A 103701-nucleotide genomic window follows, 5' to 3' on the forward strand; every position below is an offset into this window, starting at 1 on the left:
TTACCTCTGCTACTTGCCTTTCTGAGTTTCCAGTTTCCTGAATGGGTCTCTCTTCCTCATCCCCAGGCCCCAGACATGCTGCTCCCTCTGTCTGGAATACTTTCCTTGTCCTCCGCAACTCCTGGTTCACTCCAGGCCCCCAGCAGGTTTCAGCTTAGATGCCACCCGCAGAAGGGAGACCTTCCCTACCCCGAGACTACATTAGGCATTCCTTCTATCATTCCCACCGCCCCTGTATTTCCTCTTTCTCAGCATCAGTGTCCTGAAATAATCAGCTTAATTCCACATTCCCTTCCTCCATGAGCACTATCTATCTTGTGACTGCTCTATTACTAGCACCCAGCACATACTACAGCCAAGTAGATATCAGTTCAGTTCAGTTCATCTCAGTTCAGTCGCTCAGTCGTGTCTGACTCTTTGCGACCCCATGAATCGCAGCACGCCAGGCGTCCCTGTCCATCACCAACTCCCGGAGATCACTCAGACTCACGTCCATCGAGTCAGTGATGCCATCCAGCCATCTCATCCTCTGTCGTCCCCTTCTCCTCCTGCCCCCAATTCCTCCCAGCATCAGAGTCTTTTCCAATGAGTCAACTCTTCACATGAGGTGGCCAAAGTACTGGAGTTTCAGCTTCAGCATCATTGCCTCCAAATATTTACTAAGTCAATGAATTTCACCAAAATATTTTTGAGGATCCCAGCTCTGTAATCTGTGACAACTTGGATAACCTATCTGAGCCTCAGTTTACTCAAGCATAAAATGAGGATGAAAATAATACCTGTCTAGAGGGTCATTTTTTGCCTGTGTTGAGGCCACACCCTAACCCTCATGTCTACCTTGTGGTTATTGCTCAGTTGATAAGTCACATCCGACGCTTGGCGACCCCATGGACTATAGCTGGCCAGGCTCCTCTGTCCATGAGAATTCCCAGGCAAGAATATTAGAATGGGTTGCCAATTCTTTCTTCTAGAGTTCTTTCCGACCCAGGGATGGAACCCACATCTTCTGTATTGGCAAGCAGATTCTTTACCACTGAGCCATCAGGGAAACCCTAATATCTACTGTAGAAGTTTGTTTTTTGTTTCTTTGTGTCTGTTTGCTTGGGGGCCATGTCACTCAGGATGTGGAATCTTAGCTTCTGACCAGGGATCAATTCTGTGCCCCTGTATTAGGAGTACAGAGTCTTAAGCACTGGACTGCCAAGGAAGTCCTTAGAGAACTGTTGGTTAAAGCCCTTAGCACAGTGCCTGGCACTGGGTAAGAAGCATTTGATTGATGCATGCTCAAATATTCAGATAGACCATAACCGTTTACACTCACATTAGCAGATTCTAAGATTGTCACTCTTTACCCTTTCCAATGCTGAATATTACATTTAAAAAATATTTTTGTAAATATTATAGGCAAAAAAGAATGGCATCTCATGGTTTTAAATCAACATATATTTTCAAACCAACACCTTGCCCCAAGCCACGTATGCCATAAAGAAAGCAACTCTTTGGTGTTCCTCTCTCTTCCTATCACAGCTTGTTTGGTGAGGACGGGTATCTGAGAAGGGATCCCCCAATGTGGGGGGTGCATTGTGTAAGGCCTGGGCAGCTAAGTTGCAGGTATTTTTTCACAGCACCTCAGGTCTCCCTCATCCAATGGGAGGACACAGGGCCCAACTCTCCCCAGCCAACCCAGGTGGCTGCCTCCGTCTCAAACGTAGAACCCTTCAGGCCCAGAGGCCCCTTCACACTTCCTGTGTGGGGTTCAGAAACCCGCCTCCCCTCCCAGCCGTAGGTGCCTGCTTCGGAAAATGGTGAGTCTCTCTCTTACAAAGCCCCCTTTTTCATCCCAGCATTGGGAGCAATAGCCCCAGGGTCCTCAACTCCAGCAGGGGTTTTGAAAAAGTCCTCTGGTTTCTTTTTCAGAAGTTGTGAGCCAACTGGCCTCCGCCATCTTAGGTAGAGTGAGCGTCCAGTGAGGGAAGGATGCAGTCGGGGAACCTCTGGCAAGTTCTGGGACTCTGCCTCTTATTAGGTGAGTACGATGGAATGAAAAGATGGGTGTTTCTCCAGACCATGGAAGGCTCACTGCCTAACCTGGTACTGCCCAGGGTATCAAGGAGCCTTATTTTCTAGAAAATGTAAGGAAGTGTTTGTGCGGTGTTAGCACAGGGAACTAGGGCTAGGCTAGCATGTTCCCAGAAGACCTTTCAGAGAACAGCTAAAGGAAAGCAGTTGAGGTGATCATATCTACTGAAAGCAAGATCTTTGTGCCTCCGAGAAAAGCCTCGTTCTGTCAGTGAACAGCCCAGCCCTTATGAGCTAATGCAAAGGAGATTAGAGGAGTTAACCTTTGCTGTTTATTGCGAGGAGAGTAGATGGTTGATCCCAAACTCTGCACCAAGTATACAGCAAGCTTAGTAGCTGAGACAATGAAGCACCTCATAATTTCCAGCCCTTTTCAGTTGACCAAGTGCTTTCAATTACTTTAGTCCTGTTGGAAGGAAGGTGGAATATAAATTGATAAGTAACTAAGAGGCTTTCCATAGCTCATATCAGATTTTTTTTTTAAGGTTGCTGTAGTAAACAGCACTCAGTAAGAGTGCCAGATACTGTGCTACTAAAAGGTCTTTACCTGTGTTAACTAATTTAATCTTTACCTCCACTTTGGAAGGTAAACATTATATGTATCCCGTTTCAGCAGTCCCCAGCCTTTTTGGCACCAGGGCCCAGTCTCGTAGAAGACAATTTTGCCACAGACTGGGGTGGGGGGTTCATTTCAGGATGTTTCAAGCACATCCCATTTATTGTGCACTTTGTTTCTAATCTAATGCTGCCACTGATCTGACAGAAGTTACCCATCTGTGGCCCAGAGGTTGGGGACCTCAGCCCTATGGGACCTCTGCCCTATTTTACAGATGTAAAAAACTAGTACTCAAAGAAGTTCAATAGCTTGTTTAAAACCACAGTTAGTAAGTGCTGAAGCTGATCTTGGAACTCAGAACTGCCTACAGCCTGTGCTCTTAATGATGGCACGATGTGAGGCCAAATAGTTCATGAGGGTTTTATTTTAGAAATCTAGAAAACACTATCACAGCTGGGGCTTGCATCTCAGAGCTACAGCCATGGCGTCTCCACTTCCTGCTGCATCTTGGGTTTCTCTAGCTTGAGCGTGCACACGAGTCACCGGGGAATCTTGTTAAATTTCAACTTCTGCTTCAGTGGGTCTGGAGTGGGACTGCTCTTCTGCCTTTATAATGAGCTCTCTGGCTCATTTGTCTCCCACTGGTCCAGGGAACATGTTTGGAGTATCAAGGGGCAGAGTGTGATTCCTCAAGGCATTGGGTAACAGCCCCATAGTATAAACTGTGCTCTGCAGAGGGAGAGAGAGGGAATACCAAAGACCCAAACACCCCTAGAGGTTTGGCCTCATGAGAATGTGCCCAGGCTGCTCTGGTTATGGTGATTGGGAAGGGTGTCTCATCCAATATAGAGGCTGTTGATAAAAGAGGTACACATGAAACTTGAAGGCGATGTCAGGGAAACTGGTCATTACAGAGAATCTCGATTACTGCTGAGTGCAGGGACTCTGGAGGACCCAGTGGAAATACGATCGGACTCTTCAATGCCCAGGCTCTAGCTAATGAGTAATTGGTTTCAAGTATTCCCATCTCTGTCTCCAGTAGAAAACAAATGGAAAAACCAAACCATCAGACCAGCAGGAGTCAGACGGAACAAGAATCTCAATCTTTGTACCTAACCCAGAGCTTGTTTTCCTTCCACAGTCAAGAGATTTCTTTTTAAAATGGAGGCTGGGCTGCAAAACTCTCTCGCTATTTCTCCATCTCCCCAGAAGCACCCATCAACATTTTCTAATGTCTGTTTGTCAAATGCTGTGTGTTCATGTTTAACACTGAGGGTGCTTCCTTCTTCTTTCTCATCCCAAATGGACCAGAAACCCCGGGTCAGTACCCAGAAGTCCATATCACTCACTGGGTATAGGGTTAACTGTGATCCAGAAATGGGTGGGAAGGACCGCAGATGCTCAGAAATGGTCAGACTAGACTACAGGACTTTCTCTGCTTGGAATTTCAGTCACTCACAACATTTACTAACTCTTTTCTTCTTATTTATTTTCTAGTTGGTGCTTGGGCACAAGGTGAGTTATGCTTTTTCTTTCCTTGTTATCAAATCAGCCCATCTGTTTTATGTTTATGAATGTTTTCACTAGACCTCCTACAGAGACCAATAAAAGGAGTTTCTCTCATCTTCTCCTTTGCCTTTTCCTATAAGTCTAGGGATAGTTCTAGCCAAGAAGAGGAATGCAACAGAGATCATAGGAAAAAATGAGTGTTAACTATTCAGGAGGAAAGAATTGAGCCAACTAAACCAATGCCAAGTTTTCATCTCCTATTTGATGTGAGTTTTTTATAGAGGATTTGTGGCTTGAATGCATGCCTAGGGATGCACTAAATAGGCCTCTGGGGCAGCATTTGAGCCCACATTCAGTATTACATGTCCAGGGACTTCCCTGGTGGTCCAGTGGTTAAGAATCTGCACTTTCAATGTGTGGGGGCATAGGTTCCATTCCTGGTCAGGGCAGTAAGAGTCCACATGCTGTGGGGTATGACCAAAAAGTAAAAAAGAAGAAGAAGAAGAAGAATTACATGTCCAAATACTCTGAAAGTGTGTGTGTGCGTGCGTGTGTTTTCATGTGTGCACATGCATATGAGTGTGCCTGGCCTGGACTTACCTCCTCAGTCATAGTAGAGAGGCAGGAATATCCCAATATTGAAAGGCTTTCTCTTTAGTCAGCTCCTCCAAATTGAGTGAACCAATTTTGTGTTAAAAGGCAGGCACTGGGCCAGTCTCCATTACATACCCTTAATCTGCCTAAATTGTAGTGTCCTTAGAATCCTTTTTAAGAAATATATCATGGAGAATGTGTTAATGTTACCTTACTGACAGATGGGATATGTTGAGAGCCCTGATAAACTCCAGAAAAACTAATCTCTTCTGCATGCTATTGGTCATTTGGGGTTGGTTTTTATCATTTAATTTATGCTCAATACAGATCTTCCTTTTTTTGCCAACTTTATTGGAATATAGTTGACATATAACATGGTATAAGTTTAAGGTGTACAATGTAATAATTTTATGCCTGCCTGCTAAGTCGCTTCAGTCATGTCCAACTCTTTGCAACCCTATGCACTGTAGCCTGCCAGCCTCCTCTATCCATGGCATTCTCCAAGCAAGAATACTGGAGTGGGTTGCCATTTCCTCCTCAAAGGGATCTTCCCGACCCAGGAATGGACCCGTATCTCTTATGTCTCCTGCATTGGCAGGCGGGTTCTTTACCACTAGTGCCAATTATATTTTTAATTTTATAAGTATATTTTATATTTATGTATCAAATAGACACTATATTCAAAATGATTACTTAGGACCCTTTTTTTATAACTAATTAGCCACCAGTTTTTTTAATGTAGAATACGAAAGAGTTTTTCATATGCAGCCATGGGAAATTTAAATATCCATTGTTTTCTGAAGATTGAGGGAAGAGTCCTAACCCGGGGTGGAAGGGTCTGATCTTATTAGCTGATAGAAGTGTTTCAAATAGTTTCTTTTTCAGATTCAGAAGAAATTGGTAAGAGGATTTTCACTCTGCACAACTTCCTTTCAAATGTGGATCAAAATGATCATGACATATCACAGTAATAAATACTAAGAACCAGAACCATTAGAGAGAAAATATAATTATCTTTCAATAGAATCTGTATGAGATGTGCCTATGTTTGTTGCTAACCGTCAGATCCGATTATAGCTGAGTGATGTGTATTCCTGAGCATCCATTCAGGAAAGAATATATACGCGGGTGTGGGTTGGAATTTTTGTGTATATCATGAATTCATTGAAGGCCAAAACAACACTTTATTTACTTGGCCAAATACACATGGGCTTCCCAGGTGGCTCAAACGGTAAAGAATCCACCCGCAATGCCGGAGACCTGGTTTTGATCCCTGGGTCAGGAAGATCCCCTGGAGAAGGGCATGGTAACCCATTCCAGTATTCTTGCCTGGAGAATCCCATGGACAGAGGAGCCCAGTGGGCTACAGTCCATGGGATCACAGAGTTGGACACGACTGAGCCACTAACACTTTGCTTTTACTTCTAATACACATGGTAGGTGCTCAATGTGTGTGTGTGTGTGTGTGTGTGTGTGTGTGAACAGGTGCTCAATACCTGTTTTTTAAATGAATAAATGATCATGCATATGACTGCATCACTAGTTCCTTCCCCTCAAGAAGCTGAAGGTCTTCGGAATTCCCTGGAAGCCCAGCAGTTAGAACTTCTTACTTTCACTGCTGAGGGCCTGGGTTCAATCCCTGGTCAAGGAACTAAGATCCCACAAGCCACATGGTTCGGCAAAAAAAAAAAAAAAGAAAGCTGATGGTCTTATTTGAAAGACAAATAATTGATAATATAGTCTGTTTCCTGCTATGAGTAAAGAGTAAAATAAAATATGAAGAGAAGAGCGGACAACTCTACAAAGGATATAGTTGTGGAAAGCTCCCCAGGGGAGGTGATTCTTGAGTTGAGTTTTAAAGAATGACCTTATATTATAAGGAACAATATCTCAGGCAGTGGAGAAGCTTGTGGAGTGTGAGGCTGAGAATCTAACTCTGAAACTAGACCATCGTATCCTGGCTCAACTTCTTGCTTGCTGAGTGTCTGAATAATTTTCTTAGCTTCTCTGTGCCAAAGCATTATTACATGTGAAATATAAATAATAATGATACCTAGCTTGTAAAGTTGTTATGAGGATTGATTGATTTACTTAGAATATCATCTGATGGGCAGAAAGCAGTTGGTAGAGTTTAGCTATCATTATATGGGAAATATGCAGACTAAAAATAACCCTTATAGTTTACTGAGCATACATGTTCTAGGTATTGCCCTTAATATTCTATCTGAATTTTGTCACGTAATTCTCCTAACATCCCCACTCTACAGATAAGAAAACCAAGACTTAGAAAATAAATATATAGTCCAATCAGGGATAAAAATATAAATGCATATTTATCTGATGCTGAAACTCATTTTTTTAAAATATTTATTTGGCTACACCAGGTCTTAGTTTCTGCTTGTGGGATCTAGTTCCCTGACCAGGAGTCTAACCCAGCCCCCTGCATAGGGAGCACAGAGTCTTAGCCACTGGACCACCAGGAAAGTCCCTGAAACACATTTTTTTAATCATTATGAACATGTATAAAATTTCTGTGAGCATATGTCCTGTTTCTAAGTATAGACATCTAAGGGAATTTCCTGTTGGTCCAGTGGTTAAGACTCTTTGCTTCCACTGCAGGGACCCTGGGTTCGATCCCTGGTTGAGGAACTGAAATCCCACATGCCATGGAGCACAGCCAAATAATAATAATAAAACATGTGCTTCTAAGCATAGACATCTAGGCCCTCATATGAGAATGTATCGGTCTGCGCTTCACTACTGAACTTATGCCAAAAAGATTTGTGAGCAATTTCTTTCACATTGCTTTCCCAAACAAACATATCATGCAGTGTGAAACTTCTATTTACTTCTAAATTATTTTATTTATGATTTCTAGTTTACTGTTTCTAAGAAATATCAATGCTGAAAAATCATTTCCAAGTCAAAATATTAGAGATGATCTACTGTCATTATACTCAGCTCCCCACTATTAGTAGATAGGTAAACCTGCAGAATGACTTGTTTACATTCCATATGATCTCAGCTGGAGTGCTGACTAAGCAACTGCCTCAGTACTCTGCTCTGTTCTTCATTAGCAGGACCCCCAGAAGGAAAGAAAGAAAGTAAAAAATACTTTTCTTGAGCATCTGCAATGCACCATCCATTTTCAGTTTCATAATCCACTTAGTTCTCACAAATACCTTGGAAGGTGGATGTTTTATCTGTTTCCCAGATGAAGAAACTGAAGCTCAGAGAAGTTAAATGATTTTCCCTTGGTCACACAGCCTAAAGCAGATCTGGGATTCAAACACAGGGTTTCTGACTCAGTCCAGTGTTCTGTCCCCATAGCACACTGTAGCAAAACACTCCCAGTAGAGAGAGGGGTGTCTCTGAGCATCACGCTCTGCTCTTCCAGCTGTTATATATTCAGGCTCAAGCATAGCCCAGTGCTGCCTAAGGTCCCAGCCACAGGTCTTTCAGGAAACCAGAGTGCTCCCCATCCCTATTTCCTAGATCAAAATTACCTACTCTGGGGAATTTGGCTGGATCCCCAAATTTTATCAGTGGATTTCAGTTGTCCGCACCAATAGTTCCAACATATATAATTAAGAGTTGATTGCACTGAGATATAATTTAAAATAATGTCGCTTTTTATTAGAAGAATTATTTCTTTAAAACGTATATAGAACTTCACATAATTTAAGGGTAATAACATGAAAGTGGCATGGAATAAGAAGAAAGATATTTGATATCTACTATGAGGGTTTCTGTTAGTTATAAGAAAGAACTCCCGAATAATGAAAAACAGATGAGTATAAGAATCAGTGATTCAAAGAAATGAAGGTGTTTATCTCTGAGAAGGATATGATATCCCTTTCATATCTATCTGGAATATGGCTCTTGCTAATGCAAGACGTCTAGAAGTTTTCAGCTTTAGGATTCTAAGACTTTTTGAGCTTTAGTGGATCTCAGTCTAGAAGTACATGCTGATATACTCTCAGTTTGATATACCTGAGTTGTGTCTATGAGCATATCTCTTAGGCCAGGTACATAACTCATCTTCAAGACATGGGGCTCCCAAATAATTCTCTGGGGATTCTTAGGGACAGTGTCTAGCTCCACTTGAAATTTTTTACCTACAGTTTAAACTTCAACCATGGTTATTTTCTTACCATTCTTTCCTTTTTTCATTTTCAGATGATACTGAACAGAAACGTAAGTTTATCAGTCTTTTATACCTGCCCTATCAACGATGCAGATCTGTGGTTGGGAAAAAGCATTTGATTGAGGGAGATTAACCCCAAGAACTGAGGTCCTCCCAACACTTCTAACTCCCCATTTTAGAAACGTTACAAATAAGGACTTCTATAGATTTTCTTTATTTTCACCCTCTCCTTCCAAGTCCCCATGTCCATGCCTAAACTCTGAAGTCATCTTCAAGAGGTTCTCTAGGGCCCCTTCTCCTGTGTCTCTCCTCTTTCATACCCTTTAGCCAACAGAGTCACCTTTTGACAAGAAAACCTGAGATCTAGGATGTCAACTTTCTGCATTTGGTTGGTTCTTTGGCTACTAACTTGCCTTAAATCTTACTTGTTTCTCTTTTTAAATTTCCCTTCTCTTCTCTCCCATTCCCCAGCATATGAAGTCTCCATCTCTGGAAACTCTGTTGAGCTGACGTGCCCTAGAGATTTTGCAAATGGAATACAATGGAAAAGAAATAATGAACAAATGAAAGGTCATAATGAGAAACACCTGTTCCTGGATAATTTTTCAGAAATGGAGAACAGTGGCTATTATCAGTGCCTCGCAACCGAAGACAACACAGAAGGCAACACAGGGGCAGCACATACGCTGTACCTGAAAGCAAGAGGTAATACAGGTCTTCAGAGCAAGCACTACTAGGCTCTTTAGGGAGGATATTTTAAAAGAGCATTCTCAGGATTTCCCCTTACTCAACTTGACAGTTCCCTGGCAACTTTGTGCTTCTCCTACACTCAATCCAAGACTATCTGGGGCCACATATCATCAGTATTTTCTGAAATATAGATTAAACATCAATATAGGGCTGTTAGGGTAACCTTAGCACTAGATCCAAAGCAACTTCCCAAGAGACAGACTGGGTATCCTGTCTGCATTATATCCTGTCCAGAAAATATGGAGTCCCAATAGTTTATCTGATGCTTTATCCAGACACGAATTCTTCAGGATTTGCAAAAAGGACTCAAAGCTACTCTATGAAAATGTCATAAAGTAAGGCATAATCATAAACAATAATGACAGCTAACAATCAATGAATGCTTATTAAGTTTCAAGCACTATACCAAACACTTGCCCGGGCGTTTCATACAATCCTCTTACCAACTATGTGGGTTCAGTGCTATCCTACTTCCATTTTATATATGAGGAAACAGAAGCTTTGTGGGCTCAACACACATTTCCGAATTCTCACAACTAGTGAGTCACGTAGCTGGGATTTGAACCCAGGACTGTCTGACTCCAGAGTCTCTACCCATGAACACCACACTTCGTTTGTTGTTATAAAGGTGCTGAAACAGCCTGGGGGCAGAGGGAGGGGTGTCTGGCCATGGCAGGTTCGTGAGTACTAAAGGGGAAACGAGCTCCATTTGTTCCTTCCTCATCCTGTGTCCTGTGTCTTCCTTTCTGGGGGATTTCTCTTCTTCTCCCCCGACCCCTGCCTCACAGTGTGTAAGAACTGCATGGAGGTGAATCTGTTGGAGGTGGCCACAATCATCGTGGTTGACATCTGTGTCACTCTGGGCTTGCTGCTGCTGGTGTATTACTGGAGCAAGAGCCGAAAGGCCAAGGCCACGCCTATGACGAGAGGAGCGGGTGCTGGCGGCAGGCCCCGGGGTAAGATCACGGAGGAGATGTCCACCAAGGGGGGGATGTCTGGCCCGGACCAGGTTAAGATAGCTTCTCTAGAACAGTCATGGTATGGCCGAGATCTTGACACAGAATGTCCCATCTCAGATTACTCAGAAACCATGGAAGGACCTTGAGCTGAGGTCACAAAATGATAAGAACTGTGTAGGGTCATTAGAGATGGGGTGAAAAAAAGGCAAAGAAAAATAGCAGCTGGAACAGAAAAAACTGAGGAGTAGAGGGGAGTTTGCCATCCTGGATTTGGATCTCATTTTCACGAGATTTGTGTGTCCTCTTGGAAATGAATCGTTTTCCCTTCCCTCCTTTGCAGGACAAAACAGAGAGAGGCCACCCCCTGTACCCAACCCAGACTATGAGGTAATGAGGGACAGAGTGGGGGGAGGGGTCTTTCTAGGGGAGAAGGGGACAGGTGGGACTGTCCACCTGGCCTGTCAGACACTTCAAAGCCCCTCCTTCAGGGCTCCAGGACAACCCACCAAGTGCCCACCTCTGCATATATCATGGTAGAATGCGGTCATCTCAAAAGCTGCAGGGTTCCCACAACCACAAGCAGTGGGGGTGGCGGTGTCACTCCTCTTTCTCTGGTTTATTCATTAATTAGCTCAGGAGCAGCCATGGGGAATACCACACACCCAAACACCATAAACTCATGACTGCCATCCCACCAGCATGTACCTACCAGCTGATTTGGCAAGTAAAGAGTTACTGCCTGGCATGGCAGAGAATCACCAGGACTGTTCTGATTGATCGTTGTGTATGCACCACCAATGGTTAAATATTTTGCATATCACACCTGGACAAACTCAACAAATATTTACTGAGCACCAGTCAAGCATGTGGCATTTACTTTTGCATGAGCGACTTCACTTAATTCTGACAAAAGCCCTGAGAAGTGGTCCTTTAGTTTCCCATTTTTGAGATGGGAAAACTAAGGTTCACAGGAGATGACCAGTTGAGCCCACCTCCCGCCTCCTAGCCTAGGATCTTCCCATTCCTCTAAAGTTATTTCTGCAGAAGCCCTTCTTTCTCAGGAATGACTTCCTCCCACCCTGCTGACCACCCGCTCTCTATTCCACCCCTAGCCCATCCGGAAAGGCCAGCGGGACCTGTACGCTGGCTTGAATCAGAGAGGCGTCTGACAACTCCTGACACCATCTCCCACTGACCCGGGTCTGACTCCTCTCCAGGCCTGCCACTCCCTGTTTGTTCCCTGGGCAAATCTTGGACCCACAGGAGCAGTTCCTCTGCCTTGTGGGGAGCTTCCACCCTCAGCCTTGTCCCCACGGCCTCCTTCCTGCCTTCTCTGCTGGCACCCAGTCCAAGGATATTGCTGCCTTATTATCCTTTGAAACATCACAGCCACTCACCCCTTCACACCTGGTTGGCCTTCTGGTCAAGATATTTATTTCTGTTTTTCACGCGCCACCTTGCCCCCATTCGTTCCTTCCCCAGTGGGTATTACTATTCCCTTTGGTTCCCTCTTTCTCCTGCAGAGAAACTGCCCCATCCCTAACTATTCCACCTACCTTTCTCTGTTTCTAGCTCTCTCTTTGGAAAGCCTTGGTGGGAATGGACTGGGTAAATGCTGGCAGAAGTCCTGCCCTGTTCACAGACCCCAACCCAGAGCTTGTTCTGTGTCCCTTCCCTCCCTGTCTCCACTGCAGACTCCTAGATGGTCATTTGTAGCTCCATGAATGTGCTAAATTCCTTGTCAGCTGATAAAGAAAAGAAATAAAGTGTATTTGGCTGAAAGAGTTGCTGTCCCTCTTTTCTGGGAAGCCCTCAGAGGGTGTCTTGTTTCCTGGACAACACAGGTCCTCCCTACCTTTGACTGTATTCCCAGCTATGACCTCAAATGCAAGTACTACCTGTTTCCACAACTGGAACAGGCCTTACCTGAAGCTCTCTTTGAAAAGGGCATCGGGGAATAAATCAAAAAGGGGCAGGGAGTGGGGGGTGGATATAGAGAAAGGGAAGGAGGGAGAGAGGAAAGGAATGAAGGAAAAGAAAAAGAAGGGAGGAAGGGAAGGGAAGGAGGGAAGAGAGAAAGAAAGAAAGATAGGGAGAAAAAGAATCATTTAACTAACCCCTTTTGGAGAAAAACAGCAAGGATGACAAAGAGTGCCTGATGAATGGTCCGTTCAGAAAACGGGTGAGACAGAAATAGAGGTCTTAAAAGGCAGATGAAGGCAGCAGAAAGAAAAGAAGAGGTGAAGGGGTGTGTGTCGGCAGGGGTTGGGATGTGGGGGAGGGAGGGATACAGATTTCCACGCTGCCTCGAGAAGGAAGCCCCTCCGAGGAGAGGAGCCGCCGGGGCTGGGGGAGGGGTGGGAGGAGGTGGAGGTGCGGCAGAGCAGGGATCTCCGCCTCCGCTGCGAGAGGTAGCGCAAGGCAGCCAGAAGCCGGCTGTGGTTTAGCCGCCCGGATGTGGGCTGCGCTCTGAGTGAGGGTGATGGGCGCAGAGCAGCAGGGCCGGTGTGGGAGGGCTTCCTTCTCGGCCTCCCAGGGCACATGCTCAGCTTGCAGAGAGCCTTCACAGGAGCCCTGAGGCTCTCTCAACCGAGTTCAAATCAGCCGGCTCTCTGCACTCAGAAAACCCTGCTGACCACAGGACTATTTAAGAGTGTGACCACGACTCAGAAAAGTCCTCTGTGGTTTGCAGTCCCCCATATACTGTACACATTCAGCCTCGGTCTTGTGGCTGCTGTTTCTGTTTACTGGCCTGCATTGAAGTTACTTCTATCCCTGTAAGCAGCACTTAGGCTCAAAAGGAATCTCCATGACGTTGACCATGACTAGCTGCTGATCAGCAGGCTGGCCCAAGGGTGGCAGTTCTGTCCCAGGTGTATATGATGGTGCCCAGGAAAGGGAGGTGTGGCTCAGCATAATGAATGCAATACTAGCGAACATTTAGGAAGCATTTACTCTGCTCTAGGAGAAGGCAATGGCACCCCACTCCAGTACTCTTGCCTGGAAAATCCCATGGACAGAGGAGCCTGGTAGGCTGCAGTCCATGAGGTCGCGAAGAATCAAACACGACTGAGCGACTTCACTTTCACTTTTCACTTTCATGCATTGCAGAAGGAAATGGCAACCCACTCCAGTGTTATTGCCTGGAAAATCCCAGGGACGGGGGAGCCTGGTGGGCTGCCGTCTATGGGGTCCCACAGAGTCAGACACGACTGACGCGACTTAGCAGCAGCAGCAGCAGAAATTGTGCTTGAGGGCTTCTCTGGTGTCTCAGTGGTAAAGAATCCACCTGCCAATGTGGGAGACCTAGGTTCAATCCCTGGGTCAGGAAGATCCGCTGGAGAAGGAAATGGCAACCCACTCAGGTATTCTTGCCTGGAAAATCCCATGGACAGAGGAGCTTGACGAGCTACAGTCCATGGGGTCACGAAAGAGTTGGGCACAACTTAGTGATGAAACAACAAGCGAAATCGTGCTTAGCACTTTACAAGAGTTACCTCATTTCATCCTGTGACAACTGAGAAGATAGATGTTGTCCTTATTTTACAGATGGGGATATGGGGCTCAAAGAGGTGAAGTTACTCACCCAAAGTGCATAGTCAGGGACAGAGCTGGAATTAGCAACCCAGGCTGTCCAACTCCCTTGCTCTGAACAGGTACCCAGTGCTGACTGTGATCATTAGAAACACTCTCCATTTTCCTGACTTAAAAATTCTGTATTGAATTGCTTAGGTATTCCTCCTATGAGTGCTTTTCTAATCGTTCATGTGACAGACCAGCACTCTGCTAAGTACAAACAGATTCTGTTTTTAGGGAGCTTACAATTAAGTAAGAGAGGCCCAACTATGCAAAAAACAGCAGAACAAATGTGAGCATGCATAGGAGTCCTATAGATCGTATTATCAGTGTTCCTAAGAGGTACTAGGAGAACTGAGGTGGTCGGCGAAAGCTCCACAGAGAAGGAGAGACTGGAGCTGGGTCTTGAAGGGAAGGATAGATAGAATCTGAAGACAAAAGAGAAGGCATTCCACCCACTGAGGATGAAATAGAGAACCGAAATAGCCTTTTAGCTAGTAAATAAATTGAACTTAGATTAAAACACTTAGGGATAAATCTGACCAAAAAACGTGTTCACGGGGGCTTCCCTTGTGGCTCAGTGGTGAAGAATCAGCCTGCCAATGCAGGAGACAGGGCTTCGATCCCTGATCCAGGAAGATTCCATGTGCCTCGGAGCAACAAAGCCCATCCACCACAACTCTTGAGCCTGTGCTTTAGAGCCCAGGAGCCGCAGCTACTGAAGTCTTCACACCCTACAGGCTGTGCTCTGCACCAAGAGAAGCCGCTGCAACTAGAGTAGCCCCTGCTCAACATCACTAGAGAACTAGAGAAAAACCCCTGCAGCAACAAAGACCCAGGACAGCCAAAAAAAAATTATTTTTAAAAAGGAGCTCTGCCTTCTAATTTATAAAACAGATGTGTTCATGGATTGGAAGACTCCATATCACTAGGATATCTGTTCGCACCAAACTGATCAATAAATTCAAACCAATCCTGATCAAATTCTCAGTAGGCATTTTGTAGTAACTGAGAAGCCAATTCATATGGGACTGGAAAAAGAAGTTAGACCATTTTCTTTAAAAATTTTATCCCAACCATTCCACTCCTGAGTACTTATCCAGTAGAAATAGGAGTGTATGTCCTTGTATGTATGACCTATATAATGACTTATATATGAATGTTCATAGAAAATTAATTTGTAATAGCCAAAACAAAGAACCACTCAAAAGACAATCAAGGGGTGAATGGATAAACAGCTTGTGGTATATCCATTCAATGGAATAATACTGACATTAGAAAGGAATGAGCTATTAATAGATGCAACAAGATGATGAACCTCAAAATAATTATGCTGAATGTAAGGAGCCAGACCAAAAAAGGGGTATATATTATATTATTTCACTTAACATAAAACTCTAGAAAATTGGAAACTGATTTATAATGATAGAAAGCTATTCAGTAGTTGCCTGGAGGATAAATGGCTAAGGGAAAATCTGAGCAAAAGGTCACAAGAAAACTGTCTGGAGTGTCGGGTAGGTTCATCCTTAGCAAGCGTGATGATGTTTCACAAATGTCTACATATGCCAAAGTTTATGAAATTTCACGGTTTAAATATATGTAATTTATTCATTGCACTTTACTTCAATAAAGCTATGTTTTAAAAGCACACAAAAAGGGAGGGAGCTGAAGGGACCCAAGTTTCCAGAAGGGCTCAGATGAAGGTCAGTGTTTCTCAACCCTGACTTCACATCTGAATCACCTGAGGCACAATATAATCAGACTCTCTGAGGGTGGCACGCAGGCATCAGGACTTCGAAAGCTCCCCAGGAGATCCAACGTACAGCAAATGTTGAGAACTGGTGAGTAATAGAAGGGGGTGTAAGGGTATATGAGGCGCATATGGTCACAGGAGGTGTGTAGCGCATGGGAAGGACATGAGCATCGGTGCAGGGTGAGCCATGAAGCCTTGCCCAGGGAGGACGGATCCTGTGTAACAGAGGGATCTAGGGCTAGGACTGCAGCAGAGGGCATAAAAGGAAGGAATAACTCATAACCATGAATGAAGCAGTGTAAATGGGAAGTTCATTCTGTCTCTAACAAAGTCAGAGTCTGTATGTATCTCAAGACGATAGGGAAGAATTATCCAGATCTCTGGCTATGTGGTTGTTAATAATTTTCTCTTTTGGGAACCCTAGCCTAAGAAACTCCCACTCTCATTAAACTGCCCTGAAGTTCCTTGAATTACTCTTACACAGAGAATAGAAAGAGGGTTTCCCACCCATGGTAGACAGGAACGGGCATAAAGGACACAAAAGAAGAAGTGGCTTCAATTCTTCCCTAAACCAGAGAGTCTTTGAATTGGAGCTGCTTCAGAATTACCTGGGGATCCATGCATGTTCCCAAATGGGACCCAAGTGTGTATTTTTTTTTTTTCCAAGTTGTGCTTACTCTTTTTTTTTTTTGGCTTTGCAGTATGCAGGATCTTAGTTCCCAACCAGGGATTGAACCCAAGCCCCCTGCATTGGAAGTGCAGAATCTTAACCACTGGACTGCCAGGGAAGTCACTGTATTTTAAAAATAAATCCCAAAGTTTCAGAACTACTAACCCAATGGCTAAAGATGACATCTATTGAAAATTTCCCGATTCCCCACCCAGTCTCAGACTCCAGCTTTCCAAGCGGGTGGAAAAAGATCATATGTTTTAACTGATGAAGAGTTTCTGATGCCAGTTTATTATGCAGAAGGCAGGGTGGAGCAGGGACAGGTTCTGGGGAAAGAAAACAGAATGGTACCTTCTATACAGGGAAATGGGTACTAAAGAGGCCTTGACTGAAACTCCCTCATAGTTGCTGGCTACCGGTCCACAGGGGTCATAAAGCCAGGGCCAACCCCTTAGCAGAAGTGGGATTTTATCATACACATTCTCAGAGCCTTGATTAGAAGTGATTCCCCAGGGCTCTTGGTGTCTGCTACCTCTGCTTGTGATGTCATGGAAACTTCTATGTGGCCTGTGTACATAAAGACAGCAGCCCGTCCTCGCCTGTGGTGAGGAAGTCAAAGCTGTAAAGGATTGTAACGGGACTGGAGCCAAGAGAGTGCAGCAGGGCCGGTCCTGCATCCAGGGAGCCCACCAGTGGGACAGAAACACCAGTGGGCCAGGATATGGTGAGAGTCACACAGTCCATGGGGGCAGAGGACGGAAGTCATGAAGGAAGGACACAGGTGGGCAGTAAGGGCAGGGGCCCAGCCAGGCAGGGCCGCTCCCATGGCATGCCCAGGAACCTTCAAAAATCCAGGCGCCTGCTAAGCAGAGGAGGACATCTTTCTTGGCTGAGCAAGGAGAGAAGATCCAGTTGATAACTGATGGGCCTAGAAGCCACCAGTGTCGGGTTCATTTGTTCCGAGCCCACTTATCACCAAGACGACTGTACTGAGCATCATTGCGCTCTCGAAGGGGCTAAGAGAGAGAAGGGGGATCAGGGAGGCAGGGTCAGAACTCTCCCATGGGGAACCCCAGCAGACCCCAGAGGTGAGAGTTCATGGGACTCCCCAGTGATGAATTCCCCACTAGGACCTTCCCACACACACACACACACACACACACACACACACGCATGCACATTAAACTTAGTGTCAGGCTCTCCATCCCCACTTGCTCCTCCCCCCAGTCTCATCTCTCTCCCCTCAGGGCTCACCTGATAGAGCTGGTCATTCCCCATCAGAACTTGAGTGTCAGCAGCTAGAAGAACCGGAGAAAGAGGGTCAGCAAGGGCCAAGGAGGTGGCACAGGGAGGCCCATGAATGCTGCCGGGGGACCACAGCTACAAACACCCTCAGAAGTTTGCATGAGCTTTGTGGGCACCCAAGTTATGTCAGTAACCAGTTGTAGGAGTCCTTAGGAGATTGCAATGGTGACACCCAGATGAGGCACAACCCAATGCCAGCCCCATTCCTTAGCAGGTACGCACACACAGCCACAACATGCACATGCTCTGTCCCTTCTACCTACCCCTGGAGAATCTTCCAGTCTCATGTCCAGCAAAGCAGTAGACACCCAAAGCAAGGAGCACAGTGGCAATGATGTCGGTGATGATGAGGCCTGCCAAGGTGGCTGAGTCCAGCTCCACACAGTTCTGGCACACTGTGGGGGAAGGGAGGCCGGAAGAGAAGGGGAGGGTCTTCAAGATCAGGGAACCATGCCTCTTAGGGCAGCCACAAGAGCTTTCAGGTCAAGACCCAAACTTGGAAAAAGGCCTGCCAAGAGCCTTGCTACATCCAACTTTAACCTTCAGTCCAAGGAGTAGTCTCAGGTTTGTAGGAACTTAAAAAAGGCAGTAGGCCAACCACGCTCCAGACCAAGCCCCTACTGCTTGGGTCACAAGACTACTATTGCTCATTTACCATTAAGCTCTTTCCCACTCAAGGCTTCAAAATCTGGTTCATATCTTTACAAGAGCAGGCCAGTTTGTTGAGAGCACAGACTGGTACACTGGAGCTCTCTCCAGCTAGGAAGTTCTCATGTCCAGAAGCCCCCACCTATTCCACCCCCAAAGGATCCTGGAAGCACATACTTCGATAGTATACTTGCAGAGTAAATGATTTGGCGTTTTCACCACACTGATACATTCCTCTTGGGTCCTCAATACGTTTTCCTAAATCCAGAGTTTTATTGTCTGACACTTCTTGTCCCGCTGTTCCTTGTAGCAATGTGATGCTGGAATTGCATTTCAAAATTACTTTGTCCTCAGGTTCCATCACTTCTAGAGCACGGGGATTCACTAAGGAAAAAAAAAAAAAAACCACCACGATTGGAGCCAGCTCTTTAGTCTGCACCAGACCACTGTTCTGCTGAGGCTCATTACTTAAGAAGGACCACTACCCAAGTGTAGAACAGTTCGAGGTTTCTGCTGAGAGAGACAGAAGTCTCAAGAGAAAGGCTTCAGCAGGCATCCCACAAACTGCAGAGGCCAAGAAGGACACAGAAGGGGGTGGTAGGGAGGTCCAAGAGGGAGGGGACATATATGCATATAGCTGATTCACTTCATTGTGCAACAGAAACGAACACAGCATTGTAAAGAAATTATACTCCATTTAAAAAAAGAGAGAAGGACATGATGATGTAATCCAAACAGAGGACAGGCCCTGATGAACACAGAGCAAAAAAGGAAATCATGGAGTTGGGTTAATCTAAAACCTTCATGGAAATGTGTTCAGATCATTGAATAGAAGTAGGAAGGGAGCCCAGAATGCTAAAACACCCAAGAGATATTGAAAGGCAGAAGAATGGTTCTCAATTGGAGATGTCCACATATTTTTTTCTCCAAGAAAACATCTAATTCTACTTCCCAGTCACCTGCCACACTCCAACATCAACTTCTCATCCTCTTTCCCTCCTCCTCACTCATGGTCAACCACTGCCCAGGGAATGGTACTACCAAAGCCTTTCTCAGGGCCAGTGATGGCTGGGGGTAAGAGGGAAGCTAATATGAATTACCATTCCAGTGGTCCAAAAGGGGACCTAAGGCAAATCCCATGTAAAGATTTTTAGTTGTTCTACCCATGCTTGGGGGAGAGGGTCAGAAAAAAATTTTTTTTTATTGAATCCTTTCTTGGGTCTCCACACAAGTCAAGTCTTGTGGGGAGTTTAAGGGTTGGATGTATGCGCAGCATCTTTTTAGGACCACTGAATTGCTCTGACTGAGAACAATCCACAGCCCACAGAAGCACTGGAATGTATCTCTCCAATCCCAGGGAAAAGTGGAATCTACATTGTCCCTGAGATTCATAGTCAGTTACCAATTTGGATAGAAGAGCATCTTTTAGAAAATCCCCCACAGAGCCATTCCTTGTGCTTGTGAAGAAAGCATGCATATATTCTCAGGGAGACACACATACATCAGATGCTCACCTCATACACTCATGTCTTCCTTGGGGATCCATTCCCAGTGGAAATCCTGGATCTCCTAAAGAAGCTGACTACTAGGGTAACCACTCATGCCAGTTTGCCTGGAACTGAGGGAATTCCTGGAACATCAGGCTATCAGTTTTAAAACCATGCAAACTGGGCTAAGTGCGTCATTCTATCACCCCAAATCTGCCCTCGCTCTTGCTCAGCCGCGATTGAACTTCTCTCTTAAAGCATTCCCCTGAGTGCTGGGCCATGGCCCCAGGTGGTGATGTATGGTGTCCACATGAGCTTGAGTCCTGGACCCCAGAGGCTATCTACCCTAGACGGAACAAAGCTCCCAGTACCAGCCCTAGGCTCAGGCGCACATCTACTACAAAACTTCCTATAGATCTCTGGCCTGAGGTCTTCAGAGAGACATTGTAGGCCAAGATGCCGCCCTAGTTAGAGTCAGTCAGAGCCAAGAGCCCGTGCTTCCCAGACCCTGTGCTACATCCCAACATAACCCTCCTTGACAACACTGGTGTACTGAGGCACTTTCAAATGGACCTCATTCCAGGTGGTAATGTCCCTCTCAGGTCCCTTCCCCACGACGTCCCAGTGCACTCGGAGAAGCCTTACCTTGGGAGAGAAGGGCAGCCAGTATCAGGCAAGAGAGACACCTGCTGTGCTCCATCTCCCAGCAGAATTCATCCAGGAGACAGACACAGGTCAGAGACTATCAGCCGGGGTTAAAGCCGCCTTTCCCCAACTGATTCACGGGTACCCGGAAAAAGTAAAGGGTGGGGGAGGAACTAGAAAACGCCTATTTCTCTGTCTGCTCTTGGTGACAGGAGCAGCTGGGGTAGAGGTAGGCTGGGGGTGGGGTAGGAAAGAAGCAGCTGCAAATAGCTCTCTCTCAGAGTATGGAGTGTGGAGGTGGGGTAGAAGCTGGAAGCAGAGGCTATGGAAAAGGATGCCAAGACTTCTAGGAAATAGAAGGAGATTCAGGGTGTCCTTTCTTGAGTTGCTGATGAAAAATAAGAAACTAAGTTCCTGTCAGCAACATCATTACATTTACTCACCATCTGAAAACTGCCACTTCTCAAAACCCTTGATAGAAGCTGTGAATCCTATTCTATAAGCCATACCAGCTAGGTTCCTTCCTTTTCTGGTCTTGCTTGGGACCCTGCCCGAGCTCCTTCTTTGGCCTCCTGGGGTACCAGACTAAGTAGCTTCTTATCAGTGGGAGGTTGGCCTTTGGGGGCCCCCTAATGAGAGATTTGCATCCTGGCTCCAATACTGTCTACCTGCTGGGTCTGCACCAGTCACAGAATTCTCCAGAGACTAATTCCCTCAGTATCATGAAAAGAATTCAAACAGAATGTTTGTATGGTGCCTGACACTTCATAGGTCTTCCCTGTAGCTCAAACGGTAAAGAATCTGCTTGCAATGCAGGAGACCTGGGTTTGATCCCTAGGTTGGGAAGATCCTCCGGAGAAGGGAATGGCAATCCATTCCAGTATTCTTGCTTGGAGAACCTCATAGACAGAGAAGCATGGAGGACAACAGTTCATGGGGTTGCAAAGAGTCAGACATGACTGACTAACTATTAACTAACACTTAATACTGACACTTTACATGTGCTAAGTAAGAGTTATTAATAACAATATGATCAGGACTTCCCTTATGGTCCAGTGGCTAAGACTCTCAATGCAGGGGCCCTAGGTTTGGTCCCTTGTCAGGAAACTAAATCACACACACCACAGCTAAGAGTTCACATGCCACAAAGAAGACCAAAGATTCCACGTGCTGCAACTAAGACCTGCACAGCCAAATAAATAAATGAATATTAAAAATAATAATAGCAATATGATTAACTTGCAGGCACAATTGAGCTTCCCCAGGAGACAAATGGAGTTTTTCCCTTTGGGATATGGAGATCCAAAACTGTCTACACTGCTGCAGTTAGACTATACTTTACCCGAGGGTAGAGATTGTACATGCCTTGCTGGCTTCTGTTTTCCAAACCCCTGAAGAGAGCTCTGTATGTTTTCGTTGATTCACTGGCTAACTGGCTGAGGGGCCTGAGATCCTGGGAATTCAGCTGAGGCCCCTGTCCCTGGAAATGCATATCCTGTCCTGGAGGAATAATCCTATCTATTCCTTTCCAGGCAGGCACCACTTTGACGATCTCATCTTCAAAGAGCAGTGAAAAAAAAAATCCCTGGACTGAGGTGGCTCTCTGTTCAGAGCTCCAGCCCTAAGCACCTAAGGGTTCCCAGCGAAGTTCATCAGTTCTAACAACAGCTAGCAACAGGCAACAACTGGCTGAGCTCCGAGTAACAGATAATGGCGGAAGTGTTTATCCTCCTCATGAAGAAAGGGGCCCAGGCCACCTCCCACCCAGCACCCAAGGGCGCTTTCTGTATAAGCCGAGTCTCTGAGATGGAAATCCAGCACTCTGTCCCGCTCCCTCCCCTCCACCTCCCACGCTCCTCTCCCCAACGGAAAGTCAGAGACATCTGCACCTGCAGCCCTCCTGAGCCCTGCCCCCACCCACTGCCCACACCAGCAGCCCAGGGTGGAGGCTCGCAGGGGCCCCAGCCCTAAGGATGCTGGGCGGGGCCAGGCTAGCTGCTAGCACAGGCTGGCTGGCTGGCTGCTGCAGGTTGCTCAGTGCTTCTGCGGAGAACAGAGATGGATATGCAGCAAGGGAAGCGTCTGGCTGGCCTCATCCTGGCTGTCACTCTTCTTCAAGGTAAGGGCCCACTAGGGGGTCTGACAGCCCGGAGAAGGGCTCAAGGGAAGAAGCCCATCACCGCGGGGACAAGAGTATTGGGATCCCCTAACCTTGAGATGTCACCCTGAAGTTCGAAGAAGGAAGGGCAAAAAAGAAGTTTCTGTGCTAGAGAGAAGCAGTGTTCCGTGGGAGAGGTGGAATGCTTGTCCCTTAAGAAATCAAAACAGAGGACTTTACTGACTTGAGAGAGGACCCGGATGCCGCCATCTTAGGTTTGAATGTAGCCCAAAGGGCACAGGCCAGGAGCCTGAAAAGAAACAGGTTGTATTCCTTAACTCAGAGCTCCGGCTAGGAGTAGACTTATAGAGCATTCACTTACTCGGTCGGTCAGCTGGTCAACAAATATGTGTGAGGTCGATCCTAGTATGTATCAGGCTAGGAGAATATAAAGGTAAATAATAACCCCCTGCCCCCCATGAGCTCATAGTCTGATTGAAGTGATAAGTTTCAACATTTCCAGACTGAGTATAAAGCACAATATAGGGTACTTGTATGAATATTCATTTGGAAATTCAGTAGGAAGTGGATGAACTGGGTCGATGCCTGGAATATGGACTCTAGACATTGAAAGTTGTTGACATCATTCAAGCATTATGCGAGATGTGAGGAAAAGGGGCTGAGGATGGAACTGTGAGGATATCGCTGTTAAGGAAAGTTAGAGGAAAAAAATGTCAGGAAAGAGATAAAGGAATGATCAAAGAGCTTAAATAATCAGGTGAGTGCAATTCCATAGAAACCGAGGGAGTAGAGAACTTCCAGAAGGAGAGAATCGCCAACAGTATGAAATGCTAAAGATACATCCACTGATAGAAGAATATATTTAAAAGTTTAAGTCTGTGGGATTTGGCAAAACAAAGATCATGGATGATGTAAAGGAGTTTCAGTGAGGTAGTGTGAGTGGAAGCCAAATGGAAATGAGTAGAAGGTGGAGGGCAAGGGGGAGAAAAAGCAGCAAATGTAAAATGTTCTTTAAAGAAGTTTGGACGAGAAGGCTGGAGAGGTTGAGTGGTAAGTGGACAAGTAGCAGACTCTAAGAAGAAATGTGTTTGTGTGTGAAAGAAACTTGAGCACATTTCCCAGCTAAAGGAGAAGACGGTGAGTAGAGGGAGGCCCTGGAACTGATACTGAAGGCTGCAGTCAGGAGTGGGATCAAGGGCACAGAGAACAAGGCAATCTCCCCCTCTGAGACTAGAAGAGAGGAAGCGCAGATGGCTCCAGCCTTAGAGATGCTTGTGGGTGGAAAAGAAGCTGAAGAAGAAAGAGCCATTACAGCATCCATGTTTTCAATGAACTAAGTGGGAAGAGTTGACTCATTGGAAAAGACTCTGATGCTGGGAGGGACTGGGGGCAGGAGGAGAAGGGGACGACAGAGGATGAGATGGCTGGATGGCATCACTGACTCGATGGACGTGAGTCTGAGTGAACTCCAGGAGATGGTGATGGACAGGGAGGCCTGGCGTGCTGCAATTCATGGGGTCGCAGAGTCGGACACGACTGAGCAACTGAACTGAACTGAAGTGGGCAGCAATGTGACCTGCTAAAATTGAGCTGGGTGATGACTGAGTGGGGGACTAGAAGAGACGGTGGAGTTTAGAATTATTTCTGAGAGGAATAGAGAAAGAGCCAACTGAAGACAACACAGGGTGAGGGGTAGTGCTGAAAGCCTGTGTGGCAGCTATTTCTGTAGAGCAAAAAAAAGCCCTGGACTGAGCCGTAGAAACCTGAGTTCTGTGTGCAGCTCAGTCACCAATGAGCCAGGTGAACTTGGCGATGCCTCCTCCCTCTGGGTTCAGTTCTCTCAGCCATCAACCTAGGAAATCTGGCTACATGAGTTCTCAAGTCCTAGAAGGAACTAGAATTCAGATAATCAAAATTTTAAATGTCAGCAATCAATTGTACTGTCTTTTCTATGGTATCAGGATTAGAATGAGAGAGGACTCTTTGTTTCTTTCACAGTGACCAGGTTGCTGGGGAGAAGAGCTAGTTAGAAATCTGCTTAACTCTTTGTCTTGCTTTTTTTTTTTCATTTATCCATTCATACTTTCATTCAAAACATATAATGCTCCTACCATGTTTCAGGTGCTGTGCTAAGTGATATTCATAAACAGTTCAGTTCAGCTCTGTGTGAAGTTCTAAGACTGCTATCTTCTCTGTCAAGCTTTTCCTGTTCCTCACCCTTGGCCAAAATCAATAGTTTCTACCCCTTTCCATATGCATTTATGCAAGTACTAAATGATAATTTATAAGTACTATTACATTTATTACATTTGTGGGTTATTTTCCACTTCATTGTAAACTCTTCAGAAGCAACAACTAGTTATTTGTATCACCACCCTTTTCTTCCATGCTCCTTCTTCATGTCAGGCACTTAATAGTGATCGGTAAGTGTTTGGATTAAATCCAATTGAGTTGAACTCCAGTGTTGGTTCTCTATAGTATGTCCAGCATGCAACTCTACCACTCTGAGTTTTGAGACAGATTTGAGGGCTATTTAGTGGCTAAACTCCTTCGGGACATTCAGGATTTACACACACACAAAAAAGTGGGTCACCAAAGCTGCACATTATAGAAGTAATTCTGCTCTAAAAGACTTTAGCTAATACACACCCAATCTTTTCCAAGGCTTTAGCTGCTAAAGGAACAGAGCATTCCGCACTGTACAGGCAATACCCTTACATACAGTGCAATACAATTGCTCAGTGCTAACCATCCAGAGTTGGGATCAGACCCCAAAGGTGAAGGGCACAGTCCCCAGAAAGACTACCCTCACTTAAAAAAGGAGGCATTGGTTCAGGGATCCCTAGACCACCCACACTTCTGATGAACTGCCTACAAATCTGGGGAGTTCCCAAGAACCCCCTCAGAATTTGCTAGAACAGCTCACAGAACTCAGGAAAGCCCTGTACTACTAGTACAGTTTCATTATTAAAAAAAAAAAATTAGATCTAGACAAATGAAGAGACACATAGAGTGAAGTCTGGGAGGGTCCTGACCACAGAGGTTCCATGCTTTTTCCTTCCAGAATTAAAATACATCAACCTCCTGGCATGTTGATATGTTTACCAACTAGGAAGTGCCACTGAGTTTTTCTTGGGATTTCATCACATACGCATGATTGATTGAATCATTGATCATGTGACTGAACTCAATATCCAGTCCCTCCTCCACCTCCGAGAGCTCAAAGTCCCGATTCTCTAATCACATGTTTAGACTTGACCTGTCCCATCCTGAGTCATCTCTTTAACATAAATTCATGTATGATCCAAGGGTCCACCAAGAAACACAAAGGCAATCCTATCATTCATAAAATTCCAAGGGTTGAGAAACTCCCTCCCAGAAGCCCAGAACAAAGACTAGACAAATTTTTATTATACAACACCCTAAATTCAGTTTGGTGGTTTAGGCTACCATCCAGGGAAACAAGTACAGATACTGTCACTCACATGGATTAGGCTCTCTCTCTTCATCCTGGCCTCAAATGACTGTGGAAATGATACATCAGGAGATCTGAAGGACTCCATGTGCAGCTAATCCTCTGTCTTCTGTCTCTACAGGTACTATGGCCTATGTGAGAGAAGGTAAGGGAAATGTCTTCTTTCTATCATCAGACTGGGGAAATTCATGGAAATATGGCCTCTCACAACGGCAGTCCTATAGGAGCAAGTGAACAGCTTAGAAGGGATGGGATGATAAAGGATAGAGAGCAAATCCTTCCATTGTTAACCAAATCAGTGGCCAGTCTTGACCTCCCTGGGTTTCCTGGAGCTAAACAATTAATTGTCTGGTGCTTGGAGGAGAAACTGGGCCCTAGCAGCTAGGCATTACTCAAAGCACCACCTATGAATCAACAGCACTGGCTTCACCTGGGAGTGTGTTAGAGATGCCAACTCTCAGTGCTTCCCCAGAACTATTGAATAGAACCTGGAATTCTAAACAGATTCCCCTGTGAATCATGTGTGCCCCGAGACAGGGAGAATTTCAGAGGCAAGATCTTAACATGCATTTCCTTTTTCAGTAAAAGTGGATGACAATCGAGAAGATGGTTCTGTAATTCTGATTTGTGTCACGGATGAAAAAAAGATCACATGGCTTAAAGATATGGAAGAAATAGGTTCTGGAGACACAAATAAACTTACTTGGGATCTTGGAAGTAGTACCAAAGACCCTCGAGGAATATATGAATGTAAAGGATCAAGTAACGAATCAAAATCACTCCAAATATATTATAGAAGTATGTATCCCTTTTGGTTTGCTTATGTGAAATTAAGCAGTACCGGCTGCTCTGGTGAGCTTCTTGTCTGGGGTGGGTGTAGACATAGACGCTAAACAGTAATGTAAGAGTCAGTTTTCTTAATCTCAGCTTATATTTTTTTTAATTTAACAAAGCAGTTCCCCCAACATTTTGAAAAAGCATAGCCTGTCTTATAAAGCCTGGCTCACCTTTGGGTAGGCCCCACTGCTTGGAGGAGTCAGCAGTTTATACAAACCAAGTTAAGATAGGTAAAGGAGACAGGGGAGATTACAAGTTGAGCGACTGTAGCATGGAGAATGGGATATGGTCTTCCTTTTATTTCAAACGGAGAAGGCAATGGCACCCCACTCCAGTACTCTGGCCTGGAAAATCCCATGGACAGAGGAGCCTGGTGGGCTACAGTCCATGGGGTCACTAAGAGTCGGACACGACTGAAGTGACTTAGCAGTTTATTTCAATAGTTGCTGGTAGTAAAACCACATGGATTTCCCCCGGACTCCCGCACAATAAAGGAACATCAAAAAGCATTGAGTTCTTAGTCCAAGGATCTTCCAGGCAATTCCCTAGCCATACCACCCACAGAGAGGCCTGCTGCCCTGGACAGAAATATTATCTCAAGAGAAAAAAAATCCAGGGTTGAAGGAATTCTTGTCCTTCCCTCTCCCCACAGTGTGTCAGAACTGCATTGAACTGAATCCAGCCACTGTGGCTGGCTTTATCTTCACTGAAATCGTCAGCATTTTCCTCCTTGCTGTTGGGGTCTACTTCATTGCTGGACAGGAAGGAGTTCGCCAGTCAAGAGGTAAAAGAATGTTCTTAGGGACTTCCCTGGTGGTCCAGTAGCTAAGACTCCTAGCTCCCAGTGTAGGTGGCCAGAGTTTGATCCACAGTCAGGCAACTAGATCCCGTATGTCACAAGTAAGACCCGGCGCAGCCAAATAAATCAAGAAACAAAATAAAATAATGTTCTTAGATGAGAGCTGAGGCTATCTGGGACCCTCAGCCTCCTTCCTACCAAAAGAGACCCAACAGAAGAGGCTGGCTTAGCAAGTGTTGCTGATGAGCATGGTCCAGTGAGGCTCTGACTCTGAAGGCAGGAGGAAAAGGACACGTGGTGTTTTCATAGCATATTTGCCCGTTTTGAAATACAACTCTCTCTGACTTGTCCTCTGTACTTTTTAAAAAAATTACTCACTGTTTATTTAATTTTATCTGTTTATTTTTGGCTGTGGGTCTTCACTGCTGCATGCAGGCTTTTGGTAGTTGTGGCAAGCAGGGCTACTCTTCGTTGCAGTGCAGGGCTTCTCACTGCGGGGGCTTCTCTAGTTGCAGAGCCTGGGCTCTGGGCACAGAGGTTCAGTAGTTGCTGCTCGCAGGCTTAGTTGCTCAGTGGCATGCGTGATCTTCCCAGAGCAGGGATCAAAACTGTGTCCCCTGCACTTACAGATGGATTCTTAACCACTGGACGACCAGGGAAGTCCCTGTCCTCTGTACTTTAAAAAAAATCTCTTTATATAAGTAAAACCTGCATTCACAAAAGTGCATGAATCACATATATACAGCTCAAAAAAATTTTTAATGAAGCAAACACACACATGCATTCAGCACCCAGTTAAAGAAAGTAAATTAATCCTTGGGGTCACTTCCAGCCTCTACCTAGTCCCCAAAGCAACCATTCTCCTAATTTCTAACAACATTGATTCATTCTCCCTGGTTTTGATCCTTATGTAAATAGACTCACACATTAAGTACTCTTGTGTGTGGCTTCTTTCACTCAACAATATGCTTGTGAGATCCATCCATAATGTTGTGTGTAGATGTATTTCACTAATTCTTATTGCTATTCAGTACTCCATTGCGAGAATATAACCCAGTTTATTATTCATTCTGTCTTGTTTGTGTGTACATTTTGTTTATTTTTTTGTGCAGCTTCAGACAAGCAGACGCTGTTGAACAATGACCAGCTCTACCAGGTAAGTGAATATGAAATGAAAGAGACACTGCTAGTTAGTAGTGGTAAAATTTTGAAATGGGGGTCGGGTGGGCAAGTTATTTGGAAGTTACTATGTACACAAAAACTGCTTAGGACATAACAGACAATGGCATCGTTATCCCTTTGGGTAGAATGGATGAAACAAAGAGAACGGTCGAGAGAGACTGAGGTAAGAATCTAGTAAGACAAGCTGAAGAACATATTGAGAGGGCCACACAGAGAAACTAGGCGCAGCGCCTTCCTCCATCCTTGTCCTCTTCTGCCCCCAGGACCATGAGGAAACCACTCCAAAACCTTGAACATAAAAAGCACTCAATAAGTATGCATCAGTAGAAAACAAACTTATGGTTACCAGGGAGTAAAGTGGGGCGGAATAAACTGGAATATTGGGATTGACATTTACACACTGCTATATCTAAAATAGACAACTAATAAGAACTTCCTGTATAGCACAGGGAACTCTACTCAGTACTCTGTGATGGCCAAATGGGAAAGAATCTTAAAAAAAGAAAAGTGGATATATGCATAACTGACTCACTTTGCTGATGCCTGAAACTAATACAACATTGCAAATCAACTATACTCCAATAAAACTTAAATATAAAGAAATGACAAAAGCATAAATATATATACCTGAAGAAAGGTGAAAAAAATTAAAGACATTGGAAGTAAAAGCTAAAAAATTTTACAAATTTTTTTAAGTTAAAAAATAAATACATATAAAATAATTCATAGAGGATGATGATAAAATGTCCTTTGTAGCCCCTTAAGGAACGGGAAGATGACCAATACAGCCACCTGAGGAAGAAGTGAACCCAAGACTCAGACTAGGTATGTCTTTCTACACTAATTCTAAGGAAGTGCCTTTGCACTACCTGCCCTCCCAACTACTGCCAAGCCTATCTCCTTTCCCCAAGCAGCTATAAGGACAGGAGTGTAGGGAGAGTTGATTGATCATTCCGTGGGGGGAGGTGGATGACTCTCCTTTGCACTGTAGGATTTATAGCAGCATCCCTGGCCTCTCTCCACCAGATGCCAGTAGCACCCCCAAGTCTGACAACAAAAATATCTTCACATACTGCAAATATCCCCTCGGGAGCAAAGTCGCCCTTAGTTAAGAATCACTGATCTATAATTCTCAAGCCTTTATTAAGCATAGTAGAAAACTTTTGTATACATATATATAAATAATATGTTTGTGCTGTAGGTGCTTAGTTGCTCAGTCGTGTCCAACTCTTTGCAACCCCGTAGACTGTAGCCCACCTGGCTTCTCTGTCCAACGGATTCTCCAGACAAAAATACTGGAGTGGGTTGCCATGCCCTCCTCCAGGGGATCTTCCCAACCCAGGGATTGAACCCAGGTCTCCCACACTGCAGGCAGATTCACCATCTGAGCCACCAGGGAAGCCCAAGTAATAGTAATAACCTATAACAGAAAATAATTTCTAAAGTAATGTTTGTGTATATGTATAACTGAATCACCTTGCTGTGCACCTTAAACATTGCAAGGCAACTATACTTCAGTGAAGTATATATATATATATATTAGGGGAAAAAAAAGAATCACTGACCTATATTAATTTTCCAATCGATCCGAAGTTCTGATTCAATCAAACAGAAACTCCAATCAGGGAAACAGGGCCCAAGCAATATTTGATTTTCTGAACCAGTTACATTTTTTAAAATCCAGTTGCTTTCCCTTCTATCCAGTTCTCAGAAACAAAGCAATACATTTTGGAGCAAACCTAGCAGAGAAATTTTCAGCCCTAAATCTAGACTTCACAAAGGTGACAAATGGAAAAGAAAGGCCATCAGAGCAAATTTGTGTTTTCTCTCAAAATAAAGCAAAACTTGTATTAACTGGGTAACTGGGTGCCTGGAGAAGGCAGCAGAGGATGAGATGGTTAGATAGCATCTCCAACTCAATGGACATGAACTTGAGCAAACTCTGGGGGAGATGGTGGAGGACAGGGAAGCCTGCCTTGCTGCAATCCATAGTGTCGGACACAACTCAGCGACTGAACAACAAAACTCGTATGGTGTTTCAGGAGCGCCACCTATTGGAAGTAATTTTTCTAGAAAAGAAAAATGGAAAGGGCAAACAACCTCCTTTATTTGAATATCTTTTTTTACATTTTTATTTACTTTCGGTGTAAGTCATAATTCACATAGTTTAAATACGCAGTGAAAGGTCTCCCTCTCGCTCCCTACCCAGCCACCCAGTTGCCTTCTCCAGAGGCAAACAATAATACTAGTCTCCAGAAATTAGTGTGGACCTAACAGAAGCAGAAGATATTAAGAAGAGGTGGCAAGAATATGCAGAAGAACTATACAAAAAAGATCTTCATGATTCAGATAATCATGATGGTGTGATCACTCACCTAGAGCCAGACATCTTGGAATGTGAAGTCAGGTGGTCCTAAGGAAGCATCACTATGAACAAAGCTAGTGGAGGTGATGGAATTCCAGTTGAGCTATTTCAAATAATAGAAGATGATGCTGTTAAAGTACTGCACTCAATATGCCAGAAAATATGGAAAACTCAGCAGTGGTCACAGGACTGGAAAAGATCAGTGTTCATTCCAATCCCAAAGAAAGGTAATGCCAAAGAATGTTCAAAATACAGCACAACTGCACTCATTTCATATGCTATTGAAGTAATGCTCAAAATTCTCCAAGCAAGGCTTCAACTGTACATGAACTGAGAACTTCCAGATGTTCAAGCTGGATTTAGACAAGGCAGAGGAAACAGAGATCAAATTGCCAGCTTCCAGTAGATCATAGAAAAAGCAAGAGAGTTCCAGAAAAAAAAAAAAACATCTACTTCTGCTTCATTGACTTTGCTAAAGCCTTTGACTGTGTGGATCACAACAAACTGTGGAAAACTCTTCAAGAGATGGGAATACCAGACGACCTTACCTGCCCCCTGCAAAACCTGTATGCAGGTCAAGAAGCAACAGTTAGAACCAGACATGGAACAAAGGACTGGTTCAAAATTAGGAAGGAGTACGTCAAGGCTGAATATTGTCACCCTGTTTATTTAACTTCTATGCAGAGTACATCATATGAAAAGCTGGGCTGGATGAAGTACAAGCCAGAATCATGATTGCAAGGAGATATCAATAACCTCAGATATGCAGATGACACCACCCTTGTGGCAGAAAGCAAGAGGAATTGAAGAGCCTCTTGATGAAAGTGAAAGAGGAGAGCAAAAAAACTGGCTTAGAACTCAACATTCAAAAAATTAAGATCATGGCATCCAATCCCATCACTTCGTGGCAAATAGATGGAGAAACAATGGAAACAGTGATAGACTGTATTTTCTTGGGCTCCAAAATCACTGTAGATGTTGACTAAGGCCATGAAATTAAAAGACACTAGCTCCTTAGAAGGAAAGCTATGACAAACCTAGACAGCATGTTAAAAAGCAGAGACAAAGCAAAGACCTTTACCAACAAAGGTCCAGCAAAGCTATGGTTTTTCCAGTAGTCAAGTATGGATGTGAGAGTTGGACCATAAAGAAGGCTGAGCACCAAAGAATTGATGCTTTTGAATTGTGATGTTGGAGAAGACTTTGAGAGTCCCTTGGCCTGCATGGAGATCAAACCAGTCAATCTTAAAGGAAATCAATCCTGAATATTCATTGGAAGGACTGATGCTGAAGCTGAAGTTCCAATAGTTTGGCACCTGATGCAAAGAGCCAACTCATTAGAAAAGACCCAATGCTGGGAAAGATTGATGGCAGGAGGAGAATGAGATGACAGAGGATGAGATGGTTGGATGGCATCATGGAATCAATAGACATGATTTTGAACAAGCTCTGAGAGATGGTGAAGGACAGGGAAGCCTAGCGTGCTGCAGTCCATGGAGTTGAAAAGAGTCAGACGTGACTGAGCATCTGAACAATAACAATACAGTCTTACAAGATATATAAAATACTCTATGTTGGAGATATTCTCGGCATATATAAGCAAATTCCAAGTGCGCATTATTGTCCCCATATTTTTCACACAAATGTTGTCTTATACATCTCGAACTTTTCAAGATTTTATTCTATTCAATAAAATCTGAATACTTCATACCAACATATAAAGGAGCTCCTTTTTAAAAAATATAGCTGCTTTGTACAGATCACCTATAATTTTCTCAACTAGTCCTCTACTAATGGATGTTTAAGCTGGTTCTTTTGCTCTTACAATGCCACAATGACTGTAGAAATGTCATTTTTTTAAATTGTAGTAGTTGTAGTTGCTCAGTCATATCCAACTCTTTGTGATCCCATAGACTCCAGCCCTCCAGGCTCCTCTGTCCATGGAATTCTCCAGGCAAGAATATTGGAATGGGTAGCCATTCCCTTCTCCAGGGTATCTTCCAGACCCAGGGATCAAATAGGGTCTCCTGCTTTGCAGGCAGATTCTTTACCATCTGAGCCACCCAGGAAGCTCTTAAAAATTGTATTGAGGTATAATTTACATGCTATAAAATCACTCACCTTACAGGATTTCACCTGTTCTCAGTAATTTTTATCAAATTTTCCCAGTTGTACAAACATCACCATAATCCAGATTTAGACTACTTCCATCAGTCTCTTAAAGTTTCTTGTGCTGCTTTTGGGGGCTTCCCTCATAGCTCAGTCGGCAATCACTAATCTCTTTTCTGTCCTTTAGATTTGCCTTTTCTGGAAAAATGGAATCATATGGATGTTCTGGACATTCTCGTGCCAAGTCTTCATGTGGACATATGTTTTCATTTCTCTGGGTTGCTACCTAGGAGTGAAGGATTGCTGGGTGGTATGGTAAATTTATCTATATCAGTTTAAGAAACTGCCAAAGTGTTTGCCAAACTGGCTGTTCCATTTTACATTCCCAGCAGCGATAAGTGGTTGGGGTTCCTCTTTCTCCTCATCCTCACAAAAGTTCATTACTATCTTTTTTAGTATAGCCATTCTAGGGGATGTAAAACAGTATCTTATTATGGCTTTAACTTGCATTCTCTAATGACTAACGATGTTGAACATCTTTTCATGTGCGTATTGGCTATTCTCATCATATCTTTAGTGAAGTGCGTATTCACAACTTTTATAATTCAGTTATTTGTTTTTCTTCTTACTATTGAATTGTAAACGTTTTTATATATTTTCAAATACAAGTCTTTTAGCAGATATATGATTTGCAAATATATCTACCAGTCTGTGATTTGTCTTTTCATTTTCTTAATGGTGTCTTTTGAGATGCAAAGGTTTTTAATTTTGCTGAAATCTGTTTTACCCTTTTTTTTTTCTTTTATGGATTGTGCGCTTGGTGTCATGACTAAGAAATCCTTGCCAAACCCAAGATCACAAAGATGTTTTTATAGTTTTAGTTCTAACGATAAATGTTATTTTGAACATTAAGACTATTTGTAACAAATACAAATAAATGCAATTGCAGGACCATAATGTATTTTCACCTGTCATTTAATGAAATATTGCCAAATTGCACTTCATAGAGCTTGGACCAATACATAATTCTAACGAGTGCCTATTGTTTCATACACAATCCAAAAGTGCACTACTAAGCTTTTTCAACTTTGTAAATCAGATAAGTTAAAATGGCATCTTGGCTTAATTTTAATTTGCATTTTCCTAATTAAAAATGACAGTGAATCATTTGCTTTTCCTGCTCATGAAATATAGGCTCATATCCTTTGATTGTCTTATTGACTTGCAACAATCCTTTACATATTTGGGAAACTATATCTTTTGTTTACAATATTAATTGCAAATATTTTCACAGTGTTGTTATTTGGGTTTTGACTTTACTTATGGCTGGTTTTCTACACACATTTTACAAACATTTGCATGTAGTAGAAATCACTGTTCTTTTATGGTTTCTAGGTTGTTTCATATTTTAAAATGCCTTCTCCCATTCTAAGATTATTCTTTTAAAACTTTTCTTCCATTAATTCCTCTAGCATTTTCCTGGTTTATATATTTAAATCTCTGATCCATCTTAGACTAATTTAATCCAAGGTATAAAGGTCTAATATATTGGCTAACTTTTCAATACACAGCTACCCACTTAATCTGGAACTATTTATTGAAAAATCCACCTTATGCACATTGATTTTAAATGCTCCACTCTCACCAGATTGTAAACTCCAAAAAGGAAGACTTGTATTCTTTTTTCCACTACTGTAGCTTGAGGAGCTAAAACAATGCTAGAACATAATAGGCACTCTAAGATTGCTCAACATTTGGTATGTACATATTCATGTCTGTGTGTGTGTGTTAAAATAAAGTAAAACACCATTTTAACCATTTTTAAGTGTACTATTCAGTGGCATTAAATACATTCACAATGTTGTGCAACCATCAGCTCTTATTTGCATAACTTTTTCATTATTCTGAAGAAACACTCTACCTATTAAAAGATAATTCCCTATTCCTCCCTCTCCCCAGTCCCTGCTGCTGCTGCTGCTAAGTCATTTCAGTCGTGTCTGACTCTGTGTGACCTCATAGATGGCAGCCCACCAGGCTCCCCCGTCCCTGAGATTCTCCAGGCAAGAACACTGGAGTGGGTTGCCATTTCCTTCTCCAATGCACGAAAGTGAAAAGTGAAAGTGAAGTCGCTCGGTTGTGTCCAACCCTCAGCGACCCCATGGACTGCAGCCTTCCAGGCTCCTCCGTCCCTGGGATTTTCCAGGCAAGAGTACTGGAGTGGGTTGCCATTGCCTTCTCCGCCCCAGTCCCTGGTAACCTCTATTTAACTTTCTGTCTTTATGAATTTGCCTACTCTAGGTACCACATATAAGTAGAGGCATATAGTATTTGTCCTTTTGTGTCTGGCTTATTTCACTTAGCATGATATTCTCAAGGTTCATTCATGTTGTAGCATGTAGCAAAATTTCCTTCCCTTTTAAGGTTTAATAATAACCTTCTGTATGTATATGCCACATTCTGTATGTCCATTCATCTGTCAAAGGACATTTGGGTTGTTTCCACCTTCTGCCACCCACTCCAGTGTTCTTGCCTGGAGAATCCCAGGGAAGGGGGAGCCTGGTGGGCTGCCGTCTATGGGGGTCACACAGAGTCAGACACGACTGAAGCGACTTAGCAGCAGCAGCAGCAGCAGCAGCAGCAGCAGCAGCAGCAGCAGCAGCACCTTCTGCCTACTACAAATGATGTTGCTACGAACAGTGCTGTACAAATAACTATTTCTTTGACGTATTTAGCCAGAAGTAGAATTGCAGCATCATATGATAATTGTTTAACTCTTTAAGGAACACTAAACTTTTTCTGAAGTAGTCCAGTAGTTTACATTCACAAGGGTCCCTATCTCACCACATCCTCACCAAGACTTATTTTCTTTTTACTTTTTCATAATCACCTTCCTAAGAGGAATGAGGTGGTACTTCATTGTAGTCTTGACTTGCACTTCTCCAATGATTAGTGACATTGAGCACCTCTTCATGCGCTTATTGGCTATTTGCGTATCTTCTATAGAACACTATTTATTCAAGCCCATTGTCCATTCTTTAATCAAGTTGTTTGAGGTTTTACTGTTGAGTTATAGACTTTTTAATATAATTGGACATATTTTTTTAAATCAGTAATGTGATTTACAAATACTTTCCATCACTCTAGGTATTGTCTTTTCACTTGCACTTGAAAAGTATGCCCCATTTTTTCCCTCTAACTTCAGAGTACCCTTGAGGATCTGCATCCTCTTCACCTGACAAGAAAACTGCAACCCAATCAAAGACAGCATATTTGAACATACTGCCTGGCACCTAATAAGAGCTCACAAGTTTCAGTTATTGTTACTCCTACTGTTGCTTCACAGACAAAAATGATCTATGAAGAATCATAGAAGCTGTTTCAGTAAGGCACATCGGTGGGAAAAATAGAAAGCATAAGTTCGTAGATACCTAAGCAGCGCCAGGGTTCACCACCTCATAGCTACTGCCGATACATGGGTTTCCCAGGCCCGTTTACTCCTACCGACCTCCGAAACACCGCTCTCCCTGCTCAACGCGACCCACCCCCAACACAACCAACCCCAAGGCCGCTTCCGGCCACTTCCGCCCGGCCGCAGCCAGTTAGTGCATGCGCTGTGGGAATGTTTGCGCGCCCGCTCCCAGCACAGGGCGACACACCCAGCTTCCGGCGCCCGGATGAAATTGCACACGGCTTGGCGCCTAGTCATGACGTCAGTTCCGGTTGCCTTGCTGACTCGGAAGTGGGAGCTCTTCGGCCACTGAGACTCTGTCGTGTCGTCGCTGCTGGCCTTTCAGGCTCTGGTAAGAGAGGATATGGCTGGAGGGGAGGGGATCATTGAGTCTGCAGTGTGATTTTTTTTTTTTTCTCCTAGTCGGATGCCAGTCCAAATCTTTGCACGCTTACCTCCTCCAAATTCTCCTGTCCTTTCCTGAACACTGGCTCTCCTTCAAGAACTTCGACCCTGTCTGGTTTGGGAACCCCTTACAGTGCTCCTGTTTCTGGCATTTCTGCCCCTCGTTGCCATTCCGCTCCTGGAAAAGGCCAGAATCCTGGCCTTGCATTATCTTTGGCTTTCCTTCTCTAGAACGTGCCCCTAGTGGGTAGGTCTCCCTGTGTGCCGCGAATTCCTTATGGAACCTGGGGTGATAAAATATAAAGAGTAGACAACAGATACCCTGGTGCCAAAGAAGAGAAAATTAAACTTGGGTCCCTGTAGTCAAACCAGTTGAATCCATATGGCAAGGTGTTGACATTTGTTAAGGCAAGTGCTCATTCACCCCTCAAAACTCTTCTGTTACTCTGCTTCTTGCTCCATCAGCATTTGGGTTTAGAGGACACTTCTAAAATTAAGTAACCGAGCTCAGAAGCTTATATTTGATGCGTATTCTCTTTGGAATCAGCTTTTCACTCCAAGAACAAGGATATGTACGTTTAGTCTCACTGCCATAGGCTGTTTTGGTCTCACATGGGAGCCCTCATATAAAATGGGACCCAGGAAGAAATGCTGTCTGCTTTGCAACTTGATGAGATCCTTCTAGTTTGATGTAATTTAAGGATCTGTTGGCATGTAGAGGCCTGAAAGGGTTATTGGGTGGAGCATGTAACAGTGAAATAATTTTTTAAATTTCTTTTTCGGTTTGATCTATGTATTACTCTGGGCTTCCCAAGAGGTGCCATGGTAGAGAACCCACCTGCTAATGCAGGCAGGCTCAGAACCCTCAGGTTCCATCCGTGCTTTGGGAAGGTCCTCCGGAGTAGGAAATGGCAACCCACTCCAATATTCTTGCCTGGGAAGTTCCATGGACAGAAGATCTGGGTGGGCTACAGGCCACGGGGTCCCAGAGTGAGACACAGCTGGGCAACCGTGCGGGTGCATGCACACACATGTATTACTCTCCAGGAAAGAAACCTTGTGGAGTATGATTTAATAAAGCTTGATTATGACAGTCTCATTTTTGTGAAGTATTCCAAGTATTTCTGTTTAAAAGCAATACCAAGTTTGATGTTAAAACATTTATGTGGTCATGTCTTTAAAGGCTGAAAGTGCTCCCTTAAGAGGATTAGCCATATTCTTTATAAACAAAAGATTAACTCACGGGAGGGCAAGAAGATTGTATAGGACTGGAGGTAGACAACTTTTATAAATGTAGAGCCTTGCAGCACATCTATCAGAAATGTGTTTTTAAAGGGGATGTATTGGGGGAATTCCCTGGCAGTCCCATGTTAGGACTCTTCACTTTCATTGCCAAGGGCCCAGATTCAATCCCTGGTTGGAGAATTAAGATCCTGCAAGCCTCACAGCCAGAAGTAAATAAATAAATAAAGAGGATGCATTTTTTAAATCAAATCCAAAAACTTCTAAGAATTGGTAGATGTGTCATGCCAAAGGCTGACAACAGGATAGTGCTATATGGTATGGTAGTTGAAAGGAGATTATAAATTCCCAGTGATACTGAATATTAAACAATATCAAGGTTCCGTTTTATCAGACCTTTCTTTTGGAGTGGGTCACATCTGGGTGCTCTTTACATTTGTGAGATCCTTGACCAAATCTAAACTGACATCCCTACAAAGGTTTCATCAAATGATCCTCCCTTTTCATGTAAAATTTTCCTGGTTGCACAGTTAGCTCTTTTTCCATGAAAATAGTTGTTTCACAGGTTTGAAGTACATATGAGAAAGATGAGCTTAATGAGATAGGCAAAGCCCTTTTTGTCTTTCATCATGGATGACAACAGAGTTTTATTTCCATTCTCTGTTCTACACATGCTGAGATACCAAAGGGCCACAAGTGTCTGGCCTGATACCTTGACCTTCCACTGCAACCCAAGACAAACAGTACAACCCTTACCTTAAACTAGGACTGTGGGTGCTGCTATTGATTACAAGAAGGTCAGGAGTAATTACATGTAAGATTGACTCATTTGATGCATGTTTTGGATTTTGTGTTTATGGAATATACCAGACACAAGAAAAAAAAATAATTAGGTATGAGCCTGTACTCATACTGCTTACCTTCTAGTAAGAAAGAAGATCTACATTAGGAATACAATGTAGAAAGTTATAAGTCCTGTTGATATAGATAAAATGTCATGGGAAGCTAACTTTTTGTGGACCATTTTAAGTCTTTATGGAATTTGTTGCAATATTGTTTCTGTTTTATGTTTTGTTTTTTGTGTTTTACTGTGAGGCATGTGGGGTCTTAGCTCCCAGACCAGGGAGGACAAGGAATTGAACCTACACCCCCTGCACTGGGAGGTGAAGTCCTAACCACTGGGTTACCAGGGAAGTCTTAAGCTAGCTTTATGTAATGTGACAGTGTATTATTGAGAAAGGAGGAAATAATGCCATTTATGATGATAAATCCTCTTTATGTTTCTTGATAGTCTTAGAGCCCGTATATGTTCTATGTTCTAATTCTTGGCTTTTGATTTCCTTCCTTTTTGCATAGATGGTGCAAGTGATGCATCTCCTTTGTACTAATCTGAACTCTTTTCAGTTGTATTTTTAAAAACTCATTTGAACTGGCTCCCACAGTGTAGGGAAATCTATTGGCTTTTTTATACCTGAGAAGGCTCTCTTTCCATCTCACATGTCTTTTCCTACATGTTGGTTTAGTTTTAGGCTAGGCCTTCACTAGATGGTGGAAAGACGGCAACTCCGGGTTCCTGTCTTACCAGCCTAGCGACCTAAGCAGGAAAAAAAAAAGTTTCCTTTTCTGTTGGTTTAGCCAAAGGCCTGAAGCTAGTGTTCACTGATTCTTTTAGGTTGGTGCAAAAGTATTTGCGGTTTCTGCATTGTTGAAGTTTACCACTTGATATTGGAATACATTCTTAAATATGGTTATGTTATACATCATTTTAATGTGCATTTCTCCCTTAATTTTTTTTGCTAATGACTTATTACTTGCTATTTATTTTATATTTATTTTAGACTATGTAAATGATGTTAGACAAAAGCAAATTTGAGCCATTTTCTTATGCAAGTTCAAAATAGGTCGTAAAGCAGTGGAGACAACTCGAAACATCAAACTCATTTGGCCCAGGAACTAATGAATGTACAATGCAGTGGTGGTTCAAGTTTTGCAAAGGAATTGAGAGCCTTGAAGATGAGCGTAGTGGCCAGCCATCAGAAGTTGACAGCAACCTATTGAGAGGATCATCAAAGCTGATCCTCTTACAACTACATGTTTTAAGAAGTTGCCAGAGAGCTCAGTGCTGACCATTTTCATTCGGCATTTGAAACAAATTGGAAAGTTGAAAAGGCTGGATAAGTAGATGCCTCATGGGCTGACCGCAAATCAAAAAAGTCGTCCTTTTGGAATGTCGTCTTCTCTTATTCTATGCAACAACAACGAACCATTTCTCGATCAGATTGTGATATGCAACAAAGTGGATTTTATATGACAACCAGTGACATCCAACTCAGGGGTTGCACTGAGAAGAAGCTCCAAAGCACTTCCCAAAGCCAAACCTGCACACAAAAAAAGGTCATGGTCACTGTGGTCTGGTGGTCTGCTGCCAGCCTGATCCACTACAGCTTTTTGAATTCTGGAGAAACCATTACATCTGAGAAGTATGCTCAGCAGATTGATGAGATACACCAAAACCTGCAATGCTGCAGCTGGCATTGGTCAACAGAAAGGGCCCAATTCTCCACAACAGCTCCCAACAACACATCACACAACCAACGATTCGAAAGTTAAATGAACTGGGCTATGAAGTTTTTGTTTTGTTTTTTTAATTGAAGGATAACTGCCTTACAGAATTGTGTTGTTTTCTGTCAAACCTTAACATGAATCAGCCATAGGTATACATATGTCCCCTCCCTCTTGAACCTCCCTCCCATCTCCCTTCCTATCCCACCCTTCTAGGTTGATGCAGAGCCCCTGTTTGAGTTCCCTGAGACATACAGCAAATTCCCATTGGCTATCTTATTTTACATATGGTAATGTAAGTTTCCACGTTACTCTCTCTTCCCCTCTCCCCATGTCCATAAGTCTGTTCTCTATGTCTGTTTCTCCGTTGCTGCCCTGCAAATAAATTCTTCGGTACCATCCTGCTGCTGCTGCTAAGTCACTTCAGTCATGTCCGACTCTGCGACCCCATAGACAGCCTCCCATCAGGCTCCCCCGTCCCTGGGATTCTCCAGGCAAGAACACTGGAGTGGGTTGCCATTTTCTTCTCCAATGCATAAAAGGGAAAGTGAAGTTGCTCAGTCATGTCTGACTCTTAGCAACCTCATGGACTGCAGCCTACCAGGCTCCTCCATCCATGGAATTTTCCAGGCAAGAGTACTGGAGTGGTGTGCCATTGCCTTCTCCGACCATCCTTCTAGATTCCATATATATGCATTAGTATACAATATTTATCTTTCTTTTTCTGATTTACTTCAGTCTGTATAATAGGCTCTAGGTTCATTCACCTCATTAGAACTGACTCCAGTGTGTTCTTTTTTATGGCTGAGTAATAGTCCATTGTGTATATGTATAACAACTTCTTTATCCATTCATCCGTCAGTGGACATCTAGGTTGCTTCCATGTTCTAGCTATTGTAAATAGTGCTGCAGTGAACATTGGGGTACATGTGTCTTTTTCAGTTTTGGTTTCCTCAGGGTATATGCCTAGGAGTGGGATTGCTGGGTCATAGGGTGGTTTTATTCCTAGCTTTTTAAGGAATCTCCATACTGTCTTCTGTAGTAGCTGTATCAATTTACATTCCCATCAACATTGCAAGAAGTTTTGCCTCATCCACCGTATTCACCTGACCTCACGCCAACCTACTAGCACTTCTTCAAGCATCTCGACAACTTTTTGCAAGGAAAATACTTCCACAACCTGCAGGATGCAGAAAATGCTTTCCAAGAGTTCAACAAATCCTGAAGCATTTATGCCACAGGAACAAACATTTATTTCTTGTTGGCAAAAATGTGTTGATTGTAATGGTTCCTATTTCAATTAATAAAGATGTATTAGAGCCTAGTTATAATGATACAAAATTCATGGTCTGAAACCACAATTAGGTTTGCACCAATCTAATAACAGGCCTTGCTAGAGAATCATTGCCCACTCCTGAATCAGTCCCTTTGGCTAGAGACTGCTGTATTCTTTTTGGCCAAGCCAGATTCATATGCCCATTCCTAGAGCTAGTGGGTGAGGTCATCCCTTCTGAACACATGGACTGGGAGCAGAGTGGATCCTCAAAGGAAAACTGGGGGTGTCATGTTGAAAAAAGAAATTGATGTTTTGGAGACAGAAAAATAAAAAGAGCTCATTACACTTTTTGCATTCCTCTGGGTACCTCAGGATAGAGGTAGGGTGGTGGTTAGCTAACAGTGACACAATTCTTGGTGCTTCTACATGAATTAAGGGAAGTAAGTAAGGGCAATGCCAAAGAATGTTCAAACTGTCATACAGTTGCGCTCATTTCATATGCTAGCAAGGTAATGCTCAAATCCTTCAAGCTAGGCTTCAACACAGTGTGAACCGAGAACTTCCAGAAGTACAAGCTGGATTTAGAAAAGGCAGAGGAAACAGAGATCAAATTGCCAACTTGCTTTGGATCATAGAAGAAGCAAGGGAATTCCAGAAAAACATCTGTTTCATTGACTGTGCTAAAGCCTTTGACTGTGTGGATCACAACAAACTGTGGAAAACTCTTCAAGAGATGGGAATACCAGACGACCTTACCTGTCTCCTGCAAAACCTGTGTGCAGGTCAAGAAGCAACAGTTAGAACCGGACGTGGAACAAAGGACGTCAAGATTGGGAAAGGAGTACATGAAAGCTGTATATTGTCACCCTGCTTATTTTACTGCTATGCAGAGCACATCATGGGAAACACCAGGCTGGATGAACCACAAGCTGGAATCAAGATTGCCGGGAGAAATATCAGGAACCTCAGATATGCAGATGACACCACCCTAATAGCAGAAAGCAAAGGGGAATTGAAGAGCGTCTTGATTAAGGTGAACAAGGAGGGTAAAAAAGCTGGCTTAAAACTCAGCATTCAAAAAACGAAGATCATGGCATCTGATCCCATTACTTCATGGCAAATAGATGAGGGAAAACTAGAAACACTGACAGATTTTATTTTCCTGGGCTCCAAAAATCACTGTGGATGGTGACTGCAGCCATGAAATTAAATGACACTTGCTCCTTGGAAGAAAAGCTATGACAAACCCAGACAGCATATTAAAAAGCAGAGATATCACTTTGCTGACAAAGGTCCATATATTCAAAGCTGTGATTATTCCAGTAGCAATGTATGGATGTGAGAGTTAGACTATAAAGAAGGCTGAGCACCAAAGAATTGATGTTTTCAAACTGTGGTGCTGGAGAAGACTCTTAAGGGTCTCTTGGATAGCAGGGAGATAAACCAGGCAGTCTTAAAAGAGTTCATCCCTGAATTTTCATTGGAAGGGCTGATGCTGAAGCTGAAACTCCAATACTTTGGCCACCTGATGGAAAGAATCAACTCATTGGAAAACACTCTGTTGCTGGGAAAGATTAAGAACAGGAGGATAAGGGGGCAACAGAGGATGATCTGGATGGATGGCATCATGGAATCAATGGACATGAGTTTGAGCAAACACCAGGAGATAGTGATGGACAGGGAAGCCTGGTGTGCTGCAGTCCCTGGAGTCACAGAATCAGACACAACCTAGCGAGTGAACAATAGTGCAATGTTTAAAGAGAAGGAAAGACCTCGCAAGGATTGTTAATTCCAACTTTAAGTATGCTATCTTTCTTTTTTGCATGATTAAGCTCAACTAAACTATACATAATAAAAAGTAAAATACATAGAGCAACATCTGAGCTTTCAGTTCTTTGAAGTAGTCAAGGCCAGCAGCATGCTGAGACGAGACTAGACTGTCATTACAGCTCAGTAATCATTAGCTTTTAGGCAGAAAGCTCAACAGAGGAGCACGAAGCAACAGGTAGAGATGCCTCAGAACTGTCAAGAAGTGTTATAGTCTCTCTCCAAAAAAGAGTAACTTTTCCAACTTGTATTAGCTTTTGTTAGTGTGATTCTGTAAGGAGTCTTACCTCAATTAAAGGTAAAGCAAATGTTCTTTTTTCCTCCTGCCTTGTATCCCTGACCCCATTGCTTCTAAGAACCTCTGTCCTTGTAGCAGTTCAGCATCCTCGTAAGCAGAATATTCATACCCTTTGTCTCTTCTCACCCTTTTCAGGGTTGTATTTCTATGCTGTGGCCTTAAAATTTCAAAAGGGGAGAAAGCCTTTCAGGGAGCTCTGCTCATCCCGCTATACCCCTGAGTCCCCTTGGCGCTTGGATGAGGAAATGTTATCAGAAGAGTGCAAATGCAGGCTCAGTCAGCTCCTCTAAATACCTTTGAGGTATATATCTATATCATATTACACACCAGGAATTGTGTTTCTTCAGTATTGTAAAAATCAGATAAACAGGGAAGATTAAATGTAGAATTAAGCAAAGACCATTTCGTTCTTGGAGGAAGAAACATCAGTAGTCATAAGCCAGGAAGTAGAGATGGATTGCTTAATATAGATTTAAAACCCATGGTATGCTCCTAATCTGATTCCTATCCTGGTTTGCAATTCCACCTCTGACATATAGGCTTCCATTTAGTTTCTGCATAGCTGAAGAGTTCCTGGCTCCAACCCGCAAGTCACAGAAGCCTGAGCAAGCACAAGCACCACTTTATGCTCATCCTGAATGAGAACTAGTCAACCCGCCTAGAGATTTGTGAGAAATCCATAGTTTCTGTCATGTTTAAGTGCCACTTTGTTGTTACACTAGTAGCTCAGTTTCCTCTTTGACTTAAATAATCCTCTCTATTTAACCTATTTTTTTAAAAGGTATAGCAAATAGAACATGCCAACAGATAAATGCATTCCTGAGCATCTTTTAAGTTTCTTGGTTTTAGCCACCCCCAAATCAGGCCAGCTTCTCCAGTTGGTCAGTTTGTAACCATTTTGCCAAAAACGCCTTGAATCTTGGAACAAAATTTGGCAAGTCTTACCCAAAGCCTTTTAAAATACACCATAGTCAAGGAATGGGAAAAGAAACAACTATGATTTTATCACAACTGTTGTGTTATCTGCCCTTCCACGTCTTAATACCTGTCCTTTCTATAGCCCCTCCCCCTAGGTCTGGATGGAGGATACTTTAAAGTGAAATGACAGACCAGGAGAATAACAACAACATCTCAAGTAACCCCTTTGCTGCTCTTTTTGGCTCCTTGGCTGATGCCAAACAGTTTGCAGCAATCCAAAAAGAGCAGCTGAAGCAGCAATCTGGTAAGTGGAGGAGCCAATAGCAGCGGATGAGATGACCTAGAATGGGGTCTTCCCAAATTAAGTATTCTTTGGGTCCTTAATTGCAACTGGAATTTATATTTAGGGCAGAAGTTGGTATTTTGTTCGTATTTGTTGTTAGTTTGGTTTGGGGGACTTCTCCTTGTCCTATCCCTGGCTTAAAAAGACCAGAGAACAGGTGGTTCTGGAGTAACAGATGCCCATCATGCTCCCAAAGCTGTCAAGCTTTCTTGTTTTACAAATCATCTAGCGAAAGATACTTAACAAAGATGCTAAAAACATAGGAAACTGAGGTTATAGTGGTAGGTGTGGGAAACAAGTCACATGCAGCTGTAGACAGCAGGTGTGTTAAAGGAAGACTTAGAGCCTTCCAGCCTATAGAGAAATGAGATTTGTTCTTAAGCCCAGTGCTTCAGAGCCTTATCTCAAGCAAAATGCTTCTTTCATAGCTTACTGCTTTTAGAACAGAGTTCTCGGAAAATCTGACCCTTACCCTTCATGTGAAAAAAATTAGGACATCTTACTAATCAGAAAAGTGATTTTCCTCATCTGGGACCAAAGTAAAGATCAAGTCTAGCTTCCTCCCTATAGGTAATATATGAACTAGAAGAATTAGGATGCTGTTTCCCAGATATATTAGTTTTCTGAGCATATGCACAAACTTTCAAGCTAGAAATGGCTCCCTTTCTCCTCCCTCCAAAAAAATGTGTTTTTAGGAAAGGAGAAACGTTATTTTGTTTATTTCAGAAGCGTTCAGATATGTACACTTCTGTGTACATATGGCCTTACTCTCTGATTAGGATTGAATAAAAAAGAAGTGAGAGCAAGACAGATGAGTAGTAGACAGAGACAGATGAAACAGAGAAGAAATACATGTAATGCTGACCTTAACATGATGGAAAGAGGAAGCTCTGAGTCTCAGTCTCTGAAAACTTTCCCAGATTTCTAAAATATAGGCTCAGAATGGGAACCCTTGGATTAGGAGATTGTAGGAGATTGAAGAGTGTGGAATTGGAAAAATAAGGAAATGAGAAAAAAATTTTAAGTATGTGATTGAGGGAAATTTTGCTAATCAGCACCTGTCACTCTTGGAGTTCAGAGGAGACCTTAATGGTATAGGAATAGAGCAACTGAACACTCATCCTTCTGGCCATAAACAGACATAAGGCTGGCTAGGACTGGGAGCATTGCAGTGGGAACAAGTCAGGTGCATGCCCTTCTGTTACTATTTTGGCACCTCATCGTCTTAGTTTGTTTACACTGAGTTTGCCAGGTCACCAGGTCTAACCTGTTTTCCTCCAGCAGTTAGTACTGTCACAAAACCTTTGACCTCCTGTATTGAGCTTCACTTTTGCTCAGTTCACCACACTAAAGCAACTCTGCATCTGAGAATTTTGCCCAAGCATCACAGCCAAAAATAAATAAATAAAAGTTTAAAAGTAACAAAAATGTGTTCTCTTAAAATCAGGGAAAAGCTATGTATTTAATATAATTAAAGGCCTGTTGATCTATTAGATAATTCTTTGCTCACTAGGATTCTGTAGGGAAGATAGTGTTGCTACTTTTGGCATTATGGAATATAATTAATTATGAGTAGAAAAAATAAAACTTTGTTTTTGAAATATGGTAGATTTTATAACCAGGGATTTCAGAATTCTGTACTTAAGATGTTTCCTGATATAACTCAATAACAAAAAACCCCAAACAATCCAATTTAGAAATGGGCAGAGGATCTGAATGAATATTTTTCCAAAGATGACATATAGATGGTCAACATCTGCATGAAAAAGTGCTCAACATCATTAATTGGAGCAATATAAATCAAAACCACTACATGCTTGTTAGAATGGTTATTATCAAAAAGACAAGAAATAATAAGTGTTGGCAGGGATGTGGATGTGGAGCAAAGGGCACCCTTGTGCACTGTTGGTGGGATTGTAAGTTGGTTCAGCCACTATGGAAAATATCAGCATGGAGGTTCCTAAAAAAATTAAATATAAAGCTACCATATGATCCAGCAATTCTATCTCTGGGTATTTATCCAAAGAAAACAGAAACACTAATTGGAGAAGATATATGCACCCCCATGTTCATTGCAGCATTATTCAGGTGGACAGTAGATGGGCCTTGAGGGCACTGTGCTGAGGCAAATAAGTCAGAGAAAGACAAATACCATATGATCTCACTTACACTGGAATAGTAAAAAAAAACAAGCAGACTAGATTTGGAGTTGCCAGAGGCAGGGGTTGGGGGTGACAAAATGGGTGAAGAGTTCCAAAAGGTACAAACTTCCAGTAATAGGCATAAGGATGCAGTGAAGAGCATGGTGACTGTAGTTAACAACACTGTGTTGCATGTGTATTTGAATGTTGCTAAGAAAGTAGACCTTAAAAGTTCTTACCACAGGAAAAAAAATTGTAGCTATTTATGGTGACATAGGGGCTTCCCAGGTGGCGCTAGTGGTAAAAAATCTACCTGCCTACACAGGAGATAGAAGAGGACGTGGATTCAGTCCCTGGGTTGGGAAGATCTCCTGAAGGAGGGCATGGCAACCCACTCCAGTATTCTTGTCTGCAGAATCGCATGGACAGAGGAGCCTGACGGGCTACACAGTCCATGGGGTCGCAGAGAGTTGGACACAACTGAAGTGACTTAGCACACACACACGTACCGTGACAGATGTTAACCTGATTTATTGTGGTGATCATTTAACAATATATACAAATATTGTCATGTTGTACACCTAAAACAAATATATGCCAATGATACCTTAATTTAAAAAAAAAAAAAGATGTTGACTGACTTGAGATGTTCACTAATAAGTTAACATCCAAAATTAACCTCCCCTGCTTGGTGACATTTATCATGCATACTTGGTTTTCTCTTAAAGAGAGGATTGTAACTGTTAATGACTTACATTTTCTGGCAGATGAACTCCCAGCCAGCCCAGATGACTCGGATAATAGTGTGTCAGAGAGCCTGGATGAATTTGATTACTCTGTGGCTGAGATCAGCCGCTCATTCCGTTCACAGCAGGAAATATGTGAGCAACTCAACATCAATCACATGATCCAAAGGATCTTCCTCATCACTCTGGACAACAGTGAGTTACAGATTTGCAGCCAATGGATTCACTACTCTATCTTTCCTGCTTGGGCTAGGGATTGACTCTTAGAAACTTACTGTATCTGATGGTTAAACAAACCCACCAAACTCCCAGGAACACAGGGTTTATTTATATTTTCAAGGAAGCTTTTGTTAAAGCAGTATTTTGACACACATACAACTTTCATTTCTGTTTTGATTCTGACTGGACTGTGTAGCTTCTGCTGCCTTTTCTACTTTGAAAGGGCTATGGGAGTGGTAGCCAAGTCTGTTTTCTTCTCAGAGGTGATCTAAACATTTTGATGCAAGCCCCAAGAAGAATTAGATAGTGTTTCCCCTCTGTGCCCTGTCTGTAGCTAAAGCCCCAAACTACTGCTGATGTCTGGGATTTACTCTTTAAATGTCATGATGTTAGGTTTATAACAAAGCACGTGCTCTTTGGGGTGGGGGTGGGAGGTTTAAATCTGTAGATACTGTTGTGTGTGTCAAGATCACTCTGATATTACCTGAGTCAAACTTCAGATTCGAGAGAAGTGCTGTCAAGATCAGTTGTCTGTGTAAGGCAGAAGCATTATTCTTAACCTATCAGACTAAAACCATTTCTCAGGTGACCCGAGCCTGAAAAGTGGGAATGGCATCCCCAGCCGGTGTGTGTATTTGGAAGAAATGGCAGTAGACCTGGAAGATCAAGACTGGCTTGATATGAACAACGTAGAGCAGGTACCATTCTTCCATTCCTTACGTGTGCCTTCAGTAAAAATCAGCCATGCAGCTGAATTCTGCTCCCCATTCTCCAACCATGGCTTTCTTAGCTCTGTCTCTTAAACCGTCTGTGTTGTTCCTCTTTTGGATCTGCTCATCTACCCACGGTCCCATGTCCAAATCTACCCATCCTGCAAGACACAGTTAACAAGTCATCCCATTTGCAAAGTTTCACCAGGTATAAGTTGTTATTTTCTCTCTGGGCACTCACAGTAATCTCTTGCATCTCTTACAAGAGTCGTCTCTTTCCATCCCATGTAGTGGCTTTTCTATGTACCTCTCTTCTCTCTCCCATAGACATTTAACTTATTGAGGCCAAGGCCCCTCTCTTTCTTTATATCTTTTTCAAAATCAAAACTACATTCTACCTTACAAGTGCTTAATTAATATTAAACGGATGAAAGTTTGGTGGGGAAGACACTTGACAACTTGTAGTTTAACTTCATACGTTTAAACTGTCTATATAAAGTCTGAGTGAAATCAGCAATCATGAAGAGTAGTAGATTTCACATATAAGTTTAATCTCTCATTCTCCACACTATTCAACAAATATTCTTTTAATGCTTACTCTGTGCTTGGGATTATGCTAGACACTTAAGCTTGCTTTAGGATAACAATATAAACAATTAAATTTGTATACATAATTTTTTTTAATTGAGGGATAATTGCCTTACAATGTTGTGTTGGTTTCTGCTGTACAACAGTATGAATCATCTGTAAGTATTAATATACATAAATCCCCTTCCTCTTGAGCCTTCTCACCAACCCTCCCCATCCCACCTCTCTCAGACTGAGCTGAACTGCCTGTGTTACACAGCAACTTCCCACTGGTGTTTTATTTCTCACATGGTAGTATATATGTCAGTGCTACTCTCTTAATTCACCCCGCTTTCCCCTTCCCTTCTCTGTGTCCACAAGTTCATTCTCTATGTCTGCATCTATATTCCTGCCCTTTTTTCCCTTTTACATTCTGTGATTCTTGTAATTACCTGTGTCAAAATTACCTTTTATGTCTTGATGCTCTAAAACTAACTTTGCAGTGGACAGGGATGGAGGTAGATAAATCAGGAGTTTGGAATTAACAGATACACACTACTGTATACAAAATAGATAAACAACAGAGACCAACTGCATAGCACAGGGAACTACATTCAATATCTTATAATACCTATAATAGAAAAGAATCTGAAAAAGAATAGATGTGTATGTGTGTGTGTGTGTGTGTGTGTGTGTGTACCTAAATCACTTTCCTGTACACCTGAAACTAACACAACATTGTAAATCAACTATACTTCAGTAAAAAAATGTAAAAATAAATAAAAATTTTAAAATGTATTTATTTATGTAAAATAAATAAAAATGTCATGCAAAGTTACATTAACTTTGCAGTGATTTAGTATTCTTGTTTCTTTGTTTTTCCTAATAGGCTGTCTTCACTCGCTTATTACTTCAAGATCCAGGCAACCACTTGATTAACATGACTTCTTCTACAACACTGAATCTCTCTGCTGATCGAGATGCAGGGGAGAGGCACAGTTTTTGTTACCTTTATTCCTGCTTTCAAAGAGCCAAGGAGGAGGTAGAGAAATCATTGCCATTAAGTACTCTTGGCTATGACGTAACCCAGAGGATTGGATCAGTGTCTTTTATATTAGTTTGTATACATCATAGTGTATCTGGAACTGGATATCAGAGGTCCTGTTAAGTTTGTTTTCTGAAGTTTTAATCTCTCCTTTTCTGTGGCTTGGGGTCTTCCCCTTCCCCAGTTAACAAATGCCTCTTATTCTTTCTACAAACGTCTTAAAAAAAAAAAAAAATCACACCTTTATAAAAAAAAAGATCTGATAAATTCATTTCTACTGAGGTGTGTATAACAGAGTAGACTAAGCTTGATCACTTCCAGCAATAGAATTTCTAAGAGGTGATTCCTTAACCCAAGGAATGAACTCTCATGGCTTTCCAAGCATCCATAGCAAAGCCCTATTGTTTTGAGACACAGTGTCTTTTCCCTTCTGTTTGCTCTATCTGCCCTTGTGCCAGGTCACAGAGCTAGCGTCTTCCCTCTCTTTGTTGCTGTTTCCAGATTACCAAAGTTCCAGAGAACCTACTACCTTTTGCAGTACAGTGCAGGAACCTCACTGTGTCCAATACCCGAACAGTTCTTCTCACCCCAGAGATCTATGTTGACCAAAACATCCACGAGCAGCTGGTAGATTTGATGGTAGAAGCCACCCTAGGAGGCCGTGAGTATATAAGCAAGATCTGTGAGCGTCTGCATTTGATTTCTGTAACATTCCTCTGATTGCATTAAAAGGCCTCAGAGCCACTATGGTTCCAGCATAAATGAATAAAATGGGTTTCAATACCAGTAGAATTATCAAAAGTTCAGCAAAGTAAAGAGCTGTGTGTAAAGGCATATAGAGATTCCTTTGGCCTTCTCTCGTTTGTCTTCCATCAGATTTTGAAGGTGTAGCTGAGTTTCTGGATGAGGTCATTGGAGCCTTGATATTAGATGAGGAAGTTCGAACATTTCCAGAAGTCATGATTCCAGTATTTGACATTTTATTGGGCCGAATCAAAGATCTAGAACTCTGCCAGATTCTGCTGTACGCGTATCTGGACATTCTTCTCTATTTCACTAAGCAGAAGGATATGGCCAAGGTAGGTCTGAAAGTTCACATGTGTTCAGTTAAGCTTATGCTTCCCTGTCCTGAGGGCAGTGTAATATTACCTATTGTATAAGAAAGGTACATTGGTTGTTACATAGTCTTTTTTTGTTTTGTTTTGTTTTTTTGACTATGCTGTGTGGCTTGTGGGATCTTAGTTCCCCAATCAGGGATCGAACCCACATCCCCTGCATTGGTAGATGCTTAACCACTGGACCACTAGGGAAGTCCCGGTTGTTGTATAGTCTTAACTCTTTGAAGCTCTCTCACCCCATCACTTACCTCATCATACAGACAACTGACTAGGACTTGTCTTTTCCTACAGGTTTTTGTAGACTACATTCAGCCCAAGGATCCAAGTAATGGACAGATGTACCAGAAGACCTTGCTAGGAGTAATCTTGAATATCTCCTGCTTATTAAAGACACCGGGAGTCATAGAAAATCATGGCTACTTCCTGAACCCATCTCGTTCCAGTCCTCAGGAGATCAAAGTACAAGAGGCCAACATTCATCAGGTGGAGCTGTTTCCTGGTGCATTCCAGTCCTCAATCTCTTAAGTATTGTTTCCTCAGGAAGCAAATGCAGACAAGGCTGCTTGAGCCTTTTGGGAAAGCAGATTGATCTGGGTGACTCTCTACCGTAATCGTGTAAAAAAATGGCCCTCTTTTTAGCATGCGCTAAGAGCAGAGGACAGACCCTTGTTTGGTTCAGAATAAGCTGCTACTATTCTTTGCCCCGTGTTGTAGCACAGTCACCTGCTCTCAATTCTCATTTTCCTCACCAAGGTATTTCTTAAAACTTCAGCTCCTAAAATCTTCTGAATGAACTCCAGCTTAAAAGCCAAATTGTTTTCTTTTTCCTCCTTTCCCCTATGTCATCTTTGTTTGGGCTTCCTAGCATAAATTATATGGTAGAAGTCTGGCCAACATACAGCAATCAGCGGTTGAATTGGGGGCAGTTTAAATCTCCCATCATCACACCTTTCTAAAGCAGAGGTTGGCAAATTATAGCAGTGGTCAAATCCAGCCTGTTGCCTTTTTTTGTAAGTAGTTGTCTTAAACCTAGCCATACTTCTGTGTATTGTTTATGGCTTGACTTTATGCCACAGTGGTAGAGCTGAATAGGTGCTACAGAAACCATATGGCATGCAAAGCTGAAAATAATTATCATCTGGCCTTCAGAAGAGAAACTTGACCAGCCCCGACTCTGCTGCTGCTACTGCCCCTACTCTAAAGCTATGTAAATGCTAGCTGTAGTTTGGCAGCTCATCAGGAAGACTTACACGTGCCCAGAATTATTATTATTTTTTTAAATCAGAAATAGGGGGGCAGGGTAAGGCACAGGGAGAGTAAGGGAAAGATAAGGATTCGTGTATTTTGGGAAATCACCCGTGGCTAAGGTTTGAGAGTAACAAATATTAGGATTGTGCAACTGGAATGTTCTGTGGTTGTGTTTTCTGGTTAAACAGTTCATGGCTCGGTTCCATGAAAAGATCTACCAGATGCTGAAGAACCTACTCCAGCTCTCTCCAGAAACCAAACACTGTATCTTGTCCTGGCTCGGAAACTGTTTGCATGCAAACGCAGGCCGCACCAAGATTTGGGCCAATCAGATGCCAGAAATCTTCTTCCAAATGTATGCCTCGGATGCCTTCTTTCTGAATCTGGGTGCTGCTCTCCTGAAGCTATGCCAGCCATTTTGCAAACCCAGATCCTCTCGGATCCTCACCTTTAATCCTACTTACTGTGCCCTGAAGGAGTTGAATGATGAAGAACGAAAAATAAAAAATGTACACATGAGAGGTAGGGGGAAGCTGGTCTTCTCAAAACTGTGTGTGTGTAACATAAGGCCTTCACTTCCATATCCTGTTCCACAGAGGTCCCTCTTTCTCAAAGAAGATAAGGCAAAAGGAAAAGCTATTATAAATTTTTAAAAGACAGACTTTAAAAAACTGATAGTTTTAGATGTTATGCTTTACTGAGACCTTCTCTCTGAATTTGACAGACTTGGATATTCACTCATTCATTCATTCTTAGGAAAATGAATAAAGGACAGTCCCTGTCTTTTTTGAACTCAAAGGCTCCAAAAGGAGGCAGATATGTTAACAGATCATCATAATACAGTCTAGGGCTAAGCTATAGGAATCCAGAGAAGTCAGTAAATGATGAATTCTGCAGAAGGTGGAGGTCTTCATAGCTGAGTCTTGAAAAATGTGTTGGGTTTATCAAGCAAAGGAGTCCCTTTTATAGAGGAAATAACTATGAAGGTACAGAGCTGTGAAACAACTAAGGAGCTGTGGGAAGCTCCACGTGGCTAGAACACGGGGTAGCTGGGGGAAAGGGTATGGAAACTGGCAGAAAATAAGCCTAGGGAGGGAGAATGTTGAAGCCAAGTTGGAGAAAATACAGAGAAGTGAAAACAAGGAAATAAACCACTCTTAGTTCTACCACTTAAAATGAATCACTCTTAATTATTATGTACTTTCTCCCAGTTTTTTAACTCTTCTAATTACAAAAGTAACACATGCTCAAAAGCAAATAATCTTATATACAGAAAAGCACAGAATAGTAACAAATGATTACCTATCTCCTGGAAAAATCTACAGTGCTGTCTATTATTCCTTTTCATTTTTGGTGATTTCATGACCAAGCTAAAGAGATTTAACTGCATTTCTATAGACAGAAGCTAAAAGACATTTTTAAACCAATAGAGTAGGAATGTTACAAGATCTGTTTTTTAGAAGATATTACTCAATTCACTGGAAGCAGGATGGAAGTTGAACTAGAATAAGGGGACACTGGAGCCAAGATAGATGTCTATGGCAAGACATTTACTCTTCCTTTTCATTTCTTTGAGGTTTGGACAAAGAGACCTGTTTGATTCCAGCTGTACAGGAGCCAAAGTTTCCCCAGAACTACAACCTTGTAACAGAGAACCTTGTCCTGACAGAGTACACCTTGTACTTGGGATTTCACAGGTAGCTCCTCTGCTGTCATTAGGAAAGAACTGTTTGGTTGTGTTGATATCAGAAGGTTAAAAGTGAGTATTATAACAATCTCATTGGAGAAGGAAATGGCAACCCACTCCAGTGTTCTTGCCTGGAGAATCCCAGGGATGGGGGAGTCTGGTGGACTGCCATCTCTGGGGTCACACAGAGTCGAACACGACTGAAGCGACTTAGAAGCATAACAATCTCACTTTATTCTGAAGGCTTACATTAGGATCTAATAGGAAAAGGGCATTACACGCATTAATCTGTGTCTAGATCAACTGGCTTTATCCATGTACCTTGAATTTATTTTGCATTTTTGACCTCTTAAACTTTTTTAAAAATTAAAGATACACTATATTATATAAATATAGTGTAAAGATACACTATATATTTCTCTTGATCTGCACATTTTTTAAATCACTATCTTCCTTTTGTCTTCCACACAAGTGGAATTTTCATTTAACATTTCACATTCTGCTCTTCAGTTTTCATTACTTATTATGCCTGATGAAAAAAGAGAAAGCTTTATTCTATGGTATAGAGAGACAAAATTGACAAAAAAAATGTTTTAAGAGATTTCAGAACGATCATAAAAATCTGTGTATCAAAGAGGATTCTGGATGTGTGAAAATTTGAAAGCTAAGGTGTGTAACTTCCAAAAATGTTTTGGTTCTGGCTAACCACATGTCATTCTATGATTTTTCTCCCCCTCTGATTTAGCTGATTGTGACAAGCATTTTATAAATAAGGGGGAAAATAGCTACTCCCTCATATTATAGGAAGGCATATTGAGGACAGCAATTTTTAATGCCTTTTTGGGAAACTTAAAATGACACAGCATTTTTCAAAGCTCATCAGATTTTTCAAAAAATGAAATTATATCTTTACTAGAGATACTTTCTCTCTCTGTCATTGATATTTTAAATGAGACAGTAGATAACAACTTACAATGTATTTATTAACCTGTTAAAACACAAAATGAAAGTCATCTAGTTTCTCATTATTGGCTAGTTAACACTAAACATCGTCCACAGGGCCAGAGAGAATGAGTTTGGACTGTACACACAGACACAACTCTCCATGACATTGAACTCGGGGTCTTCCTTTCATTGAGAACATTTGGATGACCCTTTCTGAAGAATCATTTAATTTTTATTGACCATCCGAGGACTGGAAGCTGCTGTTAGGTTGCATTCCAGGTGGCTTCTGGTTTATATGTGGTCATTGCTAATCTGGGAAGTGCCCAGATTCTGTCAAGAATCTGCCTGCAGTGCAGGAGACCTGGGTTTGATCCCTGGGTCAGGAAGATCCCCTGGAGAAGGAAATGGTAACCCGCTCCAGTATTCTTGCCTGGGAAATCCCAAGGACAGAGAAGCCCTGCAGGCCTCATTCCATGGGGTTGCAGAAGTCGGACACAACTTAGTGACTAAACCACCACTACCATCACCATTGCTAATCTGGACTCCATTCTCACCAGCTTTAGTTCTCTACTAACCATGAAAAGACTGTCCATATACCCACATCCAAGTACAATCATTGCCCTTGGGTGGTGTCAAACTATCTTGTACTTTGCCTAATCATTATATAGCATACATAATAAAAGCCCACTCTACACCCTGCTCAGCCAAGCCACTGTTCTTTGGATAGTGCATTTCGGCCAAAGGCAACTAACTATATGTTGAATAACATTTTCCCGGTGCTCTGCTCCCAGCCCCATCCTGTCAGTAACTTTTGTGATATCTGTGTTATCACAACTGCAGCCCTACATCCTAAATATATGAGGAATTGTTTTTCAGAAACAGTCTGTACTCAACCATCTGTATGTGAGCCTTCTGACCCAGTCTCTTCTGCTTTCTTGAGGGCAGGTTGCATGATCAGATGGTAAAAATCAATCAGAATCTGCATCGGCTGCAGGTAGCCTGGCGGGACGCTCAGCAAAGTTCCAGCCCTGCTGCTGACAACCTCCGGGAGCAGTTTGAACGACTGATGACCATCTATCTTTCTACCAAGACGGCCATGAGTGAGCCACAGATGCTACAAAACTGCCTAAACTTGCAGGTGTCCGTGGCTATTCTCCTGGTTCAGCTGGCCATAGGCAACGAGGGCTCACAGCTGATGGAGCTGACTTTTCCTTTGCCAGATGGCTACAGTTCTTTGGCTTACGTGCCAGGTGAGCTGGCTCTCATTAGGAACTTCCTATTTATAGGCATCTGAGTTTAACTGGGTCATTCTGGAAGTATAATACGCAAAATATCCTACCTTAGCTATCATTCAGCTGTTTTGGAGAAACAACTCAAACTTGTAGATAATGTCTGTTGGTCAGAGCCTGAGAGAACTGACAGCTGGTTCCTCAGTTATGTTGCCACTGCTCTGCAGATCAGAAAATAGTCTTAAGAGGGTGAAGTGCAGTCAGGGTTTTCAGAGCTGTTAGTTTCTATCATTAATATAGTTTGTCATTCAACTTACAAGTTTATCTTTCTAACCCTCCCCCCTGTGCTAGTCCTTAGGGGAAAAAAGTCATCTCTTCTTGGTTAACCCAGAACAGAGAGTGTGTTTGTCTGTTATATTGGTTGAGGGGTCAGCAGATATTCTCCATCAAATTTAGGTTACATTTTTTTTCTTTAATTTTTATTTTATCTTGGGATATAGTTGATTTACAATATTATGTTGGTTCCAGGTGTACAGCAAAGTGATTCAGTTATATATATACATACATACATTCTTTTTCAGATTTTTTTTTTCCATATAATTGGGAAATTTGAGAAATTTCCTGTGCTATACAGTAGGTCCTTGTTGATTACCTATTTTATATATAGTAGTATGTATGTGTTAATCCCAAACTCCTAATTTATCCCCCTGTACTTCTTTTCCCCTTGGTACAGGTTACATGCTCTTAATCCCTGTACTAGTCATTGATTGCTGAGTAACAGATTACCCCAAACATAGCAACTTCAAACAACAAACATTATTACACACAATTCCCTCAGGTCAACAATCCAGGATCAGCTTAGCTGCATGGTCCTGACTTTGGTCTCTCATAAAGTTGCACCCAGGCTATCCACCAGGGCCATAGGAATCTGAAGACTCGACCAGGGCTGGAGGATCTGCTTACAAGCCTAGTCATGTGGTTGCTGGCAGATCACAGTTGCTTGCTGGCTTCTTTTCCAGGCCACACAGGACTTTCTTTAGTAACTATTCATGGTATGGCAGCTGGCGTCTCTCAGATCAGGGGACAAAAATGGAAGCTGTAGGCTTTTATAACCTAATTATGGAAATGACATGCCATCATCTCTGGAGTAGCAGAGGAGGAGATACACAAGGGCATAAATACAAGAGGGCTAGGATCAGTGGAGCACCCCAGAGACTGATGACCATAGTCATCTAATGTTTTCATCTTTATTCAAGATTCTTCACCTAAAGGGTTATTTTAACTCACAGTTAACCTTGAGTGTGGAATCTATATCCATCGGTGTACTTAAACTGCACTGGTGTGTTAACAGCGTTTTATATCTCTACTGTTCTTCCATTTACTTGGATAAAACTAAAAATTGCCTTATATTCAAAGGAGGTTCTGCATTTTTTAAACTTAGCATCCTTCCTAGTACCTGCAAGACATTTGGGGTTCTTGTAAACCTTCACTAAGTAGAGAAAAAGAGAAGAATTTAAATATTGCTTAATACAGAGAGTCAGATGTTTGGCTAATTCCAGTGAAAATTTTCTTTCTCAGAATTTTTTGCAGATAACTTGGGCGATTTCCTCATTTTTCTTCGTCGCTTTGCCGATGACATCTTGGAGACATCGGCAGATTCCTTGGAACATGTCCTTCATTTTATCACCATTTTCACTGGAAGCATAGAAAGGTGAAGTGCTGAAAGCGTGGTTCTGTCACAGTGCAGAGCTGTGAAACATTCAGAAGACTTCTAACCCAAGAAATAAACAAGCCTGAATCATAAGGGGTTGCCTTCAGAAGTGTGTTAACAGTAATGAATCACCTGACTATCCTTATGAGTAGCCCAAAATCCCATACTTGAGAGGCATAATAAACAAAGGACTTTGCCCACAGAGAATTTGAACCTGCATATAAGGTACCAGATGGGAATTCCCCTGCTAGTCCCTGGTTAAAATACTTAACCTTCATGCCAGAGAACTTGCCAGGCGCTAATGATCTTCTAATGTCTGATAACAAAGTTTGCTCTACGGTCCTGAATTGGATGAGCAGTAAACTTCGGTAAATGCTCTATGATCTCAAGACTTACCATTCACAGCTTCTAGTCCTTTTTCCCAGAGGAAGTTGCTCACTGACCTGTAGCGTTGCTCCTCTGATTTCCTGGTGGTGGTAGACCAAAAGAAACAATGTGTACGTAAGTGAGAATTTTCTGCAGAGCCACAGTCCCCTGAGATATGTCATTGAGACGTAGACAGAACCCACTCCTCCACTGAACTGCATGGGCCTAGTGAGAAGTTCTGAACCAACAAGTGTTAGGCACACCTGGGATGCATTGTAAGTAATGTAGAATAATTAATTATATCCTGGTCCTTACCGCCAGAAAGCCTGGAAAGGCAAGTTTATTCCAGGTGAAGCTGTCAGAGAATAGTAAACAGTAAGTAATGCATTATTAAAGAGAAATAAACAGAATGGCAGAGCATTAAATAGAAACTTACATTCTCACCCTCATTATTGATAAGCTGTGATCTTAAGAACTGAATGATATACTCTGCATATCCCCAAGAAATTGACAGACTCAAAACTGCTCAGTAGTGTTTTCTCCTATAACTCTCTGTACAGATATTATTGATGATATGCTGTTTTGATTCCTCATGTGGAGAAAAACAGTTACAAATTTGGGAGTAAAGTTTTCTGCTTGGTCAGTTTGCTTTCTGCCCTATTCATAGGATGAAGAATCCCCACCTAAGGGCCAAACTGGCTGAGGTGTTGGAAGCAGTGATGCCCCACATGGATCAGACCCCAAATCCTTTAGTATCCAGTGTCTTCCACCGGAAACGTGTGTTCTGCAACTTTCCCTATGCATCCCACCTTGCAGAAGCTCTCATCAAGGTCTTTGTGGACATTGAGTTTACAGGTAAAGCAATCTAGAACCAAGAAGTTAATGCATCGCTTAATCAGTTTTTAAATGGAAAATACCATAAGCCATCATTTACTGAATATCTACCATGTGCTACCTTGATGCTAAGTGCTTTTCTCACATTGTTTCCTGGTCACCACCTTGTCAAAATTTCCTTGTCAAAAATACAGGAAAGTTTTACTGTATTATTCCCATTTCCCTGTGAAGACATGGATGCTCAAAAAAGATTATTTGTTTATGTCATACAACTAAGTGGTAGAATCAGCTCTATCTCACTTTAAAAAAGAAAGACATATACTCTTAATAACTTTACTATATTTTTTGATAGACTCATATTCAAATAAATTCGGCTGTCCAATTAAAACCTGAGTCTTTATATTTTTCTTGCCTCAAAATTACAGAATGGTGAAGAGTAAGACAGTGTGCTAACCCTAATTGACATATTCTTTTATCTTGTCCAGACAGTCTTAACTCTCCTGCAGTTTGTTAGATTAAGAATAACAGCAGGAAACATTCCCTAATTTCTCTCATGGCCTTTTGAGCTCTAACCCTGAGATGCTGTTAAGCATTATCCCATCTCAACCAGTAAACAAGATAGCAAAGCAGTTATTTAAGACTCCTTTAAAGGGAGTGTCCTACCATCCGGTGATAAATACAGTTAACATTAAAGAGATATTTAGCATTTTACTGACTGCTTTTCTATATTAGAATTTGGACTTCATTACTTGCTCACCTCTGAGACTTCATTTCCTCATTTGTAAAATGGGGTTGAAGTGATGATTGAGATAGTATATGTAAATTTAAATTATATATATATACATATATATATAAGAAGTTGCACAATACACACTTCAATTATCTCATTTTATGGCCACTACAACTCTTTGGTTGTAATACTGGAGGATGAATTATAAAATAATTATTTATTTGGCTGCTCAGGGTCTTAGCTGTGGCTTTCAGGATCTTCAGTCTTTGTTGTGGTATGTGGAATCTTTAGTTGCAGCATGCAAACTCTTTTTTTTTTTTTTTTGCAAGCTCTTAATTGAGACATGTGGGATCTAGTTCCCTGACCAGGGGATGAACCTGGGCCCCCTGCCTTGGGAATGCAGAGTCTTAGCAGTGGGCCACCAGGGAAGTCCCGAGGGTGAATTATAATAATTTTTATTTTCTGAGAAAGTAGAAGTTGAAAAAGATTTAAGAGAGTTGCATTAAATGGACCCAGAAGGAAAACCAAAGTCTTCTGACTCCAAATCCCACACTCCTCCTTTATTATATGACCCAGCCTATAGAGCTCTAGTGGTACCTTTGGCATGTCAAAAGCTGTACAAGCCTCAGGTTTTCAGCTCCTGGCCTGATTTTTCAGAGTAATCAGGACCCAGTTGGTCCCACAGTTGGGATGTTATCCGTGAAGAATGTGGGGATAACTTAGTGGCCGACGCTGCACGTGGCTGTCACTGCCACAATGGCTAGCTCAGAGGCCTCATTCAGAGTCAGATAAGCACTCTATGTTTGGATGTGAAAGCATTTGTTTCCCTTGGCTTTTATTTTGCAGCTCAGACCTCATCCTTTTCTGAGGTCTGTATCCTTTATATCTGTCTCCCTCTTGTTCTGTCGATAAGGAAATAAGTAAACACTTGGCTACAACTCTAGATCTTTATAAACTCCCAGGACTGGCTTTACCAGTATCCTTAACACATTCAGAATTTTCTGAAAATGGCTACACATAGACATTGGGCTTCCCCAGTGGCTCAGAGATAAAGAATCCACCTGCCAATGCAGCATACACAGGTTCAATCCCTGGGTCAGGAAGATCCCTTGGAGAGAGAAATGTCAACCCACTCCATCTTTCTTGCCTGGGAAATCCCATGGACAGAAGAGCCTGGTGGGCTACAGTCTGTGGGGTCACAAAGAGTTAGACAGGATTGATAGCCATCTGTCTGCAGATAGACATAAGCTCATATTCTTTCTCTAACGCCACTGGCTTTGCTGATGTTTTGCTCTGCCTTACTCCAGGAGACCCCCATCAGTTTGAGCAGAAGTTTAATTACCGCCGCCCCATGTATCCCATCCTCAAGTACATGTGGGGAACAGATACCTATCGAGAGAGCATTAAGGTGAGAGTGTTTTTGGTGAAACCAAAACTGAGTTATCGTCGCTGCAGATAAGCCCCAGTGGGTTGTGATTCAAGACTAAACTGGTTTTCTCTTGGGTTGGGTCTTACAGGATTTGGCTGACTATGCCTCTAAGAATTTAGAAGCCATGAATCCCCCACTTTTCCTCCGTTTTCTTAACCTGCTAATGAATGATGCCATTTTCCTTCTGGATGAAGCCATACAGGTAAAACAAACAGATTTAACTGCTCTTATACCATCATACATACTTTTTACCTCTTAGTCATGACAGAGCAATCCTTATGCCCCAAGTACCTGTCTTAGACACCAAAATTTTGCAAGTAGTAATGTACTGCCAACCTTGCCGTTTTAATTTGATAGATATTCTTCCATTAGAGACCAAGATCAAGGGTCACCGAAGCCTTATGAGCTAGGATGAGATTTTGGCAGAGTGGAAAAGAAAGTGTGAAAGAAAGGCCAGACTGGCTCAACTAACCAGTCTAGCACTACAAAAAGAAATCAGAGAACTGTCATTCAGTTAGTGACTTTCAGCTTTCTTCCATTGCAAGACATCGGTAACAGCGACCAACCAAAGCAATGATCCTTACCCCTCTTTCCTAAAAGACTGACTTTTATGCCACTATTTGAAAAAAGTCTCTGGTTTGGGTAATTTTTTTCACATAGAGACTCCAGATCATCAGTATTTTTCGTTTGTGCACTGCTTCCCAAATCTTTAGCTCTATGTGAAACATGAGTTTTACTACATACACCAGAGGCCACTCAGCTGCTTCAGCTTAACCATCTCTTCTGGAGCTGCTTCTTGCTCCTATAAAAATTCCCTTTATCTGCAACAGATGTAAGACAGGGCAGTAACCCAGAGGGAGACAGAGCAGGTAAGTCATGAGGGTAGACTGTCAGATAGCCCACACACACCTCGTGTTGATTAGCAGTCTCCCAGTAACTTGTATTTAATTTGTAAAAAAATGCTTCTGCTTTGATCATAATCCCATACTTGAAGATTTTTAGATCTGTTGCCTTAGAAAACAAGTCCTGTAATAAATAGACCTTTCTCAGCGAAAGCTGTATGAGAGAATGAATGACACAAATGGCATCTCCATGGGCTATAAGCATAACATGCTTGCTGCAGCAGCAAGAGTGATGAGAAATAGAGGGCTTTAAATATTTATGGTTCTCCTTCCAGACATCTTGCGTATTTGATAGAGCTTTGTTTTTTGATAAGCAGTTTTGGGGGGTGGTTTTGCTTTCCTTCTTTCAGGAAGGGGTCAGCCTTTTTCCCCTGTAGCCTATTTGCTTTTATCAACGTTTCATATACTGTTTATCCTCCTTTCTCTTTCATAGACTATAATATTTCCAGGGGAATAGCCCATTACTCTCCCCAGACTGAAACAATGTTTCCACAGTTTCTTTTTTAAAAAGTTCTTTAAAGGCTGTACCATGCCGCATGTAGGATCTGTTCCCAAACCAGGAACCCACGCCCCCTGCATTGGAAGCACAGAGCCTTAAACAATGGACCACCAGGGAAATCTCTCCACAATTTCTTTTTAAACTTAATAAAGCCTCCTGTCTCTTATGTAGTCCTTGGCTTTCCCAGCGTAGTGGACTAGATTTTAAATAGGACCTCTTAAATATCATCTTCCTTTCAATACACTTTGTCCTCTGATCCATTCCACCTCTGCTTTCTGTAGTATTTGAGCAAGATAAAGATTCAGCAAATTGAGAAGGACCGAGGTGAATGGGATAGTCTGACTCCAGAAGCCCGCCGAGAGAAGGAGGCTGGCCTACAGATGTTTGGACAGTTAGCACGTTTCCATAACATCATGTCCAATGAAACAATCGGTACCCTTGCGTTTCTGACATCAGGTAAAGACACAACACACTACTTTCCCCAAAAATGCAGTGGTTAAGATCTGTTTCAGTTGAGGGATCAGCCCCACTAAGGCTCTGGTGACAGTATCCTCCTCCACAGTCTGAGAGGAAGTGAATCACTAGAGAAGCTTCAGAAAGAATGTTGCCCATTGTTGACATGGAAATGAGGAAACAGTCACCCTCACACAGCTGCCAGAAAGCATAAGTTACTGTCATTTTTCTTGAGGACAACATAGCCATATAAATATATTTGGGGGTGTTTGTGTTGACTTGAAAAAATATCCCTGAACTCTGGTTAAATGTGGTAGATCAGAGACATTTATCTCTACTCCCTCTGTAGCTCCACTGTCCAGTTCAGTAGCCACTCACAACATGAGTCTGCCAAGCATTTAAACTGCAACTAGTCAGAAATGAGATGTGCTGTAAGTAGAAAATACACACTGAAAGACTTTGTATCTAAAAGTAAAAACTTCCATTAATAATTTATATTGGTTATATATGAAATGGGGGCATCCCTGGTGGCTCTGATGGTAAAGAATCTCCCTGCCATGCAGGAGACCTGGGTTGGGAATATCCCCTGGAGAATCCCACTCCAGTATTCTTGCCTGGAAAATTGTGGACAGAGGAGCCTGGTGGGCTACAGTCCATGAGGTCAACAGAGTTAGACACAACTGAGTGACTAAGGGCACACACACACATATGAAATGACAACCAAGGATCACCAGGAATTTGAGAAGATCCTCTTAACACAAATAATAGCCGAAAATGCCTTCAAAGGCGTTTATAAGTCTCAGAGGGATGAAAAAAAGATACAGGATACATAAGACAAGAACAAAGAGGCAATACCAGAGATTATCCAAAGAACAAGAGCTCTTGAATATTGAAAATACAACTTCAGAAATTTTGAAAAGTCAGTAGGACAGTTAGAAAATAAATTCAAGGAACTCTTCAACGAAAGCAGAACAGAAAAAAAAAGATGGAAATTAGAAGAGAAAGAAGAAGAAAATATCAATCTAGAAAGTCTCAGAACAATGAAAGGGAGCAAAGAAATAAAACCCTCCAAATTCCCCAAAACTAAGAGGTTCTAAATCAAAAGGAGCCCCCAAGTGCCCAGCACAGGGAATCTTCAAGACCCCCACACTAAGGTATATCATTGAGGTATTTTAGAAAATCAGGGTAAAGAGGAGATCTTGAAAGGTCCCCGAGAAAAATCAGGTAATGTGCAACGGTTTAAGCATCAAAATGTCTTCAAATATCACAACAGTGACATTTGAAGCTGTAACACAGTTCTGATGGAAAATTATCTTTTCAGCCTAGAATTCTATAGCCAGCCAAACTGTCAATCCTGTTTGAGGGTAAATGTAAGGAAATTTTCAGAGGTGATGGTATCAAATTTACTTCCAATTTACGCTTTCTAGAGAAGCTACAGAGAGATAAACATACTCTGTCAGAATGAAGGAGGAAAGTGGAATCCCATAAGAGAGATGCAAAGGTAGTTCCCAGGCTGATGGTGGAGGTAGCTTGTGTGACCACCACACTATAGGCCTATAAAATTGGAGTCCAGATCGGAGTGATGAATGGAAACGTCCAAAAAACATCTCTAAAAACTGTTTTTGAGAGTTCTACATTTCTGGTGGAGAATTTAGAAAGATTTAATGATAGGTACTCTGAAAGTAAGCAAAAAAATGATTAAAATCTTCATTAAAAGTATACCCACTCTCAGCTCACTGGAGAAGGAAATGGCAACCCACTCCACTCCAGTATTCTTTCCTAGAGAATCCTGTGGACAGAGGAGCCTAGTGGGCTGCCGTCTATGGGGTCGCACAGAGTCGGACACAACTCCAGCGACTTAGCAGCAGCAGCAGTCAGCTGAAACTAGTTACAGAACAAAGAGACCTCTGCCCCAATTCCCAAGAAGTATCTTGAGCATGAAGTCTCTGAGTTGGGAGCTCTTAGGGGAAACACATTGACTGAATCTGCCTACCCTGTCCAGGCACCATAGTAGGAATTAGCGTGAGTTATTTTATGACAGGAGGTCCTGGTAAGGAGCACGGAACTAAACTACCACCAATCGGAAGAATTTGAGAAAGGTCAAAAGGAGATGCCACTTGCTCTACCCCCTCCAAGAATCCTTCTCCCTAGCATCCATCTTGGCTCAGCAATGCATGTGCCACCAGGAAGGACCCTGAGTTAGAATGATGGGCCAGAGAAAACCCAGGAACTAATCTCATCACCATAAAACCTGAGACTGTGAGCCACATGGCAGAGCAGTCGTCCTGGGTTCCCTTACCCTCCTGCTCTCTGCCCATGCACCCTTTTCCAATAAAGTATCTTGCTATGTCAGCCAAAAAAAGGTGTGTGTGTGTGTGTGTATATATATATAATTATTATTATTACATTATATAATTTTTAGAATACTGTGTGGCTCTGCTGTAAGTGATATTTTCATGCTCTTAATAAAAATTCTAAATTATTTCTCCAAAGATCTGCTTATATATTAGGGAAATTCATATTAGGAGAAGAGGGACAAGAATATGAACTAAACTTTCACCAGTAGTAGAGTCAATATATAATGACTAAAATGGAAAAATTAAGAACCAGCAATGCTAAACAAGCTGTACTCTACTTGGCTTGTTGCACTTGGCATATATGTGTGTAATTATTTTGGAATTAGTGACCTAGCAGTCAGGATATAATAAGTCTAAAAGGTGTATGTATACACATTGAAGTTCATCAATTAGTATAATACTTTTAACAGGAAAAAATTTAAAACAATCATAATATCCAACAACAGAGATAGAGTAAATAAATAATTCATGGTGCAGTCATATGTGGTTGTTAAAAAGGGTATAAATCATCACTGTCCTATAGTGCTGTATATGATTGTTGTTTATTTGTTATGTCATGTCCAACTCTTTACCCCCAGTGTAGCCAGCAAGGCTCCTCTGTCCATGGAATTTCCCAGCCAAGAATACTAGAGTGGGTTGCCATTTCCTTTTTCAGGGGATCTTCCCAACCCAGGGATCAAACTCACCTCTCCTGCTTAGGAGGCAGATTCTTTTCCACTGAGCCACCTGGGAAGCCCACTTTATGGGACAGAAATAGTAAATCTGTACTGTCCAGTACTATCACTGCCGGCCGCATGTGGCCATTGAGCACTTGCTGTGTGGCTAGTGTACCCGAGAGACTGGAGTCTTCTACTTAATTTTAGTTCATGTAAATAGCCACATGTGGCCTGTGGCACCGGAACCTATAAATGGTAATATATTTATGATACTGTTAACGAAAAAAGTTAGAGAGTATATATAATGTGATAATCACTGTGTTTTAAAAATGTATGTGTGTGTAAATATGGACAGAAAAGCTAGGACATATTAGCAAAATGTAACTAGTGTTTACTCTGAGTGGTGGTTTTTGTATTTTGTTTGCTTTGCTTATCTAATATTTTCTAATATTACTGCAGTGAAAATGTATTTCAAAGAAAGCAGTCCCCAGAGGTCTCTAAGTAAAACTCTAGGACACAGTAAGTTGAAGATTTCTAGTGGATTGGGTTTTCACAGGCTTTGGCTTTTTTCCAGAGATCAAGTCCCTCTTTGTGCATCCTTTCCTGGCCGAGCGCATCATCTCCATGCTGAACTACTTCCTGCAGCACCTGGTTGGCCCCAAGATGGGGGCCTTAAAAGTCAAGGATTTCAGTGAATTTGACTTCAAACCCCAGCAGCTCGTTTCAGATATCTGCACCATCTACTTAAATCTTGGGTACCTGAGATTTAAATGGGGCAGGCCAGAGGGGTTGCTCATGTTTTAACTGGGGGTTTTGCTAATAGAATGAAATAACTAGCTGATAATTATGTGGAAGTAGAAAAGATTTGTTTCAAGTTGGCTGACAAAGTAGTCTTCTGCAGTTTTAAATCATTAGATTTTGTGAGACCTGTGGGATGTTATTTAGAATTTCCAGCATTCTGCCTTAATCTGTTCAAAGGTAAACTTTACTGATTGTTTCATTGTTTGGAAAAGCAGTGCTTTTTTTTTTTTAACCAGTATATTTTTATGGTCACCAAATACTTGATAAGACTTCCTTCCTAAAAATTAGAAGAGATCATTCTATAACAAAAGAACATTCATGATACCTAAGTGATGGGGTACTTTGTTCCTCAAGCCCTCTGTTACTGCCCTCTTTGATCTACCCTCTGATGCTTAGTTTCTCTCTGATGCTGACCTTCCAGGGACGAGGAGAATTTCTGTGCCACTGTGCCCAAAGATGGCCGTTCCTACTCCCCAACTCTCTTCGCACAGACAGTCCGAGTCCTGAAGAAAATAAATAAGCCTGGGAATATGATTGTGGCTTTCAGCAACTTAGCAGAGAGAATCAAGGTGAGGACGATAATTTGCTTATTAACATGTTTAATAAAAATCATACTGTCAACTCAGCTGTTTTGCTTTTTTACCCAACTTTATGGGGGAAATGGAGAAGGCAATGGCAACCCACTCCAGTACTCTTGCCTGGAAAATCCCATGGACGGAGGAGCCTGGTAGGTTGCAGTCCATGGGGTCCCTAAGATTCGGACATGACTGAGCGACTTCACTTTGACTTTTCACTTTCATGCATTGGAGAAGGAAATGGCAACCCACTCCAGTGTTCTTGCCTGGAGAATCCCAGGGACGGGGGAGCCTGGTGGGCTACCATCTCTGGGGTCGCACAGAGTCGGACATGACTGAAGCGACTTAGCAGCATGGGGGAAAAGTGCATTGTGTTGAGAAAATATAAATAAATGAATCCTCCTAGCCAGTCGATAAGTAAAACGACCACATTCTTTAATAGTAATATTCTTTTCAATATGAAGGTGAGAACAGAAAAATAAGAAGCTTCTGCTAAAAGAATTAACAGATTTTTAATAGGTTGTTTTTATGAAAACTCTGTACAGGGTTACCAATAGATTTGAAAATATGTGATATTAACACAGAGCTTTTTAGAATAAAATTCAGGATTAGTAGCTTCTAGTCATTGATTTTTGTTGATTTTTCTCTGTTCTCTGTAATTGGGTTATATAGGAATAGCCATACATTTTAAAGATTATAATACTATATTGTACTCAGCTAATCCCTTTGGTGGGAGCAGCTTCATTAACAATTATGAAAAAGAAAAAATTATGGCAGAGTCTAATGGAAAACCTTCCTAACTGATAACAGTCTTCCCTTCATTGAGTTACTTTTTTATTGAATTGGGCTTCATCTTTGCCTAGAGCTTAGGCAGATGGATCCCTGAGGAGCTAGAGTCATGAAGGAATCAAATGCTGAAGCCACTTTTAAACTCCTATACCTGTTTGTACCTAAAACCGGAAACTGCTTTTCATACACAGACTGCATGAATGACTCTGTAATTATGCAAATAAGAACCCCTGCAACCTCGCATCCCCTTACAACAGAGCTGTTGTCAGAAGTATGGATGTTGTCTGTGGTGTTTTGTTTTGTTTTGTTCCCTGTTAACGCTTAAACTCCTTTCCAGTCATGACTACTAGCAGCTGAGCCAAACTGACTGAAGTTTCAGAGTTGGGGCTAAATGTTAAATTTGCTCCTGTAATATCCATCTTGGCTTGTTTAGCCCATAAAGCTAAAAATTATTCCTGTCTCTGTACAGGATTATTAATGACCCCTTAAGACTAGGGAATCGTCACGGAGCATTTTGAACTCAGCTGCTTCTGTTAATTCCCCCTAACTGGCTGGTTCTTATGCTCAGTCCCTAGCAGACCTCCAACAGCAGGAAGAGGAGACCTATGCTGATGCCTGCGATGAGTTCCTGGACCCCATCATGAGCACACTGATGTCTGACCCTGTGGTGCTGCCGTCCTCCAGAGTGACTGTGGACAGATCCACCATTGCCAGACATTTGCTCAGGTGAGCCAGCCCCCAAAAGCAGCCTCAGGAGTACACATGTACCTTTGTCTGCTGTCATCTTTTTCTCCCACTACAGTACTGTGCACCCAGTAGGTACCCCAGATTGTTAGTTTATTAATGTGCTGTGTGGAGGAGGCATTTTGGTAGAAGTATATCACGTGATTGTTAAGGATGTCAACATCCGATATAAGACACTGTTAAATGCTGGCGCTAACCTTACCTCTTCTTCCTCAAGGAAATAATTCCTATCAATATTTATTATAAAATCAACCTGGAGTATAAGTTGACCTGAAATTGTGGCTCAGCTAGTAAAAGAATCCACCTGCAATGTGGGAGACCTGGGTTCAATCCCTGGATTGGGAAGATCCCCTGGAGAAGGGAAAAGCTACCCACTCTAGTATTCTGGCCTGGAGAATTCCATGGACTACATAGCCCATGGGATCTCGAAGAGTCAGGCACGACTGAGCAACTTTCACTTTCACTTTTAGTTGTAAAAATATAAAAGACAGGTTGTTGGGGTTTTTTGGTTGTTTTTTTTTTTTAATTCAGGTTTTACACTCATCATATGGGTTTTCCGACATTCTGCTCCAGCTGTTAAGACAGCCATGGTGACTTCAAGTTTTCCTCAGCCTATCTCCTCTAAGTACAGCATTAGATAGAAATGGGTAGGAGACTCTGCCTATTTAAAATGAAGTTATATAAGCTGACCCAGATCTAGGGAAATAATATTTTTTAAATATTGGAAAAAAGGATTTTTTTGCTTGATGGTCTGTGATTAAGCACTCACTATATGCATGATGCTGTGCTGAGCAGTATGTCTTTTCCAAAGTGTCACTGAGAATTTATATTTTTATTGTGGCTTCAGAATACAGAAAGAAGATATATTAGCCTTTAAAATATGTTATAAATCATCTTACCTGGGAGGAAGCCATAATCTGCATTAGTTAAAGAGCAGTCAGTTAACTAAACCAAGTGTCAGTCTACAAAGCTTTATCCTTTAACATCCTATACTGTTTCAGGAGTCTGTCACTAAAACTCCAAACAGCTCTTTATGCTGACATGATTGTCCAGGGTCTCTGTCTTAGGGAAATGGAATCAAATACCATCTGAAGAGCAGGGCTTCCCTGGTGGCTCAGATGGTAAAGCATTTGCCTACAATGCAGGAGCCACAAATTCGATCCCTGGGTCAGGAAGATCCCCTGGAGAAGGGAATGGCTACCCACTCCAGTATTCTTGCCTGGAGAATTCCATGGACAAAGGAGCCTGGCAAGCTACAGTTCATGGGGTCACAAAGAGTCAGACACAACTGAGCAGCTAACATTCACACACACACACACCATCTGAAGAGCAATGTTGAGATAATGTTTGTTAAGCAGAGAGACAAAGTAAGTAAATAATCTGCAAAGAAAGCTCTCCTAAATCACACTCTCTCTTATCTCATTCTTTCTAACCTCAAGCCAGCACTCGATTCAGAATCATAATAATACCCTCTAGCTTCAGTCTCAGGGTGAGATGCCCAGGTGTTCTGTTTTTGGCTGAGGATGTGAGAACTTACAGAAATAACCCCATCTCCCTTTTTTCTTTGTCCCAGTGACCAAACAGATCCCTTTAACCGTAGTCCCCTCACCATGGACCAGATCCGGCCAAACACAGAACTGAAAGAAAAAATCCAACGGTGGCTTGCAGAGAGGAAACAACAACAGAAGGAGCAACTTGAATAAATACTGTGACCTAAGCAAACCAAAAACCAACCCCAGAGTGTAGATAAACAATTGTGGTTTCTCTCTTTCTGGTTCTGTTCCTTTCCTTTTTCTTGCCTTTTATTTATTTATTTTTTTTCCCTTTACTGAATTAGAGAACTGCTCTTGCTCAAATTATGATAATTAAAATTCCTAAGAACTTTACAGCGCACCTAGCTTACAGGAAATTATACTTCTTATAGCATCACCACATTTAGAAATCATCACTAATTTTTACCTTTTTTTCTCTCTTCCTGTTCCTTCTCCCTTTTCCTACCTTAAATTATATTAACTTCAGCTATTAAAACCTCCCGCCTCCTTACTATTTCTTCTCCAAGAACTGCTCAAACATCTTTGATGAGCACTGCTTTTAAGTATATGATATCCCATATTTCAGTGACAGCTGATATCAGAAAGTCCTGTGTTATCAAGGTACTTTTACTAGTTAGATTTCATGACCCAGCCGTTTTCCTTGTTACAGCTCTACACTGTTACAGAATAACTTTTTATATAAAAGCAGATACCTTGATGTTTGAGTAGATTTTTTTAATAAGATGACCGATGAGATGGAAATAGGAATCTTATGCAACTTTGGTGGGTAGCTCTCAGTTTTGTGTTCTCTTGTAACTCAGAGATACCTTGGAGGGCAAACACTCCTCCATGGAGTTGTCATTACACAGAAAACTTAGCCCTATAATATTTTTAGGAGGATTGCTAGAACAAATTTGCAGTTTTGACACTTTATTCAGAAAACTCCAAGGTGAATAAAGGCTGTTGGGGCCCTTTTTATCTACCGGAAATCAAGGACCAGGCTTGTGTAGAAAAGTTAGGCAACAAATATTGTAACCATGAGACATGTCATTTCAAGACACTAATATCAGCAGTGTATCTCAGTATATATATATATATATACCATGTACTTTTTTATATTGGCCTAGTGTAATATAGAGAACCACTTTATATTGTCTCTTCCGTGGTAAGATGTATGCAGTATGTGGCCTGTTTACTAACACTTACTCTAGACAAAATTCTGAGGCTGTAAAATGTATATAGTTTATGTTCATTTGGGCTCATGACCTGATAAGAGCTGCTTCTAACTCAGCCTTAGGTCATCAATTAACAGAATAGGAATTTGAGCACAACCGTGTCCACAAGCCATTTAAAATATCCACTTAGCCCTATATAGTTATTTACCAGGTGGATGGGCCCCTCACTTTACAAGTTGAGCTTGAGCTCCCTACTAAATCGTGCAGCTTAACATGCTGAGTAAGTCTCATTCCCCTATGGACTGTCTATACCAGTATCCCTCTAAACTCAAAAATACAACTAACAAGAGTGATATGATCTAGAAGTAGAGGTCATTGCTTCACTTCAAGGACATTATTGTTAACCGTAGCCTCTTTGAAATAAGACGGTAGTTTTATGGTAATCCAATTCAAGTTGTTACAAGCAGTCCTTGATGTGTTTTTGATGGTTCCAGCAGGAAACTCTGAAGTTAGAGGGCATCCCACACTAGATAAAAAGTAGATGTTGCCTGTTACTGTGCTTATAAGTGAAAAAGGCAGTCCAGGACCCTCAAAAATATCAGAACATATGATAGTAATTCAGTGTGTTCCCTGGGCTTCTAAGGCACAGGTTGACAGGATTTGTTTATTTTCTGAAAATGAGCTTTATTTCCTATTTATTATCTTCTACTTCGCTGAGAATGAACTGTATAAAATAAGCTTCAATCTGCTTGCATTTATCTTCCAAACCCAATCAAATAGGATATTTTTACTTTTAAAAGAAGTGAGGAAAAGACCAGAGTTTTATAGAAGAAAGGAAGGAAAATGCGGGCACAAAACCTCAGAAGGCAGCTGTTCCCAGCAGCTTTCTAGTTAACAACCTTATGCTGCCTCTTGTATCTGTGTCTGTATTCCACTTCTGTATTAAGTCTTCAGATTGTAAGTCTTTTCTGGCAGTTTTTTTTTAAAGCTCTTTTCCTGAAACTTTCTGTGAGTGGCTATAGCACCATGAATGCTGCTGAATATCTTTAAACTCATCACAAAGGCAAGTGCATAGCTTAAGGCCACTATGGGTAAGGAAACCAAGTGTCCTCTGTGCCTTTTTCCTTTCCTTGACATAATTCAAGAACATCCCAAAAATGAGACTAAAAAATTCTCTTGGTACAACATGGTGCATATGGACACTTGGAAGCTTAAAGAGGGGTGGTGGTGTCTACAACTCAGAAGCAAACTCTAAATCTATTAGAGCAGACTTTCTGACATACCTGGCTTTATGTGTTGACTTTGCTAGAGTATGATAGAAAAATGAAGACTCTTTAATCAGCTCTAGTATTGCTTACTAAGAGGGTAATACTAAAGTTGGAAAATTATTTAAGTAGGCTTTATCAAGCAATCTGGATTTGTTTGTTTTTAATATAGTTTTTAATGGATATGTGAAAACCGAAAGAAACTTCAAAGGTTTGTTTTTTTTTTTTAATGGTGCAGGTGAAGGTGCCAGTTGCTATTTGGTATCACACTCTACAAAAGCTTCATTACTTTATTTGATGCTGGTTGCTAAGCAGCCATTGCACAGAGCATAAGTCTACTGGGTGCCTTTACAAGCCAGAGGCTGATGCTGCACTGTTGATGTCATGTGAGGAAATAATGCACATGCTCTAACTGGTAAACAGGAAAAGAAAAAGAACCTGGAAACAAAGAAAATGAACAAAATGACAAAAAGATTGAATGAAATAAAACTTGATCAACATAACTATTTTGAAACATTCCAGGAAGGTTACTTCTTGTCAAACTTGCCTGGGGGTGTTTGTTCAAAGCCTGTATTTAATAAATGAACATCTGACTTAAAACCTTTGTTATCATTTCCTTTATTATAGTATTAAAAACCTAGGAGCAGTTTCAGAAATCCCTCTGAAAACTTACAGGGCTCTGAACATCACTTTTTTAAAAAAGGTGGTAGCAAATGTCTGGCTGGCTGACCTAACCTGCCTTACCAGGCCTCTGGACCCTGGAGTTATCTTCAGATGAGTCTTGGGGCATGTTTTTTCCTAAGCAGATCACTTTTGGCTTCACTTTTTTTCATCTGGCCTAAAGCCCAGGTCTTTTTTTTTCTTTTTTTTTTTTGCCTTGGCCACACTGCAGCATGTGGGATCTCAGCTCCCTAACCAGGGATTGAACCCTTGCCCCTTGGATTGGAAGCCCAGAGTCTTAACCACTGGACTACCAGGGACGTCCCCCAGGTCCTTCATTCTAATCATTCACTATCAAGTTCCACTTTATTGCCCCTTGTTTCTGTACCCCTGCTATGCAAAACCTCAGCCCAGATTAACCCAAGCATTCCCCTCTGCTCCAGTATCCCAGCCACAGACTACTATTGGAGAAAAATAACACCATCTTTAGAGTGGTACAACTGCAGACTTGTCCCTGATGTTCCCTAACAACACTTCTATGTGTCCTTAACTTCAACAGATAGTCCAAATTTCAACCTCTTAAATTTTCTCCCACCCTCCCACTTGCCCTTCACACTCTGACCTTGCCTTCTACTTCATAGCCTGCAGAATTTCCACTTTCAAACTTCATCATCCCATCTGTGGAAAAGGCCCCAAGACTCCAAGGCTAATCACTCCAACTTTACTTCCGGTCTCATTGAGAATCTTGTCAATCCCACTTCTCCATCTTCAATCTCCATTGATTTTCCTATCACTCATATTTGGTTTTCTGACCATTATCCTTTTATGGCCATATTTCTTCACTCATTCACTCTGGCTTCTGTCCTAATTGTTTGAACCTGCTTTAGTTAATGTTTCTATATAGCTACATTAATTTTCTAATTCTTAATTTTACCTCTCTGGAGTACCAGGCAACTGAAGCACTCCTTTGCTGAAGCACTGTCCTGACTCATTGTGATTTTTCATTTCACCTCTATTCCATCAATCAGTTTTACTTCTATTTACGCTTCCCCGGGTATATTACTTATTCTGTTTTCTTCATCGAAGGCCACATCCCTACGTATATCTTTTCTTCCAGTCATATTAACCACAAAGTTCAGCTCTGTAGTACATAGCTGTTCCATTGTATATCAACCCAAGGATCCCCTTCTCTAAGAAACCTTCCCACATCAGCACCACACATAATCCTGTACTAATGCCTCTTCTGTTTCCATTGCCACCTTTTCAAATCCCAACGCTGCCACTCACTAGCTCTGTAGCCATTTATTTACCAATGCCCGTCTTAAGTGAGGTCACTACCTAACACACAGGCTTTCTTTAAATTCCAAAAAGGCTGACAGACTGGAGGCCCTCAGTAAACGTGATTTTGTCCCTTGTATCTGCACAGTTCCTTGCAGCTGGTTAGGGAATGAGGGGAACTGGATTCCAATCCTGATACGGGAGTCAAGGGAGACAGGGATTACAAAAGGTCAACTAAAGGCAATGGGCTGAGGTGGCAAGTTGTGGCGCCTGCTCCGCCCCTAACTTTACGTATCTGGTTTAGGACCCTCTCTGCCTTTGAAAGACGAGTACGTTGGCCTAGAAAAACTGCAGCGGTGCCTTCCGGCCCTAACTCGTCTCGTTCTCTCAAAAAAGCTGCAAACCCACCCCAAAAACCCCAGGTCTGCGCCTCGGGCTGCCCGGGAGGCCCATGGCGCATGCGCATTTTCTGCTCACGCCGGCCTTCGGGACCTCTGCGAGCGGCTGCCCAGAGAAATGCCTGCCTCTTCGCGGAACTCCGTTGTATTTTACGTGCTCTCTGATCTCATCTTTTCGTACCCACTTTCTCCTCTGTGACTAAAGAAAAGAAACTGGCCCACTGGATGCCGGAAAGACAGTGGGACACCTAAATATCTCGGACCGGCGCGGAAAGGAGAGGCCTGACCTTGGAAGCGGACCGGGGTCCTGTGGCAGGTCCTTCCAGGCGGGTGACATTCAGCCGGCCAGTCGGGGTGACGGGCTCTCCGTCCTAGGACCATGGCCCAGTTTGTCCGTAACCTCGCGGAGAAGGCCCCGGCGCTGGTCAACGGTGAGCGAGACGTCAGCCAGCCGGCGCGGGTAGCCGGGCGGGCGGGGAGGCCTGCGAGGGCCCAAGGAGAGGACTCAAGCGACCGGAGGGAGCCGCCGCTGGCCGGGCCTGAAGTGGAGGGGTTGGGGCGGGGGTGGGGCGGCGGGGTGAGGGAGAAGACAGATTTGCGGTTCTTTTCTACCCTTCCGCTGGCCAGGCCTGTGGCTTGGGTTCTCTCTGCTACCCAGAGGTTCTGAACTCTGACCGCGACCGTGAGGGGAGGGAATGTGCAGACAGCCGGAGTTGCCCGGCTGCAGCCGCCATGACGCCCTTCGACCTCCAGGAGGAGGAATACGGAAGGGATGGCTTTTTTGCGAGAGCGAGGGAGACGGCGGGCAGAAACACGGGAAAGCATGGAAATACAGTCCCATCCGCTTGTCTGCTTCTCATTGGAGTATTTGGAAGGCTGCAGAATTTCTAAGGATGGATGACCTTCGAAACATTGCCTTTGCTTTTTATTTTGACCAGATACTGAAATGCTTCCCCTTTAAGGAAATTTTTAGGTGGAACTGAGCGTTACGGTCGAGTATACCTGCTCCGGTAAACACAGAAAGGAATATGTGTAAACAGTAATATTTATTATCACTGCTTAGCGCTCGTGGGGATACTCTGAAAAAGCTGAATGCGTCCTTCACTGGTGGAACGCTGTATTGGAGAACAACCCTGAATAGTCACAGCCCAGAATAGTAGTCTTCTCAGTAAATGTTTCTTCTGTCTGCAAGCTATTCATTTTATCCCCCAAATGAGATCAGTTAAGCAGACGGAAGCTTCTTCGCTAGATGTGCTGTAAGTGCTGTATTCTAGTAAGCGGTTGAAGCACATCTGTGAATGGCTTTCTCTCAGATTTGATTATGAAAGTGAATACAATGAATTTTTTAATACGTGTAGATTTTTGAACCTGTTTTACTGGGGTCGGTATTTTCTTATTCATTGTCTCCTCCCTTTTCTTCATCAGCAGTGGAATAGTGAGTTACTGAAGGCCTGACAGTGTCAGATACTTTAAATACTTGATCCTCTTCTACAGAAACCCATGGTCCACTACTATTACTGTCATTTTACACACTTTACCAAAGAACTTACGTTTGCAACTTGACTAACATAAAGCTCTACTTTTTTACATAATACAAGAAGTAGTAGTGGGTTCATTATTTGGACTTTATGGATGATTTGAGGCTAATATTTATAATCACAGATTTCAGATGGATTTTTTTACCCTCCTTCCATGGCTTTCACTGGAGAAGGAAATGGCAACCCACTCCAGTATTCTTGCCTGGAGAATCCCATGGACGGAGGAGCCTGGTAAGCTACAGTCCACGGGATCCCAAAGAGTTGGACAGGACTGAGCGACTTCACTTTCACTTTCCATGGCTTTCACATCTTTTTGGTGGAGAGTCTTGGGGAATTGCAAACTGATTTTAATAATAATTTACAAAAAGAAAAGTAATGTGAAGATAATTTTAATTGTGAACTATATCAACCATTTCCTCTATTATTATGAATAATTTAAAGATAAACGTTGTTATCCTTTCAGAAGTACTCAGAACTCAGCTGGGCCAGAATGTTAAAGTGAAGCTGCATTTTGCTTTGTCACTTAACTCTGTGGTATCAATGTTAAATATCTAAAAAAAATTACTGATTTTATCTGTTAATTCTCCTGGAGGACAAAGAAGCTTACAAAAATAAGTGATTTTTTTCATCAGACTTCCGTCAAAAAGATCATAGAGTCTTGGGATTTTTGTTTTTATTTTTTTTCCTACGTAACTGGAGACTTTATTTGGATTTCACCAGCTTTTCCAGTTAATCTCTTTATGTTCCAGCAGCCAATCCAGGGTACTGCAGTGCAATGAGTTGTCAGTCTCCCTAGTCTCCTGTGTATGTGACACTTTCCCGGTCTTTCCTTACTTTTCATGACCTTGACAGTCTCAAGGTATTTATGTAGGTCTCTGCCTAGGTATCTATCCTGTAAGGATGTTCCGCGATTTGGATTTGTCTGGTGTTTTTGTCATGATGAGTCTGGAGCTATGGACTTTTTTTTCTTTTTTCTCTTTCTCTTTTTTTGGCTGTATCTGGTGGCCTGGGAGAATCTTAGTTCCGAGACCAGGGAGACCTGTGCCCCCTGCAGAGGAAACATGGCATCTTGATCACTGAGCCCCCAGGGAAGCTCCATGGAGCTATGGATTTTGAGAAAGAATACCACAGACGTGAAGTCCCCTAATCACATGTCAGGATGCATCAACAAGTGATAGCCATACGTGCTCACTAGCTCTCATCACTTAAGGCAGTTTCACTAGGTTTCTCCTAAAGATACTATTTTTTCCTTTCCATACTCTGTTCTTTAGAAGAAAGTAGCTAAATTGGGGGAGGCAGAGTCAGGATTCTTTCTCCTATAGGAGGGAATATCTACATATATTTAAATAGAATTTCTTCTATGAGAAAGATATGTCTGTTCCCCATTTGTTAATATTTGTTCAGTCCATACTGTGTGGACTCATGTACATTTATTTCATACCTTGTACCTCCAGTAGTACATTATTTATTTTGTTGCTCAGATTGTTCCAGCTTTGGCCATTGAGAACCCTGTCAGTTTGGCACCTCTGCCCCTTTGATATCGCCCTGTACTTTTCCAGTATTGTGAGATAATTGTGACTTTTTCTCCTGCCATGCCAAATGACCTGCAGGATCTTAATTCCCCTGCAGGGATTGAACCTTGGCCCCGTCAAGCACTGGGTCCTGACATCTGGATTGCCAGGAAATTTCCCAGACTTGTGTATTTCCTGCCCCAGCCTTAGAATTTGCCCTTTCTCCAAGGACCCCTAGTTCCTTTTATTGGCCAATTGTATTTTGAGGCTAAGATCTAGATACTGGGTATGTTCCTTGCTTCTCGACTGTGTTAATCACCCTTTACTCACAAAATACCTATGATAAATTTTAATCTATAAATGAGGCACAGTAAGAGATTAACAACAATAATAAACTAGAACAATTCTAATAAAATACTCTGATACAGGGTTTCAGGGCTTCAAGCCACAGGAATTCCCTCGTGGCTCAGGAGGTAAAGAATCCACCTGCAATGTGGGAGACCTGGGTTCGATCCCTAGATCGGGATTATCCCCTGGAGAAGGAAATGGCAATCCATTCCAGTATTGCTGGGAAATCGCATGGACAGAGGAGCATGGCGGGCTACAGTGCATAGGGTCGCAAAAGAGTCAAACATGACTGAGCGACCAACACTGCCATAAAAGTGTGGACATGGGCTCTCTCTCTCAAAATAATCTTTCTGTGCTGTACTCATCCTTCTTGTGAGTGAGATGTTATAATGTGTATGTGATGGGATGAGGTGGGGAGCATGATGTAGCCATTGTGATGTCACATTAGAATGGAGCAGGGACAGCATGAGATTTCATCATACTACTAAGGCATACAATTTGAAACTTAGAGATTATTTCTGAAATTTTCCATGTAATATTTACAGACAGTAAAACTAGAAAGCAAAATCACAGATAAGGGGGGATGGCTGTACTAGAATATCATTGCCTGTAGGCCCTGACAGTGGACAAGGAGGTATCTGTATATAGGTATTCCTCTACTAATAAGAAGATTACATGCCAGTAAAATTATCACAAGTTCAGAATATTGTAAGTTGAAAATGCATGTGTTACACCTATTCCACCAAACAACTTAGCCTAGCCTACCTTGATCTCAGAATACTTACATTAGCCTACAGTTAAGCAGAATCCCCTACCATAAGGCCTGTTTTTATTTTATTTTTTTAATCTGATTATCTCATGTAATTTATTGAGTACTGTATTGAAAGTGAAAAAACAGAATGGTTGTGTGTTGGTTGTTTACCCTCATAACACATGACTGCCTGTCAACTGCAGCTTGCTACCAGTACCCACCATTGAAATAGCATTACAAGAAAGTATGGTACCCACTGTGGCTAGCCTGGGAAAAGATCAAAATTCAAGATTCATTTTTACTGATTGTGTGTCACTCTCATTGTAAATTGAACCATTGGAAATTGGGGACCATCTGTATACTCACCCATGGGTGTGTAGACACGCCAGTTGATCATTGAACAATGTGGGGGTTAGGGACACTGACCCCCATGCAATTGAAAATCCTAATATAACTTTACAGTTGGCACTCCATATCCACAGTTGCACATCCATTCATTCAACTAACCTCAGATTATGAAGTACCGTAGTACATATTTATTGAAAAACATCCACATATAAGTGGACCCACACAGTTCAAACACATGTTGTTGAAGGGTCTACTGTAATTGTTTCTATATCGATCCACCTTATGTCAACTAAACATGAATTCATACTGAATGTCTCCAACTCTAATCCAGTACCACTGGATATGTTTTTCCCCCATCTAAAACCCCTCTATTTAGTAAGAAACCTAGCTGCCATCATCCACCATTCATTCACTTATTCCTTGTTCATCCCTTGTATACATGTAAAAGCAGTCTCAAACTTTTTAACCTGTGCTCCCTGAGAAGCAAATTTACTAAGTACAGCATTTCTATATATTGTACTGATTTGTTTGTATTTTTTAAGAGTATTATATCTGTGTGTTGAAGATAATTTTAAAGACAGTTTGTTGACTGTTAAGACTTTGTTCTCCTTGATAACACCATCTTACTGGTATTGGCAGTTCTATTTAGAATTCTCTATTACAGCTTTGTGTCTGCTTAAAGATTTACCCATGGCCCTAAGCCAGGGGATGATGGAGATAGTAATTTTAAGAGTAGTGAAATACCTAAATACAGGCAGTTAATAATAGGGGAAGTGCCAGGAGCTTTGGATTATCAGTCTTTGAACAGCAGACACTTGATGGATGCTTATGTATTTGTGCAATTTTTATTATGCTGTCTTGTAATTTTTTATGTAAAATACCTTTCTCCTGCTGAATCACTACCATAGTCTCCCATCTAACCTCATTAAAAATCTTTCTTTTCCTGCAATAGTAAATACTGTTTACTATTACTGAGGAATTTCAGCTTAATAACAGATTCAAGTTTTGGCTGCTCCTAACAATACATGTAGGTTTTATTTTTATTATTTGTGGTATTTTGAAGGAACAGCAGCTGTGCTTTTGTTAATCCAGCACATATTGATGAGGATACCCAAAATGGGTACTAATTGGTATAATTCCATCTGGATTTGTGGCCAATATTGTGACAAGTTTTAATCTTATTCCTAAGGATGCCATTCTACTTAGTTTCTTTCTTCCCCTTCACCACTTCCCCCCCAATTTCTTGTCTCTACAGGAAAATACAGTTACATTGCTGCTCTTTTCTTGTTTTTGAATCCAACTTCTAGTAACTTTGTAGTTAACTAGATTTGCCATTAATAAATGAAGTACCAGTACTCTGGTACTGGCCACTGGTGAGGTCCTGGCATAATTGGATGTGCTTATAGCTTCCTGCCTGACTGAACTGGCTTGTGACACAGGTGTTCTGTATCTTTAAAAGCTTCTGGTTACCAGGGAGCAGCTTTGACTTTTCACACCGGGTGCACATTTGGTATAAGCGGTGAATGAATGTGATGCATGAATAAATATTTGTGTCCAGCCCACACATCTGCTTCTTTCGGTCTCTAGTGAGTTCATCCTGGTTTTTTGTTTTGTTTTGTTTTCCAGCTGCTGTGACTTACTCGAAGCCTCGATTGGCCACGTTTTGGTACTATGCCAAGGTTGAGCTGGTTCCTCCAACCCCTGCTGAGATCCCTACAGCAATTCAGAGCTTGAAAAAAATTATCAACAGTGCTAAAACTGGTAGCTTCAAACAGCTCACTGTTAAGGTAACTATGGGCTAAATGAAAACGTATGTGCATATAGAAAATGTCTTCCCTTGGGATTTCTCTGTTTTGATTAATATATGTATTTTTCAGTGAGGCTGGAACCAGCATAAAATCTCTTTTTTGACTGCGGAGAAAGATATTTACCTTTCTAACTTTGTCATCTGGGTTGAAATAATTGGACTGTTGTATGTCTTATATTCTTAATAATTTTATAATGAAGAAGTGGTTTTTTTACTGGGTAGCTTTTTTTTGTTTCCTATTTGGGGTTGGTGCATTAAAATAGGATGACTTGCTTTGTTGATTCTGTACTTTTTTGTCTGTAGTCCTAAAACTTTCCCCAATTTGGCCAAAAGATTTCTTGGACTATATCACAATCAGGTAACTAACACTCATGGGACATAAAAACACCAAAACCTAGAAGCATATAATATGATATGAAGGGTGGAGATAAAACCTAAAGACTATAAAATTAGAATCTGCAGACTTCCCTGGCAGACTGGTGGTTAAAACTCCATACTCCCAGTGTCGGATGCACAGGGTCGATTCCTGATCAGGGAAAGATCCCATATGCCTCTCGGCACACTCCCCCCACCACCACGACTAACCCCCAACCCCTACCCCCCACCCACTCCCACCCCCCGCCAAAAGAGAATTAGAACTTGGATTTTATGTTTGCTTGATCTAAGCACAGGATACAAAAAGCCTAAATAAATTATTGCTGGCTTTAGAACCTGTGTTCTAGAAAATATATTTGTTTTTCAAGAGATTTCCAGTATTTCTGGTTTCATTTGAAGGGGAAAATTCACTTCCAGGTGCTAAAAGAAAAAGGCCCAATTTTGTTGTGGAAAGGTTTTGTGTTTCAACTTGAGTTTCAAGATCCATATTTGTGCTTGTATGAAACACTGTTTTCTGTAACTCTGTGCATTTTCTTTTAGGGCATTAAAATACTCATCTGTGAAACTGAGTAACTGCTGAATACTTGAAAAGAATTAAACTAAATAATAAATGAATAAAAATGATGTCTAAAGGGAAAGATAGAATACTTCATCTTGCAGCAGATTTTCTTTGGCCAGACAGAAATGTCTGTTCAGAGATTTGCCTTCCTATAGCCATCCTTTCATAGGAATGCCCTTTCTAAATGTGGCAGCTATTTTCCAGGATGTGGGTTGTATCAGGGCTCATAAAGTGTCTCATAAACTAATAATGAAAGGGTTAAGTCAGTTCAGGTCTTCAAAGAATGCTTTGAAAGAATTTATAAGCTCTGGACTACTTACCTTACATAATTGAAAGTTCAAGGGTTCTCAGCAGTTAAAGTTAACATCAGTAATTCTTTGACTAAAACTGCCCTCTAATTTGAATAGCATCCTTATATTCTTTGTCACTTAATCCTGGAAAAGAATAGTTTTAAATATATAAGAAAAAAAAAGTACATTAAAATTTGTGCTTCTTTTTTCAGGAAGCTCTACTGAATGGTTTGGTGGCCACTGAGGTGTGGATGTGGTTTTATGTTGGCGAGATCATAGGCAAGCGTGGCATCATTGGCTATGATGTTTGAAGACCAATTTTTAACATGTGATTATATTTGCTTTATTATTCAAGTGTTCTTGGACCATGTGTGAACAGACTGCTATTTGAATAAAATAAGACAATGTGTCAGAGTCAGTGTTTTCTCTATCAAACACTACATGGAAGGTCATAATTTGTCTTGAAATTAAGTCGGGTTGTCTTTTGCTTTAATGTATTAATACAGTTCTAAATGAATGCCTTTGCTTAGCCTGCAATTGGAAAAGATATACATGAGTATACCAACCTGGTACCTGTATAAATGAGGTTAACTTTATTCTGAAAGCTTGAAATAAATGATATTTAAGCTTTATTTCTAGAAAAGCTGGGGGGAAGGCTTTGAGAAAATGAGAACTTGCTCCAGTAGGAGAAATAATAATACCATGTGCCAAGCATGATACAGTTAAATCATGTAGCATTAAGAATACAATTTGGGCTGTTTTTCTTTGCAAAAATCAGAGAAAGATCCCTTTGACAACACCTTGTCAGCTTGAATATAGCCTTCCAAAAGAACAGCATGATGATAATCTGTGTATCTTTGTAACATCTTTAACATTAGGACAGAGTGAATGAAAGCAATAACGTATTTTTCATCTGATTTTGATATTTGTTGTATTATTAATCTGTCCAGTTTTTAAGGACCTATCTTCACAAAAATAAAACATCCTATAGATATTTAACATGGTTATGATTTAGTACTCTCCTTGGGCCTAAATAGTATATTATGTCCTGAAATAAATGTAAGTGATTGGTATAAGTCTGTTATCTTGGAGCCATTTTATTGAGGATTGGGAGTGGTTTAATCATTCAATGGCATTTCCTGGGGTTCTTACCATCTATGAATAGCTCACTGGTACATTTCTGCATCTGTGGTGACTCTCTTGCAGCCACTGCACAACATGGAATAGCAGCTGTTGATAACCAAAAAACGATTGCATGTTGGAAAAGCATGGCTCACAATTTAGTATTAATCCTTTAACAATATTGAACCTTTATCCAGTCAATCCCAAATTCACCAGCTGGTTCAGAACACTGCTGCTTCAGCCAGTAAAGGGCAGAGCTTTTCTTCATAATAGGCAAGAACTCTCCACGGAGACACTGCTACTCTGAACTGTGAGATAATGCCTAGCTTACTGCAGGTGGTCAAAACTGAAACTACCTCTTTTCAAAAGCATTCAGTAACTTAAAATATGCATAGCAGAAGACTGAGAAAACCCTACTACAATAACGGTGATTTTCATGAGTTTCTCTTGCATGTGTGAGTGAGTAGTGCAATTAACTTTTTTTAATTTAAAGGTATTATGTGGTCCACTGGCACTAGTAAGAACCTACAGAGCATAGTTGATTCATGGTATGTAATGTGATTTTATTTTGACCACATGGTCACACCAGAAAGTCCTCAAAATAAATATTTACTACTCACTTCACTGCTACTTCCTCCTCCTCTGCCATCTGGCACACCTCTGGTGTATGGTGGCTAACAGTGTATGTAGAGCATTTTCTTGTGTTAAAATAGCAGTGGACTCCATGAAGCAGCCATTTCTGCAGGCCTGTTAATTTTGACCTCCTAAACCCCAAATGTCTTCCCTCTTAGCACAGAGCTGTTCAGGCTGTCTTTGACTGAAGTTTTTTGTGTCAGGTTTTTGCCATTGGCAACTTCAGTGTACCTCAGATATTTATGGTGCACTTCCTAAATCCAGGTATGCTGAATGGTAGAAACATTCATGAACAAGACTGTTAACTGTTTCACAGAGCTTGGTCTGGTTGCTCTAAGCATACAGTTGGGGTAACGTGGTGTTCTGTAATGAAGAAAGTACAAGGTGTGAATGGAAGAGTTCAACCCAGAGTCCCAAACAAAGGGAGGCTGTCAGAGGACCTAATATCTAAAGTAAACCAGGAGAAGGAAATGGCAACCCACTCCAGTACTCTTGCCTGGAAAATCCCATGGATGGAGGAGCCTGGTAGGCTACAGTCCATGGGGTCACAAAGAGTCAGACACGACTGTGCGACTTCACTTCAAGATAAAACAACCTAGAAAGAAAAAGAAATGTGAAGTTAAAATTTTTTTTAAAAAAGTAAACCAGAAGAGTAAGAACCAAGAAGAATGGAACAAGTATACTGAGCAGGTAAAACAGTCTTGTAAAACTAGTGAGTGAGAAGATCTGGTGCATTTGGGGTTGTTCTGAGAGCACAGTACAGCTGACTCCCAATTACAGAGGAGAGTAGTGAAGTGAGACCAGAGATAGTGGGGACCAGATCAAAAAGTGTCTTTATGCCACATAAAGGATTGGGCTGTGTTAAGGACAGGAAATGAAAATGCATTGAAGGAAGTATATATGCTTCCCAAATTTCTAAGGATAGCTCAGTATAGCTTGCCTTTTTTAAATATTTCATATTTGTATAGCACTATCTCATTTAGCCCTCAGCTTTCCTCTGAAGCACGTGGCATAAATGGTAGACCCACTTAAGAAGTTAGGAACTAAGCATCAGAAACACTTGGTGATTTGACTAGGATCCCATAATCAGTGGGACCACAGTTGGGCTCCAGGGGTGATCCCACATAGTCTCTGCCCCTCCTTTACTCCTTACATACTTCCCTCCATTGAATCACAGTTCCATTCTGTGTTGTATATTCCCAGTCCTTTGCCCTGCTATCAAGCTCTTAAGCTTTCTTGTCCCATTAGATATCAGGCTACCTAATCTTATGTAAAGTGATACCTAGTTTTGTGAGACTTAATATTTCCTAATTAGTGTGGTTTTCATTTCTACTGAAATATAAATTGGTATGACCATGATCACTTTTCAGATGAATACAATAGCAATTCCACCAGAGATTCCCTTACCAGGCCTGTTTGCGAAATGAAAGGCCCTGATACTATTAAAATACTGATAAAATACATGCCAGGCCTTTAGCCTTGACAGTATGCCTTAGCCTTGCTTTAATCTCATTCTGGCACCAAGCAGGGTTTCAGCCACAGTTTCTAACCAGTCCCCATAAGGCTCGAAGCTTTAATTTTCAGATTATGTACCCCACTGCCCCTGATGGTCAGTTTTCTACCACTCACCGGGCCGCTCTATATTTCTTGGTAAATTTTTCCTCCTGACTTTATGTCACTCTACAAAACTATTTCTGTCTTAATTCTGCATAATTTCAACATATACACGGATCAGTAGTTTCAGAGAAAGGGAACATTTAAAATTCTCAGGCCCTACCTGGAACCTAGGTGTGGGATCTGGCAGTCTGTTTCAACTGGCTCTCTAATTTCTGATGCATGCTGAAGTTAGAACTGTTGACGCAACTGATGCTTCCAACTATCCTCAGTTCCCTTAGAAAGTCCAAGTCCAGCGGTTGTGTCTTCACCTTCCTTGGGCACTCATTCCTGTTGTTACCGAGAAATTCAGCCACTCCACAGTTTCTGTTTCACACATCCCTTTCTCTGATGACCTGTTCCTTATCTTTCCAGCCCATTCCCTCTAATAGCCCAACTATTAATTTGGAGGCACCATGACCATCAGACACCTCCCTCACACCTGATGTCCTCTTTTCCTTCCTTACCCAGTTTGTTTATATTCCGTAGTCTATCAGGATCACTGTCTTAAACCCTGAACTGCTTTGCCTCTCATTTTGTTGTATTCATTTGCCAAAACCACATCCTTGGCCAAATCCGCTTAGTCTTAGTCTGTACTTGCACCCATGTAGCTGAGTGCAGCTGGCGGAAACAGCCAAGGTGGCTAGTCTCACTATATTCATGATCAAAACCTTAAGAAGGCGCTTAGTGCTAAGCGCTACCTGACAACCACACTGTTTCTCTGGGCTACGATTTGTGTCAGCTGATGACCTGGCTTGCTGCTTAACTAAGAAAACCGAAACATCTGGAGAACTTCCATTGACTCCCACAGCATCATCTCACATACTGCTATCTGCACTCATAAATATTCTCCACCTTGCCTAGATCATGCTCCTTTTTAAAGCTAGTCCCTCTATTCAAGGTCTGTGCTGCTATCATGTCTGCCCTTTTCCTACATCATTAGTTTCTCCCCCTATTCTGTTGTTCCTAAGAGTGTATATACGTATTATCTAACCCATTTTTTTCCCACAAGATTAGCCCTCTTTTGCAGCAAAACACCTCAAGAGTTATCAGTACTCAATGTCTCCAAATCCTTTTCTCTCTTCAACCCATTCCAATCCAGCACTCGTTCCTACCACTCCACTGAAACAGCTCTGACACATTAAATGGGTCACTTCTCAATCCTCACTTCATTTGATCTTTCAGTAAAATTGGCCTCAGCTATTTCCTCCTACTTGATGCACTCTCTGATAGACTTCCAGAGCTTTCCTTTGGCCTTCCTCCTTCCTTGCTTTTTGTTCACTTCTTAGGTTCCTTTTCTGGTCTCCTTTCCTTTGAACTATTCCAAACATAAGGCTCAGTTCTGGCCCCCCCGCCCCGCCCCCCGCAATCATTCCATTAAAAACTTCCCTTAAAGGGAGATCTCATTTAGGCTTAGGGTTTGACACATATTAACTGACAACTCCCCAATTTATAGCTCTAGCCTATACCTCTCCTCTGAACTCTAGGCTTATATGCCTCTCTGCCTCCATTTGGGTATTTAATAGACACTCAATATATCCAAACTGAACCCCTGATTTTCTTCCCCATTCCCACCCCAAACCAGCTCCACAGTTTTCTCCCTCTTAGCTGATGGCAGCTCTGTCCTTCTGGTTGCCCAGGCTAAAGACCTTTGGAGTCATCCCTGATTCCTGTCTTTGATGTTCCACATCAATCCTTCAAGAAGTCCTACCTTCAAAATATGTCTGTCTCTTACAACCTCCGCTGCTAACACCAAAGTGCTGTCCTCTCACGGGAATTGCTGAAATGCCGTTATACATGGCCTCCCACTTCCAAGATTCCTGTCTGTGGTCCATTCTTTATTTCAGTCAAAGTGATCTTATCAAAAGGTAAGTCAGATTATGTCACTCCTCTGCTCAGAACACTTCAGTGGTTCCTGCCTTGCTCAGATTCAAAGCTAAATCTGAGTAGGCTTAGAGTAGGCTACAAGGCCCAACAAGATCTGGCTTTCACCTCCCTCCACCTTCTTTCTCATGCTGCTCCACTGGCCCCCTTGCGCTTCTTTAAACACCAGGCAACTCCTGCCTTAGCACTACTGATTACTTAGCTTGAAATGCTCTCCCTCAAGGTATTCCCAGGGCTGGCTTCCTCACCTCACTCAGTATTTTCAGTGTGAGCTTCCCCAAACATCCTAATTAAAATTGCCAGAAACCTCCCTCCAAATACCCCTCTCCTGCCCTGCCTTTTTCCAAAAATTTCAACTTCTAACATTCCACATGATTTACTGGTTTGTTATGTTTATTGATTTACCTGGCTAAAAAATGCAAACCCCAAAAGGGCAGAAATTTTTAAAAATCTGTTTTGTTCAGTGATATATCCCAAGTTTTAAGTACATAGTCACTCAATACAGATGTGATTAATAAGTTAATTTATCCATTAATGAATATGTACCTTTATAAATGCTACTCCCTCTGCCTTTATCCTCTTTCTACCTGTATATCTCTGTCGTACTTTGAGAAGTCTTTTCTGATTTTCTTAAACGGCTTCCCTTTGCCCTCCTGTTGGGCCTCTTATAGCACACAGCATTGTACCCTAATGACACATTTAACATTTGTTATTCCCATTGCTAAACTGTAAGCTTTTTAAGGAAGGTACAGTATCTAATTCAGCTTTGTAATCCTAGCCTATCACATTACCTATCTGGCTTGTATATCATAGGTTTTCAGACAGTAAATCAGCAAACTCTAACTTACCGTGTTTGGTGCTAGGTTGATAAACAGCAGAGTTTAGTGGCAGTTTGCCACAGAGGGAGATGCAGGCCTGGGGGACTCATTTCCTGAAAGCCTGCAGGCTCAGACTGCTACAAAGCTGATGCCAGCTGAGTCACTCCTGCATCTCAACCTCTAACTCTGAACCTCAGAGATTTGGACCTCTGATTAGCAGACCTTCACTACCAAGCAAGGTTAATTTAACCCAGGACTGCCTTCTCATAAGGCCTCGGAGGGAAGAATGAGAGCGTGGCAGCAGAAGCTCCTTTACAGAAGACCTAGCCTGAAATCTGAAAATCCTAGAAATTTCTTAGGCACTGATCATCTTAACTCCCTCCTTCTCTGCCACGCCTGCCTTTCAGGATTTATATCCTTCATAGAGCTGAAAGAAGCACATCATACCTAAGTTTGTAGCACCACACTCTTCCTGGTAGGATTTACACATGCAAACTATGAAAGGACTTTTATAGGAATTATATGTTGAACTTACGGCACAAAGTAAAAAAGGTTATCTTTAGAGCCTCGAAGTTGTGATACATTCAGTTAGGGTTGTCAAATCCAAAAGCAATTAAAACACTGTTGTATGGTTTTTGAATTACAGCCTCCTTGTTAAAATGGCTATTGTTTCCCCTGAGGATCACTTACATTTTTACCTTGACGTCATCTCACTTTAGATCTCAAGAGGGTAAGGAAGTTAATAGAACAAGTGAATAAATATAGTTCTGAGGTAACAGTGAATTCCAACGTGATGGTAGAAAAATGGTTACCGTCTTTAATGACCTTTCAGGTGGAGGCATAGAAAGAAAGCCATATAAGCTCAGGATTTTTGTTTTTGTTTTTAAAGTAATGTTAGGCAAGTAAATATTATCAAGAGTGATATTTTGATCATCATTGCCTTACTTTGAATCCTGTTATGACTTCATCTGAATATTGAATATTGCTAGTAGAAGGATGCCTTATTGCATGATAGCCACGTTACTGCTACATGAGGGAAACTAATTTCCACTTCACTGGAGGCTCCAAATTTCACCCCACTGCACTGATGGTAAACACTCAAGCCAAATGGCTCTGGATTTGAGACCCTGGAGTTTGTTTACTCCACCATCACCGTCTGGCCCCCCATCCACCCATCCCAGAAGAAAGCTGCCTCTGAAGACTGGCAAGAGAAGCAAGGCTCTCAAAGCTGTCTATGGGAAGGCCTACATAAAGGACACAGCAGCACTCTTTTTCTTTTCTCTTAAAATGGCATCTATTGCTGCATGTTTTCCTTATTCGCCAGTCTCAGCTAAGGCAAAGGCCTTATGCAAGTTAGCAGAAGCCCCTTAGCTTAGAAATTTTTAAAATTTTACTCTCCTCCCTTTTCAGCGCAGAATGAAATGAAGTGGAACGTTGGCCGGAGATGGGTGAATCAGGGTTAGAGAACTGGAATGCAGGACCTGATTCCTGGTTTCCTAACTCTTAACTACATCCTCTCTATGCTCCAATATTTAAACTGGTTATTGCACCGTGAGGGCAGGAATGGGAGAGGGGGATGGTTTGCTTTTTATGTGTTTATTCACAAACTTACATCTGAACTCTAACTCATGTGAGACACTTCAAACTTCAGCAGGAAGAAGTGATGATTCATAATGTATCATTTGTTTTAGAGTCCCATAATTTTTCCTGGGTCTTAAGCAATAGGATTTTCTAGATGTTACTAGACAGAACTCAGAGAAGAGAATAGGGCTAAAGAGAAAATGCTAAATGCTAATCCTAATTATTTTAAAAGTCAAATTAACCAGTGATCCTTTAACTACCAGGTCTCTACCCATGTTTCAAAATAAATTTCCAGTTTTTAAACTTGGTGTATAACTGCACCCATTAGAGATATTAATAAATGCAGCTTTTAAAGCAGACTTACATTTTTGTGTCACAGGTTATGAAGTCTTTGCCTTGTGCAGTGATGGCTGTGTTCTCATGCTTTTGTTTGTTTGGTTTTTTACCTTAATTATCCAAAAGATATACAGTGGGTATTTTTTTAAGCCTAAGAATAAATTAAGCATAATGCATGCATTGTACTATAGAGTAAAAAACATATCAAAACAGCCTTACTCAACCTGCCTTGAAAAAAATTACCTTTGGGACATTTTCCAGGACAGTCATGATAGCTGGAGAGAAAATAACCAAATGTTTGTGACTCAAAGGGCTTCTTCAAGTGACAATAAATTCTAGTCTTTCAATGCTAACATCTTCAGTTGTGGAAATTGCTCTCAGAATACAGGAATTGGTAGCTTCCACCTCCTCTGAGAATATCTCTCAATCAACAAGTTGTCCATCTAGCTAAGGGACAGCTTCCTAGAATTAAGACTGAAGAACCTAGGTTATAATTAACTCAGACTTCCTCCTCTTGTACCTTGGCCATGACCTTAATCCTCACCTAAAGTTTCCATCCCATCTATGGATAAAGTTTGTTCTTATTTAGACCAACTGAATTCTAGTCTTGTTTGTTAAGGTGGGTTAGCATTGGTGACTGAAAGGAATCCTAAACCAATTTCAGACCATTTAGTTAGGTTTTAAGCATGTCTCAAGAAAAGATAGACATCTCAGTGGGAGGAGAACACTGTTCAGTTTTACCCTCTTTCTGCCTGTAGTTAAAAAAATAAAACAAAAATTATATGGTAATGTTAAGTCTAGTGAATTTTTTCAAAGTAGTTCTGGAGACAAGCAAAATGTTTTTAATACTAGGAACTTCAGCCTTGATAATACACAGGAGATATTAAAAGAAATGATAAAATGAGAAGGGTTTTGGAATTTAGCAGCATTCAACTGCATGGATTTAAAGTCATTTAAGTGAGACTCAGTAGGTCCACTGACTTACCTAAAGACCTCAAAGACTTATATTACATGATCCTCTTGGCTCTTACAATTTCACAAGAGGTAAGGTTTATGGGAGAGAAAAAAGAATCAAGTGTCTGGTAGGTATGAAAGTTGAGATTCAAAGAAACCATTATGCACCTTTGTTCACATGCAAGTCTTCAAGAAAAGAAGAATGACTTACCTAGTACATTCAGAAAAAAATAGAAACTATCTGGCACAGACTCCTTCAGTTTCCTCCCCCTCTTCAACTGATCTATTTCTAATTATACTCTTCCCTCCTTTCTCCTCCTGGAGGAAAACACTTAAAACATTCTTTCCAAAACTATCCTTCTACCTTTGCTCTTAATTCTCTGCCTTTCCAGGCTTCAGCTGAAGAGACCTACCCATTCCCCATTTTCATTTGTTGTTTCATTTATTGTTCAACAAACATGTATTACACTCCTGTTATTAAGTCCTTGAGATACCGAAAATAAAAGACACATTTCCTACCTTCAAAGAGCTCAAAGGGAACCAATAGCAAAATACACAATTACAGATCACACGATTATGATACATCAGGTAAAGATCAATGATAGAAGTCTGCATATTGTGCTATGGTTGTGTACACAGGAGAGGTTGAAGATGGCGGGGGTGGAGGGGATGGCACCTGAGATGGCTCTAGAAGTTAGATACCAAAAAGGGAAACAAGGACTTTTTAAACAGAGGGAATAACATTCACCAAAGCGTGATCATAGGAGAGAATTTAAAGTTCATAAGACAAGAACAAAAGGAATAGATGTGTTGGAGGCAAGCGGTAAGGGGAAAGTTAGACCAAATAACTAAGGCTCATGAAGATGATAAGGAATTATTAAAGTATTCTAAGAATGGAAGTAATATGGTCAGATTTGCATTTTAGAAAGATCAGTCTTCTATCAGAGGGTGATTAGACTGGGAACTAATTGCAGTTATCCTGAAGAGAAATGAGCAATTGGGAGTACACAGTGGTATAATTAGTGGAGGCTATACAGAAAGAGGCAAACTTTGGGGTAAACAGAAATTTAGTTTAAGGACATACAAGTGAAGATGCCTGACCAAGTGTTAGTTCTGTGTGTCTGAAATTAAAAAGAGTTATTAGTGCTGGAGATGTAAATTTGGACAAGCACGGGGGTCGGGGGGACTGGGGCCTGGCTAATGAGATGAGATTGCTTAGGAAGACTGGGTAAGGTCCAGAAGTTGAAGGCAGGTGATTCTGTAGCTTTTGTTTATTGCTATATCCCCAGCACCTACAACTTGTGCCGGGTATGTAGTCAGCATTCAGTATTTGAATAAATGAATGAAATAATGAAAAGAGGATTGAGAACATAACTCTGAGAAACGTCAACATTTAGGGATGGACAGAGAAAAGAAGCCACTGAAGGGATTTGAGATAGCAAGGTTGGAGAGGTAGGAGGAAAAGCGGAAGGAGAGTGTGAGAGGAAGCGAGCTTCCAGAAGTTCAGCAATGCTGCAACAGCCCAGGTACAAGAACTACAAAGTCTCCATCAGTTTTAGCAACTAGAAGGTCATGGGAGTGTATGATGGCAGTGGTTTCAGTGCAGGTGGTGGGTGAGTGGGCAGATGATGGTGTTTGTAGAGTATGTGGAGATAGGAAGGAAGTGAGGCTATGAATGTAGGTGATTCTTTTCAGAAACTTGGCAGCATCTTCATTAAGCAGTTTTTCTTTCCTTTTTCATTGATACTACTCCTCAAGCTACAGATCTTAAAAAAAAAATAAATAAAAATAAAAAATACTTTCCCTTTAATCATTCTCAACTTATTGACCTATCTTTATTTACACTTCTTCTCAAGTGAATGGAAGTATGTGATTGTATCTTGAATCCTCTTTCTTCTGTTAATTCTCCTAGCATTTCCCCTTTCTTTATTTTCTGACCTAGGCAGCCCTTGTAGTGTATCACTCTATAATGAATATACACATATAATTTGTTTATTCATTTAATTATCTATTCATCCTTGCTTCTCCTCTTTCTCTCACTCCCTACATTTAATACATCAAGAAATCCTGTGTGCATGCTAATTTGCTTTAGTTGTGTCTTATTCTTTGCGGCTCTATGGACTGTGGTCTGCCAGGCTCCTCTGTTCATGGGATTCTCCAGGCAAGAACACTGGAGTAGGATGCCATGCCTTCCCAGGGGACCTTCCTGACCCAGGGACTGAACCCACATTTCTTATATCTCCTGCATTGGCAGGTAGGTTCTTTACCACTAGTGTCACCTGGGAAGCCCCCAACAAACCCTTACTCTATCTTCAAAATATGTCTGGAGTCTGCTCATTTCTCATCACCTCCACATTACCTCCCAAGGCCAAGACTCCATCACCTCTCACTTGGACCACAGCAGTCACCTGCTAGCAGACCTCGCCACCTTCACCCTTGCCTCTCTAATGTCTATTCTTATACCAACAACCAAAGTGATCCTTTCAAGTATAACTTGACTATTTTGTCAGTCTACTGTTAAGAATCCTCCAGTAGCACATCATCTCATTTTACTTCTCTGTGGGATCTGAAGCACCCCCTTGCCCATTACTTGGCACAACTCGTTTCTCCCACTGTTCCTGTCATTGACCTTACTCCAGCCACAGTGGCCTCTTTGTTGTCCCAAACTCACTCCACCTCAGGCCATCTGCATTTTTCAGTTTATACTCAGAACACTCTTCCCACAGACATCATTTAGTTTACCCTCTCACTTCCGCAGCACACTGTTCAAATAGCCCCTTAACCCAAAGGTCTCCACTGGCCAGCCTTCATACACAATTGCACCTTAGTCTCTCCCAGTTCTCCACCCTCTTCATCCTTCTTACCTAGCCCTTGTCACCAGTTGACTTACAATGGTGACTTGTTTGTTATCTGTTTCTCTCCACTAGACTCTGAGCACCTACAAACTGTCCCTACCAAGAGCACCTCCCTTAGAGAAGCGGAGACAAAGATAACCAAGAAACTATTCCTGCCCTTGAGGAACCCACACTTCAGTGAGTCATCCAACCTAACGAGTAATTAGAATGGAAATACTCAAAGCAGTCTGGATGCCAGAGTTAGGCCTCGGGGAGCAGTGCGGTTTGGGGTAGCAGTTCGGGCGCTTTCCCGCCGGGGTAGTAGTTACCACCATGAGTTCACTCTAAGAGAATGTGAGAAATGAAAAGCACTCAGGAGACATCAGCGTCTAACGGGTGAAGGACAGAGGAAGCAGCCATGAAGAAGATGTGAAGACAGGCTGGAAGAATGGAAGACAAGAAGAGGCGCTCACTGAGGTTGCAGCTACTATTAATATTTTATCTTTCTAGAATATTACTAACAATTATAGCAGTGAACATTTACTAACAATTTGCTGGGAACTTCCTGGTGGTTCAATGGTTAGGACTTGGCACTTTCATTGCTGGGGCCCAGGTTCAATTCCCTGGTCAGGGAACTAAGATCCCACAAGCCAAGCAGTGTGGCAAAAAAAAAAAAAAAATTGCTACATGCCATTCCTGTTCTAAGCATGTTCCATATCTTCACACATTAAACCTCACAACAATCCAGGAAGTTAGGCACTAGTATGGCCCTGTTTTACAAGGAGGGAACATTTTCACCTACCCAAGGGTACCCTCCTACTGAGAAATAAAGATTAGAACCCAAATTGTTTGAGCTCGTACTCTTTTTTAAAAAACAAAATATTTATTTATTTTTAAATTTATTTGGATGCCCCAGGTCTTAGTTGGGGGCATGTGGGATCCAGTTTCCTGACCAGGATCCGAACCCTGACGCCCTACATTGGGAGTGCGGAGTCTTAGCCACCGGACCACCAGGGAAATTCTGAGCTTGCACTCTTAATCACTATGTTGTTATCCATAATATGATACTATGCCAGGTGTACATGCCTTTTCCTACTTTATCGAGTACATATTAAAGGTCAGGTACTGTTCTAGGCATGGGCTTCCCTGGTGGCTAAGACGATAAAGAATCTGCCTACATGGAGACACAGGTTCGATCCATCGGTCAGCAAGATCCCCTAGAGAAGGAAATGGCAACCCACTCCAGTATCCTTGCCTGGGAAATCCCATGGACAGAGGAGCCTGGCGGGCCAGGTACAGTCCATGGGGTCACAAAGAGTCGGACATGACTGAGTGACATTTCATTGTTCTAGGCTGTGGATACAGAGCAGTGAAGCGGACCAGGTCCCTCCCTTCACGGACTGCATGTCCTTGTGGGGGAGACTGATGTGAAACAAGTCCGGAGATGCAAGTGCTGTGAAGAAACACAAAATAGGGTAAGGTATCATGAATGACAGTGGTAGCCTCTCTGAGAAGGTGACATTTTAGTAGAGATCCGAGGAAGTGAGCAAGTGAGCCAAGAGGATATCTGGGGGAAGAACATTCCAGGCAGAGGGAACAGCCAGTGCAGAAGCATTAAGGTGTGAGTGTGCCGGTGTGTTCCAGGAACTGCAAGGAGGTCAGAGCAGCAGGAGCAGAGTGAACTAGAGGGAGAGTGGGAGATAAGGTTGGAAAGATACAGAAAGGTTTCCAGGACGTATGGTTAAGTGAAAAAGATGAAGGGATAAGGCATAGTAAGTAGTTTGTATGATATAATCAATCACATTGAATGAAAAAGAATGTGAGTGTGTCCATGTGTACACCCATACAGATAAATGAATAAATATATATTTGTTTATATTCTGAAGTAATAGACAAACTAAAAGGGTAATTCCTTTCTGAGGAAAGGAAAGGAAAGTATATTTACACTTCTTATTTTATATTCTTTCCTATTGTTTGAAAAATTTTACTATGTGTATGTTACTTTTATAATAACCAAAATAATAGCTAAAAAAGAAAAAAAACTCTTAACCAGGTGTTAAGGGGATCCAGCTAAAATCCTCTTTCCCTTTATGGCTGGGCCTCTCCAAAGTTGCCTCCACCAGCTTCTTGCCCTCTCCCTGTTCTCTTCAACCAAACACAGTCTGACTCCAGACTCTCATCTTCCTTGGCACTGCACGTACAGGACTCACCTGTGACTTCCCTAGGACCACAAGGAACACTCTACAGTCCTTTTGCTTTTGGACCCCTCTGCTATGTTTGACATTGTTTATAGCTCCTCCATTTGAAGCTCTTTCTCCCTTGGCTTCTCTCTTGCCCTGTTTTACTCACGGATCATTCTTTTTTATATATAATTCATTTTTGAATTTATATATATATATATATATTTGGCTCTGCTGTACAACATGTGAGATCTTAGTTCGCCCTGTAGTGGAAGCATGGAGTCAACCACTGCACCTCCAGGGAAGTCCCACCCTGAGCATCCTTTCTCGATCTCGTTCCACTGGCTACTCTTTTTTAGCTTATCCAATAGGAAGATAGGTTTCTTCTGATTCTATTCTTGACCCATCTGCCATTGTGTGCCACACACACCCTTCTGTGTGGTCTCATTTCTGCCCATAGTTTCAGCAACCCTCTTTATACTTCCAAGTCCCAGATCTGTATGTCTAGGTTTTTCTCCTGAGCTCTAGTCTACGACTCCAACTGCCTATTAGACAAACTCCACCTGCAGATCTCACAGGATATCAAACTCCACTGTTCTAAAACCAAGCTTCTCTGGTGGCTCAGTGGTAAAGAATCCACCTGCCAATGCAGGAGACATGGGTTCAATCCCTGATCTGGGAGGATCCCACTTGCTGTGGAGCAACTAAGCCTGTAAGCTACAAAGAAGAGTAGCCCCCTCCTCACCGCAATGAGAGAAAAGCCCGCACAGCAACAAAGACCCAGCACAACCCAAAATAAAAGTAAATAAATTTATTTTAAAAATAAATAAATAAATAAAACCAAGCTCATCATCTCCAAGCAAAAATACCTTCCTCCTCCTGTTGTCCTTATCTTAGTTGGTGGTATCACCACGTGCTGGATTGACCCAGCTGACAACCTGAGATAAATCCCTTTTTAATCCTCTAGATCAAAATGGACACCAAAAGTCATTCTATCTGCTAGGTAGCTCCAGAAGCTGACAACCTGAGACAAATCCCTTTTTCATCCTCTAGATCAAAATGGACACCAAAAGTCATTCTATCTGCTAAGTAGCTCCAGAAGCTGTGCTCCTGTTAGGTTCACTGTCCATGCACACTTCGTCTGGACTACTACATGTGGACAGATGAGTCTGAAGCCATGGGAAGAGGTCAGAAATATCATCACTTCATTCTCTACCTCTAGTTTCAAGACCAGCCTGCTTCCTTCCACCCAGTTGCCAAGTGATGTGGCACGAAGTCCATCATGTCAGTCCCTGTTTGAAATCTATCCATTTCCCCCTAATCTTTCTAGAATAAATTCTAAACTCCTTAATATGATCTTACCAGTCATTTGTTTGTTTGTTTGTTTGTTTGTTTTCTTGGCCATGCCTCATGGTTTGTGGGATCTTATTTCCCCAACCAAGGATTGAACCTAGGCCCTCAGCAGTGAAAGGGTGGAGTCCTACCCACTGGACCGCCAGGTAATTCCCTGGCCAGTCATTTTTTGACACTTTGCCTCCTGTACCTAATGTTTGGGCAATACTGAAGCCTTGTTTCTCAAAGGCCTCTTTCCTTTTCATGTTTTTGTGGAAGTTTTGTAACATAGCATCTTTGTACCTCCAGATCTAACATAATACCTGGTACAAAGTAGATGTTCAGTACATGCTCATTGAATAAAGATGCACATAGAGGTTGAAGGTAAGAAACCAATCAGAAGACTACTTCGTTGTTGTTGTTCAGTTGCCAGGTCTTGCCCCACTCTTCGCAATCCCAGGGACTGCAGCACGCCAGATTCCTCTGTCCTCCACTGTCTCCCCGAGTTTGCTCGAATTCATGTTCACTGAGTCAGTAATGCTATCTAGCCATCTCATCCTCTGCCACCTCCCTTCTTCTTTTGCCCTCAATCTTTCCCAGCATCAGGATCTTTTCCATTGAGTCAGTTCTTCTCATCAGGTGGTCAAAGTAGCCAGAAGAGTACTATATAAGAGTACAAGTTGGAGGTGACCAGGAAGAAAGGGAAAGGAAACGCTTTAGTGTAACATTTCCTTCAAGCTTCAACAAGGTGAAGCGGTAATAATCAAATAGGAATTATGCCTATCATCTTTCTCTCTTTGAGAGATGCACACTTTGATACTCACTTTGTACAATTTCCAATAGAGACAATGTAGCTGATTTTAAATAAAATGTATTTTTATGAAAAGCCAGCACATGCAACTCTGACAAAATAAAACCCTTTGGGTATAAATCCCAAAGTCCAAGAGTGAAGCTGGGAAGGGTCATTTATTCCACAAACATTAATTGAGCCGATATAGACACTACTCACGGAGAAGGCAATGGCACCCCACTCCAGTACTCTTGCCTGGAAAATCCCATGAACAGAGGAGACTGGTAGGCTGCAGTCCATGGGGTCGCTAAAAGTCGGACATGACTGAGCGACTTCACTTTCACTTTTCACTTTCATGCATTGGAGAAGGAAATGGCAACCCACTCCAGTGTTCTTGCCTGGAGAATCCCAGGGATGGGGGAGCGTGGGACAGGGCTGCTGTCTATGGGGTCGTACAGAGTCAGACATGACTGAAGCGACTTAGCAGCAGCAGCAGCAGACACTACTCAGCATAGGGGATACAAAGCAAAGCAATATGCAGTGCCTGTTCCCAAAGAGCTCAAGGCCCCCGAATTATCCAGTCTTTGCCTTTGGCCAAGACTACAGCCTAATCCTTTAAAGAAAGCTAACTGCTCATGCTGGGGCAATTATTTAAAGTCCTTTTAGTTATAGACGTAGCTATACCTAATTCTTTTGGAATGGAAATTCATGAAAGGGGCAGTAGCAAAATGTAACCACTGCTTCCTTAATGGAATAGGTGCCGTCACAGAAGGCTTCCCTGGTGGCTCAGACTGTAAAGAATCTGCCTGCAATGCAGGAGACTTGAGTTCTATCCCTGAGTCCAGAAGATTCCCTGGAGAAGGGAATGGCAACCCATAGAAGAGTAATGGACTTGGCCCTTCCTTCACCAAAGAAAGCAACATCCAAGGATTCTGAACTGTCCGCCATTTGGTGATGATTAAGTCTTCCTATAGGCAAGTTTAAATGACCCAGCTACCATTCTTTTCTTAGTTCCAGGACTTTGGGGACAACTAACACAATGTTTTCCATTGGGGACCTGTTTGGAGAAAGGAAATTGCTTATTTGAGAGGAGGTATATTCACCAGTGACTAAGAAAGTGTTTTTATCTGAGTGAGAGAGAATACACTTTACTTCGATTAGGTCATTCAGTCTTCATTGATATTTTGCAGATTAGGAAACTGAGGCATCATGAGCTTAGGTGCCTGGTTCAAGATCACATAACTACAACTACTGAATCTGAGCATACAATTGTTGTTGTTCAGTCACTCAGTCATGTCTGTTTCCGACCTCATGGACTGCAGTACGCCAGGCTTCCCTGTCCTTCACTGTCCCCCAGAGTCTGCTTAAAGTCATGTCCGTTGAATCGGTGATGCCATCCTACCACCTCATTTTCTATCACCCTCCTTCTCCTCCTGCATTCAATCTTTCCCAGTATTAGGGTCTTTTCCAATTAGTCAGCTCTTAGAATCATGTGGCCAAAGCATTGGAGCTTCAGTTTCAGCACCAGTTCTTCCAATGAATATTCCAGGTTGATTTCCTTTTAAGACTGACTTGTTTGATCTCCTCACTGTCCAAGGGACTCTCAAGAATCTTCTCTAGCACCACAACTCGAAAGCATCAGTTCTTTGGTGCTCAGCCTTCTTTATGGTCCAACTCTCATATCCATACATGAGTACTGGAAAAACTATAGCTTTGGCTATAAGGACCTTTGTCAGCAATGTAACGTGTCTCCTTTTTAATACGCTGTCTAGGTTTGTCATGGCTTTTCTTCCAAGGAGCAAACGTCTTTTAATTTCATGTCTGCAGTCACCGTCTGCAGTGATTTTGGAGCTCAAGAAAATAAAATCTGCTACTGTTTTCCCATCCATTTGCCATGGGACTGGATGCCATGTTCTTTGTTTTTTGAATGTTGAGTTTTAAGCCAGGTTTTTCACTCTCCGCTTTCATCCTCATCAAGAGGCTCTTAGTTACTCTTCACTTTCTGCCATTAGAGTTGTAGGAGTAAGAATTGCATGCATGCTGATTTCCCTGGTGGCTCAGAGGTTAAAGTGTTTGCCCGGAATGCAGGAGACCAGGGTTCGATCCCTGGGTCCCCTGGAGAAGGAAATGGCAACCCACTCCAGTACTCTTGCCTGGAGAATCCCATGGAGGGAGGACCCTGGTAGGCTGCAGTCCATGGGGTCACAAAGAGTCGGACACGTCTGAGCGACTTCACTTTCACTTTTCACTTTAAGTTGATTGAGTCATGTCCGACTCTTCCGGACACCATGGACTGCAACCTGCCAGTATCCTCTGTCCATGGGATTCTCCAGGCAAGAACACTGGAGTGGGTTGCCATGCCTCCTCCAGAGGATATTCAACCCAGGGATTGAACCCATGTCTCTTAAGTCTACTGCCTTAGCAGGTGAGTTCTTTACCACTAGAGCAACCTGGGAACCCTGGGAGTATGAATTAGTACAATCTTAACAAGGGGCAACTCAGTCTTTACAGGGGACACTGTGGCAACGTTTATCAAAATTATAAGTGTACATACCTTTTGACCTAGCAATTCCACTTCTAGAAATTATACTACAGATATAGTTACACATTTGCAAAATAAGATATGTTCAAGGTTGTACACTGCAGGATTGTTTGAAAGTTTGGAAATAACTTGTGTACACTAACAGAGAACTAGTTAAATAAATTATGCTTCATCTATTCCATACAGCCCCCTTCAAGAATAAGGAAATGCTGTCTACTTATCGGAATGATTTCTAAGATAGGTTTATAAGCAGGATCCAGGAAATGGGTTTGATAGTCTTTCATTTGTGGGAAAACATCTGTTTGTATTTGCTTGCATAGGTATAGACTATCTTTTGAAGAATATACAGGAGACTGGTAACCTTAGTTGCCACTAAGAAAGGATAAGGTATGACTATGGGAGGGAAGTTAAGAGTAGAATGAAAATTTTATTTCTTTAAATTTGTAACCATATGTATATATTAGGTATTCAAGAAAAATAAACTGAATTAAAATTTAAAATAAAAATAATAAAGCACACACAGTTTACAGTAACTTATGAGTAAGGCATAGAATGTCTTCTTTTAAAAAATATATTCACATTGTTGGGACTTCCCTGGTGGTCCAGTGGCTAAGATTCTCTTCTCCCAATGCAGAGGGCCTGGGTTTGATCCCTGGGCAGGGAACTAGATTTCACATGCTGCAACTAAGATCCTGTGTGCCACAACTAAGACCTGGTACAGCCAAAAAAAAAAAAAATATATATATATATATATATATATGTATATATATACACACAGTCACATTGTTGTGCAGCTATTACCACATTCATCACCGTAACTCGT

The 103701-nt window shown here is 41.9% G+C and overlaps 5 protein-coding genes across 7 annotated transcripts; 4 read left to right on the top strand and 1 right to left on the bottom strand.

Annotated features, from left to right (window-relative positions):
* The first annotated feature begins 1753 nt into the window (after positions 1–1753).
* Positions 1754–12114, top strand: CD3E (CD3 epsilon subunit of T-cell receptor complex). Its single transcript, XM_068989257.1, has 8 exons — positions 1754–1805; positions 1918–2026; positions 4133–4150; positions 8918–8935; positions 9357–9590; positions 10424–10591; positions 10935–10981; positions 11707–12114. The coding sequence occupies exons 2-8, from the start codon at positions 1978–1980 to the stop codon at positions 11761–11763; spliced, it is 591 nt and encodes a 196-aa protein (XP_068845358.1). The 5' UTR covers positions 1754–1805; positions 1918–1977; the 3' UTR covers positions 11764–12114.
* Positions 12115–17543: 5429 nt separating this feature from the next.
* Positions 17544–20797, bottom strand: CD3D (CD3 delta subunit of T-cell receptor complex). 2 transcript variants are annotated; one of them, XM_068989275.1, is made up of 5 exons: positions 20679–20797; positions 18724–18930; positions 18162–18293; positions 17848–17891; positions 17544–17609 (listed from the first exon to the last, which is right to left on the bottom strand). In XM_068989275.1, the coding sequence occupies exons 1-5, from the start codon at positions 20731–20733 to the stop codon at positions 17544–17546; spliced, it is 504 nt and encodes a 167-aa protein (XP_068845376.1). In that variant the 5' UTR covers positions 20734–20797. The 2 variants fall into 2 exon arrangements, with proteins under 2 accessions (XP_068845376.1, XP_068845377.1); XM_068989276.1 differs by lacking the exon at positions 18162–18293.
* Positions 20798–22736: 1939 nt separating this feature from the next.
* CD3G (CD3 gamma subunit of T-cell receptor complex) lies at positions 22737–33861 on the top strand. Its single transcript, XM_068989146.1, has 7 exons — positions 22737–22797; positions 26394–26417; positions 26855–27070; positions 27762–27893; positions 29021–29064; positions 29847–29915; positions 33752–33861. Exons 1-6 carry the CDS (start codon positions 22737–22739, stop codon positions 29895–29897), a joined length of 528 nt encoding a protein of 175 aa, XP_068845247.1. The 3' UTR covers positions 29898–29915; positions 33752–33861.
* A 3436-nt stretch (positions 33862–37297) lies between these two features.
* On the top strand, positions 37298–74935 carry UBE4A (ubiquitination factor E4A). Of its 2 annotated transcripts, none has more exons than XM_068989406.1 (20): positions 37298–37364; positions 45683–45844; positions 48792–48965; positions 49575–49687; positions 51156–51308; positions 51813–51993; positions 52188–52390; positions 52721–52912; positions 53866–54199; positions 55254–55374; positions 57255–57559; positions 59117–59249; positions 60283–60470; positions 62487–62587; positions 62697–62810; positions 64291–64465; positions 68050–68230; positions 68698–68845; positions 70209–70366; positions 71958–74935. In XM_068989406.1, exons 2-20 carry the CDS (start codon positions 45724–45726, stop codon positions 72085–72087), a joined length of 3225 nt encoding a protein of 1074 aa, XP_068845507.1. In that variant the 5' UTR covers positions 37298–37364; positions 45683–45723; the 3' UTR covers positions 72088–74935. The 2 variants fall into 2 exon arrangements, with proteins under 2 accessions (XP_068845507.1, XP_068845508.1); XM_068989407.1 differs by having other exon boundaries at positions 51813–51972.
* Positions 74936–76810: 1875 nt separating this feature from the next.
* On the top strand, positions 76811–85270 carry ATP5MG (ATP synthase membrane subunit g). The gene is made up of 3 exons (XM_068988815.1): positions 76811–77123; positions 82815–82975; positions 84432–85270. The coding sequence occupies exons 1-3, from the start codon at positions 77072–77074 to the stop codon at positions 84528–84530; spliced, it is 312 nt and encodes a 103-aa protein (XP_068844916.1). The 5' UTR covers positions 76811–77071; the 3' UTR covers positions 84531–85270.
* The last annotated feature ends 18431 nt before the right edge of the window (positions 85271–103701 follow it).

This window comes from Capricornis sumatraensis, chromosome 16 (genome assembly GCF_032405125.1).
Source record: "Capricornis sumatraensis isolate serow.1 chromosome 16, serow.2, whole genome shotgun sequence".
Classification (NCBI taxonomy): Eukaryota; Metazoa; Chordata; class Mammalia; order Artiodactyla; family Bovidae; genus Capricornis; species Capricornis sumatraensis.

What these genes read in the sequence shown, in the direction of transcription:
- UBE4A (XM_068989406.1), top strand. Translation starts at nt 45,724, where the DNA reads ATGACAGACCAGGAGAATAACAACAACATCTCAAGTAACCCCTTTGCT. An exon ending in GCAGCTGAAGCAGCAATCTG is followed by an intron (nt 45,845 to 48,791) that starts GTAAGTGGAGGA and finishes ATTTTCTGGCAG; the next exon opens with ATGAACTCCCAGCCAGCCCA. An exon ending in TTGTACTTGGGATTTCACAG is followed by an intron (nt 55,375 to 57,254) that starts GTAGCTCCTCTG and finishes TCTTGAGGGCAG; the next exon opens with GTTGCATGATCAGATGGTAA.
- ATP5MG (XM_068988815.1), top strand. Translation starts at nt 77,072, where the DNA reads ATGGCCCAGTTTGTCCGTAACCTCGCGGAGAAGGCCCCGGCGCTGGTC. An exon ending in GGCCCCGGCGCTGGTCAACG is followed by an intron (nt 77,124 to 82,814) that starts GTGAGCGAGACG and finishes TTTGTTTTCCAG; the next exon opens with CTGCTGTGACTTACTCGAAG. An exon ending in TCAAACAGCTCACTGTTAAG is followed by an intron (nt 82,976 to 84,431) that starts GTAACTATGGGC and finishes TTCTTTTTTCAG; the next exon opens with GAAGCTCTACTGAATGGTTT.
- CD3E (XM_068989257.1), top strand. Translation starts at nt 1,978, where the DNA reads ATGCAGTCGGGGAACCTCTGGCAAGTTCTGGGACTCTGCCTCTTATTA. An exon ending in TGCTGGCGGCAGGCCCCGGG is followed by an intron (nt 10,592 to 10,934) that starts GTAAGATCACGG and finishes CCTCCTTTGCAG; the next exon opens with GACAAAACAGAGAGAGGCCA. An exon ending in TACCCAACCCAGACTATGAG is followed by an intron (nt 10,982 to 11,706) that starts GTAATGAGGGAC and finishes TTCCACCCCTAG; the next exon opens with CCCATCCGGAAAGGCCAGCG.
- CD3G (XM_068989146.1), top strand. Translation starts at nt 22,737, where the DNA reads ATGGATATGCAGCAAGGGAAGCGTCTGGCTGGCCTCATCCTGGCTGTC. An exon ending in GGCTGTCACTCTTCTTCAAG is followed by an intron (nt 22,798 to 26,393) that starts GTAAGGGCCCAC and finishes CTGTCTCTACAG; the next exon opens with GTACTATGGCCTATGTGAGA. An exon ending in ACTCCAAATATATTATAGAA is followed by an intron (nt 27,071 to 27,761) that starts GTATGTATCCCT and finishes CTCTCCCCACAG; the next exon opens with TGTGTCAGAACTGCATTGAA.
- CD3D (XM_068989275.1), bottom strand. Translation starts at nt 20,733, where the DNA reads ATGGAGCACAGCAGGTGTCTCTCTTGCCTGATACTGGCTGCCCTTCTC. An exon ending in TCTGCAAGTATACTATCGAA is followed by an intron (nt 18,294 to 18,723) that starts GTATGTGCTTCC and finishes CTTCCCCCACAG; the next exon opens with TGTGCCAGAACTGTGTGGAG. An exon ending in GACTGGAAGATTCTCCAGGG is followed by an intron (nt 17,892 to 18,161) that starts GTAGGTAGAAGG and finishes CGGTTCTTCTAG; the next exon opens with CTGCTGACACTCAAGTTCTG.